Source organism: Pristis pectinata, chromosome 25 (genome assembly GCF_009764475.1).
Source record: "Pristis pectinata isolate sPriPec2 chromosome 25, sPriPec2.1.pri, whole genome shotgun sequence".
Classification (NCBI taxonomy): Eukaryota; Metazoa; Chordata; class Chondrichthyes; order Rhinopristiformes; family Pristidae; genus Pristis; species Pristis pectinata.
In genome coordinates this window covers 17,165,039-17,309,217 of record NC_067429.1, presented here as the reverse complement: position 1 = coordinate 17,309,217, position 144,179 = coordinate 17,165,039, and the positions used below count along the sequence as shown (strand labels likewise).

At 39.0% G+C, this 144,179-nt stretch overlaps 2 protein-coding genes, 1 long non-coding RNA gene and 3 other non-coding genes across 6 annotated transcripts in view; 2 read left to right on the top strand and 4 right to left on the bottom strand.

Annotated features, from left to right (window-relative positions):
* Positions 1-59,198: 59,198 nt before the first annotated feature.
* On the bottom strand, positions 59,199-108,322 carry LOC127583064 (uncharacterized). Its single transcript, XR_007958202.1, has 4 exons — positions 108,207-108,322; positions 103,400-103,470; positions 60,148-60,226; positions 59,199-59,333 (listed from the first exon to the last, which is right to left on the bottom strand). It is a non-coding gene; the product is annotated as an uncharacterized LOC127583064 (long non-coding RNA).
* trnaq-uug (transfer RNA glutamine (anticodon UUG)) lies at positions 103,208-103,279 on the bottom strand. The gene has a single exon. It is a non-coding gene; the product is annotated as a tRNA-Gln (tRNA).
* On the top strand, positions 106,988-107,059 carry trnaq-uug (transfer RNA glutamine (anticodon UUG)). Its single transcript has one exon. It is a non-coding gene; the product is annotated as a tRNA-Gln (tRNA).
* On the bottom strand, positions 108,058-108,129 carry trnaq-uug (transfer RNA glutamine (anticodon UUG)). Its single transcript has one exon. It is a non-coding gene; the product is annotated as a tRNA-Gln (tRNA).
* Positions 108,323-109,920: 1,598 nt separating the features above from the next.
* Positions 109,921-125,237, top strand: LOC127582831 (beta-1,4 N-acetylgalactosaminyltransferase 2-like). The gene is made up of 7 exons (XM_052038397.1): positions 109,921-109,935; positions 117,219-117,399; positions 119,017-119,085; positions 119,332-119,519; positions 119,837-119,977; positions 121,094-121,316; positions 124,945-125,237. The coding sequence occupies exons 1-7, from the start codon at positions 109,921-109,923 to the stop codon at positions 125,235-125,237; spliced, it is 1,110 nt and encodes a 369-aa protein (XP_051894357.1).
* A 6,283-nt stretch (positions 125,238-131,520) lies between these two features.
* The window catches only part of tut1 (terminal uridylyl transferase 1, U6 snRNA-specific), a 22,680-nt gene continuing 10,021 nt past the window's right edge, over positions 131,521-144,179 (bottom strand). The window contains exons 5-11 of the mRNA XM_052038396.1: positions 141,394-141,508; positions 140,016-140,146; positions 138,966-139,204; positions 137,305-137,414; positions 133,793-133,915; positions 132,858-132,950; positions 131,521-132,179 (exon numbers count right to left, since the gene is read on the bottom strand). Coding sequence (XP_051894356.1) covers positions 131,659-132,179; positions 132,858-132,950; positions 133,793-133,915; positions 137,305-137,414; positions 138,966-139,204; positions 140,016-140,146; positions 141,394-141,508 — 1,332 coding nt within the window. The 3' untranslated portion in view covers positions 131,521-131,658. The remainder of the gene's footprint in view (positions 132,180-132,857; positions 132,951-133,792; positions 133,916-137,304; positions 137,415-138,965; positions 139,205-140,015; positions 140,147-141,393; positions 141,509-144,179) is intronic.

The window sequence follows — 144,179 nt, the reverse complement described above, 5'->3', positions numbered from 1 at the left end:
GCCAGACACAAAAGAGACAAAGACAAATATTTTACATCTTCATTTGCGAAACAGATTTAAATATATGAAGACCATCCACCGTATGTTGCTGGCTAAGTGACATCCCCTGGACAATGTTAGTTCCAGCACAGTGTTATACTGGAAACCCAATGATGCTGTGTTGTGAACTCACAATTAAAATGCTTGCTGTTTATGGGGCTTTTATGAAGAACGCTTGGGCGACCCATGGTGTTATTTTACTGCCAATGGAAAATGTTATGGAGCCACTTCTAGGCCCCTATCTCAACAGTACAATTGATGATAGCATTCATTACATCAAAACACTTTGTAGCAAACTAAAAACATTGCAGACACGAAAAATATATGGCCCAGAGGGCAAGTTGGAAAGAATAACACAGGATGAGTTAAGCGATCCATGCATAGAAGGGGATAGAGGTGGAAATTAAAGAATGCTGTCTTCTGAAATCTGCAAACAAAAGGTGGTCATGACCTTGCTAAACCTTGGTGAAGGTGCACCCCATCTCACCCTGACGTGGAAGAAGCTTAGAACGCAAGAAAACAAGAACAAACAAAAATAGGAGCACAGGAGTAGTCCACTAGGCTTCTCAAGTCTGCCTTGCCATTCAACATGACCATGGCTGATCTATGCTGGTCTCAACTCTTCTGTGCCATTTCTCCAGAACCCTCAGTTCCTTGATCTTCCAAATATTTATCAATCCCCACCATAAATATATCCAATAATCTGGCCTCCACCACCGTCAGGGGCAGAGAATTCGAGAGATTCACTACACTCTGAGAGAAGAAATTATGACACGCCTCAGTTTTAAATGACAGCCCCTTATTTTGCAGTTATGTCCCCTTGTTTATGACTCTCCCACTGGTGAAAATATCTCAGCATCTACCCTGTCAAGTCCCCTTATGTTCTTAAATTTTTGAATGGGGTCACCCTTCATTCCTTTAATCTGCAATGAATACAGACCTGATCTGCCTAGCCTCTCTTGATAGGACAATCTCTCATCCTGGGACTGCCTCCAATGCTACTAATGCTGCTATATCCTTTTATGTAAGGGGACCAAAACTCTGCACAGTATTCCAAGTGCATCCTCACCACGACTCTGTACAACTGTAAGAAAACCTCACTATTCTTGAACCCCAAGCCCTTCGCAATAAAGGCCAGCATGCTCGTTGTCTTCTTGATTATTTATTGGATCTTCCTGCTAACTTTTTGTGATTCATCTGAACTTCACTCACTGCAGTCTCTCCATTTAGATAGTAATCCACCTTTTAATACCTCTTACCAAAGTGCATGACCTCACACTTCCCTGCTTTAGTTTAGATTATGTTTCCACAGTAGTATTACTTTTTCTAAAAATGTTCAAGACCACTAGATCCTTTAAGGGTAAGGGGAAGGCCAGTTGAAGGACAGGAAAATAATGAGCTACCAATTAATTTGTACAGAACTCAACACTAAACACTCGCCAGTAATTTTACTCATGTCATTCTTTCTACTTTGTATTTAGTGCCTTCAGCTTGTTCTACCAATTGTTCGAACAGGAGTTTCTAATTACAGAGTATGTTAATGCCAAAAGTGAAGAATGTCTGGTACAGTAGGTCTTAACCACAAAAACAAAGACTGTCCGACAAATGCTGACAAAAATGAAAACTTCAACTATTTACCATACTTCTGAATTTAATAACTGTTGTCTTAGGCTCGCTCACACATGGTGGACCCCATAAAGAAAAATGACACTTTTTCCTTAGCTGTTGGACATTTATTTTTCTTAAGTTTTAGAAGCATACTTCTGGGCCCTAAACTAACTCTAGCAGCATCAAAGGTAGTCCTGATTTGTGGATTTTTCGGGAGATTTTTTTGGTTTTCCACAGATCAACAATCAGTCTTGCTAGTTATAGGTCTAAAGAAGCACCACCCAGTGCCTGCATTTCCAGCCAAACACCACACAAGTACAACCCATCAGGCACATGCACATAGTCCACACTTAGAGTTTTGTGGAAAAAGAAAAGTATTGTTCTTTTAGACAACTTAAGATGCATTCACACTACTGGGTAAATCCAATGTGGGTGTAAATCCAGTTAGGGATGAGAGTACTGTTATGTATAGAGTTAGTCCTGCAGTGTTATGCCTTGTTTTCTGACTTGAGACCTGATGAGTGGGGACTTTATCATTAGATGTTTAATGCTGTTTGTGTGAAGGTTTGTGATCACGGTCGGGTGGTTCCAGGACGTGGTAGAGTAAACGGGAGAGTGGGAACCCAGAAGCAGATTAAGTGTGAGCGCCAGTGTTTTTTTAAAACATCCTCATCAATCTCATTTTATTCCCATCAAATTCATTGGCTGTAGGTGTGATCAATGTCCCAGTGACACTGTGGGAAGAGTATTGGAATTTGAGAGAAGCACAGGTGAGGTGAGTAATCAAAGAGCAACATACAAAGGCTCCGTGTAATTTCAGTGATGGTTGACCAGCTGAGGGCTGTGATGGGCCACATCAGCAGGAAGAAGAAACTGAAGGCAGAGAGCAAGAAGATACGCTTGGCATTTGCTGAGGACATTAGCACAATGACAGTGCCCCACTGCTTTAATGAACTAACTAGGTCACAAAAGATAAGTAGAGTGGAACAATCATCTACACCCTGCAGGGTGCATCATCCTAACTCCTTGACACCACTATTTCAAGCTATTCCACCACATCGTTCCTCACAGCCACTTACCTTACAGGATCACCATCTCTTCCCTGTGTGTGCATATCTAGGTTGTGATCCTCCACATTGATCGAGACCTTAACTTGCGTATCCTGGAAATCTCTTGTTGAAGAGGATCAATCTCTTCGTATTTGCAGCCACTGAAGAGTTGATGTTGAGGGAGCAGCACACTGAGTATCAATAATTTGAGACTCTCACTTTCCCATTAATTGTTAATTTGGTTGAGTTAAAATCAACTTAATTTAATCATTCATTAAATAAACAAAGAATGCCAGGATCTAAATAATGCTTTGATTCAATTAATTCTGGCATTTTAGTTCTTTTACTCTTTCACCAAGTATTCCATGCCGAACTCCATGCATCGTGTTTTCCAGGATTTTGGATTTTTCCACTGAATGTCCATTTGCACTTTTGTCATAAGTAGCATTCAAAAGACATCTCTTCCATGAAGTCTGTTTGAATTGTTGAGGCTATGCATCAATAGAGACATTTCAGGACAAGGCAAGGGCAAGGGTAGGCTTTCCATTCTGCCTTCCCCTCGCATTAAACTTCTTATTCCACAAATTTTCATTAAAGACCATGCGTTGAAGTTGGATCTATTTCCATCTGTTTTTATGTATTAATTGTGCAAAAAACAATATACACAACAGGGTTTTTCCCATTTCTGGTGCAAGTCCCGTCTGTCTGAAAATTGAACCTGGTATAATTTCCAGATGTTCTTCTCTACACTAGTGGTCCAAAATGTGATGTTGAATGTTCACTCTCTCCACACAATGCTTTATTAAGAGTACTTGAGTAGGGTTTTATTTGAGAGTCTAGAATTACTTCTGTCATTTTTCAGGAACTCTCTTTGCATTACAGCCTCAATTATCAGCAACCAATTGCATTGATCTGATAATGTGGAAGGAGCATTTGAGATGACAGTGTCAGCTTATTTTGCAGGAGCTTGCTTATGCAGTCTATTGCAAAGCTCTTTGAGAAGAACATTTGGAATCTTTCCAGCCTTAAGCAGAAGTCAAATGTTGCTCATTTCCACTCTTACATTTCTTATTCCATGACCAGTGCCAACAGAACACCTTGATCCTAGAACATATAACACAGCTGTGTCAGCATATATAGCTATATGTTAACACCAGTGTGTTACTGCTATGAAAGGAGATAGCCCAACAATAGCACCAGGAACTCAAGAATGCAGACAGATTCCCCATATAAATATGTACTCCAGCAAATACTGTTTAAGTAGATGTAAGTCAAGGTGAGATTCTGGAAGAATAGTTTAAAAAGTTGGAAGCTAGTATCAGTTTAGATTATTCATTCTCCTGATTCACTTTAAAAAGTTCAAATCTCCACTCTTCTTAACTTATTCTAACATTTTAAGCATTCATAATTATGCATGTAGATTGAAATCTGACATAGTACACGATTTCACTTCTCCAGTACCTAGGCCAGCAAGAAGTAAACTGCAGTTGTTAAAAAAAAAGTTCCACATAATTAAAGTTTGTTTAGAGAAAGAATTACAGAATAGTACTGCATGGACCATTTGGTCAATCAAGTCCATGCTAACTCTTCCAAAAAGTAATCCAGTTTGTTCCATCACTTTCCCCCCCTGAGCTATTCCTCCATTTTGTTCCCTTGCATATTTATCCAATCGTTTCATGAAAGCTGCAAATGAAACTGTATCCTGCACCCACAAAAGTTGTGCATTTAAAATTTGATGCACTTGGTATATAATAAAATCAAAACAATGTATAGTGAAAGAGAAGGATAGTGATTCTTTCTAATCCTCTAAAAGAAGTACTGTTTGGCAGGACTTATTAAAGATATTGTATCAAGCCTCATTCTCAATGAGATAACTTTTCATTCTTCTAAACACTGGAGAATACAGACAGAGTCTACTCAATCTCTTTGTCATCCCAAGAACCAGTCTGGTGAAACTTCATAGCACTTCTTCAGATCCACGATACTCCAGGTAAAGTCTTACCAAAGCAGTAAGACTTCTTGACTCCTGTACTTGACTCTTGTAATGAAAGCCAACATACCATCCAAAAAGCAATAAAATGCAGATGCTGGAAATCTGAAATACAAACTTAAGTGCTGGCATACTCAACAATTCAGGCAGTGTCTATGGAGAAAGAAAATCTGAGTTAACATTTCAGGTCAATTACCCTTCGCAAACGCTTCATACTGGTCGCCTTCCTATTTTCTTGCTGCACCTCTGTGTGACTTGTGTACTAGGTCCCTTCGAATGTCAACATTTTCCGATATGTCACCCTATAAATAATACTCTGATTTTCTGCTTTTTGCGCACTTATATTTTCCACAATATTTTTCACCTCTCATGTTCTCACCCACTTCCTCAGCTTGCTTATATAACCTTGAAGTCTCGTCACATCCTACTCCCTTCCCATAATCCCACCCAGTTTATTTTAACCAACAGCAAACTTGGAAATATGACATTGAGTGCAATTATATTTTCTGCCATCCAATTCTCAGGAACCATTCCATACCTGGAGCACTGGACAGTTTTGAAGTCTTTACCTAAAAATAGACATACCTGCCTTGGAAGAAGTGTCAGAAAAATTCACCAGATGAGTTTCTGTGATGGCAGATTTGCCATATAAAACTTTGAAAGGTGACAACCAATGCGTCCACTCTCTTTATAGCTACCTCATTAGAAACTCTGGGATATATGTCCTCAGGTCATTGGGATTTATCAGGTTTCAGTCTCACCAATTTGTCTAGCACTATTGTAATAATTTCCTACTGTTCCCCATTCTCATTAGCCTCTTGAATCTCTTGAATTTTAGGCAGGTATAATGTTATTAAAATGGTCATACTACATGACCAAAGCTGTTTAAACATCAACAATAGTGTTGTATTGATTGAACACTGACAAAATGATTAACTAACTTCTTGATAAATCGCATTTTTTAAGGATTACCTCATTTTTTGAATTTATGCTCCAAAATACTCGATTCTGCTTATTTTAATATATTTCCTATGTTTACAGCACAGTATTTTTCTTCAGTTTCTCTACCATTCCCGTTTATTTTTGAGGTGAGTACAACTGAACAAAATGTAGAATTTTATTTTTTAACAACTTTTTCCTGGTACCAATCAAATGAAAAACACCTGGTGATTGACAATCAGTCCCTGATGCATATTTTAAAATCAAAGCCAAGGAGAGATTTTATTTCCACAGTAACTTGCAGTCTCCAGATGAGTAAATTACAAATTAATTTGCTTTTCTGCAACTTCCACACATTTTAGGTAGGCCTGTGTTCGCTATGATTGTTAACCACAGAATTATTATAATTTTTGGACTATTAGAAAATAATTTGCTACCATTAGTAAAGTCCAGGGAATTCCACTTGTTTGGAATGTTTCTGTGGTGACAAATTTGATGGTGATTTTTCTGACCTAATTTAAATTGATTAACGTTTCCACAATAAAAAGAGAAGTGAGCTCAAGGTGATGCATATCTAATCCATTGCTTTGCGTTAGTCATTTAAAGCTTATATTAGTGACTTTCTTTCCTGTTTTAAATGTTTCTATTCTTCTATTGGTTTGTCCAACATCACATTCTGTTCTAGTAAACAAGAATAATTAGCATTTCATTGAGTACACAGCCTTTTACTTCACACCTGGAACATTGCTGATAATTATAGAATGGGGGCAGGTTTGATGAAAACGACATCATTTTGCACTCCTTGGGTGAGTCTTGTTTTTTTGCTGCTCAGGTGATAAGCATCACCAGGACCAAGGAAAATCTGACAGCAGGATCATAGAGAAATCGAAAGGAATTTATTTCCATTAATTTTAGTATAAGGAAGATCAGCCTGGTCTGATACAAGCTTGCAATCCTACAAGCCAGATTTTCCCTTCTGCAACCTGCCCTGCCACTCCACGAAGACAAGAAATACTCAGCCCACTAATTCAGTTTTATCTAACTCTGCAATTATAAGGTGCACAATTATATTATGTTATTGTGCATCAGTCACAAGATTTTCCTTGTTTTCCAGTATGTATTTCATAAGATATATTTGCAATATTCAACTAATAACTTATTTTGGAGTTAGAACCATGGATATTTTTAGAAGAAACAGGCCAAAAGGAATTATTTTGTGAGTTAACTACCATAACATAGAGCCTTACTCAATTCTCGGTAGGGCAGGGACCTGGGTAGTCAATTGTGTTAATTTTATGGTTGCTGCTAAAGTTTACAACCGGAAAATCGGGAGAAGCACACTGACCTCATTCCCCCATTATCCATCAGCCTTCCCATGAATTAAGGGTTAATTATTGAATCATTAACTTGTAAACTTAACTCAGTAATTTTGTCAAAATATTTCATGCAATGATGTCCACATTCTTTGATTGTCCCAAACTTCAAGGAAACACAAGTAAGAAAACTTTCATTCTTTGTAATTGTTTTAGTTTTATGTGCTTTAATAGTGCATTGAGACATTAATTATTTTGCCTCAATTTATTTTTGTGAGAAGTGTAAAGCATTTTTACAAATTTATAACCATTGAATTTGTGATTTATAAGATTATTGGTATTCAAGTGTCAATTGTACATATTATATCACAAAATATTGGATCAACAGCCAGTGACAAAGGCAAAAATATAACCATGAAATCCTAATTCCACAAAACATGGCATTGGACAGAATTGTAATAAAACATCCCCATAATCTGTTGAAACTGAAAATAAAATCACTTTGACTACTGTAGCTTATTCATAAATTTTCTTCCTTTAAACTGTCTATGAATTATTCTGAAGGAGGAGCTATCAATGACCAGTTACCTATCGCAGCTTAGCAAAGGAACATGTAAGGGCCATATTCTGCTGATGGTGATGCCAACAGTTCCACGGAGAACTGCCTGTTAGATTCAATATGCAAACTAGTGGATTCCAGACTAGTTGCCTGCACAATGGTTCTCAATGGTCATTATCCCAAACCCTCAGTATTGTATTCTCTGCACTCCTGATGCTCCTAATCCTTTGCCCCCCTTTTCTCACTGCCATTAGCTCTGGCATTTTGAAATTCATCTGCAGTTTTGCAAATCAGCATTGAATCTGAAGGTATTTGGCGGTGTCTTGAGCTGAAGGGGCAGGTAACTTGCTGTCTTACCTCTCAGCTAATGCATCTAACGCAGCCCTTCTCTGAGTGGGATCACCATCCTCAACAATGAAGTAAAGGTGACTTTTCTTTTGACTTTATTTTAATTAATATCATTGTTTTTAAATGTTATGTAAATCTAATGTGAGTGAATTTATTGACTTTTAGTTTTCTTTAGTTGTAGTTTTTTTGAAATTATTTCAATGTTTTCCAACTGTATCTAAAAGTCTCTGATCATCAGAGATATTTAGGAAGAGCAGAAATGGCCTAGAAGGGCACAAGCTGTCAGAAGGCCATCAGACACTTAGCTTCTGCTGCCTAAAGCCGTGACACCATTGTGTCACAGCTGGGAGGATGTCAACTGCAAAAGGTATATGCAAAAGTGGGGATAGTGTGGGGGGGCAGGCCATATCCAGTGCAACACAGACCATATCTTCTTGAGCCCCCATTTTAAATTGAGGTGGCAAATAAGGCTGAAGAAGTGGGTGGTAAACTATCTGACCTTCCTGTGAGATTTGGACCAGAAAGAAGGAAATTCAAAGAAAAAAGGACCTTTACTTCTGAGCCTGCGTGAAAATGTAACTGTTGGAGTTTGGAATGTAACTGATGGAGGGACATTTGAAGGCAATGCCAATGAGGGTCTAATCAGTGATCATTGATTGGTACACTCCGATACAGGACTGAAAAGCTTGATTGTAAGGATTCAACGAATTCACCTTTTTACAGCCTTGATAATATCATTTATGAAGAACTCGAGCAAGATTCCACAGTTGCAGGAACTTGCCAGGAGATCATGGAGACACAAGAAATTCTGCGGATGCTGGAATCTGGAGCAATACGCAAAAAGTGCTGGAGGAACCCAGCAGGTCAGGCAGCATGTTTAGTGCTATGTGTGAAAAGGTGAGCAGCAGGAGAGTTGAGAACACAACAGAAGTTTTTGACAGAGGAGATGGGATAGTGGACACACTGTGATGAAGGAAGAAGATAATTCAGAAGGCATTAAGCATACAATAATTGCTGCTGCTCTACAATAATGATTATTTTTCTCCTCAAGTATCGCACTACGTGGACCTTCAAGGCACACACATTTGAAAGGAAGCTGCTTTGCCTTGTGCTGTTCCTGTAAGCCACTGAGCTGAGGTCTTGAATGGGCTGAAATTTTGAGAAAGGCCATCCAAACATGGTTGCTCTGGAAAGTGCTTCCACTTCAAGCTAATGGATATGTTACAGGAGCTGTTTATCCAGCCGTGTTCAGAACTGCTGGTATTCCAAATGCTAAACCAGGCCAGAATAAAGGAATCCAGCCATTCAGGACTGTATTTATCCTTCTTTTTGGTGGACACCAGCCAAGCTGGATTTTCAGAACTGAATGGGCATATAGCCAGTGTGAGTCATTGCCATTGCCAATGTTCTCTCAGATCCAAGCCTTGTGCCCCACTTACTCAGCTACTCCAGTCAATGTTCTTTTCCAAGACCTGCCAGAAAGCATAACAATGTCTGCACAGACCAACTTTTGAAGTATTCTACAAATGTTTGTCTTGCCAAGCAACTAGACCAAAAACACTATTTGCTTTCCATTTATACCACAATGCATACTCACTGAGAGTGAGAGAGATCAATTACACCAGCTCTTATTTCTTTCTTCACATATGCTGTCTGACCCGTTGAGTATTTCCAGTATTTTCTTTTTCATAAGGGATTTGCAGCATCTGCAGTATTTGCTTTAAGAGAAATGTTTCCTGATTACATTCATATTTTTTGATATGTTGTTCAATTGAATCCCAAAAATGCAATTCATAGTATGTTCAAAAAGGTAACATTTCCAGTGCCCACAGAAGATAGCAATACGGCAACCAATTCAACTCTAAAATTGTCCAGGGTATGGAAAACACCATCTTATTAACAGATAAAACCCAACAGCTTTAACATGAATCTATTTGAAAATGGATCTTTAAAACAGCAAGATCCTTTTCAATGTCAGAAGTTGTTAAGGATGACTTCTGAGTTATCCTCACAAATCATTTACATTCCCCTGACTGAATTAGTACCAAATGATCAATAAGATCATAAAATACAAATGGTTTAAGACCCATTCACTGGGATCTAATAAAGTTCATCAACTAGAAATAGTATCAGTCTCTCTTTAATGCTGCTGAATATTTTCAGCATTTGCTATTTTTATTTGATTTCCACATCTACAGTATTCTGTTTTCTTTTCCTTCCAGGGGAATTTTCTTTTCCTTCCAGAGGAGTTTTGCTTTGACGAATAAGACTCACTTTCCTTTTGAGCTATGGCTTGTTAAAATAAACTTTCAGAGCACATGCTTTTACTGCTTAATGTGGGTTTTAACTTTGACTTTATTTTCCTTTGCAATGTATTTTGTTGTTTTACATTTTTTCCCTCCTTAATTCTCCCCTCGACATGCATCCTCCCCATCCAAGAATACAACCCTGAGACTTATTCCCAGAACTTTGCCTATTTGACTTTAAAGCAGTCTCTTACAGAGGGTACAGGAGCACAGCATGAGGTTACTGAACACTGTACTTTTTCCTCTGTTCTTGTGAACTATGTGATAGTTACTTAATGGCTTTCCATAGCAACATGCTTGGAACTTATTATGTGAAAAATCAGAGCATTAGCACACAATTATTTTGTACTGGGGATGAGATCATACCACTACGAACGTAACATAATAGGAGCAGGAGTAGGCCACTCAGCCCCTCAAGCCTGCCCCTCCATTCAATATGTCCATGGCTGATCTGCTGCAGGCTTCATCTCCTCTTCTGTGCCAATTCTCCATAGCCCTTAATACCTGATTTCTCAAGAGTATATCTACTTATTCTTTAAATACCCCTAATGATCTCAGTTTCACAACCCTCTGGGATAGAGAATTCACCACCCTCTACAAGAAAAAATTCCAATGCACTTCAGTTTTAAGTGATCACTCCTTAATCTTGGTAACTATGTCTTCTTGTTTGAGATTCTCCCACCAGTGGAAACATTGCCACATCTACTCTGTCATGCCCTCTAAGGACCTTATATATTTTAATTAGATCACACCACATTCTTCTAAACAAATAATATAGAACTAATTTCTTTAACTGCTTGTGATAGAATAATCCTCTCATCTCAAAAATTAGCCTGGCGAATATCTTTCAGGATGCCTCCAATGCCGGTATGTCCTTTCTGAAATGAGGGCACTAAAACTGTAAATAGTGCTCCAGGTGTGGCCTCACCAGTACCCTGTACCATTGTAACAATACTGCCCTATTTCTAAACTCCAGTTATCTTGCACTAAAGGCCAAAAATGCCACATACCACCTAACCACTTGCCGCAACTGCCTGCTTGATGTTATGCTACTTTAAGTCTTACCTTTCTTATCTGGTGCACCTTCCAAGGAGTTGCAAAGCTTTCAATATTCTTATAATTTTAACATCCAATGAACAGCAGATTATGATTCTTTATCAGCCTTCATGTCCTGAGGGCCACAAGTTTTCCAATCTTCCAGATCCACTCACCACTGTTTGGATAAATTACTGAAACTGGTCTTCTGATGTTGGGGAAACAGGTATGTTTCAGGAGACCCACAGGATCTCTACTTGCTGTTTGCTTATTCGTTAAACCAGCACGAGGAGCTGAATCATCAGGCTGGTGTTTACCAAGTTTGTTCATTCAGCTGAAATATTATAACAGATTAAAAGGTCATTTTCAGCCCTTCCATAGCCTCACTTCATCTTATTTCTGTAAATTCCTCTGATCATATAATTCCATTCTTTTAACTTTACTATCTTGGACATTACCTCCCTTTCTCTTCACCAATGGCAGATATTTACTGAGTTGATCTAACTCCTCCCTATCAACCTCACTGACCTATTTTTGTTTCTTCTAAAATACACCTTAAAACCTACACATTTGGTCATCCCTCCCAAAATCTCTTCCTTTGATTTAAGATTTATTTTCCTTAATTAAGTTCCTATAAATCACATCAGCATTTTTTTTTGCATTAAAGATATTGGGGGGGGTGAAAAGTAACAATGGTGACAGTACAAATTGTCTAGAAATTCAATCAAATCACACTTTTGTAAATCACACATCACGCCATTCAAAATCGACTTTTTTCCCCAAAGAGGAACACGATATTGATAATTTCAAGATCATTTTGCCTCATTCTGGAAATACGACTGGGACCTTCCAAGGATGAATCATTCTTACATCGTGAATAACTTTCCTTGTCAGCGTGCAAGATACAACATTGCTCCCTGTGCAGGAAGCTTGGATGAAGGAGTAACCATCATTGGACACTCCTGAAACAACCTGGTGTTCCCAACACAGCATTCAAATGACACCCCTATTAGTTACGTTCTTTACTTCCCACCATTCCTTGGGTACCCCTGGCATTGCACTGACACCCCCACTAAACCCGATCTCCTGATCATCAGATCACCAGTGCCCAGACTCTGTCCCCATGACCTCATGATCCAGTGGGGTCCTTGGTGAAGGCCTCGATCTCTAACCACTTTACTACTTGCCTCACCCTCTGCCTGATCCTCGGCACAACTCTTCACCCCTCAGAGGTGCAGGTCCCTGATATATCGCCCTCACCCATCAGACCTGAACCCCAATGTTCCTCCCGACCCTCAGAGCCACAGCACTGATGTTGCACCAAGTATCTGGCCAGTATCAGATCTGGTCAGTTGTGCTGTAAGGTTATCTGTCTGTAATATTAACTCTATTGTTCTCTCTCCACAGAAACTACCTGGTGTTCTGAATGTTTCCAGCATTCTCACAGAGTCATAGAATCACACAGCATGGCCCAACTGGTCCATGCCAATCAAGATGCCCCATCCAAGCTAGTCCCATTTGCCAGCGTTTGGCCCATAACCTTCTAAACCTTTCCAATCCATATACTGGTCCAACTGTCTTTTAAAAGTTGTTATTGCACCTGCCTCAACCACTTCCTCTGGCAGCTGATTCCACATAGATACCATCCTTTGAGTAAAAAAAGTTGCCCCTCAAGTTCCTCTTAAATCTTTTACCTCTCACCTTAAACCTATGCCCTCTAGTTCTTGATACCTCCTTTTTTCCTTCTCATTCTCCTTTTGGTTTCTTGATTCAGCAACAGCTCTGACTTGTATATCTCCACTTTGACATGTCCCTTTTTTAGTTTTCTCTCTCTCCAACTCCCCTCTTTATTCTGTTCACCAGATCACTTTGTAAGCAACAGGAATACCTCAGCCACACTGGTCTTAACAATCATATTCCCTTTGTCCAATCCATCCGTCCCCCATGTTCTCTATAACTTCTTTTCTCACTTTCCCAGTTCCGATAAGAGCTTTCAACCTGAAAAGTTAACTCTTTCTCTTTCCACAGATGCAGACTGACTTATGAATGTTTCCAGCATTTTCTGTTTTAGTACAGGTTTCCAGCATCTGCAGTTTTTAATTTTCAAACACACTTTTCCCTCCAATCTAACCATCATAGTACAGGGCTCCAGCCCACGGGCCTCATCAGATCTTTGATTGCTGAATTCTCTCTGCCAAATCTCACCTTGGAACAGACTGCCCTTGTCTCTGCCATCTCACTGCACTGGAGTGCCTAAACTGTGCATTGCTCAGCAACCCTATACACCTATTATGAATCAGCATGATGTAAGTGTGTAACTGTTTCGTAACTTATATAAAATCAAATAATAAACAAATCATGTAACTGCCTACATTTTTCTGAGCTCTCATTACTCTGGAGTTAATTTTCACCTCTAGCAAAATCACCCAGCAGCCCACAAGATCTTTTGAGGTCCATATAAAGCCAATTCAGGAGCTGGGGCAATAGATATCACTGTTGGTAAAGAACCAGGCCATGTGGAAGAGAAAGGAAAGACACAAGCTGAAGCAGAACTATAGATGAGCACTATTTAGTCTCATCTTCATTCATTTCCAAGTGCTGGAAAATGGATGACTAATCTCTCAATAATCATTTATCATCTAGCTATATTTGCCCAGAGTGCTACAAATGCACAAATTTGCAGAATAAGATCATTAAGAATAGAGCAACACTTATTTGACAGAACATGACAAACTCGCAGAATATTATTAAAACAACTATGTTTATATATGCAAATGAAAAACCAACACATACAAAAAAAACACCATTCTTAAGAGTCTCCAATAAAGTACTGAGAAATTGCTTCTTTAAAGTTGTTTCTTTGATCTGAGAAGGAAAGATATGAACCATAAGTCCATGGGTAGAACACCAGTATCCTTTGTTCTTTTAAAGCTTCACCCATGCCAAATTAAAATACTGTTTCAAAAAAAAGAACACCTCAGAATCAAGAAAATAAAAATCAGTAGATTGTTGCTAAAAGTTGTTAAAGCAGACAGGTCAATAGAGATAAATCTTCCAGGCTTTAGATCTCATTATGGGACTTCATCCACCTTACAGTATTCCTTGTAGCACAGCCATTGATTTCCAATCGAAGGTCCCAAACAAAGAGCAGAAGATATTCCCAATTAGAGTGTTTCTCTGAAGCAAAATGTCCAATTCTCTAACAAACAAGGTTCAGTTTTATGTATGATTTATCGATAATTTTTCTTCCTTTCACCTACTGTCAGTTCTCAGGTTTTTGCACCAAGGATCCATTCTTTAACAAGTGACTTTGCCACAGGTCCAAATTCTCCAATTTGAAAGAAGTCCTAGATTGGATGAAACCGTGAAAATGTCCAGAGCTGCTCTTCCACCAACTCCTCATTCTCCACTGTTAATTCTGGCATTATATAGCAACAAAGGTGGAATTTCTACTCCATTCTCTCTGGATCTCAAGATACTGATCTCAAGAAGCCACATTAAATCCTTATGCTTGACTGAGGAGAAATGGTGAAAAGTGTGCAAAGCCTGGGGAACTGCTATTTTCAGCAAAAATAAATAGTTGAATCTCAGATTATCGCAGCACAGAAAACTCCTCAAACCTTCTTTTCTCCAACAGCTCTTTCAAAGGGCAATCTCACTGGTTCCCATTTCCCTGGTTTATATCCAATTCTATTGTGAAGTATAATATCGAATTTTTATCCACTGCTCTATCACATGTTGTTGTCCAAATGCTAACCATTCATTGCATAAATCTTTCTCGTAATGTCCTGCTACTTGATTCTGCTATTTGATGCTAATCAAATGTCTGCTTCTTCATTTTAACTCTTCCCTTTTGGAGAGTTTCCTTCTGTAAATGTGGAGCAGGATCTCATGGGCCAGATGAATGCAGCAAGTGGGGTTGTGATAGACTGCAAGGGGTTGGTCAAGCTCACGATCAGGATCATGGTTGCAATCAGATGAGTCAGTCAAAACCAAGGTGTGGTGGTCACCCCAAAAGATGGTTCCAGTAAAGGTAAATTTTCAACTTAAAGAGTACCTTTTTAAAGGCAATTTTCAACACCAAATTTCATGGTCTGGGATGTACCCAAGCAGATTCTTTTTAATTCTCACGAAAGTTTTGTCTCGCATTCATTGTTTCTGCATGAGAGTAAATTTCAAGGAAGTCATGTTCTCAGGCACCTTCTTGTAATAGTACATCAGACACACAGTGAATCTAGAAGCCAAATCTTAAACAGTGAGTCCCACAGTTGGAAATTGAAATTTTGAAAATATTGAAATTCATCACGTCTCACAAGTGTTGTGCTCTGATAGGATTTCTAGACCCAGTCTCAATTTATAAAACCTATGATCCTATAGATTTTATTAACTTTTTTGTTAATGTGTCCTGCTACCTTCAAAGCACTCTTTGATCCTGCACTCTTTTTAAATTATACCACTTAACTTGCAGTTTTTTCCAAATCCTTCCCACCAAAAGGTATCATTTCAAAAGTCTTTTTATTGAATTTTATTTGCCATGCATTCACCATTTCATCCACCTGCCTTGGTATCTATGAAGTCTACTACTTTCAATAGTATATTTCCAGGTACATTAGAGAACTACAGAATACTTATGCAGAATGATTCTCTTCCAAGTACACCATCATTAGAAACACCATTGTGCACTAGTGAACATTAGTAGTAATTCATCAATGACTATTACAAATCCCACAGAATGGAAATACACTAATAGTTGAAAATTAGCCATAAACAGTCCTTTTTCACAATTGTTCACAAGTTTACAAGTGGTGAGAATGGAAGAGCCACAATTGAAGACCACAATTGAATCTGCCTCCACTACTATTCCAGACCTTAACCAGCTGCTGTGTAAACTATTTCTTCCTGTTACCTTTGGGTTTTTTAGCATGCGATTGCACTTTGTATCCTAATTCCTGACCCTTCCACCAATGACCCTTCTTTCTGCTTTCTCTCAATTTGGTGTGGTCTGCAGATTTTGTAAATCTACCAGATCGAGATCTGCATCAAAAAAAGACATTATTCATGTTCTGATGCCTGAAAACACAGCTGATCATTCTCCAGTCAAAAAAATGCAATCATTTACCAAAATCTGTACTTCCTATCCTTGAGCCAATCCATTATTCATCCAGCTTCTGATCTTTTATTCCAAGGCCCTTAGTTTTGCTCATCAATCTTTTATAGGGGTGTCAAATGGCTTTGGAAAATCCAAACAGATGACCTCTACTACATTCCTTTCACCAACCTTCTTTCTTTCCTCAATAAAAATTTTCAACTCTGTGAGATCAGATCAGATGAAATCCTTCCTGAAATAAAATGCCAGATTAGATCAGATCAGATTGGCTAAATAGAAACATGCCCACATTAACAATTGTCTTATTATTGATATGATTAATCTCCCTAGAACAAATAAAAAGGACTGTGGCAAATTCTGCTCAAAGTAAAGTGATGTATAATCAGGCTTGATGACTCATCTTGGCCTTGTAATTATATATCCACAAGCTTTCCCTTGGGAAGGGAATCCAATGAAAGTTTAACTTTGCTGTTGGATGCCACAAAGACGCATACAGGGAAAATTAGATAGTTTGATCCAACCTAGCAACAACTCATTCATGTGATACAAATTATGAGCTGCAGCACTGTGGCATGATAATGGTATACTCTGCATTTTTTAATGTAGTAATTAATTTCCACTCAAAAACAACATCCGCTCCCTTACATAAAGATTGTAGAACGTACAGTAGGATATGCCAGATGGCTATCAAAGTGAGGGGATTACAGTGTCTTGGTGGTCCATCAAAGGGTGAAAAGCAGGAGAGGTTATCCTAATGGAATAAAAACAGACATTGCTAGAACTACTCAAGAGGTCTGGCAATATCTGTGGAGAAAAGCAAAGGCATTAATATTTCAGATTGGTGAGTTTTCATCAGAACTGGGGAAAATGTTTAAGAAGAAAGTGGTAATAAGTTGAAGGAAAAAGTAAATGTGACAGACACAAACACTGGGATAAAGTCTGAAGCCATCAAAGGAGGACCAAAATCATCAAGAAGAAAAAAAAATAAACTGAGGGCAAACCAGGAAGAAATACCAAAACTGAAATTAAGAGCATTCTTTAATTATATAAGAATGTAGAGGGAGCTCAAAGTGAATTAAGTCCCCTTAAAGAATAAGGCTAGGGAAATCAGGCGAACAAGGAAAGGGCAGAGGATTTAAACAGATATTTTTTATTAGCCTTTATGCTAGAAGACACTACAAACATCCCACTAAAAAAGTACCCAGGGGTGAAGGATTAAGTACAATCATCGTCACTAGAGAGTTAGTATTAGAGAGGTGATTGTTTGCATTCTAGGATCCTAAAAGAAATGTATGGAGAGGTACCACAGGACTGGAAAACTGCCTTTGTTATTCAAAAAGGGTGGGAGTCAAAAATCAGATGACCACAGACAGGTACTTAATGTCTATTTTGAGTAAAATGATAGAATAATTTGTTAAGGAAGCAAAGGCAGAACATTTGGAAAATTGTAATCTGATTAAGCAGGGTCAGCATGAAGGGGAAATCCTGTCCGACAACTTTATTTGAGTTCCTTGAGGAAGTATCTGCCAGAGGATAACCAGTAGATGTAATACATAAGGTGTTCAACAATGTGCCACAATAACGATTACTTCACAAGATAAGGGTTCATAGTGTTGAAGGTAAGGTATTAGCATGAAGAGCAGACTAGCAGGAAACATCAATTAGAGATAAAGGACTCATTTTCAGGTTAGCAATCTATAACAAGTGGGGTGCCACAGGGATCATTGCTGACACTGCAGATGCTTATTAATGATTTTCAGGGAAGCAAATGTATAGTAGCTAAATTTGCAGATGATACAAAAATAGAGGGCAAAGCAATCTGTGAGGACAATGCAAATAATATTCAGATATTGATAGACAAGAAGTTGGCGTGGTAATTTGGGGAAAATGGAAGGAAGAATGATAAAACAGATTATTATTTAAATGGAGGAAGCACATTAAGCTGCACCTCAAAGACATTTGGTGGTCTTTTTATACAAAGCAGACAGATAAAGCAAGTAATCAGGAAGGCTAATAGAATGCTAATTTTTGTTTCAAGGTGACTGGGGTATAAAAGTTGGGAAGCCTTATTACAACTGGACGAGTAAGAAAGACTACACACATGACACTGTGTACATTTTGGCCCCCTTATTTAAGGAAAGATTTATTATTATTGACGGCAGTTCAGAGAAGGCTCACAAGGATGATTGTCGGTATGGAAAGATTGAACATCTATACTAGTCCTGTGTTTAGTCTGTAGCATTTGATCTGTAGCCTCCTAAGCTTGTTTAGATGTTTCTTGAAGGTTGTGAGAGTACTTTCCTTCATACCTCCTCAGGCAGCGTTTCCAGATTCCAACCATGCTCTGCATGAAATATTTCCCCTCACATCCCCTCAGATGAGGAAAGGTTGAACAGTTAGGTCTGCACTTATTGGAGTTTAGAAGAATGTGTGGACGATCTTGTTGAAACATATAAAATTCTTAGGGGACTTGACGTGGTAAATGCCAGAAAGATGTTTCCCTTCTTGGAAGGGTCAGGGAGCAGAGGCCCTAATTCTAAAACAAGGGCTTATTCGAAGGTGGGAGGGGGAGTTAAAAGACTTAAATGAAGAAGTATTTCTTCTCTCAAAGGGTTGTGGGTCTTTGGAATTCCTTATCCCAGAAAGCTGTGGATGCTGAACCCATGAATATATTCAAAGTAGTCAGGGAATCAAAATTCATGGATATAGGAGAGAAAGTGGCCAAGGAAAGTTGGAATAGCCACTATCTTATTGAATGGCAGAATAGTTGAGGGGTCGAATGGCCTACTCCCCTTCCTATTTCTTATAGTTCTATGTTACATTAATGGGGCATTGGTACTAGTACCAGACAAGAGGGAGCTGTTCCATTGGGATGGGTTCTACTTAGACTGGGCAGCAACCATTGTCCTGCTGAACTAGATAACTAAAGACAATATTTTCAAATAAATATAGGTGGGGAAGAGCAGAAATGATACAAGAGATAGGTTAAAATTTTAGGAAACAATGAGGCCATAAAGCAAACTGTCTCACTGGGTAATAATAAGAGTTAGACAGAAAGGGATAGATGGTAATAGTGCATCAGTTAATAAACGTGATTCAAGGGTAAGTGATAATAAACTAAAATTAAAATTACTGCAACTCAATACTCAAAGTGTTTAAATAAAGTATGTGAAATAAATAGATACAAGTGGGATAGACCTAATAGTCCAATGGTCTAAAAGTGTGATGGACAAAATTAGCCCCACCCACAGATTGAGGGAAGACTTTGATAGATGAGCAAGTCATGCCCCCAGAATTAGTCTTTTCAGTATGAAATCATTCAAAAGCATTCTTAATATTTCTGAATGTCTCCAAGGTACCTTTAACAGCTTGGTTAAACATTAAAAATGTGACGTTAACAAGCCATTAAAAATTAAAAAAAAATATTCTTGGAAAGATTTAAAAGAGTATCATTAAACTAATATTAAAGTCTCTTACCTGAGGCACTCAAAGCTATTTCCTTCACTTAAAATCAACACCTCTTTGGACCTGGCACAGATTTCCCCACCATGAGTGTTGGGTAATTAGCCCAAGTTCCTGCTGCCTTATTGAACTTTATCATGCAGCGACTACAGTAGAACTTCTTTAATCCAGCAAGGTCGGGACGTTGGTGGTGGTGGACCAGCAGATTTCCTGGACCATCGGATGTTATTTTATTAATGCCCCATCACATATTTAACTCACTTTTCCCTTAAGCATTGCACGATAGACTACTACATTTAAAGTGAACCCTATGTTTAAGGGGACCATAGAAAACAAGTCCCTGGTAACTTTAAAGACATCACGTGAAATAGAACCAGGTAAGTTTGAAGGGACTGCAGCCAACTGAAACAGGTGATTTTAATTAAAGATAACCTCAGCAGGTGGAAGGGAGTGTGGGGATGGGGGCTTCAGTGAGTGGACAGGGAGCACGAGAAAAAAGGCCCCAGCTAGTAGATAGGGAATGTGACATCCAGAGCACTGGTGAGTGGAAGGGAACGTGGGAACTGGGACCTCAGTGAGTGCCTCATTACTTTCTTTTACTGGAGCCAGATGCTGAACTATTGGGATTTCTGAGTAGTCAGATAGAAATTTTTGTAATAATAAAGACAGTCACAAATTCTGTACTTATATTTTTTTGATGGAATCGTGGATAGCAGAGCAGGTTGTCTAATGATACAGCGGGATATAGGTCAACTGGAAAGTTGGGTGGAATGGTGGCAGATGAAAGATAATCCAGACAAGAATGAGGTAGTGCCCCTTGAAAAATCAAATGTTGGTAGGATATATAGAGTAAATGGCAGGGACATTTGTTGATATGTAGCGGGACCTTGGGGTGCAATTCCATAGCTCTCTGAAAGTGGTGACACATAAAGATGGAGAAGTGAAAAAGGCATTTGGTGTGCTTGCCTTCATAGGCTGAGGTATTGAGTTGGGAGTTCATGTTGCATTGTACAAAACATTGGTTTGACTGCACTTTGGTTAGTATTGTGCACAGTTCTGGTGGCTGCACTAAGGAAGGATATGGTAACAATAAAGAGAGTGTAGAAAAGATTCAACAGGATGTTGCCTGGAATGGAGGGCTGTAAAAGTAATAAGGAGAGATTGGATAGGCTGGATTTATTCCCACTGGAACATCAGAGGCTGAGGGGTGACCTTACAGAGGTTTATAAAATTATGAGAGATATAGATAGGATAGATGTTCAGAATCTTTATCCCAGGGGACTGGAGTCTAGAACCAGAGATCACAGGTTTAAAGTGATGGAGGAGACATTTAAAAGAGATCTGAGGAGCAAGTTTTTCACACATATCTGGAATGAGCTGCCAGAGGAGGTGGTGGAGGCAGACACAAATACATCACTTAAAAGGTGTTTGGACAGATACTTGGATGGGGGAGCATAGAGCGATATGGGTCTAATGTGGGCAAATGGGATTAGTGCAGCTGAGCATTGTGGTCAGCATGGACAAAGTGGGCCAAAAGGGCCCGATTCTGTGCTATCCCTTTCTATGATTCAATGATTCTACCTTCCAGAGGACGGAGCCTTTCACAATGCTGCACTTGCCTGAATTCGAGCTAAGGTGCAAAGGTAAGGGATCAATATACTTGCCAAATTGACTCAATTGACCTGATTTAGCCATGTCTCATATTTAACCATGTATAATGTTGGTAACTACGGTGCAATGAATTCTCTTTAAACTTAATAAATAACTTCTTACAGTTAAGTTGGCAAAAGTAAGTTTATTAATTGGACACATAAATACAGAAAATACACAATTCTGAAATAAATTCACACAACTCTTTTCTTGAAGTCCCAAGGTGATCAGGCTTGACGTTTCTAATTTTGTTCCTGATATTGCTAAACCATTCCTTTGTTACACAGACTAGTGTCAAGCAAGGCTATGTCAATACCCCAACACTTTTTTCAGTCTTCCTTGCTGCAATGCTGCACCTCACCTCCAACAAAGTTCCTGACTTTTACACATAGCCTAGCCCAGGCTAAGGTACAATTTAAACTAAAATCACTCAATTCCAAATGTCAAAAAGGCAATGTAGTTTATTCGCTGTGTTCTGGATACTCCAATGGCAATTCATCAGGTTCAACAGAACTCTCGTGATTTAAAGTTGAAGGCCAAGGAGATTTGCAATTGCCTTTCTCCTCTCACGCAAAAAGTGGGAACAAAGAAGGTGAAACTACATTACAGATCACATCGGAACCCAGCATGCCAAATTCGAATTTACATTTTTGAAACAAAGTTATGAAATTGCTTAATATTCTTGGAAATCTTTGTGAATTGCATGAGAATTCCAAATGCGTGATTACTGGATAAATGAGGGTTTACTGAACTTAACAAAGAGTATATGTAAGAATGAAAGACAAGACTAGTACTCAGTCTCATGCCAAAAGCTGGCCTGTGATGTATCCTGCTCAAATCTGCAGCAATTTTGAGCATCCTCAGTATTCTCAGCCCTGCTAAAAAAATAGAAAATTCACAAAAGCTAATCAGGCACTCTAATGACAAAAGAAATGTTACATCAGTATTAAAAACGAAAAATAGTACACCTTTGATTGAATGAAATGTTGAGAACTTACATTGACAGGTAAAATATCCCAAAATGTATTACAGGACCTTTATGAAACAATTTGACAAGAATCCACACAATTATTGCCGATGTATAATGCCTGGTCAAAGAAGTAGGTTATAAGAAGGGGCAGAGAGGTAGAGAAGCTTAGGGAAGGGATTGCTGGAGTCGGATCTCAGACACCCAAAGACATCACAAGGGAACCCTTCATTTTCATTACTGAATCTCTGGAAATCTTGGTCAACCTAGAGGTAAAATTTATGACTTCACTTTACTAATGTTCACTAACTGCTGATATGCACAATATGTACACATGTTGTTCTGAGCATTCAATTAAAAGTTCGAAGATCACAGGTGGTGTTCTCTGAATTTCAATGAGATGCTGCCAGTACCTAAGGCTCCCTGTTGTTAACAAGGACTCATAAAATTACTTCTGTTTTATAGGTGGGGAAATATATTCCAGAGGAGGAATCAGATATGCTCAATCTTCAGTCAGCCTGCTATTATCTGGTTATTCTTGTAAAGAGGGTGCTGAATAGTTTTTTATAAGTTTGCTCTTTCTTTTTACCCAATATCTTAAATGATTAGTGACTTATCAATGGTCGGCTTAATAAAATGGTAGTATTTACACCAAATAAAATTTCAAAGTAACCACAGATAACATGTAGCAAGCAATCACATGATATTCTTTTAATCCCTGTAACTAATCTTGTAGTTGATAAACCATTTCTAGCAATGTACATTTATTAATATCACCTCAAGGCCCCTTTTTAACCAATTTAACCCTTACTTACTTACCCATAAAGTTCTTTTCTACTTAACTGCCACAATTTTTATTTTGACTTTTGCTCCTTGTCACAAAAGTGAGGTACACTGGGTATGTTACAATATAAAGAGACAATGACACAGAATGAAAAACTCTTCACAATTAAATGTTCGTATGTCTGTGGGCAGGAGGAAATAATCACCGACCAAGTTGTACCTGCCTATTTTCTGTTAAAGTTTGGGGAAGGTAATGAATCAAAGACACCTTTTCACAAGGAAACATTACTATACAGTGGGGTCATCTAACATTACAAAGCAACATTACAAAATTCAATGGAAATGGATTATTAATTAGTCTAATTCCTTGAGATGAATGATATAATGTGAATTCTATGACACTGGACTATGCTCTAGTCTTTCATCTGTTTTCCTACATCTCACAAATTCTGTACAGTAGATCTTTGTCCAGTTTGTCAACTTCCTCATAAAAAAGTGTTTAACTTGATGCTGAACTTTTCACATCTAGACATCTGCAGTTTTACCCCAATAAATGATTTCTTCACTATTCCTTACAAAATGTTCCCAAACCAAGTAGACAACATTTTTCCTCAATGCTTCTACTCGTTTAATATAATCAAAGGGAAACCAGTAACTTGCTATCAACATTGACCAATAATGATGTGAGATTAATTTTGATATCACCAGATGGCTCCTAGCTGGTTGTGGAAAGTTAGTCCATATTATCAAGAGCTTGTGTCATTTCTGAGACTGATTTAATTGCCATCGATAAATGCCATATTTTGTTAAAAATTCAAAAGACACAACATAATACAAATCATTCTTCCAACTTCTGCATCACAAGTGTTGTTCCTCCAATAAAGATTTGCAGCAAGTGAAGTAGCCGATTTATCAGTTGCATCAAATGATTTGCATAAATGGCAGAGCTTGTTACTAAAACTAAATAATCAATAAAGAATTGCTGGAGCACATTGCTCAGGGCTTCACTGGAGGCTTACTGGCCTTCAGCCGTAATGTGTGGGGGAGGAGGGGAAGGGGTTGGGAGGTTGACTTAAAAGAATAAACATTAAAGTTTGACACTTTTTATCATCCAAGTGGTTACTATGCCCTGCTGAACATCAAAGAGGGCTTTGAAAATATATTAAATCTGTTTCCTGGGTAAAACCATTAAGCTAATTTAGACAGCAGTTTTCAATTTGCATTAACGGGCACATAAGCTTTAAGAGGAATCGAAAACTTCTGTGCTTCAGTGCCTCAACATTCTCTTCCTACTTCGCTTTTCACTCCACCACTGAAGATGGTATTTACGTAAGACCAAGGTTCCACAGGCCTCATATGCTCTTTAGTTCTCAGTCAGGTAGCCATGTGAATGCAGTAAATGCCTGTAGGTGGTTGCGGATGGGAGTGGTAAAGAGTGTCACAGTAATGTCTCTACCTCCAAGATCTGTGCAACCATATTTTCATCGGAGATAGCAAACAGGAACAGGAAATTAGGTGAACACTTTCGCTGAAGATGATTCCAGTGGTTCCACTGTTTTTTCACAGAGATCATTTAGCTCAGCACAGAGTTAAGATAAACCAGAGTTTTTCCAGATCTATGTGGTGTTCTTTGGAGGATATTTATTTCTGCTTATTTCTATTTTATACAGTGACGAAATGCAACAGAGCAATTTCAGTTGGAATGTTTTGATAAGATCAATCAATTAAGATTAAAGAACCCTGCAATTTCCCCCAGTGGAAAAATGCCAAGGGAATTGGAGATGTGCCAGTGTCAAGAGATTATGTATTTGATGACCAATAATACCAACTTAACTAATTTGTATTAGATCATCCAAATAATAAGAGTATTTCATTGCTCAAACCTATATTTAATTTATTTTGTTCATTTTAAATTTAGTTTTACAGTAAGAGAGCTGGCTTTCTGAAAGGGCAAGTCTGATAGAATGTGACAGATTTTTGTCAGAGCAGGAATGGGAACAATGCAAATAAATGTGGTATTCCTATTGACACAAACAGTAAACAATCATTCAGTAACAGCCAAGGTCTTGGTGCTCCTAAAGTTTGGAGCAGCAACTCATGATTGAATCAGTTGTTGGCATGTCACCGTAATGCACGCAGTAGAATTGTCGGGCGTGTGTATCTGTCACAAAGAATCAAACTACCGCAAATAAAAAGAGTATATGCCGGAAACACTCAGCAGGTCAGGCAGCATTAATGGTAAGAGAAACAGAGTTAATGTTTCAGATTGCCAACTCCTCATCAGAACCTCTGACGTAACGTCTTTAGGACCTTTGGCAGTATTTTCTGTGTTTATTTTAGATTTCCAACATCTGCAGTTTTTTGATTTTCATCAAACTGGCCCTAAATTAGTAACTTTCCACTTAAGTAATGTAGTAGGCAATTTGAACACTACAAAGTTCAAGAGTTTCAACTTTGAGCTCAATCTGCAACCAGGGCACTAATTTTCAGAGCCATTTGTTTTTGCTTACCTCACCTTCCTCTCTTATCTTTGCTTACCTAACTCGTTTGCATTTGGTGAACATAATGCCTGGGTTTTGCCAGCACTTCTACACGGAACCTTGGGAACTTCTCACCATTAGTATTGGCATGTTTGAGGACACCCATGTGGACAAGGACCCAAGCCTACTGGCCGAGTTCCACCAGCCATTCCGCAGGTTCACTCCATGGCAGAGCCGGAGCTTACTGAGATTCCATAACATTTGTGCTGGGAAATTCTTCTAGGATTTTTGCTCGGTTAGTCCCATTCATTTCAACGGGGAATGCGAAGAAGAAAGGCAACAATGAAGTGACTTAATCTTGTTTTAGATATTTCAGAAAATTAATAAACAAGTGATCCAACAAGTAGAGATATTTGGTGTATACTAACTGCAGGACAACAAGGGGAAATTCATTAAAGCACATTTTTCTAAACCTCCAGCTATTTGTGGTAAATTCAGCAAAGATTTTGATTATCTGTGTGTTTTGAAAAGCTTTAGTAGATTAGTTTCATTAATTTAAAATGTTTTAATTATTCATTTCATTCTGAATGGTTTTTAAATGTTTCTAAATGCCAGAGGCATTGAAAAACCTTGAAAGCTTTGACAGACAGCAAAGTTGAGGGGAGATATGTTTCATGGTCGGTCTTTTTCTAGCCCACCCACATTATCCAATTACATCTGGATGCCTCAGTGCATCACTGGCCAGCAGGATTTGCCCTCAGGACCTGGGGAAGGGAAATTTGGGAAAACGGGGGAGTATGGGTAGTGGGCACAATTCAGGAAAAACAGGGCCAAAATCATCCATGAAATGGCTCAAGTCAGGCAAACTTCACAATATATTTTTAGAAAAAGAAATTCCACTTAAATGATAATACAAACTGCTGCCTTTTACATTAATAGTGAGTTAAAAGTAAGTTTAATACAGAGAATAAGATTTTTTTAATTTTCTCCAGCACCTGTGTGTTACCTGGTTTTAAACATCTGAAAACAACATTGTAAACTAGTTTCATAGACATTCGGCACTCAGTTCCTGAGTAAATATAATAGTTTTAATATTTATAAACTTTTAAAAGGGGTCCTTGCTCCTAAGTAGACAGCTTAATTTTTAAGAGTCTGGTCAAAAGCCTGGAAAGAGCTAGATTTAAAGGAAGCTCATGTTGGTGGCTAATTGAGTCTGGAGACATGGCCAGTTTGTGTGCAGGACCATTCTCAGTATAATAATTTTAAAGTAGTGAAAACTTAATTTCCACCAGATAAAATGAAATTTAAATTCCTCATTGGCCTTGTGGTAACTTGGCCAAAGTTTGGCATGGCAATCTAATGGAAACTTCAAACCTAAATGTGTTGTAGTTAATCAGCTCCAGAGAACCTTGCTGGTTGCTTTACAAGCTCACTGTGGTATTGGCCCTTTTATTAAACAAACTGATAAAATTATTCTTGAATTTGATAAACATAATTAATGAAAGAAATTTCCGATACTTAACTTCATTCTGTGCACAGCTAGTAATCTGCTTGTGAAGTTACAATGCTCTTCTGACTGTACCAAGAATGTGGTGGTTTTTAACAATATACTGTATGAATTTCACCTTGTAGTCCAGCAGTGAGTATACACCAAAGTCTCTGCCTCTGTGCTGGAGGCTATGTTTACGAATTTCTTCCATTAATAATCCCTTCTTCAGCCTAGAAATAGCATTCATCTATGTCTGCCCTCAAGAACATGTACTTTGTTTATTTAATTGGAAACACTGAATTATACGCCACCTCCATTTATTCAAAGGTCTTAACTCCATGTATTAACTCCACTAAACAGTTAAAATACTAAAGGTTGATTGACTCATGTAATTTTCCATCTCTGTGTTTCCCCCCTTCTGTATTCATATTAAACATACTTATTTATAAAGCACTTGAAAATAGGAGAGTTCCCCATGTCTTGATGCCTTTGTAATGATGATATTGGTCATGTACCCATCCATTTTCACTTTATACCATGTCCATTCTGATCTTGGTCTATGTAACAAGATTCTATTGTATCTGATTTCCTTTTCTATATTCTTCAAGATTCACCATGTAAAATGACTTACTTGTGCAAGTGTGCCTCACACATCTAGCTGATATGATCAGTTTCTTTCTAATAAGGATTTAGACATCTCAGTTTATCAGATAGTATGAAAATGGAGTCTTATATTTGATCCATCTTCTTATGTTATGACACTATTAAAAGCATTCATTTTATGTAGCAATGCTAAAATCTTTACATGAGTACAATATTAATAAGTGGTTGTTAACTTAAAGACTTCCACAAACCTTGCATTAAGTTTCAGCCTGCTATACAGGACAAACATTCCGAAACCACCATCACCATAACAGATGGAAAGTGTGAGCAGACAACTGTAGACAAGGCACTCTTTGTTCTTCCCATACCTTTCCCAAATTATCAGTCCTGTGACTGAGGAGGTTCTGGGTCCAGGCCTAAAGTGTAGGACATCACCCTGACTGGAAAGAATGATCACAAAATTGGATCATTGGGTAATACTGAGAGTGTAAAAAAAAATCCTCAGAATGGTAACATGAAGGAAAATTTAAGTTGAACTAAAGTATTCCATGGTTTTCAGGCCCTGGATGAGATCAAATAGAGAAGTGGATTCATTTTGGTTTAAAATTAGCAGTGATTTAGGAAGAAGGGAGAGGATTCCAATTTGTTTTAAAGCTGGAAGGAATATTATGTTAAGAATTCCACCAGTTTATTTTAAGGTTAATGAGGGAGTAGGCATTCATCAAATCAAAAACCTTTGTCTGCCTCCTGCCTATGAATGTGATAGATGTGCCAAATATGTGTCTCAGATATGGAAGCAGCATTCAAAATCTATTACAAATTTCGGAATCCATGAATATGGATAATATTTTGGTAATTCTGGACGATTTGCCTAAACTGAGTAATGAAGTAATTCCCAACATGAATTGTACATTCAAATTATTTATTATTATATTGGTATTGGTTTATTATTATCACTTGTACCAAGGTACAGTGAAAAGCTTGTCTTGCATACCAATCGTACAGGTCAATTCATTACATAGTGCAGTTACATTGAGTTAGTACAGAGTGCATTGATGTAGTACAGATAAAAACAATAACAGTACAGAGTAAAGTGTCACAGCTACAGAGAAAGTGCAGTGCAATAAGGTGCAAGGTCACAACAAGGTAGATCGTGAAGTCAGAGTCCATCTCATTGTATAAGGGAACTGTTCAATAGTCTTATCACAGTGGGGTAGAAGCTGTCCTTGTCTGGTGGTACGTGCCCTCAGGCTCCTGTATCTTCTACCCAATGGAAGAGGAAAGAAGAGAGAATGTCCTGGGTGGGTGGGGTCTTTGATTATGCTGGCTGCTTCGCCAAGACAATGAGAGGTAAATACAAGAGTCCAAGGAGGGGAGGCTGGTGTCCGTGATGCGCTGGGCTGTGTCCACAACTCTCTGCAGTTTCTTGCAGTCCTGGGCAGAGCAGTTGCCATACCAAGCCGTGATACATCCAGATAGGATGCTTTCTATGGTGCATCGGTAAAAGTTGGTGAGAGTCAAAGGGGACAAACCAAATTTCTTTAGCCTCCTGAGCAAGTAGAGGCACTGGTGAGCTTTCTTGGCCGTGGCATCTACGTGATTTGACCAGGTCTACTAAGCTGGGGGAACTGTACTTTTAACTTGAAGAGTTTAACTCTAACAATAATGAGTTTCTTGAAGAAAGAGTGAAAGAAAATTATATGCAGTTAAGCATGATCTTCAATGTTAGTAAATAGCATTATTAATATAATGATACCTTTATTCTTTTAGGTGGTCCCTCAGGACTGAGGATGACTTGATTCCACTCTAAGATTGTAGGTTCTGAGGTGCCTATGAGACCAATGTGGGAACTGAAGACTCCTCCACAGATGAGACTACAGGTGGTTGACTGGGTAAGTAGGTAAGTAGTTTGTGAGGTGGTGTGCTCCCGTCACCACTTCAGTGGGGTTTCTGTGAGATCCTGATACATGGACTCAAGGCTCTCATAACCATCCCAAATACTTTATACTTTGAGCAGTCATGGAACAGAGGTTCCCAGGGGTCGGTGGGAATGCTGCATTTCTTCAAGGAAGCTTTAAGGACGTCATTGAATCCTTTCCTTTGTCTACCACATGATCCCTTTCCACGAGAGAGCTCAGAAAAGACGTCTGTTTTGGGAGTTTGTTATCAGGATGCAAATAATGTGGCCTGCCCAACATAGTCAACTGAGTGCAACGAGGGCCTCAGTGTTGGGGATCTCGGTCTGGGAGAGGACATTGATGTTCAGCTATTTGTCATTCCAGTGAATTTGGACAATTTTGCAGAGATAGTGTTTGTGATATTTTATCAGTGCTTTGAGATGCCTGGTAAACTGAACTAGGTTGCCTGAGTAAAGAGAAACTCAGTTAACAATTCTGGTAGTTATTTTGAATTCATTAACATTAGCAGAAATTGCGAGTATCATTTATCAAATAATTTAACAGTATTGCTGTGCATAACAGTTAGAGCAATCCTTGCCCTTCTTTGTAGAATTCCCCACTCATTTGATACTACTAATTCCTGCTTCATGAACTAAAATGGAAGCTCGAGACAGCACAGCAATTTGTAGCCATTTGAACTAAACTGTCCAAGTAGATTTGCGTATGCTGATGCAATGCAATCTCAGTTTAATTTTTAGCTTCAAGAATATTGCCAAAAATCTCTTGAGAATGACTGTGTAAAAGTAAATTTTCATAGCACAAAGATTGCCTGAAGGTGGCTCTGATAACTTCAGTCTTGCCAGAATTATCAGACAATGTTAATTGAAATTTAGTAACAATGTATGTCTCTCCAGAGCTTGAACTGTGTTGGGTATTCCTCTGTCTATAGAAGTTATAGTGACATCATTGTGAATTGGATTAAAGAACCAGATTTAAGATTGTAATATATGATTATTGAACTAAATTCAAAGATTGATTATTGTCTAATCTATTGTATTAAACATTCTTCCCTCCATATTATCTCCAGTAATAAAAGTTAGAAACTGCTTCAGGTTTTCAGGGTAACTTCCAGGAGTGAACCAGCTATACTAGATTTCTAGTTCCTAGTCACTCAACTGCAAGCTTTCTCCAAAGTGTGCGTTGGTGTGTGTGTGTGTGTGTGTGTGTGTGTGTGTGTGTGTGTGTGTGTGTGTGTGTGTGTGTGTGTGTGTGTGTGTGTGTGTGTGTGAGTGTGAGATAGATATAATTTTCCCTTTTTGTGAAAAACTCTACAATCAACTAGACAGCCACCAAATACCTAGAACTCAAATAACTGAAATAGATGTCAAAGAGATATTAGTAATGCTGCTTTTGCTACCAATGGTAACTGTAAACCATGGGAAAGAAATCCCCTTGTTCATATCACAATTTAAAAGATCACTTTCATTTGAAATGTAGGATTCCACAGGGAAAGAATAGTCAAGATGTGGAAATGTGAGCAGGCATCCAGATTCTATGTTCCTGTTCTTTCAGACCAAGCTCCAAGCCACCATCAACTCATTCACTGAAATATACAAGAAGATGGACCTTACACTGAATGTCTGCAAAATAAAGGTCTTCTAGCAACTTGCCCCCATTATACTCTCAGTCCACATAATCCACTGATTTGCTATCCACAGATTTGCAAACTCAACAAGGTTGACCCTGGAACCCCATCTTAATTTTATTCAGAGCCATGGGCTGTACCAAAAGGATTTGAAATGCCTCAAAAAGTGGGACTATGCAAAGATGTATTACTCTGTGCACAAATGTATTCCTACACAGCATGCCAGTGACTGTTAGTGTACTATACTGTACAGTACTGTATTACAGAATTGCTTCTTAACTCACCTTCCTTAAGATCATTCCATTAAAGATATGTGCGTTTTATGATTTTTTAAAAACATATTCTTTTGTCTACTAATAGCAATTCCTTTTAGGTATTTAAACATTTTATTATGCTTAGTAACGTGTGTTAATGCTTTGTAAACAAAGGGCCCATTTATGCTTATTTATAGGGCATATTGGGGTAAGACAATGGTGCATCTAGTCGAGCTGTTGGCTCACAGTTCCAGTTACCCAGGGTCTTTCCTGAGTTCCAGTGCTGCCTACGCGGATGTGGGTTTTCCCCGGCTGTTCTGCTTTCTTCCCTCATGCAAAAGACAAGTGAACTAGTAATCAGCAACTGTAATTGCCCCTAATATGTAAGTGAAAGGTAGAAACGGGGAGGTTGATGCAAATGTGGGAAAAGTAAAATGGAATTGGTGTAAACAGGTGTTTGAGGTTCTGTGTAGACTTTATTAGTCAAAGGTCTGTGACACTACATATGAAAGGCCCTGATGGTATCCAAATCACTTTCCCACATGGATAATAAAAACTGATTGTACAATATTGGCCTCGAACAATAAGGTTCACAGCAAGTCTGTAGAAAAAGTGGATCACTTCCCATATCTCAAGAACCACATCTCGGTAAAGGCAAACATTAGTGAGGAGATTGACACACAAGAGACTGCAGATGATAGGATCTGGAGCAACACACGAGATGCTTGAGAAACTCAACGAACTAGATGAAGGGTCTCAACCAGAAATGTTGATGGTCCACTTGCCTCCATAGATGATCACTGACCCAATGAGTTCCTCCAGCATCTCGTGTCCTCCTCCAGCAGATTGTTTGTTGCTCAGTGATGAGATTCATCATTGCCTTCAATGTTCCAGCACAGCCTTTGGTCAATTTTGGTTAATTTTATGCCTTTGCACTGTACTGCTGCAGCAAACAACAAATTTCACGTCATATAAGACAGTGATAATAAACTAATAAACCTGTTTCTGATTCTGATTGAGGGAAAGGGTGTGGAAGATCAAGACCTCAGACTGTCACAAACCTCATGATCTCCTGGGCAGCAGTGATCCCTAACCTACTATATGCTTCTATGGCCAGGACTACCTACAGCAAGCATCTGCAGTCACTGGATGGTTAGCAACAATGCTGTCTCCACAAAATGCTCCAAATTCACTGGAAGAATAAGTGAACAAATGTCAGTGTCCTCTCCTGGGTCAATGTCCCCAGAACTGAGATCGTAATTACACTCAGTCAGTATCATTGAGCAGACCTTGCTATACACATGCCTAACACCAGATTCCTAAAGCAGACACAGGGAATCCCTGGTCCATGATCGCTCAAGATGGAGAAGGACAGTATTAAGAACCTTGCGGCCATGCACTGGGGACCACACAGAAGCCCATCATAAATGGAGTGAAGAAACCGTGGTTGACAAGAGATGGAGAATCTCTTGTCAACAGGAAGAAAGAAGCTGACCTAAGGTTTGGAAAGCATGGATCAGACAGAGCTCTGGAGAGTTACAAGGTAGCCAGGAGGGAGCTTAAGAATGGACCGGAGAGCTAGAAAGGAGCATGAGAAGGCCTTGGTGAGTAGGATTAAGGAAAACCCCAAGGCATTCTACACACGTGAAGAATAGGAGGATGACTAGAGTGAGGGTAGGACCAATCAGGTATAAAAGAGGAAACATGTGCCTGGAGTTGGAAGAGGTAGGGGAGGTCCTTAATGAATACTTTGCTTCAGTATTCGCCAGTGAGAGAGACCTTGACATATGTGAGGATGGCATACAACAGGCTGATACGCTAGGGTATGTCAACATGAGGAAAGAGGATGTGCTGGAACTTCCAAAAAACATTAGGGTAGATAAGTCACCGGGGCTGTACAGAATATATCCAAGGTTATTACGGGAAGCGAGGGAAAAGATTGCTGCGCCTTTGGCGATCATCTTTGCATCCTCATTGGCCGCAGGAATAGTGCCAGATGATTGGAGGATGGCAAATGTTGTTCCTTTGTTTAAGAAAGGAAGTAGGGATAACCCTGGGAATTACAGATCAGTGAGTTTTACTTCAGTAGTGGGCTAATTACTGAAGAAGATTCTTAGAGATAGGATTTATGGGCATTTAGAGAAGCATAGGCTGATTAGGGACTGTCAGCATGGATTTGTGAAGGGCAGAGGGTGGTGGTAAATGGAGCATATTCTGCCTGGAGGTCGGTGACCAGTGGTGTTCCGCAGGGATCTGTTCTGGGACCCCTGCTTTTTGTGATTTTTATAAATGACTTGGATGAGGATGTGGAAGAGTGGGTTAGTAAGTTTGCTGATGACATGAAAGTTGGTGGTGTTGTGGATAGTGTAGAAGGTTGCTGTAGATTACAATAGGACATTCATAGGATGTAGGCCTGGGCTGAGAAGTTGCAGATGGAGATCAATCGGGAAAAGTGTGAAGTGATACACTTTGGAAGGTCGAATTTGAAGGCAGAATACAAGGTTAATGGCAGGACTCTTAGCAGTGTGGAGGAACAGAGGGATCTCGGGGTCCACATCCATAGATCCCTGAAGGTTGCCGCACAGGTCAATAGGGTTGTTAAGAAGGCATATGGTGTGTTGGCCTTCATTAGTCGGGGTATTGAGTTCAAGAGCCGTGAGGTGATGTTGCAGCTCTACAGAACTCTGGTTAGACCACACTTGGAGTATTGTGTTCAGTTCTGGTCGCCTCATTATAGGAAAGATGTGGAAGCTTTAGAGAGGGTGGAGAGGAGGTTTACCAGGATGTTGCCTAGATTGGAGAGCATGCCTTATGAGGATAGGTTGAGCAAGTTAGGGCTTTTCTCTTTGGAGAGAAGGAGGATGAGAGATGACTTGATAGAGGTGTACAAGATGATAAAAGGCATAGATCGAGTGGACAGTCAGAGACTTTTTCCCAGGGCGAAAATGGCTAACACAAGGGGACATAATTTTAAGGTGATTGGAGGAAGGTATAAGAGGGATGTCAGAGGTAAGTTTTTTACACAGAGAATGGTGGGTGTGTGAAATGCACTGCTGGCAGAGGTTGTGGGGCAGATATATTAGGGCCATTAAAGAGACTCTTAGACAGATGAATGATAGAAAAATAGGGGACTATATGGGAGGGGAGGGTTAGATAGATATTAGAGCAGGATAAAATGTCGGCACAACATTGTAGGCCAAAGGGCCTGTACTGTGCTGTAATGTTCTATGAGTGTATCACCTCACAAACTGCCCACCCTCCCATCTGTCAGGCACCTTCTTCCCATCTGTGGAATAATCTGTGGTTACCACATTGGCATCAGTCACTTCCGAACCAACAAAACCTGAGTGGAAGCAAGTCATCCTGAATCCCAAGAGACTGCCTAAGAAAAAGAAGGCATCATTCAATCAGTTGAATAACATTTATCACCCAGCGAGTAAACTATGAAGGTGTGAGAGGTGTAGAACTTCAGAGTGAATCATGGTAAGGTTGTATCTGAAAAATTAGAAAAAGGAGGAACATGCATCAAGTTTCAGAAATAAAGTCTGAATTCTTGCTGCCTCCAGCACATAATCATTAAAAGCATTTTGGGTCCAGCTGAGGAATGTTAACAATAAGCAGAGTAACAGCAGACATGAAGTATTACCATTTGGATCTCATTTATCACTTTCAGATGTTTAATTAATGACAGGCCAATTTAATCAGTTTTGTTTTATGCACAATTCTATTTATCTTTCAAAACAAATAACATATGTTATATATGTTGAAAAAATATTTTCCCATGATGAATTGGGGAGGTCACACTTCATAGCTGATTTTTTGGATCATGTGCAGGTTCCTCTGAGATATTCTGATTCACTTCCCTGTGAAGCCTTTAATGTTGCACTTGAGTTCATTAAAGCTAGCAGTGGTTGAACTTGATAACTCCTGAAAATGGACAAAGGCACGGCAGGATGTGATTAACCCCTGCCATTTGTTCCATTACAGGCAGCACCCTAATTGTTGATGCTTTTGTTTTAAATGATTTCTGCAAGCAGCCAAAAACCTTCCTCATTATTCATTAGCTATGTCCATCAATATGGGCCCCAATGTTGCGTGTGGCTACTGTTGCTTAGAGGCACTTCTTAAAGGGAGGAATGCTGTGGATACGAGAAGTGGAGCTTGTTGAAAACATAATCTATGCTGTAATACATTGAACAATGTCCAAACATGTGAGGGAGGCCAAACAAAGATTTTTTCCATAGAATTGGATGCCTTGACAAATGAGATGGGGATGTAGCAGAGATGTGCCCTTGAGTAAAATGGAGGATCTGCAGCCAGCTGTTCCAGAGAAAGTAGCAGAAATAGCAGTAGTGGTCAATGCCAGGAGCATTATCCAACTCTGATGATGCAATGTTTGACAATCTGAGAAAAGATTGTTTATTCTCAGTTATGATATCTTACTAGAAATTTTGGAAGTGCCCAGCAAGTCAGGCAGTACCTATGGAAAGAGAAAGAGTTAACATTTCAGTTGAAGATTGGAAAAATGAGAAGACAGATAAGTTTCAGAGAGGGTGGGGGAGGGATGGATAGAACAAAGGACAGGGTGAGACCAGGGTTGCTGAGGTAACTCCACTGTTTATGGGGCTGTCTGGTTGACAGATTAATGTACAAGCGCACCCAAGTCCCTCTACAAATCAACAACTTAAAAAAAACTCTTTGTTTTTATTTTTTCTAGCAAAGAGGAAAACCTCATATTTCTACATTCTAGTCCGTCTGATGTCCGCAACCAGTATCTTAGCCAATTTATATCTTCCGAAGCCCCTGTGCACCATTCTCACAGCTTACACTGTCACCCAGCTTTGTATCATCAGCATACTTGGATATGTTATACATGATCCCTCATCCAAGTCATTGATATCAGTATTAGGTGGAGTCTCAACACTGATCTGTGCTGCAGCCTCCCAATGGAGAACAGCCAGTTTATTTCTAATCACTGTTTTGTGTCCATTTACCAATTCCTGACCGAAGCCAATATATTACCCTCAATACCATGGCTCTAATTTTGCTTAATGACCTAGCATGCCACCTTCTGGGAGGCCCTCGGCAAGTCCAAATTGACCACAGGTTTCCCCCTTTTCTACTCCACTAGTATCAAATTCAGAAAATTCTAACAAATTTTATGTTCATCTGTACTATCTCTGGAAGGATTTTATTTCTTCGGTGAAAAAAGTATTTGTTTAATTTCTCTGCCATTTCCTCATTCCCCAGTATAATTTCTCCTGTCTCAGTCTGTAAAGGACTCACATTAACATTTGCTTAACTTTTCCTATTTACATCTCTATGGTAGCTTTCACAATCCACATTTATGTTTGCCACTAGATTGCTCTCACATTCTACTTTCCTTTTTCTTATCATGTCTTGGTCGTCCTTTGCTGAATTCTGTAATTTTCCTAATCCTCAGTCTTTCTGCTCTTTATGGTAACAGTATGAGTCTTTTTCTTAGATCTAATGCAACCTTTAACTTCCATTGGGGTTTTGTGCCTTTACTGGATTTGTTGTAAACTGTGTATTAATTCTTTTAATGTTAGCCAATCCTAATCCTGAAAAATACTGTCTTGCAAGAATAATCTTTTGAGTTCCTTCCCAATAAGCAAGCAATTCAACAAAGTATATCCATTACATATATGGAAAACAGTTCTAACAAATAATGAGTTTCAAAAGAATTTTTGAAGTACATATAGAAAACATGAACTGAGAAAAAAGGGATAATTATTACTTTTCATTTGGTTTTATTTTACACAAACATGCTTATAAAGCAATGTCTATAAATCATGTAAGTACAGTTGGAAATTTACTTGGTCAATAATAAATACATGGTTACCCACAGGATCTATTCTACAATTAGCCTTCGTATGTTTGAGCATGACCTTACCTATCATATGCGATATAAACCAAGAAATAACTCAAGATTCAAATACAAAATGTCATCATCAAATAATCAATAGTAGAACTAAACTGAATGATACTTGAACAATTTATAAATTTAATGGCAGCTAATTAGATATACTTATGATTTTGAGCCAGACTTCATTATCCCACCTGCTGATCTAGAAATGGATCATGGTGCCTTCATACATTCAAACACTTAATTGTAATTCTTTTATATTTTTCCCCTTTTCAAACATTAAAGTAGATAAAAGAGAAAAAGGCAGAACCATGGTGAATCTATCCTTTCAATAGGTCCTTCTTCCCCTCCACCGTCACACTTCTGAACGGTCCATGAATCCATGAACACTACCTTGTTATTACTCTTTTGCACAATTTATTTATTTTGTAACTTATAGTAATTTTTATGTCTTGCACTGTACTGCTGCCGCAAAACAACACATTGCATGACATACATCAGTGATAATAAACCTGATTCTGATTCTAATTCTGATTCGATGTTGTCATTGCCAACCACAGAAGTAGTTCTGCTTTTGGACAAACGGTGTAACATATCAATCATTAAACTGAACCATGAACACATCCCACTATTTGATAGGTTGCACAGGATGTGATATCTTCAAACATAAATTAAAACATATTTATCTTTCACTAAATGAATGCTTGATGGTTTGCTGAATGGCAATCAGAAATACCAATATTCTTCATGACTTAATAATTGATCCTTGTGCCTGGTTTCCTGCAGCAGATACTGACAAGGTACAGTGATTAAAAGTGTGATAGGAATTATTTACTTATCCATACTACTCTAAACTAGGGGTTTAACATATAGTGTGGAGGGTAAATAGTGATAAATAACTATACCTTGACTCTGGAAAGGGAAGCTTTGATTCACTCAGTGGTAAGTGGCGGTCTTACTTTAGGTAAGACCACCACTTACAACTAAAGACCATGATAGGATGGTAAGATACTACAAATCATTATTTAGAACCCATTAATCATAGGAAATTCTACTTATAGCCCTTTCTCTACAGCTGAAACTCAACAGAATATTCATAGCAAGTTACATGTCGAGAGAAATCTGAATGTACTTTGGAAACACTGGCAAAAACAAATGAAGCATAGCCTTCTCAGAAAACTTCATTGTGGGCAAATGTTGGGTTCTGCAACAACCACTGTTCAGGTGACATGTAGCTGTCTCTCAAAAATGGGTCTAAGATGTTTCCATACATTTTCGGTGGAAAGTACATGGGCACTATATTGTCAGTGGAACATGCAGCCAGTAGCCACGAACAGTATGCATACCAAGCAGAATAAGTTAGTGTTCAATATTGGTTTGATACCAACATCACCACTTTCAAATGGTATGCTCTGGCCAATACCCTACTTAAAACCTTGCACAGATAAAGACAACATTGAATAACAGGAAGAAATCCTAACCGGTACTGTTGAGAAAAATTACAAATTCCTTATGGGTTAGTATTAGATTATATCTTCTCACCTCTGATGGAACTCTGTTTGTTTCTGTAGCTTTGATTGCCAAAAGTTTCAATTGGCAGGAGGAATATATGGCTTCTGGGTGAGTTAAAGGCCCATGCTGAATTAAATTACTGTTATCCATGGATAACTGAGGAGGGTGTCAGGAAGAATGAACAAACACCAGAGAGAACAGAACCAGTCTCAAGAAGAGGAAGTAATGGGGATGAGATGGTGGGGAGGTTGCTCTCAACAAGAGTCAATTCTCCTGCCTGAACTTTAGCAATGACCAATGTTTGGAACAGTTTTGCCTGATAACAGAAGATGCAACCAAAATCAGCCATATCTGAAACCACAATAAGCGGGCAAGGACTGCTTTGCCTGTACCTACCAAGCTTGTATGGTTCTTGATGTACAGTATGTATTTGATTTTTCCTGGTGGCTGCTGGAGATATAGGCAATGTCTTGCAGTTTGCAGCATAAGGGGAAACTGAGGTTCCATTTACCAAAAAAGTCAGGTTTACTTCATTCCCTCTTGCTAAAGGCAAGCAGATAGATTGAGCACACACTTACTCATGGTGCAAGATGTTATTGACTAGCTGCATACTGTGAACACTTCAAGTCAACTTGAACCATCAGGGACTTCACTTCCTCAGCGCATAGTTGTTATGTGACCACAACCCGTGCATTGTGCAGGTGAATTCTTCTTATCCTGGGCTAGGAACGGTAATGAAATTTTCAATTACATTTCTAATGGAATAACATTTAGAAACCGAAATATAATACAAGTTATAGGCACATACCAAAAGGAAAATTTATGCTAGACTGACCGTATTTATTTTTTTAAGAATTAACTAGAAGGGCAGGAAGGGTAATGTAGTGGACATTTGGGATATTTGGATAAAGAGTAGTCATATATTTGTATTTTCAACAATTGTTTGATCTATGGAGGAACTAACTGAAAATGGCTGATCCTAGGACCCTGTCCGATGTCCTGGGGCTAGAATGGTTGACCTCCAACAAACACAACCATCTTCCATTCTCCAGTCAGTTGTGTGTTTTCCTCTTGACATCCATTGACTTCAATTTTGTCAAGGTTCCTTGATGGTGCTGTCAGTCAAATGCTGCCTTGACGTCAAGTACAATCTCTCTCACTTCACTTTTGGAATTCAACTCTTTGATCCATGGTTGGATAAAGGATGTGACAAGGTCTGAAGCTGAATCGAATTGAGCGTTGGTGAGCAGTTACAACCATTGAAAATGGCTTTAATATCATCATTCAGCAGCAGAAGATAAAATGGTGTATTAAGTATTATGGTCAAAGAGCTGACACCACTTTTGTGTTCCTTTTAGATCTAGGTGCAGATTTAAATTGAATATGGTCACTCAGTACGTTTAACTGAACATCAGCCATGCTCACAGAACTGAAAGGAATGAGCCAAGTCAAGCAGACTGACAGGCAGCAGTTCTATTGGGAACCATCAGCCATATGTTATTTGCAACTCACTCACTTCAGACTCGAGTGCATGTGTGACCAATTGCAGAGGTCTCAGAGAATCTGGAGGCTAGGTCACCATTAAGTCCAGTGCTGGAACAGTGACTCACTGAGGAAAGGTTCCAGATGCCCTTCACAAATGGTCCCTCAGCTTTACACCAAGGCTGGCTGGTGTACAGTTATTGATTTAAAAGGGGTCACCATCTCTGTGGAAAAGTAAGTGCAGGGAACTGCTCAAATTATTTTATTTTATTTTGATTATCTGTTAGTATTTTAGGATGTTTTACAGACATCAAGAGATACAGCACAGAATCAGGCTCTTCAGCCCACAGACTCCATGTTGATCATCAATCACCCATTTATACTAATCCTTCATTAATCGCATTTTTTTCTCCCACATTCTCATCAACTCCCCCCAGCTTCTACCACTTACCTATACAGCGGGGGCAATTTACAGTGGCCAATTAACCTACCAACCCACATGCATTTGGGATGTGGGAAAGAAACTGGAGCATCTGGAGGAAACCCATGCGGTCACCGGGAGAATGTCCAAACTTCATGCAGACAGCATCTGAGGTCAGGATCGAACCTGTGTCTCTAGTGCTGCAAAGCAGCGGCTCTACAAACTCTACAAATTTTAAAAATTATTTAATTTCATTTAACTGTTTAGACGTCTCTGACATTTTAAACCAATTCTAAAGCCTGTGACAACAGCAAGCACCCCACTCACATTCTGAAGCCCATGTCACCTTGTGGAACCCTCTCAGGTGTGGAGGGAGAAGGTGTTCATGTCTCCATATCAGGAAAAGTAATTGGAAGTAAGTAGGTTTCAAAGGCAGCAAATCAGGGAACCAAGCCAGATTTACCATGATCTGGCTTGTTTTTATAAACTTAAACAAAAGAAAACAACATATTTTAGTTGAAATTTGTTCAGAATTTAGAATCACGGCTTATATCAAGCAGTTAGACAAAGAACAGACCTCCAGCTAAATCTATCACTTTAAGCTTAAATACGCCTAAGCAGTTATCCTTTTAACCATGATTTTGATGCCAAGTTCAAATCCCATCGGTCTTTATCAGTCACAGACCATATTAATTAGCAAAGTATGTATTGGCCCTTCTCAGTCCTAAGCCAGACTGATTCATCTGAACCACCAAGACGGGAGGTAGTGAAGAAAGCTTCAGTTATATTGGGTTCATCATCACTGAACAAAACTAGCCTGCGAAACCACTGTGTAAGCAGGAAAAAGTATCGGCTATCACAATACATTACCAGGTCTCCCAAGACACAACAGATGTGCAAACTTGTGGGGACAGGCTTGAACAAATCTAAGCAAAATAAGAATTTTACATAAAATCGTAAAGAACTTTGAGATGTTATAATTGTCTTTTTTTTATAAAGTCACATTTTCAGTCAAGCTGTAGTGTTACACATAACCTGCAGTCAGACAGATGTGCATATCTGTTTACGAAGAACAGAGAGCCCAGCTCCAAGCACGAATCATTATTTACAGAATGATGATTTCCTGTCTTTTGAAAAATCTTCCAGCTGCACGGTTTTGCTTTTTTTGGCAATAAATAACACCAGTTCTCCTATCGGATCACAGTTCACAGATATGGACTATTCTCAACCCCTCGGCATTAAGGTAAAAGACATCATCAACTCCTTTAATAGCTGTTAAACAGAGATGTCCAGCTTTCTGGTGAATGAGCTCGGGGCAAAAAATAGTGCAGTGGTTGGGATCCAAAAGCATGAATATTACAAGGGATAGCTGTCACCTAAAATACAACAGTGAAAACCAAAACCACAAATGTCTTAAAATGTAAACTACTAAAAATTCCCCCACCTCAGAGAAAATGAGGCCCATTTCTGTTTTCATATAGTACTTCATATAATTTATAAACCTAGCAACAAAACCTAGAGAATCTGTGCACTGCTATTAAATTTAGAATGGAATAACAGACACTCAGCCAGGAACATTCCTGAGTTCTGACTCATTACAGGCACAGTACTCTCATAAACCTCCTTAAGATTATGCAAAAAAAAGTAATTGATTATTTTAAGGAATAGCAATACCTCTTAGCACATAAGACATTGAACAATTCTGCAAAGTGGCAGACAGAATTTCCTTTTATAATTTAATTATCTGCTCCATTTTCAAACTATACCATTTCCTGAACCTTTGGGTGACTGGTAAGTTCTGCAAGAACTGTTCCAGACAATATAAGCAAGCTGCAGATCACTTTGCAGCTTGCAACACAGATGTCGTTTCGTGGAGCTGTGGCGGGCAACTTACTTCTGAGCAAAGGAATCAACAGACCTTTCCTTCTACAGACAAACAAATTAAGAATTGATCATATTAATGATTAAATTTAATTTAGCATCCAAGTGGATGGCCAAGTCACATTATTAATCAGGGTCTAGAAAACATTATTTTATCATAATAACATTCACTTGAGATTTGTCCCAAGCAGGGTAAAGTGTGTACAATGGACTTTAAAGAAGTGCAGTCTTCACTAAATTTGTGTTGACATTTTGCCAAACATATGAAATATCCTGAGGCAACTTTCACTATCTGGCAACAAAGATAATTCAGATTTAAGAAACCATAGTTTTTTTTCTGGACTGATGCCTTCTATTAAAATACTGCTCTGTGAAAGTTAATCCCTACTGGAGGACTGTGTGTGTTGAAGTTCCACAGGGTTCAGTACAAGGCCTCACATTTTGTGAGGTATATGACTGGGTTTAAATGATTTAGACATAAAATTAGAGTCCACTACTATTGACAGTACAAAAACCAACAGTGTGGTTGACATTGATAAAGAAAGCTTCAGGCTGCAGGTAAATAACAATCAGTTGGTTAGGTGGGCACAAAAGTGACAAATGGAATTCATTTCGGAGAAGTGTGGAGTAATGCATTTGGATAAGGTAAATAAACAAGGGAATATTGATAAACATTGGAGACACAAGAGACTGTAGATGCTGGAATCTGGAGCAACAAACAATCTGCTGGAGGATCTGTGGGGGGAAAGGAATTGTCAATGTTTCAGATCAAAACCCTGCATCAGAAAGAACTAAACATTTGAATAGAATGAAGTGTAGGGGTACAAAGGGATCTTGGAGTCCATGTCCACAAATCCCTGAAGGTAGCAGGACATGAAGATAAGGCAGTTAAGAAAACAAATGTCCTCTATTGACTGAGGCACAGAATACAACAGCAGGGAGGACATGGTAGAACTGTATAAAACATAATTAGACTAAAGTTAGAGACCTGTTCGCAGTCACCACTCCACACAAAGGATGCAATAGCACTGGAAAGATTGCAGAAAGGGCTTACCAAGGACGTTACTAGGGCTGGAGCATTATAGTTATGAGGAAAGCCTGTCTAGCCTGCAGTTATTTTCCATAGAATGAAGTAGGTTGAGGGTAAATTTAATCAATGTGTATAAAATTAAGAAATGTTTATATAGTATGATAGTATGATTAGAAGGGACCTATTTCCTTCAGCACAAAGGATAATAACTGGGGGTCATAGATTTAAGTTAACCGGTGAGGGGAATGAATAAAAATTGTCATTCAGTCGTGGAGGGGTGTGGAAATCACTGGTATGGAAAGGTTGCACGGTAATGACTCTCACCATAGTTGAGATGTACCTGGATCAGCACTTGAAGAGCCACCAAAGGTAATGAACCTTTGAGCTGGAAAATGGGATTAACCAAGGTAGTCCAATTTTGGTCAGTCTGGATACAATGGGCTGAATAGCCTCCTCCTGTGCTATAAGTTCCCAAGATTCTCTAATTCTACGAACTGGTCTTACTTGTAACCATCTCCCCTGGAACAGTAAAAATGGAATTTATTTATGATTTTCAAATTCATGTTGTATAATTTTTCAGAGAAGAATGCAAATTAATGTGCATGAATAATGACCAACTTGATTAGAACCTAAGTACATGTTGTCTGAGAACTTGACACACTTATAAAATGCCCTTCTTGCACTGATAAAGAATCCAGTCCTTCAACATCTTAGAACACCAAAATCCCTCATCAGCACACCAAAGCAAAAGCTGATATTCCCAGTTACTCTGCTTTTGCCAATTCCAGGGAAAACTGGAATAACCCAGTCCCAGCCTCCATCCTCAAATCAAGCACCAGTGCTATTCTTGATTACTGAACCATTAGAAAATTGCTGATATAGAAGAAGAGTGAATCTGGGAGGAGCTGATGGGAAGAGTAAAAAAGTAGGGATTAATGTAAATGGGTGCTTGACAGTCAGTGCGCACTTGGTGGACCGAAGAGCCTGTTTTCTTGCTGCGTGACTCCTTGCCTCTATGATTCTATGATTTATTTAATTTGAGTTCACTTGTAAGATCCATTATGAATATAATCTGGTTAACAGCTCCATTTCATGCTGATTAAAGATCACATTTTGTAAATGTTAGATATGAATTTGTTTTTAACTGTAGCAATCAAAACAATGAAAACATTAATTTTATTTACTGATGATGCTGTACGTTTATCTGGGATGCCACGTCTACACAGTACTGGAAGCAGGAAGCTCACTGAAACTGGCAAAAAAATGCATGTACATTGTAAAGATATTAATGCAGACAGTTGGTTTCCAAGCACAGTCTAGATCTGAAGCATGCATACTTTAAAAGCAGTGTGTTAAAAAAGTTACTGACAAAGATAATGCTAGATAACAAAGTCAGTTTTGGTTTGTTCACTCCATTTTGGGTAGCATCTAAAAGCATGCATGTCATAAATTTTAAACTTTTGTGATTGGTTTTCATTCATTGATCTAAAGTGAGATCTGAGGAAAACAAGCGAGGTCCAAAACTGATTCTAAGAAAATGCCTTTCAGAAATACTGGAATTCCTCCAGTGCAAACACTTCAGGCTTTGCGTACCACTCAATGGTGGGATCATGCAAGTGCAGCTTTAGATTTTCACTTCTTCACTATTATAACAACTGGAAACACTAGGTGAAGGTGGTCAATGGAAGGATTTTTTTTATTCAAAAGTAGAATCAGTAATATAACTTAAATCTACATCCACGTTCACCTAACTGTTCATAGTTTGACTTTAGTGCAGGATGGCCACAAGTGACATGAAATTTAAACAATTAGCAATCTGACTGTGCATTTACAGTCTGTGAATCTGGATATAGATTTTACACATGAAAACACTTTTAGTTTTATATTCCAGTATATGTATTTGCTCCATATATTTGTTACTTTTTATCGAAATAATGTGATGAATTCTTTGATGCATCAGCAGCAACAAAGCTCTACTGCTCCTTAACTTTGGACACATGGAGCATCCCTCTGACACCCATTCATTGACCAGCTATTCCACTTAATTTATTATAAAAGTCAGCTGTTAATAAAAAGGACCTCTTTACAGTTACTCATTGTATTTACAATTAGATCAGAATCAGATTTATTATCACTGACTTAGACGACAAGAAATTTGCAGCAACAGTACAAAGACTTAAAATTACTATAAATTACAAAAATAAATAAATAGTGCAAAAAGAAAGTTACTTAGATATGTGGTTGTTGAAAAGAACCCTCTATGATTCTTTAAACAAGATGCTCATTTTATTTAAGTGATCTGGTAAACATTGCAGGTTTGCTGAGAGAACCTTATTCCATTTGATGTTTAAACTACCTAAACATTGCAGGCAGCTCATTGATTCTGTTAAGGTGAATCTGAGGTAGGCCTTAAAAACATACACACTGATTAATTAAATTATTTTCCCATGGGAATATTCAAAACTAACTGTACCTTGTTTTACACCAAGTCAAACTCCTTGCCCTATCTCAGAAATAAGGCTGTCTTTATTTTCACTTTGGACAAGAAAGATCAGCCCAAATGTGTTGGCCACTTAACTGGTGGGTGGGATGGTGAATTTAGATATTTAAATGAAGGGGATGAACTGACTAATAAAGAAAAACAGCCGATCAGAGAAAAGGATGTATATATTAGTGCAGTGAGGGTTTGGCCCTATTCAACAGGAAATAGTATCCCAAACCAATGAATAATTGATGAACCACAGAATTGTGTGCAAGTAAAAAGGTACTGTACAAAATTGTTTAAAGGCTGAGATTTTAAGCAATTGTCATTAATGCTATTCAGACTATTGTAGGAAAAAGTTAAAAAAAGTGGTTCAAAAACAATATCATGAAATAGTAACAATCCCCTTTTTTTGCTGCTTTGCCCCTTCTTTTAGAAACAGCAAAGGTTTTACTACTGTACTCTATGGCAACAGTGCCGCCCAACCTTGAAGTTCCTTGATCCTCCTTCTGTCACCAAGCCAGACTCAGAATTGAAACCAAATGTGTGCTTTGGCTGCAGCACAGATGTGAGTTTCAGATTTGGAGCAGGGCCTACTGACTGGCTCTTGGGAGCTTCATACAAGAGAGAAGGAAATTCAGATACTGGGAATGAAATCCAGATGTTGTTTTCTTTCTCTCTCCCTCTCCCTTTTACTTCCCTTTGTGTGCAGCCTTGTTCCACATCACCAGCAGCTACAGATAAGAAAATCACTTCTTTATGAGGAATGGTTTAGGATTTCCAAATCAAGCAATTATGAATTTGTTTAAGGCTGTCGGAAATGTTGCATTGTGATCAGTTAACTAGGTCAACAGATTTTATCTGAGGCGATGCTGCTGTCAATTGCAGAGCTGTCTTCGAAAAAAGCATTTTGCACTTTTGGAAATGCACAGATCGACTTATTTTAGCTCCAGTGATGCTATAGGATAAACGAATGACCTCAAAATCTGTTTTAACTCAGAGAACAAGCTTTACATTGCTAACTTTTAAATTGCCTTTGTTAAGCAATTATATAATCATATTTCTTCCATTTGCTCTTAATCTCAATTGCAACCACCTAGTTCATCGTTACTGTTTTCAAGGTGGCTACTTCACAAAGTTACACCATGACAACCAAAAACAGCATTCTTTTCAGTCAAAATAAAGTGAGTCAAAAGTCTAAAGTTTGGATTCATTTCCCCATTAAGGTCCCCTATCTTGGCAAATTGAGTGGAGTGCTGGCTGAATTGTTTCATTTAAATCATTGTACAACCCCTCCCTGGGTCAGAATTCTTTCTCCTCTTAGCCTTCAAATCTACTGAATTGATGATTATCCAGGGAAGAGGATAAAATGCATTGTAACCTTGTCCACGGACCTGATAAACAAAATCCTTACAAAGAGCTGCTTGCTGCAATCTCCACTAAACTCACACAGCAAAAGGAAATAAATAAACAGAATTTCACCAGGACTTGCTTCTGTACAATTAGCGTACTCTTTGAGTGCAACCTATCAGGAAAGCTTTTGCCAAGTTATGCTGCTTGTCTGTTGGAATCAGTTTTGGCATCGCTGACTGAGGGAGAATAACTTACTTTGAGTCATGGCAGCAGAATACTTATCCATGCTTGGCGTTGTGTATTTTTAAAGTTAGTACTGAAGAGGCTGAAAGTGAGGCTGCGGTCAACCTTGCAACACTCTGACAAGTTTATTTTTTTAAAACCACACCTCCAAGAGGAGCCCAGTAAATGAACCTTCCCTCCTTAGAAAAATATGTATTTAGTGCCACAGAGGAGCTGTGTGAGAAAATATGTGTTAGTAATGCTAATTATTACAGTGTACTCACTGCCTTCAAAGTGCTTGCAAGTGCTGGTGGAAGGCTGGATTGATCTGCATGTAATTAGCTTGTTGTCAGAGATTAAGTGATTTATGGTAATCTTTGTTTATCCCCAACATTTCAGTTCCATAAATTGAAACATGATGTGGTGAATGACTGGAAGATAGTTCAGGTGAAATGGTCAGAAATAGGAGAGTGACAGAAGGGAATTTGTGCATCTATCACATGCTCATTGATAACAAAGAAAGTGAGATCTATATCCTCATGAACATTCTTCTTGGAGAGAAAGGAACATTATAGTTATAGCCTCAAGATTAGCAAACAATCTGAATTAAAGTAGAAAGCTGCAGCAACAGGATGTGGATAAAAGTCATGGGTGAATTCTTGTGGGAAATTGCAGGATGCTGTTATTGAGCCGCAGATTATGCTCCTGCAATATAGTTTCCATGTGTTGAGATAGGTGTGAGGAGGAGGAGACGAGCTAAAGCAGCTTAATTGAAAAATGTTAGGTAACAAAGACAGGAGATCAATTGAAATGCTGACCAGTAAACCCCACCATCCCAATCAGACATGCTGGATTAACGGAGCTTTACTGTACTATTCAATGAGGAAGAGTTAACCGAGGATCTGGTTGCTAAAGGTTTTAAAGGAACATAATTATAATTGTATATAAAATTTGAAAGTAACTTAGTTCAACCTCTGAGACCAGAATCCTAAATCTGAATAAACTACAGAGGTTTGAAGCACGAGTTGACTCTATTAGATTGGAAAACTATAATAAAACTATTTGACGTATAAAAGCAGTGGCCAACATTTAAAGAATCAATATATACTTTGCAAGTGATACATAGCTCCTTACAACAAAAAGAACTCAGGAAAAGCAGTGCAGCTGTAGCTAACAAGAGAAATTAAAATTGTATTAGATGAAAGGACAAAGCTTATTATGTTGTTCAAAAAAAGCCTGAGGATCAAGAAATTTTCAGAATATTTCTGGTGGTTCCTGAAGTGCCTGCTTTGTTCTGGATGGTGATAAGCATCTTGAGGGAGCTGCACACATCCAAGCAAGTGGATAGTATTCCATCAGCCTCCTGATATGTGCCTTGTGGATGATTGATAGTCTTTGGGATGCCGGGAGATGAATCACTCACCACATGATCCCTGCTTTTGTAGACATGACTCTACTGACCAGTCCCAGATGAGTTTTTGGTCATTGGTGATCCCCAGAATGTTGATGATGGGGGAACTCATCAGTGGTCATGCTGTTGAATGTCAAAGGTAGGTAGTTAGACTCTGTCGTAGGGGATGGTTGTTGCCTGTTACTTTTGTGGGATAAATGTCATCTGCCACTTTGACTCATGGCTGAATGTTGTCTGGGACTGCTTCATTTTTGGAGTTATGAAAGGAATTGAACATTGTGTGATCATCAGTAAATATTCTCATTGCTGATCTTTTAGTGGAAGAATGGTCAAAGACAAAATACCTGAAGATGGTTGGGTCTAGAACACTGCCTTCTCCAGCAGTGATGTCCTGGAGTTCGAATGATTGACCTCCAACAGCCACAACTATCTTCCTTGTGCATTTTATGACTCCAAACACTGCAGTGCTTTCCCCTCAATGCCCATTGACTTTAGTTCAACCAGGGCTTCTTGATGCCACACTTGGTCAAATGCTGCCTTAACACCATGGACAGTCACCCTCACCTCACCTCTGGAACTCATGATTGGACTAAAACTGGGATTAGGTCTGGAGAGAAGTGGTCCTAGTGAAATTCAAACTGGCAATCAGTGAGAGGTTATTATTGGTATTGGTATTGGTTTATTATTGTCACTTGTACCAAGGTACAATGAAAAACTTGTCTTACATACCATTTGTACAGATCAATTCATTACACAGTGCATTGAGGTAATAGTTAGTGATTAGTGAGTAAGTGCCACTTGACAGCACCGTTGATTGCAACTTCTGGCACTTTGCTGATGATTGATAATAGACCAATTGGACAGTAATTAACTGGATTGGATTTATCCTGTTTTTGTGAGTAGGACATACCTGGGCAATTTTCCACATTGTCAGCTAGATGCCAGTGTTGTAACCACTAGGACAGCTTAACCAGAGGTGCAGCTAGCCCTCGACTGCAGGCATTCAACCTTGTTTTAATGCTCATGAGCTGGACCCTGGTGATGGGGATATTCTTGGAGTCTCCTCCCCTTAACCATTTATTTGCCCACCAACATTCACAACTAGATTTGGTAAGGTGGCAGAACTTCACTCCATTGGTTGTACATTCACTTAGCTCTATCTATTGCATGCTGGTTTTACCGTTTAGCCCTCTTGTTGACATATATTGCAACTTCACTAGGCACCTCATGCTTCGGTACGTCTGGTGCTTCTTCTGTTGCTGTTCTGTACCCCTGATTGAATTGAGGTTGATCCCTTGGCTCTGTGGTAATGGTAGAATTGGGCAAGGGGTTACAGATTGTGGGGGTGCACATTTCTGCTGCTGTTGATGGCCTCATGGATACTCCATTTTGAGCAGCCCAATCAGCTCTGAGTTTTACCCCTTTAGCATGATTGTAGCGCAACACAAAAGACGGAGTGTCCTCAGTGTGAAGATGGGAAGATAGGACTGTGCAGTCACATCTACCAATGCATCTGCCATAGGTACATGAGTGAGGTTAAATTCAAGTTTATCTCACCTGGGGTTCACTCACTACCTGCTGCAGACAGAGTCTGCAGCTGCATTCTTCAGGATTTGGTCACCTCAGACAGTATTGGAGACCACACTTGGAGTATTGTGTTCGGTTCTGGTCGCCTCATTATAGAAAGGTTGTGAAAGCTTTAGAGAGGGTGCAGAGGAGATTTACCAGGATGTTGCCTGGATTGGAGAGCATGTCTTATGAGGATAGTTTGAGTGAGCTAGGGCTTTTCTCTTTGGAGAGAAGGAGGATGAGAGGAGACTTGATAGAGGTGTACAAGATGATAAGAGGCATAGATCGAGTGGACATCAGAGACTTTTTCCAGTGCGACAATGGCTAACATGAGGGGACATAATTTTAAAGTGATTGGAGGAAGGTATAAAGGGGATGTCAGGGATAAGTTTTCTTACACAGGGAGTGGTGGGTGCATGGAACGCACTGCCTGCAGAGGTTGTGGGGGCAGATACATTAGGGACATTTAAGAGACTCTTAGACAGATGAATGATAGAAAAATAGGGGGCTACATGGGAGGGAAGGATTAGTTAGATCTTAGAGTGGGATAAAATGTCGGCACAACATTGTGGGCTGAAGGGCCTGTACTGTGCTGTAATGTTCTATGTTCTGTATTCACCAAGCCACTCTTGGTGGTGAATATTGAACTCCTCTGCCCAGAGTACATTCAGTGCTCTTGCTACCTTAGGTGGTTCTTCAAGTGTTGTTTAGTATGGAGGATTAGTTAAAAAAACTAGGTGCTAATCAGGAGGACATTTCTTTACCCACAAAGTGGTATACAAGAGGTTATTAAACAAAATTACAGAACACAGTATTGGAGAGAATATGTCAGCATAGAATTAGTAAACAGACAGAAAGAGAGTTGGAATAAATAGGTACGTGGGGTTCAGAAGCTGTGACGAATGGATGCCAGAGAGAATGATGCCGGGTTCAAACTGTTCACAATCTATTTGGATGAGTGAATGGAGTGAAATGAATCCGAGTTTGCTGATGATACAATGCTGGGTAGCAACGCCTACTGTGAGAAAGATGCAAAAATACTCCAGGGATGTAGAGAGGTTAAGTGGATGGATAAGGACACAGCAGATGGAATATAATGTGGAAAAATGTGAGGTAATACATTTTGGTGGAAAAAAATAGAAAGGTGGAATTTTTTAAATGGTGACAGATTGGAAGGTCTTTGTGTTCAAGGGAACCTGGGTGTCCTTGCACATGAATTATTGAGAGCTCACGGGCATGCACTACAAGCTATTAGAAAGGCAGATGGTATGTTGGCTATTACAAGATAATTTGAGCATAAGGGTAGATGCATCTCATTCCAATTATATGGAGCTCCCGTGAAACCACATCTGGAATAACATGTGCAGGTCTGGTTTCCCTACTTAAGGAAGGATATACTTCTATTCGAGGGAGTGCAGATTCATTCCTGGGATGGAAGCTTTGTCATATGAGGAGAGGCTAAGCAGACTAAAACAATACATTCTTGCATTTAGATGAATGAGGGATGATCTCATCATTACATACAAACTTATTAAAGGAGCTGACAGGGTTAATGAGTGATGATATTTCTCCTGGTTTGGGTGTACAGTTTCAAAGTAAGGAATTAGCCATTCAGCACAGAAATGAAAAGAAATTCCTTCAGCAGAATTGTTGCAAATCTTCAGAATTCTCTACCCAAGGGAGCTGTAGAGCTCAGCCCTATATATATTCAAGACAGACATTGGTAGAATTAAGATGTGTGTGGTCGGAAATTGATGCTGAGGTAAAATATGGGCAATAATCTGTTAATCATGGGTCAGGTACAAAGGGCCAAATTGTCTACTCCTACTTCCATTCCTTATGTTTAAAAATGTGGGTACCACTCAGTTGAGTGCGTTTCATTTAGGATGACAGACACATTTAAGATAACAATGAATGATTTGCAAGTGAACTAAAATATTAGCCAGTTTATGAAATTGATCAAATTAACAATGTAATTGCAAACTCCAAAAGTTGAAAACTTCAACTGTCAATACTACAATTAATATTTTCACCAAAATCAATAGCCACAAAAAGACTTAAGATAACATACTTATTTCTCAGTCTGATTTAGACCACAGATGTGAGGACATATTTTTCTCCTGGCTATAAAATAGAACTCAAACGTAAAGCGGAGTTATGGAGATGTGAGGGAATAACTGAGCAAGTGGAAAGAGTTTTAAAAAAGGTCATTTTATCTCAACTCTGTTCTGCTTCCATCGTACAAGAACTGAAAATCTTTCTTTCTTTTTCAATCTTTTTATTAGTTTTCAAATTAATACAGATTAATATATAACATCAATGTTTGTACATGTAATATAAAGAGATTGGGAGAACAATCGTGGCATGGATAATCATAAAAAACAATAAAGTATATCAAAAACTCTGTAGATCCAACGATCTCTTAGTGAATGAATATAATATGAAAGAAAGGAAAGAAAAAGATTTATTATAAAATATAAAAGAAAGAAAAAAAAATCCCCAAAACAATAAGAAAATTTATAAACAGTATATCAAACCAAACTAAGCTAAGGAAAAAAAAATCAAAAAAAAACAAACAGAAACAAAAACTGGACTAAAATTTCTCCATAGAAACAGAGCAATATTATGTCGTCAACTCCTCTAAGTTGAAAGGTTATTATGAGGGGATCTGTATCATGTGAAAATATTGAATAAATGGACTCCAAACTTCCTCAAATTTAAACGAAGGATCAACAGTACCACTTCTAATTTTTTCCAAGTTTAAACATGATATAGTTTGAGAAAGAACTGAAAAGCAATGATGAAAAGGAGAAAATACTCTTTTGTTGACGACTGGTAATAGGTTGTTAAAAGCTTGTGGAGAGAGCAGAATTTGTCAGGGAGAATATAAAAGTAAAGCGAGTCCAAATCTCCCATTCAGCCCTGACCTTGATTATTGGAAGGAAGGTCAAGACATGAGCATTTTACTGAAAGTAAACATTAGTGGAGTTTGGAGTTGCATAGCAGGTATCAGCAGCCATGCATTTCTCATGTATTTATCTAAATTGCTGCTTGAACCTAATCCTAACCCTCTGCTCAGCCTCATAAATCTTGGTCATACTGTAGTCAAATATTTTAAAAAGTCTTAAAAACTACCTTGCTTTAAGAACTTAGACACAGTTGCTCTGAAGCACAGTGTTGAATAATTAATTCTTTGACAAATTCAACAGTTTTTGGGGATGTTATAATTGATGCTGTTCCAGAATTTTTAATTAACAAAATTCAAATGGTATAGATCCATCACTCTGCATTTATTCATTGACAACTATTATAATTATCCCAGTCAGGAATTAAGGATTATGGGGAGCTGACACAGAAGAGGAGTTGAGGGCAGCATAGATCAGCCATGATCATTTTGAATGGCAAGGCAGGTTTGAGGGGCCTGGTTGCATTTTCCTGCTCCTATTTTCCTGTGTTGTTGTGTTTTTGTCTGCAGATCATGGTTGAATTACTTTGAGAGAAGGCAGGGCTTTTTTGTCTTATATGAATTCTACTTGGGGATGGGAAAATGAGAAGAATGCCACATAAATGTACAAGAGCACTGGATGGAACCTTCACTAGAGCACAAGGCATCTTCTCACAGCCAAATTCAAAGGTTCTCCAATAGAGCTTTTCCAGTTTTTTCACCATAACTTCATCAGAAAGTCAGCTAAAATAATCACTTTTGACAATTCACCAGGTTATCCCAGTTTTCCAACCATCTTTCAATCCAATCCAACAAACCAAAAACTGTCTGTGGAAATTCCATATACATGTGGCTAATTGAAAGTTATCATCAAGAAGCTATTAAACACACATAGAACCATATCACAAATAATATTAAATTCAATTCAAATAGATTTATCAAAAAAAAATGAACACCATTTTAGTCACCTCTTTTTTCCTTACATTTATTGATGTTGCAGGCAAGTATCCAGTTAATAGTAGGACCCTTAACAGCATTGATGTAAAGAGGGATCTTGGAGTCTAAATCCATAGCTCACTGAAAGTGTACATGCAAGTAGATAGGGTGGTAAAGGCAAATGGCGTGCTTGCCTTTATTGGTTGGGGCATTAAGTATAAGAGTCAAGAACTCATTTTGCAGCTATATAAAACTATGGTTAGGCCGTACTTGGAATATTGAGTGCAATTCTGGTCGCCCCAGTACAAGAAGGATATGGAGGCTTTGGAAAGGGTGCAGAAGAGGTTTACCAGGATTAGAGGGTATGAGCTATATGGAGAGGTTGGACAAACTTGTGTTGTTTTCTCTAGAGCATCGGAGGCTGAGGGGATACCTGATAGAAGTTTATAAGATTATGAGAGGCATAGATCGGGTAAACAGTCAAAGTCTTTCTCCCAAGGTAGAAATGTCAAGTACTAGAGGACATACATTTAAGGTTCTATTTGGAAGAGACTTGCACATGTGGCTGAACTGTAAATAATTTAATTCTAACCATTTCCAGGGGAAGATAAAATTAACACAAAATAGTTGCACAAACCCTTCCATTATATATTTATAGATTGCAGCATATTTTACTGGAATAGAAAACAAATTAATCAGTCAATTCATTTTGTGGAATGGCTTCATTCCAAAACATTTCTACTTGCTTGCCTACCTCCTATGACCTCCAAACACACTATAAAACAAAATAAAATTCCCTATGCTCCTGTTCCTCCTCTTCTCCAACCCATTCACCTCCTCTCAGTCTTTCTTCCAGGGCCAGCTGTTTGACACAGCTCAGTTTTTATATCTCTGAGAGTCTTCATCATCATTTGCTCATAATGGGGATGCATAAGATTTTTATTTCTTTTAACAAGCTATCTCCTCGTTTTATGTGCCTCGGGCTTTCTGTATGAACCACCAACACACTTTGAACATTTACGTATTTGATAAAGTGGCTGCTTTTATTTCTTGTAAGCTGCCATCCTCTACTGCTGTTGGCCTTGAGTTCACACCCTCAGTAAAGAAGGCCACTTTCAATACTCAAAGTCAAAGTCAAGTTTATTGTCATGTGCACAAGTACATGTGTACACAGGTGCAATGAAAAAAACTTACTTGAAGCAACATCACAGGTACATGGCATCATATAGGCAGCATTTGCAAGAAAAACATAAATTAAACAAATCATACACAATTTTCACAGGAAAGAACACAACTAGAACAAAAAAAAGTCCATTTTAGTGCAAAGTGATCAAAGTAGTCATGGTGTTGCTAAACTAGTGATTAGGGTTGTGCTGGTTGATTCAAGAACCAAATGGTTGAAGTAGCTGTTCTTGAACCTGGTGGAGTGGGACTTCAAGCTTCTGAACAGACACTAGGTTAGGGAACCTATCCTGACAGCAGGGTGGTAGCATAGTGGTTAAGTTACTAGCCTAATGGCTGGAGTTCTTGACCATTGATTCATGGACAAGAGTTCAAGTTTGACTGTGGCAGCTGGGACATTTTAATTCGTGCGAGTTAAAATATAGTCTGGAAAGACGCAAATGCAAAACTCCAGATGAAAAGGGTCATCAGCATGAATTTACTCTGCACATCTATGATTAACAATTGTCCGCCAGAGCTGCCTGTTTAATTTGCAATTCTTTAGTACCCCTGTGCCCTTCATTGCTCCCTCTAATCTTGCCAAAATAGATAAAATCACTTTGTAGCAGCCTTTCAGATAATGAAATTACAATGGAATTTACAGTTTCTGTTTTAATTTGCAATGCAGTAGTTTATGAAAACAGATAGCTTTCTGTTAATAATATTATAAAGAAATGCTGATAACAGTAGCTATTGTTTAAATTGTTTAAAACCTGTCTAGTCCATTTACATCATACCATCCTGACATAATCTGGGCTACTTGTTACACCAGACCAACCTATGTACTGGACAATTAAGGGGTAATTAGGGATGGACAATAAACTCAAGTATGCCATGAATGGATAAATCACAAAAAAGCACTGTTGCCAATGTGTGGTTGATTAATGCCAGTGGTTACTAATTTCCTAAACTCTTCCTTCTGAATGAACTGCCTCATTGAGGTAAGCTTCCTTTATCACCAGGTGCTATTTGACCCCTGGTTCAAATGGTCACTCTTCACATAAACATGCACTGTTCAGACATGAAGGAAGACCATTCTGATCCCTGCCCTGTCTTTAGCAGATGGCCACAAGCAGCTTCTAGCAGTTATGACTGGATCAGAATCAGTAACAGCAGTAAATTTTCCTGCACCATAAAGGGGTTGCAGGGAGATTGTTTCTGTATATACATAACCATCACCACCAAAGTTAATGCAAGTCCCCCCCATCACCCCTACTCCCCACATACCTCCAACACCCTCCCCACCTTTCAGGACGAGTGGACTGGTATAAAGTATCCCTGCATTTATTAATTAAGGGATATAATACTGAGGTAAATGCTAAACCTTTATGAAACCCTGGACAACACTGGACTCCACTGTAGTATTGGGCTGGATCATACTTATGGCTAGCCAGTAGTTCTATAGGGGATAGCCAGCTGGCTGCAGTGTGCACATCAGTTCATTTGGGATGAAGAAGGTAGGAAACTAGCAGCCATGGTATTAGCGAACAAACGCATTGACAATGGAGCTTTCTTTTAGCTGAATAGACTTTTGAGCTGGTCACTGACTATTGATAATTGCCTTATTTACCAACACAAAGCTGAGCTCCCATTCGATCCCTGGATTCAGCACTAAATTCAGGGGCAGCTACAAATATTCCAGAGCTGAGAAGCAGTGTAATACGCTCAGTGTATTAATCTTCAGCTTTACACCATTCATTTTAGAAAGGGTCACTGACCTTCATTGTAAAGGTAAGCAAAGTCACACTATTTGAATTTGTTATCATATTTTAATTAATATTGATGTTTTAATTAATTTACACCCATTTAAGGTGATTTAAAATAAGTTATTTTGTTTTTTTTTACAATAATTTATGTTTTATTTTATTATTTATACGTATATCTGCTGTTTCTAAATGTCTTGGGTCATTAGAGACATTTAACGACAGTGGAAAAGGCTGTCTGAAGACCATCACTGTTTGCATTGTCTAAGAATCTTCACAGCTCATGGAAAACTCTGCTCTATGGAGCAATCATGGTAGCCAGGCATTGAGGATTTTGGGAGTCACCAGTCTACGAGAGTTTAATGTGACTGCAGGGATTGAAAGGGAGGCAAACACGAGACAAGGGCCTGGTCAGGGGAAACCTGCCCACTGTGCCCATTTCTGGGCATTACACTATAAGAAGTCAAAGCCCCAGAGAAGGGGTTTGATAGAAAAGTATAAGGAGCAAGGGTTTTAGTTGAGTCAGAAATTGGTAAGGGGAGATAGTGGTCTTGGGGCGAGAGTGAGGATCACACGGGGCAGGTGTGTAAAGCATGAAGAAAAAGACAAGTAAGTAAGTTCCTCACGAAGATCCCACTTAAATCATGGCAAAGCAGCTCTCAACTACTACTTCTATGTAAATGGCCTCACTATGACACGGTCATGCACATATGAATGAAAATTTTTTATTCATTCATTTTTTGATTTGTGGAGATCACTGAAAAGATCAGCATTTATTGCCCAGACCTAAGTAGCCTTGACAAGGTAGTAGTTAAGGTATTCCCAGGATGCTAATGGGTAGGGAGTTCAGGATTTAGATCCAGTGACAATGAAGGACTGGCAATTTATGGCGTATGGCTTGCAAGGATTTGGTGTTCTCATGCTTCTGCTGCCCTTGTCCTTCTTGGGGCTCGAGATAGTGAGCTTTGGAGGCACTGTTGTAAATGGAGTCCAGCCATGTAGTGCATATAGTTGGATAACTAACTTCATGTGCAGATTCCTCTGTGCATTAGTGCTTCAGATGCACAAAAAAGGAATATCACATACTCCATGCAACTAACTTTTCACCTAGTGCACAAAAACATGGAGACACATGATCCAATTTCGAAACAGAAACAGTTGACTCTGCTTCTTTCTCCACAGATTTATTTCATTCTTGTAGGACTCTCAGCTGATGAGCTGTCGTCCCATGAGCACCATCTGAGGTAACTTTCTTCTTAAAGTTGAATTGTTTTAATTATTAACTGAATAGTTGATTTAAGTGTAATCCAGAAAAATATGTAAATGCAAAACTCCAGACGTAACAGGCAGTCAGCGTAAATTTATTCTACATGTATATGATCAACAATTGTCTGCAATTTTCAGTTTGCAGTTCTTCAGTATCTCTCTGGCTGGCTGTGCTCACTCTGATCTGGCCAAAGTAAATAAAATGCCTTTATAGTAGCTTCTTAGATGATAAGATTACTATGGAATTTATCATTTCTGCTTTAAGTTGCAGTAGTTTGTGAGAAAGGATTTCTTTTAATGATACTTAAAGAAATGTTAATACTTCTGAAAATTAAACACCAGTTGCTTCAAGTCTTCTGCTGACTAATGAGCTGCCTGAAGTCTTCAGTACATCCTTGGACTGGAGGGACTGCCAAAGAAGAAGATGTTACTTTGGAGTGGAAGCTCCTGGCCTTTACATTTTATTTTGAATATCCACAAACTTGCTGCCTGGATGTCAAAAACAAACTTTCAGTTGTGACTGTATCAATAAAATCAATTAGTGTTAATTAATGTTAATGTAAATTCATATTTGAATGGAAGTGACAGAGGTAACTGAAATGCATTTGTTTTGTATGTGTTAAAACAATTTAATCCCGTTTAGATGCAATAAATTACAAAAGTGGCTGTAAACACATAAGTGCAATGAACCTTTCTGTAGCAAATAGCTTTGAAACTATCTCCATATGTTCTTTGGAAAAATGGTAGGTTTCAAAACTAAGGGATTATTTTGTTATTTAAATTAATATTATAGCATTAGTTCTGTGATGTTGTCTTAAATTGTGAATAAGTTTTCCATTTAAATTGTGAATAAGTTATCCATTGCTAAATATTAGGCAGATTATCCTGAATCTGGCCTGCCGCCCACACTTGATGTCTGTGGTGCCTATTCATTCGCAGTAACCTGTTAAGGAGAACCGGCCGACCTGATCATCCACACACCTAAGAGGTGTTCCACAAGAGGGGTCCGTACTGTAAGCAGGCCTCAGATCTCAGATCCAAAGACCCCATCCCCAGAACATCTCCGAAAGGTCTGGATGGTCTTTGTCTGCTCACTGTTGTCGAAGGCCTTTAGAACCATTTTTAAATGTCTCTGATAGTCGAGGACATTTGAAAATTGTTCCAGAAAATTGAAATAATTGGAAAATAAAAATTCTAATAAAAAATGTTAAATAGTTTAAATGATAGTGAATGAGCAATGTCCCAGTTACCAGCCAGCCTGACATAAAACCAAGGGGCCAAGTGTGAATTTCATCTAGCTCACCTCATCAGCACATCAGAATGAAGCTCGCCAAACAGGAGACACAGCAACTATCGGAAAAACTCAAGGGATCAAGCAGCATCTGTAGAGGGAGAAAGACATGTTTCAGGTCAACGACCCGTTTATCAGAACTGGCAAAAGTTAGCAATAAAACAAATTTTAAACTCCCATGAAAGCAGAGAGGGGCATAGAGAACCATAGGAAGGAGACCAGGAGGGACTGAATGGGACAAATGATGGTGGAGCCAGTTGACTGAGGGTGAGAAAGACAGGAAAATATAAAAAGCTTCATCTGGGGAGCGCGTACGTAGGAGGCATCAAATAAAATCTGAGGTGCCAATGTCCAGGAGCAGAGGATCAGATGCTAAGGCTCAGTGCTGAGCCAAGCAGCAAAGTTGACGTGGGAGAATGAGATGTTAAAAGAGAACCATCAGCTAAAGGCAAGATCAATTCAAGCTGCCAGCTTAATACACTGAGTGGGGACCAACACTAAATTTGGAATTAAATTATTATACGTCAAAGAGTTCCTATCCCGTATATTACAGGTCCTCCCCAGCTTACGAACACCTGACTTATATACAGCCCATACATGTGAATAAGCATTTGGGAGACCAGCGGGAGGGATTTGCCAGCTGCTATGGGGCTGCAGGCATCTTCTGTTGTGTGGGTACACAGTTCAAATCCAGATTTCCGATTTGCAAAATGCTTGGGTTACGAAAGGTTCACAGGAACGGAACCCTGTTGTAACCTGGGGATGACCTGTACTTAGAACTCATTTGATCAGGTTTATAGAGTGGTGCTGCCTCAGTTTTCCAGGAACTTGAAGATACCATGGACAGTAGTAACCTCTATTTACAATTCATAAGTTGAAATAATTCCAGTTTTGTGAAACAAGATATCTGCTATTCAGTGTGACAATCCACACTTTCTCTCAGTAATGGCTCAAAAACCCGGGACCTAACTGCTTTGGAATGATTCATTTCTTTACGAAAAATATAACCAATTTCTACTCATATTCTTCTTTGAAATGATACTCATTTCATGTGCTCTTTAAGATGCATCTATTTAATTAAGGCAGCCTCCATGCTCTATCTTGATGTGTGCACAGAAGTGCCAATAACAATTTCAGCCCCCAGCTTTCTATTGCAACTTGAAAATATCCCAGAAATTTGGGCAGCCCTGCATTCATGCTCTTTGATCATCTAATGAATCTTTTAAATGAAGGAGTTTCCATTGTGTCTGTTCTGTGATCAATATTTATGCAAATACTTTAAACAATCTAAATCAAAATTAATGAGCAAGTCTCATGGGTACCAGTAACCTCGATAAAGGAGCATCACCATCTGCTTTGGTTGAGAGGAAATGACATCTAAATATTTAAATAGGAAGGAAAATGATAGGAGAAGAGGATTTTTCAACATCACTGAGGGTGTCATGTGACCTTTCCAAAAGCCACTGCTTTATACTCGCCTGAAATTGGAAGATTCTACAAAAGGCGTTGCAATAGATACATTAGCAAGGTTACAACAACTAATGTGAGAGCAGCAGTTTTGCAATATACATTGTGGAATAAACATCCAACACAGGAGGAAAGTTTTTGAGGTTTATTACTCTTCACCTGTTTTTCCTCTGGGGTAGAACTGCAGCATCCCAGAGAGAAAGCACACAAAGCTGAGGCAGACATGTCTCCACTAGGTGACCATGACTTCTCACCTTCTTCTATCCAAACCCCGATATCTTTCAATGGCAGTTTGATTGCATCTGGTTGGATGACAGAGCAAGTTCATCTCAAATCGAGAAGGGACACTAGCAATGAGTTGGACATATGCACCTGAACACTATGGCGGAGGCAATCAGTTTCAAGTTCATGTTAAGTACTGTCATCCGCACTACACCATCCCTTCCATAACTGTCGCAACCCCACCACCACCCACTATTACCATATCCCTTCTATTCCACCACTAGTCCCTGCCCTGACTGTGGTTCACCATTCTACCCAGTTACTTCCTGACCTGATCACTCCACTTCTTCAATACCCCTTCCTCTTTACATGGAAGCCAATGCAACCAGTCTTGATTGTAAAAAATGTTTTAATGCAATCAAGACAAATATAAAATCTAGAACCACTGGCCTAGAATCACAGAGAAATCAATTAGAATACATGCCTTCACTGGCCTCATTAAGCTATGCAATCTATAGGTGCATTGTCTGTCTAGACACTCTTGCGCTTTTACTGATGGATTCCATCAATGAGGGGTTCAAATGCCTAAGATTCATTTTATTATTGGACAAGAATATCACTAAATTACACTAACTGAGTTGAGAAGTAAATGAACTTTACAAAGTATGGAACAGTAAACTTGTTGCATAATTGTTTCCATACGAGCCCAGCCTTGTAAAATTTATGCTGAGACAAGACAAAGTTTACCATTAATTTTATACAGTTATCTAATACAATGAAGTCTGAAGGTGACATTAGACAATTTTGGGAATGGTAGCATTGTGGTTATGCTACTGTTCACATTCTGGCCCAACCAAGTAAAGATGATGGAAGTCCATCAGCCTGAACACTTAACCCTATTTGTCTCACCACAGGTGCAGCCTAACCTTCTCTGGAGTGACCCTGAGCTTCCTTTTGCCTACCACTTTAATTCTTCATCCCACCCCCACCCGCTCTGACCTATTTTTTGTTGGCCAGATATAATGAGGACTTTGAGCAACACCATCCCGTCTTCTGCCTGGATACATTGCAACTTTCTGGATTCAATGTCAAAATCCACAATTTCAGGTAACTGACTTCCTCTCCAGTTCTGCTGCAGGTCTTCCATCCATCCTGTTGGCTCAGTTCTTCTCTCTCCATTAACAGCCTGAGCTGCTATGTGTAATCTACCGCTTTGCCTCTCACAGCTTTTACAGCCCTCTGATTTGTGTTCTCACTCTCTAACTTCTCTCATTTCATAACTTTTATTTTCCTTTGTTCATGATCTCTCTCACTCAAACTTCCCTCATTAACCTATCAACCAGATAATTTAACCTGCACTTTATCTTAGTGGCAATCCTGACTTCATCCTATCAGAGATATTCCCTTTGTCCAATCCACCCCTCTGCCATCCCCTCTGCAACTCAAAACTAACCCATTTTCTTTATTTTCCAATACTGACCAAGGGTCTTTGCCTTGAAACACTAATTGATTTCCTCTGTCAGGTGCTGTCTGCCCTACTGACTGTTTGTAGAATTTTCTGTTTTGTTTCAGATTTCTAGCACCTGCAGTTTTTTTTATTTTCATTATTGGTTGTTACTGGTCTCATAATACAGTAGACTAAAGAACCTCTGAAATGAGGTCAGATCCTATCACAACAGCTGGAATACTTACATCCAGCTGATTCAATTATCTAGAAATAAAAAGCTGGTATTGCTAATGTGACTTGACAGTCCCAGATTGTCAAATTGTTCTTCAGGGAAAGAAAACTGTTCTCTTTACCTGGAGATGCTGGTAACACTCAACAGGTCAGGGTGCATCTGGGGTGGCAGAAACAGGGTTCATTGCTCAGGTTATAGACTTCCATCCTTTTCACCTAATCTGGCCAAAATGTGACTCCAGACGCACAGAAATGTCATGGAGTGAAACAGCACAAAAATAGGCCCTTCAGCCCAATTGGTCCATGCCAACAAAGGTGTGTTCCTGAGCTAGTTCCATTTGCCTGCATTTGGCCCATATCCCTCTGAACCTTTCCTGTCCATGTACCTGTTCAAATGTCTTTTAAATGTTGTAATTGTACCTGCATTTACCACTTCCTCTGCCAGCTTATTCCATATACCCACCACCCTCTGTGTAAAAATCCTCGACCCTCAGGTCCTCCATAAATCTTTCCCCTCTCACCTTAAACCTACACCCTTTAGTTTTAGACTCCCCTACCCTGGGAAAAAGACTGTGACCGTCCACCTTATCTATGTCCATCATGATTTTATAAATCTCTGTAAGATCACCACTTGGCCTCCTTTGTTCCAGAGAAAATAGTCCCAGCCTATCCAGTCTCTTCTCATAACTCAAGCTCTCCAGTTCCGGCAACATCCACGTGAATCTTTTCTGCACCCTCTCTAGCTCAGTCACATTCTTCCTACAGTATGGTGACCAGAACTGCACACAATATTCCAGGTGCAGTCTCGCCAACATCCTATACAGCTGTAACATGACAACCCAACTCTTGTACTCAATGCCCCATCTGTTGAAGGCAAGCATGCCACACGCCTTCTTCAGGGAACTATGTACTTGAACCCCTAAGTCTCTCTGTTCTACAATATTCCCCAGGGCCCTGTGATTTACTGTGTAAGTCCTGCCCTGGTTTAACTTCCCAAAATGCACTACCTCGCACTTGCCTGAGTTAAATGCCATCCGCCATTCCTTGGCCCACTATCCCAGTTGATCTAGATCATGTTGTAATCTTAAACAACCTTCTTCACTGTCCACCGCACCACTAATTGTGGTGTCATCTGCAAACATACTAACTTACATTTTCATCCAAGTTGTTAATATCTATGACAAACTTCAGGGCACCCAGCACCAATCCCTGCAACACACCACTGGTCACAGGTCTCCAGTCTGAAAAACAGCCCTCCACTACCACCCTCTGACTCCTTCCACCAAGCCAATTTTGTATCCAACTGGCTAGCTCACCGTAGATCCCATGTTATCTCACCTTCCAGACCAGTCTACCAAGCATTGACCTTGTCAAAGGCCTTGCTGAAGTCCATGTGGTCAACATCTATGATCTCCGTCACCTCTTCAAGAAACTCGATTGAATTCACAAGACACAATTTCCCATGCACAAAGCCATGCAGACTATCCCTAATCAGTCCTTGCCTTTCCAAATGAAGATACATCTTTTCTCTCAGAATCCCATTGAGTAGCTTACCCACCAAACATGCCATGCCTTTAGTTCCCTGGCTTGTCCTTGCAGCCCTTCTTAAATAAAGACACAACACTAGCCACATTCTAGTCTTCCAGTACCTCACCCATGGCCAAGGAAGATACAAAACTCTCTGCCAGGGCCCCAGCAATTTCTTTCCATGCTTCCCACAGCTAAGGTATGGTAGACCTTTAACCACCAACCCCACCCCACCTTCACCTCCCCCAAAATGGGTTAGCAAGGTGCACAAAGGCATTCTGATTCCACCTTAGGTAGCACTGTAAGAGCACCTCCATCTCAAGACCTACAGCAGCTCAAAATCCTGGCTCCCCACTGCCTTCTCAAGGACAAGTCAGAATGGGCATTTAATGCTGGCCATGTCAGCAATACCACATCCCACAAGGGAGCAAGTAAAACATTTGGTTACTATCAAACAAAAGTTTGGTTACTGCAAGATGTATAATTGTTTGTAACCAAGCCCACTTCAAGAAACCTTTGAAAGAAGCCAGTAAGAAATTCTGAACTAATTGTGGAAGTTACAGTGATGACATAGTTAACACAACAGGGTAGCGAGGGAGTTAATCTCATCGCCACGAATGCAAATACTTGCTGTGGAATTCTGTGACACATCTGAGATCACTTTCTCTGAACTGTAAATCACAGTTCCTGTCAAACTTCTGCAACAGCATTAACAAAAAAAAATTGAGAATCATTCCTTAGCCTTTGAGTTCTGAAGAAATCTTTCACTTAACTTTCGATACAGACATTGTACTCACTGAGAGAAAAGGAGTATAAGTCTCCCAAAACATCCTCCCTGGGTACAATGTAAATTGTTTCAGAACCTGGAAGGAGAGTTTTGCAAGGTCTCTGGATCTCGTATTACAAACTTCATGACAGTTCAATGTAAATGCTCAAGGGGATTTTTTTTTAACTTTCTCAATGGTTTCCCCAGAGGTGCCTCTGCTCCTCCATTGGATGAATCACTGCAGAAACTCCAGGCTTTGGCATTTAAAGAAACTAATGTGAACAACAATGAAAAGTAACTGTGGAACTACGCTAACCCTTGCCTCAAAAAGCTGCTGAAGCTACAGTAATCTTACTCAGAACCAACAGTAACCAATCACATCCTAAGGCATATCCTTATTTCATACACAACTAAACTCGTAGAATAGTACAGCACAGGTGAAGACCATTCAGCCCATTCAGTGGATTTTTTAAAGAGCAATCCAGTTTCATTTCCCCACTCTTTTCCCAAATCCTATATATCTTCCTTGTTAGTACAAGTATTTTGCCATTTCTCTTTGAAGGCTACTAATTAATCTGTATCCAGCTCAGACAGTGTACAATAAGCAATTAGTTAGTAATGAGCCTCTTACTGAGATTTAAACATAGAGGGGCAGGTTTGAGCTAAATAATTTACAATTATCAGGCTACAGACAGAATTTAAAGGGATCCAGCTTCTAAAAGATGAGTGGTCACTTTAAGGTCAACATGTTTTATTTGTTTCTTCAAAGGCTGTGGTGAGTTTACAAATTTTTCATAGTCTGTTGAAAACCTAGCTGGATAAAAATAGGACTGACAACAAAATGTGGAAAGAGGAACCGGAATCTCCGAAGTAAACCTTCAGGGTTTACTTCACTTCAATGACCACTTTGCACTACAATGGACTTCGCTTTTCGTTTTTGTTCTAATTGTGTTCTTTCATGTATAATTTATCTTTTTCTTGTGAATGTTGTGTCTCTCATGCTATGTGCCTGTGATGCTGCTATAAGTAAGTTTTTCATTGCACGTGTGCATGTATGGACTTGTGCATATGACAATAAACTCAACTTTGATTTTGCCTTAGACTTTCAGAGCCAGCCACAACTCCCTTTGTGCTGGAACTATCATGATCTTCCGTCTGTTGAAATCAAGCTGCATCACAGCCAGTGTACCAATAGTTTCTTGGAAGCTACCTACTGATAGCACACCCACTAATAAAACTGAGCCCTTAAGAAAAGCAGCAGAGAGATAGCAGCCAAACCAACGATTCAAGGGTTGTCCTGTTAACCACTACTGGGCATCCTCCTCAGGAAATTAACAGAGCAGCAGGTGAAGGCAACTGGTATCAACACTTTGTACACTCTCTGCAGTACCTCAAGAGCAGATGCAGAAGGTGACCATTTTACAGGCTTGGAACTTGTAATCAATGTTTAAAGAAGTTGTCAAAGAAAGGCTACTGACCAGAGCCATTTACTAGTTATATACAATGTCAATTCGTTCCCTATTTCTTGCTGAAGTTAATTCCTACAAATTTAAACCACATCGCGCTTCACTTTTGTTTTACTGTTTACCATATATACTCCTTTACTGCAAGGTATACATTGTATTGTAATTTATAGATTAAAGCCTTAACATACCAAGTGCCTTGATGTATAAAAACACTGCAACCCAGCTCAGAGCCATACTCATTTACATGCAGTTGTCTTCCTTCTCTTTTATTTTGCATGTACTCCTTCAACTTGCAAGACAAAACTGGTAACAAGATAACATATACTAAAAAAAAGGTATGGAGCCAAGCTGGCAGAAGACTTATTGCACAGAAGCTGACGAACCTGTCCCAATATGGAGAGTCCATATTGAGAGTCTGCAGATACTGGAATCTGGAGCAACAAAACAATCTGCTGGAAGAACTCAGTGGGTCAAGCAGCATCTGTGGGGTAAAGGAATTGCTGACGTTTCAGGTCGAAACCCTGCATCCTGACAATTCCTCTCCCCCCCTACAGAGGCTGCTCGACCCACAGAGTTCTTCCAGCAGATTGTTTGCTGCCCTGAATATACTTGAGTTACGATAGGTGAAAGGGCAGGTGCCATCCAAATGCTAAATCTACTTTCACTTTCATGTAACATACACAAAACTGTCCAACTCTTCCACAGCTTTATTATCTTAAAAATAATGCAAGCTTTGTTCAAAATGCATGCTAGGACCAGATTTCCAAAGCTTGTCTCTCTTCTGTTACTGGAGGCCTGAAAGGGTGCCATCAAAACAAGGCAACACATCACAGTGAAATTCAGTGAAACTTTCTCGCTAGTGGTTGCCAGCTCCAAGATACATTCACACATCCCAGATGATGAACTTGATAAGATGGAAGCGATAGAACCAACTGACTTACAGAATTCACCAAATAGTGATGGACAGGACATGGTAGGAATTGTACATTCCTTTAAATGTGAATAATTTAGGATTAAAGAGCATTATTAACTTAATTCCAGCTTTTCGACTTCTACAGATTCTACAACTTGCCCTCTTGTTTATTTTGGAGGAGTCCTTCCTTCATGCCTCAACTTTCTTTTAGCCCTACCCAAAGTCCTGTAAATGCTTCACTTACAAATAGGTATTTAGAAGAGAATCATGGACCTATTTTACTGGCGCAGAAAAATAGTCTCATCAAAGCAAATCTTATGATCGGATGAAAACATTCATGGAATTGTAAAAAGTCACAATAAAGCCAAGTACTAAAATTTTGGTCTAAAAACTGTAAAATAAAATTAAAAGATTAAAAATCCTCTGCCCCTTTAAGAGTTCTATTGTACGTGGAACTTCTTTGAAGGCTATTCCAGATGGTGAATGGAAAATTGTGGTAACTTTCATCTAAACGGGTTTGAATTTGCAAATGAGTCCATGCCCATTTTGGATGAGACTATTTGCTGACAGAGAGGTGGGGAAAAGCTATTGTTTTTTAAATGGGAGGAGTTGGAAGTACTAATGATGGTGCTCTAACTGTGTGGGACTCAATATATTGTGGAAGAATTCTGAGGAAACAGTTGAAAATTGAAACCTCTTGCTACCTTATTATTTACCCTCACTTATGAGGCCAGATTCAAGTTACCCCAGGATCCTGTCATGGAAACAGTTCAGTGACCAGACACGTAACACTTTGCTACACAAATTATAGATCAGTTGTTTTGTGTATTTTTCCACAAGGCTTACTGGACTAACTCCCACATTCTCTGTTAATCTCTGCAGGCCAGAGAAGTGTACAGGAATTGATACCTTGTGGAAGGGCTAGAATGTGGGAACTTTATATTATGATGCCAAAATGTATGTGTGTCCCTAATGCCTTTTTTAGATGATTATTGGGAGCCGGATCCGTGATAAACCGCATCACCCCTTTTCACCTCTGGATGGCCTCAGCTGATGGCTTCAGTAAAGGCTGTGCACAGTAGGATGGCAAGCAGGGGCAAAGTGTGGGCATTTGTGCACATAATTCCCCATAACATTAAGGTACACACAATGTGTTGCATTCAAAGGCTAGCAAATCTGAATTCCTACACACTTCTCTTCTTCAGTATGGTTTCACCCACAGACTGATAGATTTCAGTTAAGAAGCTCTGAAATTGCCACGTCAAACAAAATAACTAAGAACATGGCTCCTGTCCAACATCTGTGTCAATTCAAGTTCACGTTTCTGGTGGAAAATTATATCTGCCAAATCCTCCTTATTCCAATTTTCTTTTTTTAGTTATCTGATGCCACACAACTTCCCCCTGCAGAAAGGGAGCATGAGATCTGGTTACAGAAAACAACTCAGCATAACGGCTGCTTACAAGTTGTTCAACGTCATCCCCCTGGTAATTGTCCTGTTGATCAACTCCACTTCCCTAATTAGGATCCACATGCTCATGTTCTCAGCTGCTTGCACAGCCACACTTAGAGGACTCACCATTCAGTGATCCCACATAATGATTCTGTAAACACGAGGTTTGACATCAAATGTTAAAGCCAGAGGTCCTTTCAGTGCAGAGAGCTACACTTCTGACAGAACTTAGTAGACAGCTCTCACGAACACTTGTTTAATGAGGGCTTGCAGAGAAACAAATAAAGCTAAGAATTTTGTTTTCCACCGCCTTGCTAAGCTGTGTTACTTCACAGCTATTGTGGATAAGAAAACAAACTGAACGAGACACAGTGAGACAGTCTAAAAGAGCGCAGAAGCTTCCAGCAGTTTAGGGATGGAAATTCTGTTTTATAGTATGATAATTTTACATGCTTTATGACAGAACTTTACAGCAAGACTCATTCTCCAACCTTTGCATCGCTTGGCAATTTCTATCATAGTTCATGAACATATAACACACACATATGTGTGAGCACACTGTTGTGTTGCTAATCAGAGTGCAACTCATAATTGTCATCACTTTGGGAAATTATGGCTTTATAAGTGGTATGGGCCTCGACTTTGGCAGAAGGTGAAAGGTTGAGCCAGCATACATGTTCAAAGGCCCATACCTGACTTGGTCAAAGTTTCAAAGGTTGAGTGGCCTGCTGTTGGGTAAGTCTTTGACTTCTTTATTGTTGGGGACACAGCCCACCAGTTTCGCTGCCCCAGGTGCCCATCTCCAAGGCCACAATGTCCCGTGACTGTCAGAGTTGTCTGGCTGGCAATTCCCACTTTAAGAGTCCCATTGTGACAAGAGTTCAAGAGTGACTCTGTTTCTCTAACAACTTTGCTTCCAACAGACAATTACCCAGAGAAGACCTGAGATTTCTGATAATAACATACACAATGCATTGCACACCATGTCCATTAGAACGTTGCACCCCCGCAAGCTTGACTGTATGCGCTGGAGGTCCCCATGCTGTGCTGCTTGATTGCATATTTTTAAGAGGAGAATTGCCACCGTATTTTTTGGAAAATTGTGACCCCTGCTGGAGATTTCTGAGTTGTACAATGGAATTTTGCTGTTCATTATTTGAGACGGCCCCATAACCACATTTGCAATTTAAAAAAATAAGAATAGTCAACTGAGAGTAATGTTTCTCAAAATAGAAAGAGAAAGAAAATTAAATGTCAAATCTCTTTCTTTACAGTGTGATGAGAAAAAAGAATTGCAGATGTATCTCTGCACCTCTCTGATATAAATCAACAATATCATCACTGTCTTGCTCATTGTTGAAATGCAAAGAAGTTGAAAGAAATCAAGTTCAGAGACTAAGACTACCATAAAATATAGATACCAATTGTAAATTTTATTATTCAATCTAATTAACGCTTTCCTTTCCAAGTTTTGGACAAATTCACAGAGCTACTGTGAATTTGTCTGTTTGATCCTCAGCTTCCAGTTATCTTTAATTCTCCATCCTGTTCACTTCCTGACCTTTTTCTTTGCCCTCCTGCATTGTTCCAACAAAGTTCAACATAAGCTCAAGATACAGCACCTCATCTTCCAGCTTGGTGTATTACAACCTTTGGAATCCACTGACTTCAACAATTTCAGATAATCATCCATTCGGGTCTCGTTCCTCACATTTCCAGCAGGTTCTGTCATCAGATTTCCTACAACTCCTCTTATATATGCCTCCTCAACAAGTTTCACCCATGTTCACCGGTCTCCTTCAGCCAATATCACCATCATTTTTGTCATTCAATGTCTCCTGGTTTCCTCCCTCCCATTGGTTCTCTCTGTCCCTTTCAATTTCCATTTAAAATTAGTTTTATTTCTAACTTTCCCAGTTCTGATAATTGGACATTGAACTGAAATATTGTTTTTCTGTCTTCACCGATGCTGGCTGATCTCCTGAGTATTTCCAGTAATTCCAAGTGCGGGGGTTGATTTCTTCTACAATACTCCTTTTGGGAAATTGAAGGGGTCTTGGCCAAATAGTCCCACCAGCGACTAGTTGGACACTCCCAGGGTAATTAGATCTCCACACTACAATCCTGGATTGAAATCACTGTCAGGCAAGTCCCATACTTATTTCTGGTTTTCTTGTCCCATGTCTCCCACAACACCAACCACCCTTCCCCATCGTCAACATCCCCATCAACATCAACATCAGTCCAGACGAAAGGTCTTGACCTGAAACATCCACTGTCCATTTCCCTCCACAGATGATGCCTGCCCCACAGTTCCTCCAGCATTTTGCTCCCTTATCACCACACCTCAACCAATGTCATTCCCAACTACCTGAGGTCCAGGCCCCAATTTCCTAAACCCAGTCTTCCCAACTCCAGCCCCCACCCCTTCTGACTCTCCAACTCTCCAAAGGCCTCTAAAATTCCTCCTGAACCCCTACTCATGTGATCCTTCAAGCGACTGATGGAGGTCCCATGCTCCAAGCCCAACCCTACACCACCACTTAGTTAATCGCTACCACCAATATTCAGCAGCAACCATGACTTATAGTCTGCACACCACTAAGTTTGTCAGCCCCAATCCTAGCAACCAGGCTCAGTCCGAACTACCACCGACCCTTGACCTCGGGCATCATTCGTTGAAAACCCCCCCCTTCCTCCACTGACCCAAGACCCTAATCACTCCAGAATCTACCCGCTATCCTACAGAATACAGCAATAGCCCTAGTCACTCCTCCTGTGGGCAACACTGGCAGTGATCTCTCATGGTCAAGGACAAATTGCACCATGGATCAGGTCGAGGGTTGTTGGTGAGCAGATAGACGACTGAAAGTTCCAGTCCATAAGTCCCTGATTCTCTGGCAGTTACTGCAGATGGGAGGGTCAGACCACCCCTCCTCCTCCTCACCAATACCACCATACCTCACCCCTCACCAATGTCCTCTCCCAAACATATGAGTCCAAGGCCCCAGGCATACAGTCTTCCCAGCCGCACTCCACACACACACACACACACACACACACACACACACACACACACACACACAGAATCAGGTTTATTATTACTGACATATGTCATGAAATTTGTTGTTTTGCAGCAGTAGTACAGTGCAAGACATAAAAGTCACTACAAGTTACGAAAATAAATAAATAGTGCAAAAGAGAAATAACGAGTAGTGTTCATGGACTGTTCAGAAATCAGATGGTGGAGGGGAAGAAGCTGTTCCCTAAACATTGAGTGTGGGTCTTCAGGCTCCTGAACCTCCTCCCTGATGGTAGTAACAAGAAGAGGGCATGTCCCAGATGGTGAGGGTCTTTAATGATGGATGCCGCTTTCTTGAGGCACCACCTCTTGAAGTGTCCTCGATGGCAGGGAGGGTTGTGCCCATGATGGAGCTGGCTGAGCCTACAACTCTCTGCAGCCTCTTTCAATCCTGCACATTGGAGCATCCATACCAGGCAGTAATGCAACCAGTCAGAATGCTCTCCACCATACATCTGTAGAAATTTGCTAGAGTCTTTGGTGACATACCAAATCTTCTCAAACTCTTAATGATGTAAAGCCACTGGCATGCCTGCTTAATGATTGCATCAATGTGTTGGGCCCAAGATAGATCCTCTGAGATGTTGATGCCCAGGAACTTGAAGCTGCTCACTCTTTCCACTGCTGACCCCTCAATGAAGACTGGTGCGTATTCTCTCGACTTCCCCTTCCCGAAGTCCACAATCAGTTCCTTGGTCTTGCTGATGTTGAGTCTGAAGTTGTTGTTGTTGTGACACCACTCAACCAGCCAATCTAGCTTACTCCTGTACACCATCTGAGATTCTGCCAACAACAAAGGTGTCATTGCGAATTTATAGATTGCATTAGAGATGTGCCTAGCCACACAATCATGAGTGTAGAGAGAGTAGAGCAGTGGGCCAAGCACGTATCCTTGAGGTGTGCCTGTGTTGATCCCTGTGAGGAGGAGATGTTACTACCGACCTGCACTGACTGTGGTCTCCCGATAAGGAAGTCGAGGATCCAGTCGCAGTGGGAGGTACAGAGGCCCAGATTTTGAAGCTTGTTGATTAGTTCTGAGGGTATGATGGTGTTGAACGCTGAGCTGTAATCACTAAACAGCAGCCTGACATATGTTATGCTGTTATTTAGGTGCTCCAAAGCCGAGTGAAGAGCCAGTGAGATTGCGTCCACACACACCCCAACCTTCCCCTGCCTGCAAGATAACTGTCATTCTGTGGTGTGCCTCTTTCACGAGGTGATATCATGTAGCCTTGTTCTGGACTAATATTTCCTTATTTCTGCTGTCTCCACAATAGTCACCTTGACGGAGTCAGTAAAGCATTTTCTCTCTCTGGCCTCCTTGACTGAGTTGGTAACATAGCAGTTGTGTGGGCAGGTGTACATCAGACTTGTCCAAATGCTCCTGCTATCTCTCCCCTACCATAGTCAAGCCAATGATCATGGGCCTCCTTTCCAACACTCCCACCTGAACTTAGCCTCATTTCCACTCGTGAGCAACACATTTGTATACATGGTTCAGACATGTACAAAGTCTGCCACAGTATCCCATGACTGAAAGAGCCATCGGTGTTCCATTGTAACAGGTGTACAATGGAATATCTAAGCAGTTAAGTATTCATGGTGTACCCCTGATGGATCTATTTAGCATCTGTTATAGCTGGTATCTCTATTCCTTCTGATCAGTTCTATTTTAGGCTCATCCTTCATATAATAAGAAAAGCTATGAATCTTCCAGATGCACTGGTTTGTATAACAGTGCTTTTAACAATAAAAATGCCCAGATCAAGAAGAGCCATCGTAAGTGTAAGCCTAACTGATTTAGAGGCTCTTCATTTATAAAGTGAATTTCTAACTCAATTCTGCCAGCAATAAAATCATTGTGTTTAATAGTAATATAACATTTAATATAAATAGTAAATGTCATGATTCTTGTCCTCAACAGTTCACCAAACCTTGAAAGTGTAAGAAAAACAGAAAATGTTGGAAATACTCAACAGAAAAATATCACAGCAGAAAACAAAATGGTCACAATAGGAAGTGCTGGACATACTCAACAGATTGGGCAGCATCTGTGGAGAGAAGAACAAAGTTAACAGTTCACATCAATGATCTTTCATCAGAACTGGGAAAAGTTAGAAACTGAAAATATATTAAGTTGCTGGAAAAGGGGATTGAAGAAAACAAAGGGAATATCTGTGATGGGGCAGATACTAAAAGAGACTGAATGACACAAGTGGGGGTGGTGCTGGCTGAGAGAGGGTGGTGAAGGAGGTTTGTTATTTGCAGGTAGTCAGCTTGGGAGAGATGCAACTAGAATGAGAACAAAAGTGAGAGAAAAATAACAGTGCTGGAAGATGCTGGAAATCTGAAATAAAACACAGAATGCTCAGCAAGTCAGACAGCATCTGTGGAGAGAGAAAAACCAAATTAACACTACAGGCTGATGACCATTAATCAGAATGAGTCAGTTCTGGTACAAAGGCTGATTTTCTAAAATTCAAGATGTATGGTGAGGACTCAGAGTGAGGCCTGAAAGTGTAAGGTCATTCAAAGAAATATTTATTATAAACTCTTCTTTTTAGGCAGTCCCTTGGGATTGAGGATGATTTGCTTCAGCTGTGGGATCTGTGATGGCTGATGTCCAATAGGGGTCGGATGTTCCCTGACATAGGTTGGACAGGAGGAGGTGCTCGATGGGGTGGCTGGATGGGTGGTTCGAGAGGTGACACATTCCTTCCAGCATTTACGCTGGGCTTCTGTGTATTCTCAATGCCATCCCAAATGTACCTTCTCCATTTTGAGCAGTGGTGGGCCAGGAATTCCCAAAGGTCAGTGGGGATGTGACACTCTTTAAAGGAAGAACATAGACCAAAGAAAGGTACAGAAGAAGAACAGGCCGCCTTGATGCCAATCTAATCCCATCTGCCTATTTATGTGTCTGTCTAAATGCCTCTTAAACGTTGCCATCGTATCTGCTTCTACCATTTCCCCTGGCAGCACATTTCAGGCACCTACAGCTCTCTGTGTAATGAAACTCCCTCGCACAGCTCCTTTAAAATTTCCCCCTCTCATCTTAAACCTATGTCCTCTAGTATTTGACATTTCCATTCTGGGAAGATGACTCTATCTACCCTATCTATGCATCTAATGATGCAGTCTCACAAAATAGTGACCTCCATTCCTTCTACCACACAGCAACAACAAAAATAACTTCCACTGTCCTTGACTCATGCCAGTTAGCTGTTTTGCAGATTTTTAATTCCTTCATGGCCAACACCTTCTTTCCCATTCTATCCACTTGTGTTGCTTCTTTCAGGGAGCTATGGACTTGCATCCCAAGATCCCTTTGTTCATCAAAGCTCTGAAGGGTCCTGCCTTTTACTGTATATTTTCCTTTGAATTTGAACTCCCAAAATGCATCACCTCACAGCTGTCCAGATTAAACTCCATCTGCCATTTCTCCACCAAAATTTCCAACTGATCTATATTCTCCTGTATCCTTTGAGAAGCTTTGACAACATTCTTGAATCAATTCTTCTGTCCAATTGGTAATCTCTTGCCAATGACAAGAAACTATCCACATGGAAAATAGAGAACCGCTTAGCTATTTAACTATTTGATGGATTATGTTCTACAACTCAGTGAGATTTTTATAGTATAGTGAGAAAATACATTTTACCTGAATTGACATTTAGTAATAATATGCATTCTATGAAAATCAAAATAGAACTGCAGATGCTGGAAATCTGAAACAAAAGCAAAATATACTGGAACCATCCTGCTGGTCAAGCAGCATCTGCAAAAAGAAAAACCGTTAATGTTTCAGATTAAAGGCCATTCATCAGATCTGGGAAAGGGAGAAAACAAACCATTGCATATTTACAAAAGGAAATTTTCAAGTTCCAAAAAGAAGTTTAATTTGCTTCATAGAACAATGTTCACATTTTCTATTGTTTCCAAATTAGTGCTATTGATGACATAGGAGTTTATTTGTTTGTTGGTGCTCTGGTTAACCATTTGTGGCTCCCAGCAAGGTTGCCATTTTAACTCAAGTGTCATGAAGACAGAATTGAACCCCAAACAGGAACAGTTGCACAGCCCACTCTTAAAATGACATCTTGGCAACTATCAATAAAAAAATGAACTTAAGAAAAGAGCTGGAGTGAGAAAGAAGAGAGAAAAATGGACAATAGCAAAAATAATTAATATGTACGAAATGACTGGATAAGAAAGTGGGAATCAGTATAAGTGTATTGCACCACACAATATTTCTTAACTACGACATTCTGTGGAGCAATTTTTCAAATTGAATATTCATTCATGGTTGTAATAATCATTATGGCCTGGTTTATGCAGGAATATGATTCCTCAGACTCATCATTTAACTCCGTCATCTTGCACTAAAAACCTTTACAAACTTGTACGTCAGCAGAATCTCTGCTGACCTGTTATAATAAGGCTTGTCAATGGGTATAGGCATACTGAGGTATTGAGAGCCAATGATCTACGGCAGGAGACAACAGCACAATCCCCTCAATGTTCTGAAAAAAAATGTTATACAGTTATTATTACTAATAGTTACCTATTAAAAACAGAAATTTGCATCTTTTTGCTATCAGGTTCTACTACTCACTTGGAGTTTGCTGTACACATTAGGACATTAATGGAGTCATTTTCTACTAAGCACTGGAATCGGAAATGGATATTTACTGATCAAATCCCTGTTATGGAAACTGTCTAATCTTTCTCTCTGGGCCCATGTGAATCCATTTTGCAAAGTGTAAATATTGCTCTAATATGGAGTAGATTAAACTTTTATCATCCCTTTAACATTTCCTTTAGTAATCACTCAATACTTTGTCAATTTTTTTTGTCAAAGCTAGATTGTGGATTGGTATCAGCAGCAAAAATATATCTGTTTTCTAAGCCAATGTCATTTGATGGGTGCAGGTTTCCTGGTAGTTTGTACAATTGTGTTTATATTTCAGATAGTTTGTTTTCCCTCTGCACAGTACTGGTGGTCCAAGCAGTGCAGGTATCCAATCCCTACCCAACCCCAGTGAGGGAGGTTGCACGTGTGTCTAACCCCTTGACTGTTTAAACAGAGTATTCAGCAGACCATGATGGGGAGTTGTCAGAGGAGAGGGAGCCTTCTCTTGCCAGCATGAATGCATTGTGAGCCATTGACAGAGGCTGTTCACTACTTAAAGGCAACCAATGAATTCACAGGATCCAAAGTTGGGCCTGTGGTCATTGGACCTGAAAACCAAATATGTTTTGTTTTATTGATAATCATTTCTGAGTCTCTTTGGTGGCTGAGTTCCTGTCCTAATCTTAATCATTTGACTATTTGTATAGCTGGTTATTTGGCTGCCACCATTCTCAGAAGTTGTTCACAAATTCAGCTGAAGATGCAGGGTCTAAGTTCATCCTTTTTACAGCAAAAACTCTCATTACCTTGGAATCTCAAACCTGAGGAAGAAGGAAATGTGGTCTCTTCGAAAAGTATAAAGTAGACAGAAAAGGTGTACCAGGACTTCAGTTTAAGCCATAGCAACAAGGGAAAGGGCATTACAACTTCAGACTGGTAAAGAGAAGGGAGACAAAACCAACAGCAGGTGCTGGAATCTGGAGCAAAAAACAACTGCTGGAAGAACTCAGCAGGTCATGCAGCGTCTGTGGAGGCAAAGAAATGGCTGATGCATCCGGAATGACAGTGTAGTGAGAAGGTAGTCACCATGTAGAAGTGAGAGGGCAGGATGAGACAGAAAACAAAAGGGAAGATTTGTAATCAACTAGTTAGCAGGAGACATTAACTGCCAAAAGGGGCGAGAGGGCAGTAAAGGGATTAATGAATGACAAAAGTTGGTCTGGAGGAAGTATCAATGGGAGCACATCTTTTATATCAGATTCCTAACATCTGCAGTATTTTGGACTCATGAGAATAAATTCATCTTGAAGGTTATGAAGATTCCTGATAGAAAATATTTTGCAAACTGCCACTGCTTGCTGGTAGTGCAGGGAAGACCTAATTTTAACGACTAATATAATAGTCCCAAAAGACTTTCTTTAAATCATCTTCATGTGGCAGTATTGGGATAATTGCTGAAGGTTACACCCTAGATATAAATCCTTCTTAGAAGCAAATGTATTGAAGAAAACTGGATTTATATTACTACAGCTTTATTATTGCTACCGTCCTCAGCAAATAAGAGTTATAAAAGTACTTCAGAAGGAATGAACCATCTTTAGCTGATTAGGTAAATAAGGAGGCCTTGCAATTCCAGTTGAGCCTGGGATAGAAGAGCAGCAAATCACAGAATCATGGTCATAGCACGGAAGGAGGCCATTCAGCCCATCAAGTCCTGACCAATGATATGTAAGAGCAACTCGACCCACTCCCATTGCCCTGCAAATTCTTTCTTTTCAGGTACTTAGCCAGCTCCTTTTTAAATGTTATGATTGAATTGGCCTCCTCTACTCCCTCTGGCAATGCATTTCAGACCCTAACCACTTACTGAATAAGAAAACCTTTCCTCCTAAGGCTCGTTAGCCCGAAGATTCTTGACCTCTCCTCAGTTTTTCTTTATCTATTCTGTCGATATCCATCTTGATTTTAAATACATCTTATCAGATCCCCTTCTCACCACAACCACAGCTTCCCCAATCTACCTACATGATTGGTCCCTCATCACTGGAATCATCTTAGTAAACTTCTTCTGCACCCTCTCAAAAATCTTTAAATCTTCCTTAAAATGTGATGCTTAAAATTGGTTGAGATACTACAGTTGTGGCCAAACCAGTGTTTTATAAAAGTTCAGCATGACTTCTTTGTTCTTATACTCCATACCTCCATTTCTAAAGCCCAGGATCAGTTCACCTTTTTAACCACTTTCTAAACTTGCCCTGACACTTTGAATGAACTATGCACACATACCCCCGGGATCTCAGGTTTTGAACCCCTTTTAGAACTATGCCATCTAGTTTAGATTTTCTCCTTTTATTCTTCCCACAAAAATATACTACTTTGCATTTCTCAGTATTGAATTTCTTCTGCTATTCATCAACACAGTCCACCAGCCTGTCTGTATCTTCTTGAAGTCCTCCAAGTTTTTTGCCACTTGCACTTGTAAATTGTGCCTGAAGTTCCAATTCTAAATTGTTAATGTACATTACAGAAGCAATGGTCCTTATGTCAACCCTTGGGGAGTTCCATTGTTCACTTCCTTTACTCTGAGAAACAACCTTTCACTATTACCCTGCTGAAACTCCTACAACATCTTCTTCCTTAGTAAAGACTTGTTAAAGGTTATTAGAGGCAGAAACCCTCACCACATTTAAAATGTACTTGAGGACCCATTACCTGCAGGGCTACGGATCAAGTGCTGGAAGGTGGGATTAGGTTGGGTAGGTCTTTTTCAACTAGTACAGACAGCATGGGCTGAATGACCTCCTCTGTGTCATAAATTTCCCATCAATCTATGAAATACCCATTGAAAAGTAACCCAGAAATGAGCACAATATTGCTGAGCTCTGGGTTAAGATGATTTTGAATGGCATAATACATTTTTATTGGAGATGTGCAAAGGAATTTCTATCCCCTTGTATGGATATACTGTAGGCCCAAAATTGTTTTACAAAAAATGAGAAGAATTGTAAGCCAAATTGTTCAGAGGCACAAAGGAGTTTAATTGTAAGTATTTTCCATTTCCTTTTCTCCTGCCAAATGTGGTCATGTAACTTAGAAGAAAATAAACCTAATTTTAATTCATGCAATGTAACACTTCCAGTTTTTTACAAAGGTAGTGTTGTATTCGCTGTGTAGAGTTACCATTAATAAATCACCTCAAAGATTCATTATATATTTATGGTTCATGGTAACCAAGTTCTCACAAGGGTGTGGTCACACATTACTATGTAATGCCATGGGAATTAATTCTACAATGATTATGTTGAGGCTCATAACAAAAACAACTGTAAATCTGGTTCAAACCTAAAATGGCCTCAGTGAGTGCACTGACTGGCAAAATTCAGTGAACTGTATTAAGTAATATATTTAAAGTATCCCAGACAAAGGGAGAGAGGAATCGGTCTGAATGTTGCAAACATATGCAAATAAGCTCAGAAAATTGGTATTAGACAATGTGTATTGTATTGGCTTTGTACAAGATCATATCACAGTTGTATATTAATATACTAATAAGGCTCTGAGAAATAACTGTAGACAAGAAACAATTGTGGTAGGGTTTTGGATAATGGATTTCTGGAGTTATTTCACTTAATCCACAAAAATCAATCAGAATATCTATAAAATTGTCAGACTTTTGTGTGTTTTGCCATTAGACCTATGATCATGGTTATCACTCTCTAATGATTAGAGATATCTTTAAATCAAACAACTGAACCATCACCATAACAATGAACAAAACTTCATCAAGGCAGGGGGGAAAATGTATCATTGGTAAATCAGCAGAAGTATCAAAAGTTCCTTGAGTGACCTTATAATCAAGTCCATGAACTGTTATGACTAGGTGCATGAACTAATTTGTCATTGAGTCCATAAGTTGAGTTATCATGTTATCTAAGCAATCAATTGTCACTGTGATTGTTTCCATGAATAGAGTTATGGTGATCAGTTTTGTTTTTGTTTTATTATATTCATTGTCAGGATCTCAGCATTGGTAGCAAGGACAGTATTTATTGCCCATCCTTAATTGCCCTTGAGAAGATGGTGTAAGCACCTTCCTGAACAACTGCAGACCTTATGGTATCGGTTCTTCCCCAGTGCTGTTTGGTAAGGAATTGCAGGGTTTAGACCCAGTGATGACAAAGGACCCGAGATATATTCCAAATCAGGACCATATGATACTTAGAGAGGAAGCTGCAGCTAGTGGTGTTACCGCGCACATGCTGCCCTTTTTGTTCCTGGTAGATAAAGTCAATAGAGAGGACTTCTTCAGTTGGAAGCTGACAGGAAGAAAGAGGAAAGATTTTTTGTCAGCAGCAAATTGGAGAGGGAGTCAGGATGCAAAACAGCATGAAAGCAGAGACACAGCAATCAAAGTGGAGACTGTTGCAAATGAATTCATGGTATCCAGTAATGCACCAAATATAAATATAATGACTACATTTATTGAAATGTTTTATTAGACTCTTGTATTATGCTAATGATCGGTGAGGCAATAATTGCAGAAAAGCATGTGAGACTAGATACATACGAGTCTTCTGGAATCACCAAAGCCTAAAGTGAACATTTTGGAGAGATCAGATGCATCTTAGTCAAGAGTGCAGTTCATAAAGAGACTGACAGATTGACTGATTTCATAATGCCATATATATTAACGATTTGGATGAGAATGTAGCTGACATGATTAGTAAGTGTGTGGATGACATCATGGCATTGACCCTGGATATACATATGCCTATGACAATAAACTTAAACTTGAAACTATCTTTAACAATCAATTTGTATCACAAAGTGCAGCCAATCGACCCATAGCCTCAGAGCACTAGAGACACAGTTCAAATCTGACCATGGGAGCCATCGGGTGGAGTTTGCACGTTCTCTGTGACCACGTGGTTTTCCTTTGGGTGCTCTAGTTTCCTCCCACATCCCAAAGATGTGCAGGTTAATAGGTTAATTGGCCACTGTAGATTGCCCCTAGTGTATAGGTGAGAGGTGGAATCTGGGTGGAGGTTATGATAATGAGAATGTGGGCAGAAAGAAACAGGATTAATGTAGGAGTAGTATAATTGGGTGGTTCATGGTCAGTGTGGACTTGGTGGGCCAAAGGGCCTGTTTCCATGCTGTACCTCTCTACCAGAGGTCAGAGATTTGAGAGTTGCTACCTGAGTTGTTTAGCTGAGTTACAGCTGTACATTTTGCATATTGTATACACTATGGCCATGATGTACTACCGGCAGGCGTGATGGATGGGTTGCTTTGTCTTGAACTATGTTGAGCTTCTTGGGAGTTGCTGCAGCTGCAGCTATCAGGCAAGGGGAGAGTATTCCATCACCCTCCAGACTTGCGTCTTGCAGATGGCGGAAAGGCGTTGGGTGTAAGTAAGTCAGTACTCACCACACAGCAACCAGTCTCTGGCTTGCTGTTGTTACCACAGTATTTATGTAACTAGTCAATTGTGACCCATAGGTTGTTGATGGTGGAGGCCTCCTTCTATTTGATGGTGGAGATTGTGGGTTTACCAGAAGAAATAACTGGTGTCAATTCATTCACATCTACCATTGCAAAACAGATGTACGACTCATTAACATGATCCCCCCCACCCCCACCACCCCCCGTGTTCTGGGCACAACCAGCCAAGAAATGCATGGCAGCTTTTGAAAAGGTTAATTGTCCTTGACTCTCTGAAACTTTTGGGGTATTTCTGGTAGGGCAGGAGAAGTCTAAATGTCCGTTGTGGGGCTCAGACAAGCACACATGTTCCCTCATAGGATAGGGCTTATCCTGAATGGGCTTTTCTACTTCCAGTACTGTTGTAACATGCATTCACCTAACAAGAAAGGAACAGCAGCTTCCCTCCATAAGCCAGAGTTAAAATGCCAGTAGAATGTTAATGATGTCCTTATTCCCCAATTTACAAAATTAGAGAATGATTTTGCCATTTTGGACAGGCAACTTAGGTGTCTAACTAGACATGTCAATAAAAACTGGAGATGCTAGAATTCAGGATAATGTGAAACAATGACCTGTTGGATTTTAACTACTTAAGCCCCACTTTATTGGCTTGCATCAGATGGATATGGTCCAGATCTTCTCTGTCATTGGGTTTTTTTAGTTGAGGTATGATTGTCTCGCTGAGTAGACATATCATTGAGAGTTGATTTTGGATCTATAAGATGTGATATGATGTGGTTATGCTCTCAGTTTTAATTTGTCAAAAATTAGTCAGCAACTATGTTTAGGATTCCTCTTGACAGGAAGCCAAGAAGGTTCTATTGGTCCGGAGAAATTTTTAAATATCTTGTTTATTCAGATTAGCGAAAGAAGTGATAAATTCCTCATTATATATCGTTCCTTTGGGTGCAATAAATGGCAAAGTATGACATTTAGCAACCGACTAAATTGTAGTTGTTTGCTTCATGGTTCAGATAACTGCAAGTTAGTGCCATTCAGGGTAAAGTGAAAATTGTACTTTAGAGAACAGCTTCTTACCAATGAGGCCACATTAAAGGCATTTGCGCATTAAAAACATAAATAAAGTCCTAGTAGCTTCCTTTACTTGAGAAGCTTATTTCTAAGTCACTTTCATTTTCTTCACAGATTCCTTGGTTACCCCCTAGTTCAAGCTATGCTAACAGGAAATTCCTGTCTGCAGTCACACCACCACATCTGACCCCTGGTTTTAAAAAATCTGGGTGGCCTGAGTGAAATTTGTTTTGCCAATAGATAGCTGAACATAAACTAACTACATAGTTTAATCAGGAGTCATATTACAAATATCTCAGGGCTGAGGAATTAATGGATTCACGTAATGGACACGGTCATGGTGAAACAGTCTGTGTGCAAAACAGAGCTATGTATATTTCTTATTTATCACTTGTTTACACATTTCAACATTACATTGTGATTCTGAGGTTTCATTCTCTACAGATTTAAAGGTTCATTTAAACATAAAATAATAGAATTAGAATGACGATTCAACTCCATTTAATTGAAAAATAGATTTTAAAATTAGACCTCAGCTACTGCTTGCATTGCAACAAGACTTCACTCAAGTCAAAATAGGATACCAAGTGTAAGTCCATTAACTTCCCACAGCAATTGTATGTGGAGTTGCGTGTTAGCAGCATGAGAAGAAGTTCTTTCGTTTAATGCACAAAATACAAGGTCTGCCAAAAACAAAAACCACTATCAATTTGATCCAGAAATTGGCAGGAGCAAGCCAGGGTGAATTAGCATCATGCAATGGACACCAATGCTGGCATTTCCAGGCGCATCAGAATACATACACCAATAATTACCAGAAATGGTCACACCCAACCTGCTGACATCCAGCTGAAGACTGCCGTGGAGTGCATCACTGGAATCCGCAAGGTGGACATCACAGCATAGCTGCCTGTGCTGTCACACATTGGTGCAGTTAACAGAGCTGCTGCTTCACAGCTCCAGCAACCTGGGTTCAATTCTGACTTCTGGTGCTGTCTGTATGGAGTTTGCACATTCTCCTTGTGACTACATGGATTATTTCTGGGTGTTCCGGTTTCTTCTCGTGCCCCATAGGCATGAAGATTGAGGGTTAATTGGCCACTGTAAATTGCCCCTGGTGTAGAGGTGAGTTGTAGATTCTGAGGGGAGTTGATAGTAATGTAGTGAGAATAAAATGGGGTTAGTGTAGGATTAGTGCAAATGAGTGTTTGTTAGTCAATGTGGACTCAGTGAGCCGAAGGGTCTGTTTGCATCCTGCGTGATTCTGATGTTGTCCATTCATTTACTAGAAACTTGCAGGCATTTCTGTGAATTAAGGAAACATCTGCCCATCTACAAAAACCTCAACAATGTTCCTTGCCACCCCTTAAGGTCTTGCTCAAGCCCTCTAGACCCAAACCTTCAATGATACAGTATCAACCATGATCAAACTTAGAAAACCAAATGGAATTCACAAAATGTCCCAGACAAACATTTCCTGGTACACTCTAACTTTGATCTTCCATGACTTTCATTCATGTTTATAAACCATTTCTACACAAACCATGGAAGGCACCACACAGTCAACTGATGCACACACCAAAAATTACAAACTCTCAGGTATGCAAATATGTTCAGTCAGAACAGACCATGACATATATCCCAACACAACAAATATGTAGGAGGTATCATTGCGATATACTCTAGTGTCACTGACACAATTGTCTGGCTCAAACATCTAATGTAAAATTAAAATTGCTGTTTTCTGTCACTCACAATAGGACACCCAGCCTCTGACTTGCTCTTGCAGCTACTGTATTTGTGTGGCTGGTCCAGCTGAGTTTCTGGTCAATGGTGATCCCAGAATGGTGTGGCACTTGGTAATAGTAATGGAAATGAATATAAAGGCTAAGCGATTAGATGCTCTCTTACAGATACATGGTGGCCATTAATGCATCATAAGTTTTCCTAAAGAAGGGTCCTGACCTGAAATGCTGACCGTTTGCTTTTCTTCATGGACCTGCTGAGTTCCTCCAGCATCTTGTTTTTTCATCCAGATTCCAGCATCTGCAGTCCTTTGTTTTTCTCTGTTTTTCTTAAGATTTCTTTTTTGCCTAATGCCAAATACAACTCCTGTAATCAAGACCTCACTTTTTGTGATGTAATATTGTGATGTAAGATGTAATATGTAGTATCATCCACAGGGCCAAACAAAAATCACATGTGGATATTAACAGTTTTCTCATGGTCTCCAAACTATTATAGACTGCAAGAATAGAGAAGGAATAAAGACTCTGTAAAAGCACAGTTTAGGTTTTATTAAAAATAACAGCTAAAGAACAGTAAGAAGTAATACAGAAACCAACAAAACACTTTACATATGATCGCTCCTTGGAGGTGAAAATAATAAAGTACATGGTTCTTCTCCTCATCCGACTATACTAAATATGGGGATTGAGAGTAGCCCAAGGGGCTGCATGGTTCATCACCACATGAATTCAGGGACAATGATACAAACAATTGTGACCAATATTTCTCTTTGTCATCTTCACCTTATTTGCTTGCTTTGATCTCAGGATACCAGTGGTTCTGAGAGATACAAATCCTGTGCATTTTAACTTTCCCGTGCAACAGAAATGTCTTTGAAATGACTTAATCCAGAGACTGTTAGATAAGAAGAAAGCCAGGAAGCACTCTGATCACTTTGGTCAATGCAGATTGATCAGATTTTTCTGGGGTTTGACTGAAATTCCTTAACAAGCTGCTGGTAGAACACATATGTCAGCAAGACTGGACTTTGGCACATGTGTGTCCAAACACAGAAGACTTGTCCTTGTTGGCAGACACCTGCCATGGAATCAGTCACCATGTCACATGAAATCCTGTGATAGAGCACGAACTGTCTGTAAGGAGTTTGTACGTTCTCCCCGTGTGTCTGCATGGGTTTCCTCCGGGTGCTCCGGTTTCCTCCCACATTCCAAAGATGTACGGGTTAGGAGCTGTGGGCATGGTATGTTGACACTGGAAGAGTGGCGACACTTGCGGGCTGTCCCCACCACATTCTCAGTAACACAAAAAGACGCATTTCACTATGTGTTTCAATGTACATGTGACTAATAAATAAATGTCTTAAAATATCTTAACTTACTGGAATTCTCCAGCATTTCAAAAACTTTGACAGTTTTGACAGACAGTGCGCTGGTAGAGGGGCCTTAGCAATTGTCAAAACTTTTCTCAGCAGTACAACAAGTGACCTGTCCACATGACCAGATTATGTCATGTAAGATTGGGGTCAGGATAATGTTGTCCTGCAAACCCTTCTTTTCACAGACAGCACTACAGGAAAAGTGGTTATCCAAATGATAAGTGCAGGCAAAGGAACTAACTCAGCAAAATCTGGCCAATAACCATTTCAAAACCAACTAAATCTTCCTGTTGTGTGTCCTGACCATGTAAACAACTGGCCAGGAGATTCCTCCTTTGCCACAAGTGATTTACATGCAGCCTACACTCTTTACAAAATAAGAGGGCTATATTGGATAGCATTATTAATTCACATCTATTTGACCATCCTGCCCAAATTTCACGTTTTTCACATTATCATTTGCCAGATCTTTGCCCATTCACTTAACGTACTTATATCTCTTACACCCTCTGCACAACTTACTTTTCTACTTCTCTTGGTGTCTTCAAGAAAAATAATTTGTGTAATGGAGTGTTATTTCATAGCATCAATATCAGGCAGTCAAGGTTTGTTTTAACAGTAATTACACATGTGACATGTGAATCAGTTGGGAATTATCAGATGTCAAGGTGCCAAGCGAGTTGCAACTTGATTATTGCCTCCTTGTCTACGATTATCTGTGGAATGCTATAAAAGCATGATGGCTTATCAATCAGTACTCTCTATGACATGCAATCTTTGACCAAGGGTCTAATGTTAAGGGTTAGTATCTGGTTAATTCTGCAGGAGAATACCCTGACCAGATATAAGGTAATCAAAAACTGCCTCAGTCAGTTTTTTTGTCTGAATTCAAGACTGCATATTTGTTTGCCTTTCATTACTTTTAAGTTTTCACTTCTTTCCCTTACTAGATTAACTTAAAATGAATCTGGTGGAATATCATTTCAACGGACAAATGGTTAAATAATTGAGACACAAGAGACTGCGGATGCTGGAATCTGGAGTAAGACACAAAAAACAATGCTGTAGGCACCCCAGAGAAAAAAATGGAAGTATTGATTCATTCAGATCCAAGTTAAATAGATCAGGAAGTAAATGGTATCTGAGTAAAGTGAGGAATGACATGTACTAAATGTGGTATAATTAGGAGATGTTAGACCTATGTCCCTCAAAGCATTCCACATTGGGTTTTACTTGCTTCATGTCTGGATCTGTTATGGACTATGGATAGAGATTGGGAGATTGGATGTTATGGTTAGTCAACAACTCCATTGCTGTTGCATCACATGACCAACATGGTAGAAAGTGAACTGGTCTTTTTAGTTAATTCCTAAGCTGCTACTAAATCCCAAATCACATTGTTTGATAGAGTGTTTACTTTCTGCTCTTTGAAAGCTTACATAATATGAGCTAATTACAGTAACCAGTCTCTGTTTATTCCCTTGGCAATGTTACATTACACATTTACCTGTATGTAAATTTGCACTCTGGTGTGGAGTAAATGGGGGCAGTAACTACAGAGGTTCTTGAGGCAAGATGTGAGAGGAATTGCTTATAAAAACCTAACATGGTAACAGATATCACCCTAGGTACAGGTAACCTCAGCAAGGTTTACCTTCTGATCATACAATTACCCTAAGACAGGGGTGGTGGAACTGTTCCACTCAAGCTGTTTCTGTTCCAGAAAAAGTAAGCACTGAACTAATAGGCTGGCAGGAATACGAGACTTGGATTCCATGTGGTTGCTTTCACAACCAGATGCTCATGGTAGTTAGTCTGAGATGATAAAGAAGGAAGAACTGAAAGGGTGAAAGGGAAGTTTAAAACCTAAATTTAAAAAAAGTTTAGTAGAAACAATTATAGTTAGAAATTAGCTATTTGTGTAAATGAACACAAACAGAGGGAAGTTTTGATATTTGAATCTAAACATATTAATATTGGTTTAAATGGATTGCTGCCTTTGTCAATATAATGAAGAAAGGAAGTAGTGACATACTGACAATTGACAAACTGGTATCCAAATATCACACAGAGCGGCTTCAACTAGCTTATGATTATTGTATAGAGGAGACATTTGTAGCTTTACCTGTGATTTGTGGAAAATACCTGATATGTTCACTGGCTACATATTGCCCTTATCTAAAGGGAATGAATGTCTTTCAGCAGCTGGAATGCTGTGTGGTTTTCATTTGTTATGATTCCAGCTTCAGTCACCATTTTACATCTCCAAAATCCTTTTCCCTGGCCTCTTTATGGTACTCCCTCTTCAAAAGCAATCAAATTCCATCAGCATTGCAGATGCCATGGTCAGCGCTGGCTCTCTTTGAAACATTTTGATCCCAACCTTGGCTGTAACTACTTTCAGATTTCTCCAGCATGAGTTCTAATGGTTTCCTGCCAGACAACCTATTGTAAACACCCCCAGCTGATGACTGATGTACTTTGGCTCAGTGACGACCAAAGGCTGAAAACAGGCCTGAAGATCCACGTCTCTAAGTTCTGCCCCAAAGGCGTTTCCCTTTAGTACTTGACTTATTACAAAATGCCGAAATTGAAAGATCTCAGAATTAAGATATAAGAATATATGTTTGGCTTCACATATATCCTAATATATAAGTGTACATTGGCCAGAGATTCAGTCAGTGTCTGTCACTTTGGATTGGATAAGCCATACATTCCGAATACAACGTAATACTGGGTACTTTTAATACTTGTACAAGTAGCCATCCTTTTAGAAATCTTGCTACCTCAGAAAAATCTTGATGAACAGCTTTAGAGGTAATCTCTACAAACATTTTACTTTGCAATCAAGAGATAAAATTAAAGTGTGCAGATTAAGTTGTAACACGATCTATGAAAACAGAAATAGCATCATTTAAAGAATAAAAATACCACAATGAAGGGCCAGAGAATCATAACCACACCTTGGTCAGTCCAGATAAAACTTCAAAAAAGGGCTAAGTGCAAAAAGAATTGCTAAAGCTCTATTTAAGAACAAAAGGGAGGAGCTGAAAGTGCACGGCAGGTCTGAAAAGAATAAACATAAGTTTATATTTAAAGGTAGAAAATCTGATGGCAACATAGACTGTCATGCATGTGGGATTTCCACCCACACCCATTCTCACATTGATCCTGCCCCAAACCCCGACATATGGTTATTGAGGACAATTGTCAACACCACTTGTTGCAATACAATAGTACCTACATCATAGATCTGACTTGACCTCTGAACAACTCCTGACTGGAAGGGAGTCTGAGCCATGTCTGACCAAAGATGGGAAGTTTGTCAATAATCTCTGTTGCTGCTCCCTCAATGGTGCACCACATGTTCAAGTGGCAAATGATTTCTCTGTGGCTATTTTGAATTTGGATACAGCAAATTGGCTGTGTTCAGCATGTACAACTCTTTGGCTCTGCATAGAACCATAGAAAACTACAGCACAGAAAACAGGCCATTTGGCCCTTCTAGTCTGTGCCAAAACATTATTCTGCTAGTCCCATTTACCTGCCCCCAGCCCATACCCCTCCAGACCTCTCTCGTCCACGTATCTATCCAATTTACTCTTAAAAGTTAAGAGTGAGCCCGCATTTACCACATCAGATGGCAGCCCATTCCACACTCCCACTACTCTGAGTGAAGAAGTTCCCTCTAATGTTCCCCCTAAACCTTTCCCCTTTCACCCTAAAGCCACGTCCTCTCATACTTATCTCTCCTAATCTAGATGGAAAGAGCCTACTCGCATTAACTCTGTCTATGCCCCTCATCATTTTGTAAACCTCTATCATATCTCCCCTCATTCTTCTCCGCTCCAAGGAATAAAGTCCTAACATGCTCAGTCTTTCCCTGTAACTCAACTCCTGAAGACCCGGCAACATTCTTGTAAATCTCCTCTGCACTCTTTCAATCTTACTGACATCCTTCCTGTAGTTCGGCGACCAGAACTGCACACAATATTCTAAATTTGGTCTCACCAATGACTTATACAACCTCACCAAAACATTCCAACTCCTATACTCAATACTTTGATTTATAAATGCCAGGATGCCAAAAGCTTTTTTTACAACCCTGTCTACCTGTGGCTCTACTTTCAGGGAATTATGTATCTGAACTCCCAGATCCCTTTGTTCCTCTGCACTCCTCAGTGCCCTACCATTTACTGTGTATGTCCTACCTTGATTTGTCCTTCCAAAATGCAACACCTCACACTTGTCTGCATTAAATTCTATCTGCCATTTTCTGGACCATTTTTCCATTTGGTCCAGATCCCTCTGCAAGCTTTGAAAGCCTTCCTCGCTGTCCACTACACCTCCAATCTTAGTGTCATCCGCAAACTTACTAATCCAATTTACCACATTATCTTCTAGATCATTGATACATACAACAAACAACAATGGCCCCAACACAGATCCCTGAGGCACACCACTAGTCACAGGCCTCCAATCTGAGAAACAACCATCCACAACCACTCTCTGTCTTCTCCCACTCAGCCAATTTCGAATCCAGTTTACAACCTTTCCAAGAATACCCATTGACTGAACCTTCTGAACTAATCTCTCATGTGGGACCTTGTCAAAGGCCTTACTAAAGTCCATGTAGACAACATCCACAGCCTTACCTTCATCTACTTTCTTAGTGACCTCCTCAAAAAACTCCACAAGATTCGTTAAACACGATCTACCATGCACAAAGCCATGCTGACTATCCTTAATCAACCCTTGCTGTCCAAATGCTTATATGTCCTATCTCTCGGAACACCTTCCAATAATTTACCCACTACTGATGTCAGGCTCACTGGCCTATAATTACCTGGTTTACTCTTGAGCCTTTCTTAAACAATGAACAACATGAGCTATCCTCCAGTCCTCTGGCACCGCACCCGTGGCTAAGGGACATTTTAAATATATCTGCCAGGGCCCCCGCAATTTCTACACTAGTCTCTCTCAAGGTCCGAGGAAATATCTTGTCAGGGCCCTGGGATTTAGCTACCTTTATTCGCTGTAAAGCATTAAGTACCCTCCTCCTTTTTAATCTCTATATGTTCCATGACACTAGTGCTTGTTTCCCTTCCTTCCATATCCACGATGCCAGTTTCCTGAGTAAATACTGATGCAAAAAAACTGTTTAAGACCTCCCCCATCTCCTGAGGCTCCACACATATACGACCACTCTTATCTTCCTAGGGGACCAATTCTGTCTCTTACTATCCTTATGCTCTAAGATACCTGTAGAAAACCTTTGGGTTTACCTTCACATTATCTGCCAAGCAGCCTCATGTCTTTTTGCCTTCTGAATTTCCTTTTTTAGTATTTTCTTACATTTCCTATACTCTTCAAGTACCTCATCCGTTCCTAGTTGCCTATACCTGCTATACACCTCTCTCTTTTTCTTAACCAGCTCACCAATATCCCTTGAAAACCAAGGTTCCCTATGCTTGTTACCCTTGCCTTTAATCCTGACAGGAACATACAAACTCTGCACTCTCAAAATTTCGTCTTTGAAGGCTTTCCATTTACTGAACACATCCTTGCCAGAAAATAACTTATCCCAATCCACCCTGCCTAGATCCTTTCTCATTTCCACAAAATTGGCCTTTCTCCAATTTAGAGCCTCCACTCGAGGACCAGACCTATCCTTATCCATAATTATCTTGAAACTAATTCCATTATGGTTACTGGACCCAAAATGCTCACCTACACATACTTCTGTCACCTGACCTGCCTGGTTCCCTAATAGGAGATCAAGTATTGCATTCTCTCTCGTTGGTACTTCTATATATTGATTTAGAAAAGTTTCCTGAACACATTTGACAAATTCCAAGCCATCCGACCCTTTCGCAGTGTGGGAGTCCCAGTTAATATGTGGAAAGTTAAAATCCCCTACTATCACAACTTTCTGTTTCTTACATCGGTCTGCTATCTCCCTACAGATTTGTTCCTCCAATTCTCTCTGACTATTGGGCGGTCTATAATACAACCCTATTAGTGTGGCCACACCTTTCCTGTTCCTCAGCTCCACCCATATGGCCTCTGTAGACGAGCCCTCCGGGTTGTCCTGTCTACGCACAGCCGTGATCTGTTCCCTGACCAGTAATGCCACTCCTCCCCCTTTCATGGAATAAGGGAGTCTGCAGTCCCATCAGACACTACCCCAAGAATATCTGTGGGACAAGGGACAGACAGAAGCAGCATTTGGTTCCCTTTCACTACTCCCCATCTGGAAGTTTCTGGTGGAGCAAGGAAGACACAGAAACCCAGCAGAGATAAATTTAACCCCAATTTCCATCGAATTACTTATTGAAAGGCTGGTCCTTGTCCCTAAAGCATAAGCTCCAGAATCTTCAGAACAAATGTCTCCAACTGAATCATTTACTTGTCTCTTCTGTTTAAAGATACACATTTCAATTATTTCTTACTGTTTGATTGGAGGCTGCTGCAGTGTCTTAACCTGAAACGTCAGCAATTCCTCCCCCCACAGATGCTCCTCAATCCATTGAGTTCCTCCAGCAGGTTGTGTTTTGTTAATTTCTTATTGTATATCTTGATTGACACTATTTTTCATTTGTTTATTCCATGTGACCTTTTCAAATAAGTAATATGTTACATTTTTGAAATGACTGAACAGAATCATTTACATTACATCATCAGGCTGCAAAGCTCTCTTGGACTGAGCAGCCTTTTGTTTTCTCATTGCAAACACTGACAGGCAGAAGCTCTCCTGACCTTTTAGAGTGAGTTAGTAAGTATCTCAAAATCATCACTGTGGGAAGTGAACTTCAAAAGTTAAAGTGATTTTTGAACCTTAAAAATGCATATGTCATCAATTTTTTTTTACATAAGACAACTTGAATAAGAAAAAAATGGACATCCTATTTGTTACACAGAATACAGAGCAAAGAGAAACCATTTCAGTGTAGTTATTCTGTTCTAAAGAGTGCTGCTGGACATATCAAAAATAATACTGCTGAAATTTTGTTTCTAGGTCACTATAATTGAAAACAGACTTGAAAAGCTGTGGGTTTATAGGCTGATCTGTGAGTTGATCGCTTGATTCTTCCATATATGGAACTACTGTAATATTCGTCAGCTGGTGTTGCTAACCAGTTTGAAAATGTTAGACAAAATCGGGCCTCTTTGCCTATTTTTTTTACTGCTGCTAAAAAGCCCAGATCTCATCCATTATACTCTCAGTCTTAAACAGACAGTTTTCCAGCTTTATCCTGTTAATCAAGGGGGTTGAAACAGGATTGGAAATTTGGGTGACATCTCTGATATTTATTAGATGTAAAGAAAGCCTTAAAGTCTTCCAATTTAATGATTTAGGGATAGTGCATTTTCATGGAATACATGGCATCACACTTGCTGTTTTAGAGTAGGGGCATAGAAATGGCTGTCAGTCAGCTTGTTCACCCTGTTCTGCCAATCTGTTGAACCTTTATACTTAAACAAAATACTGAGGTACTGGCCCTCACTGAATCAGAGCCAGTACTAATGCAGTCAGATATAATTTAGAGTGAGCTGTATTAAGCAACTCAATTGGTCTGGTTTTTTTCCGGGAATCAGATTTATTATCACTGACTTATATGATGTGAAATTTGTTGTTTTGCGGCAGCAGCACAATGCAAAGAAATAAAATTACAAAAATAAATAAACAGTGCAAAAAAGGAATAACGAGGTAGTGTTCGTGGATTCATGGACCATTCAGAAATTTGATGGCGGAGGGGAAGAAGCTGTTCCTGAATCATTGAGTGTGGGTCTTCAGGCTCCTGAACCTCCTCCCTGGTGGTAGTAACGAGAAGGGGGCATGTCTCAGATGGTGAAGGTCCTTAATGATGGATGCCACTTTCTCGAGACACTGCTTCTTGAAGATGTCCTCGATGGTGGAGATGGTTGTGTCTGTGATGGAGCTGGCTGAGTCTACAACCCTCTGCAGCCTCTTGCGATCCTGTGTATTGGAGCCTCCATACCAGCCTGTGATGCAACCAGTCAGAATGCTCTCCACCGTACATCTGTAGAGATTTATAAGAGCCTTTGGTGACATACTGAATCACCTCAAACTCCCAACGAAGTAGAGTCACTGGCATGCCTTCTTCATGACTGCATCAATGAATTGAGCCCAGGATAGATCCTGCGAGATGTTGACACCCAGGAACTTGAAGCTGCTCACTTTTTTCACCGCTGACCCACTAGTGAGGACTGGTGTGTGCTTTCCCGAATTAAATGAGTTAGGAGGCAGCTGGAATTTTTGAAGACTATAAATGTGCATTTAGTATAGGTGTAACATCACATCTCAAATGCATTCCTCCAAACATGACTGAAAATCTCTTTACAATTAGGAAAATAAATGAATGGATTCAAGGTTCATCTGTTCTCTATGGTAACCTGTTTGAAATAAAGCTCTGGTCCTTCAGTCTGGGAGGAAAGTTGGGCCAGCATGGTTAACAATTTTCAATAGTTCTGTTGGTAATATCAAAACCTGAAATGAAGCAGAAGATCCTTCTATATATTTTCAGTAAAATATCTATAGTCAGCTGATTTTAGAGAATAAAGCCAGCGGGGACCAATTTCAAATAAAAGCAGCAAATCAATGGCTTTTATTGCAAGAGGATTTGAGCACAAGAGTAGTTGCTACAAGTATATGTAGGGTCCTGGTGACGGTGCACCTGGAACATTGTGTACAAGTCTGGTCTTCCTACCTAAGGGGATATCTACAGGTTGACCTATGGGGGGAGAGGATTATCATATGAAAAGAGACTAAACAGATTGAATCTATACTCTGTAGGATTTAGAGGAATATGAAGTGACCTTACTGAAACAGTGCGTAGAACATGGGTCACAGTCCCAAAATAGTGGGTCGTCTATTCAGGATTAAGAAGAGAATTTTTTTCCCACACAGCAGGTAGTGAATCTTTGGTATTCTCTCTCCTAGAGGCGTGTGGAGGCTCAGTCGCTGCAGAAATCTTTGTATATTAAGGGAATTAAGGGATATGTAGATAGTATTGGAATGTGGTGAATAAGTAAAAAAATCAGCAATGACCTTGAATGGTGAAGCAGGCACAAGGGAATGGGGGGTAGGGGGAAGGGTTGGGGGAGTTGTGGTGAATAACTGACTTGTGACTCAGTTTTCCTTATGTTATGTTCCTTGGGCGGACCCTGCTGGTCATTTAGAAAATTTCTATCAAGATTGATGTAATTGTTGAAGCCCAGCCCTCTCTGAAACATCTCTGATACATAAGATTGTGCTGATTTCATTCTTCTCAAACATAGGGTAAGCATTTATAATTTTAGATAAAATGTGCATGCAATTCCTTACTCAAAATTTTGCCAAGCAATTTTTACAATGCCTTTATGTAGCTCAGTCTTCCTTTAATTCTTCTTCAGTCTTTTTTATGAGGCATTCAGTTAAGGAATGTCCTTATTACACAGTTCTTTGGAATTTTTCAGTAAACATCCAATTGTCATTGTAGAAGATACGAGACCAGACCAGATCTGTAAGTTTCAAAACCTTTAGATTCCCAGACTTGCAATATTATCCACGTGTGAGATGTTTGACTGGTGTTGTCCTCAGCGACTGCCACATCGGTTTCAGGAGAGAAAGGCAAGTTCTACACAACATAAAAGAGGCTCCAAAAAAATCTTTTCCTTTCAAAACCAAAGTACAAGATATAATTAATTTGAAAATGTAAGCTATTTAAAAGAAAGACTAGCATTCCAAACTTACGTAACCCTTTTCTAAAGATAAAAACAATAAACAAAATCAATATACAGTGTGGTATTTTGCATTGGACTAAACTCCTGTTTTAATTCAACCCACGTCAGTTTTCTGATCAATATTGCCATCTGGTGGTTACCGATGTTTGAATGGTGGGGCCCTAAAGAAAAATTTGGCCAATTCCAAATCCACCAGCAGGATAAGCAAACCATGGCCGTGTCCTGGAGACACAAGAGTCTGCAAATGCTGGAATTTGGAGCAACACACAAAGTGCTGGAGGAACTGGACCAGATACAGGGTCTCAACCCCAAACATCGACTGTTCATTTCCCTCCATAGATGCTGCCTGACCTGGTCAGTTCCTCCAGCACTTGTGTGTTGCTCTAATGCCAGTGTACTTTTCCAGGCCAATGTTGAAACCCTAGTTACCACCAACTGGCAACAGTGTGCAGGCTGCATTGTACACACGCCTGTTCACTCTGCCCCAAGCTCACCACGGGAAGAGATTACCATATGGACAGAGAGAAAAGATTTATGGATGTACTGAAATCCTTCTTAAAGAAACACAACATCTCAGTGACTCCTGGGAATCTCTGGCCCATGACCACTCAAAGAAAAGGAGTATACAGGATGGTGCTGAGAAGAACTCAAGTCCATAGAGAGCACACAGAAGCCCTGTGCAAGAGTCAAAACTAAGCGGATCATCACACAAACTACCCACCACACACCTGCCACACTTACAGAAGAATCTGTAGTTCCCACATTGATCTCATTAGCTTCCTCAGAACCCACAAAATCAGTGTGTATGCTATGAAGGGACAGCCTAAGGAGAAGGATTATTAACATATTATCAAATGAACACTAAGTTATCATTTGTGCCATGTGGATTCATGCTTAACACCAAGACCAAAGCATCATTGCACTGGCCGCAACGTTTATTTACTTTAAGAGCCTTGACAGTTTTTTTTAATGAGGAAAGAAGGCAGTCATATGTGTGCTATTGTTCTTAAGGAAAAATGAATCTTCAAATAGCATTGGACCACTGGCTCTCACTTCACCCCACCACTGACAGCCATGACCCTATGTGTGGAATTACGTTTCAACCTCTACAGTTCTCCACTTCTCTCCCCCTCTTTGAGGTCCTCCTTAACACCTCGCTCTTGGACCAACGTGTTAATCACCTCTCTTCTTATCTCTTTGGCTCACATTACTTTAACCTGAACCCTTCTGAGCTAGGAAAGAATTGCCCACCTTTAGTTCTCCTGGCCAAGACGATGTCAGACTATGCCTTCCCCAAGTTCATGCCAGAAGACCTTGGATGAGAAATAATTGGCCTCAGTTGTGACATCTCCTCCTGGGTCAGATGATCTGGTGACATTCATTAATGAAAATGATGATGTGAACCACCATTTGGCAAAGTAAAGCAGGATTACTAACACCTTTGAAACTACTGCCATCTGTGATAGGGGTCACTACCTTCAAGGCTATAAGGGTGAAGAAAATACACAGGGAATAAAAAACACTATTTTTAAGAATGGAATCATCTATTTGTGATCTAATAAACTCAATTTCCATCCCTTTCTGCCAGTTTCACATCTTTCATCTCATTAAATTGTTGACATCTGTGGATTGTAAGTGATGATGAAAGGTAGAGACAAAAGGTTGTACATTTGTCCTTTGCTCCGCGGACTTACCAGCTGTGAATCTGTGTCTGCTGTTCCTCATATCAAGGAAGTTTTTCTTTTAAAACATTAGACTCTTTACTCCACTAACTTAAGAGATAGCAGGAGTAGGCCATTTGGTCCCTCATGCTTGTTCTACCATTCAGTAAGATCACGACTGACCTGTTACCTCAACACCACTTTCCTGAGCTGACCCCGTATCTCTTGATTCTCTTAATATTCAAAAGTCCATCCATCTCTGTCTCAGAAATTTTCAGCCACTGAAATATATTAACCATATCTCTCGCCCCAGGGTAGATCAGGAAGTAAAGATAAGTAAGAAATATTCTGGCAACATCTTCAAAACTGCTTTGCAGTGATGATTGAACAGCAGTGTATGAGTACTCTATTACATCCATGTGCTGCCCACGACACATGTTCGGATCATGTGCGATGATTCCTTTGTACTGTTTTCCACTTAAAAGTTACACTACACTTAGAAATAACATTGTAAAAGCTGAGAAATGAAAAACGTTCATAAGCAGTTAATTGAGAAACCTACATTCTTCCGTGTGAAACTTCAAATTATAAAGAACAGTAATTTCCCATTTCTGCAATTTATTTATGCAAAATGCACCACCTTGATCCATAGCCTCACATTCATATATCATAAGGTGTTTCATTAATTGAACCCTTTCAAACACGAAGGGCCTTATAGGATGAATATTATTTAATAATTTACTTCAATTGCTTTGCATTGCAGGTTAAAGAAAGTCCAGGATTTTCCTTTATATCTTCACTGAAAAGATTCCAAAAAAACTGATGCCTGATAATTTTTCTTTTTGTGTCTTACTTTGGTTTGGCAACATTCTTGCGATTGGGAATTAATTGTGAGGTAAATTACGAGCATTACCCCTAATTAGCACTCCAGTCTACAGCATTTTTGGGCCAACCTACCTACTTCTAATGTTTCAGCTTATTGGCTTCTGCTTAAAGGTGCCAGGTTCATCAGTTTCTCTTCTACCACCTACCAGCCCTTCACATCACCAGAAATGAACCTTCAAGCAATTGGCATCTGAAATCTGTACAATGCACCTTCTGGCTGCACACACCATTTAAAAAACTCTGGTAGATTGCAGAGGGACAGGCATTGCCTGCAGATAGCAGCTGTTGCCTGCCTACAAAGAAATAATTGCACTGTCCTTCCTCAAACCTGAGCTCTAATATCAACAACTGCCCTGTGCAGTTCCAGTCAGTTCATCTGACTGGGTTTAGCAAAGAGCTTTCAGTAACTTTGGTCATCAGAGAGTTTGTACTTACAGGCTGTGAGATTTAAACATTTTAAAAAGGGTCACAGATTACCCATAGGGAACATTTATTGAGAAGTGGTAATCCAAGTACAGTATAATGGCAGCATTATAGTTGATTACATTAATGCAGCCCCCAACAAACTTGCTGGTTCACATGAACCCACCCTGAAAATCTTTTGCATTCCTCCTCTTCCTTTTCTAAATTCCGCTCCCTACTGCCAGTTGCGGTGAGTAACTTTAAGTGCAGGGAAGACCCTAGGTCAATCATTGATTTAAATAAACCCTTCACAACTCACTTCTCTAAGATATGTCACAAATGGACTTTTCCCAACTTAAGTGTTCCTCCCACCTTCTTGTTTAAGTACCTGGCTGCTTTCTGAGGGGCAATTAGCAAAAGAAAGGATCTACATCAAACCTTTACAGCAAAACTAGTTTGTGAATGAATAAAGAAAAACAGTGCAAACTAAAGGCAAGTTTCAGTAATGCACTTTACTCAACTGATGTAACTATGCATCACAGTGTTTTGTTATTTCTGATTTATGTACCATGAAGATTTCAGATGTCTCGAGTTCATTACTTAACTCCTTCCCAGGATTTATATCGGTAAAGAGAGATTTGCTGCTACCTCACACCAGGCAGGTTCTGTGCAGATAGGATTAGAACCATTGGTCAGGTGCAGTGGGATTTCATTTCCTGTGCTTACTAAAGCATTTTTCCCAGGAGGGTACTTAATTTCCAGATGCAAGCCAAACAAAACTTTGCACAGAACAGGCCACATTTGCAGTTCTGTTGATGGTTGGATTTTACCTTTTATTTCACCATTTATAAATTGCTAGGCTTAGAACATAGTACATTACAGCACAGGAACAGGCCCCTCAGCCCACAATATTGTGTTGAACTAATTAAGCTAACGACACCTAATCTCTTCTGCCTGCACATGGTCCATATCCTTCCATTCTCTGCATATTCATGTATCTATCTAAGAGCCTCTTAAACACCTCCACCACTACCCCTGGCAGCGCATTCCAGGCACCTACCACTCTCTGTGTAAAAAAACTTGCCCCGGAAATCTCCTTTGAACTTTCCCCCACTCACCTTAAATGCATGCCCTCCAGTATTAGACATTTTGACCCTGGGGAAAAGATACCAGCTGTCTTCTGTCTCCATGCCTCTCATAATTTTATAAACATCTATAAGGTCTCCCATCAGCCTCCACTATTCCAGAAAACACAGAATCAGAATCAGGTTTATTATCACTGATATATGTCGTGACATTTGTTGTTTTGTGGCAGCAGTACAGTGCAAGACATAAAGACATAAAAATTACTTTAAGTTACAAAAATAAATAAATAGTGCAAAAGAGGAATAACGAGGTAGAGTTCATGGGTTCATGGACTGTTCAGAAACCTGATGCAGAGAAGGAGAAGCTGTTCCTGAAACATTGAGTGTGGGTCTTCCAGCTCCTGTACCTCTTTCCCAATGGTAGTAACGTGAAGAGGGCATGTCCCGGGTGATGAGGATCCTTAATGATGGATGCTGCCTTCTTGAAGCACCACCTCTTGAAAATATCCTCGATGGTGGGAAGGGTTGTGTCCGTGATGGAACTTACTCAGTCTACGACCCTCTGCAGCCTCTTTCAATCCTACACATTGGAGCTTCTCTATCAGGCGGTGATGCAACCAGCCAGAATGCTCTCCACCATACATCTGTAGAAATTTGCAAGTGTCTTTGATGACACACCAAATCTTCTCAAGCTACTAACAAAGTAGAGCCACTGGTGTGCCTTCTTTGTGATTGCATCAATGTGCTGGGCCCAGGATAGATCCTCTGAGATGTTGACACCCAGGAACTTGAACCTGCTCACCCTTTCCACCGCTGATCCCTCAGTGAAGACTGGTTCTCCCGACTTCCCCATCCTGAAGCCCACAATCAATTCCTTGGTCTTGCTGACATTGAGTGCGAAGTTGTTGTTGTGACACCACTCAACCAGCCAATCTATCTCACTCCTGTATGCCTCTTCATTGCCATCTGAGTTTGTCCAACCTCTCCTCATAGCACATGCCCTCTAATCCGGGCAGCATCCTGGCAAACCTCTTCCGAACCCTCTCCATAGCCTCCACATCTTTCCTATAATGTGACGACCAGAACTGAATGCAATACTCCAGATGCAGCCGAACCAGAGTTTTAAAAAGCTGCAGCGTAACTTCCTGGTTCTTGAACTCATAAAGGCAAACATGCAATGTGCCTTCTTTACCACCCTATCGACTTGTGCGGCCACCTTCAGGAAGCTATGGACCCCAAGATCCCTCTGTACATCAGCGCTTTTAAGGATCCTGCCATTAACTTTGTACTTTCCCTTTACATTTGATCTCCCAAAGTGCAACACCTTACACTTGCCCAGATTAAACTCTATCTGCCATTTCTCCATCCATATCTGCAATTGATCTACAGTGGCATACAAAAGTTTGGGCACCCCTGGTCAAAATTTCTGTTACTGTGAATAGCTAAGTGAGTAAAAGATGACCTGATTTCCAAAAGGCATAATGTTAAAGATGACACATTTCTTTAATATTTTAAGCAAGATTACTTTTTTATTTCCATCTTTTACAGTTTCAAAATAACAAAAAAGGAAAAGGGCCCGAAGCAAAAGTTTGGTCACCCTGCATGGTCAGTACTTAGTAACACCCCCTTTGGCAAGTATCACAGCTTGTAAACGCTTTCTGTAGCCAGCTAAGAGTCTTAGGAGAGGAAGATAATGCTGCAGGACTTTTTGCATGAACATTATAAACCCCAGGCAAAGAATAACCATTCAGCAGGACAACTCAAATTAGTTAATCTTGTAATAGTTACTTGGCTAAAAATTGAATATGAATACAAGAAACAGGAGCAGGAGTAGGAGTAGGCCATTGGCCCTTTAATCCTGCTCTTCTGATTCAGTGCTGAAAAATGACACTATCATCATATCCCTTGATTCCCTTAATATCTAGACATCTATCGATCTCTGAAAATCACAGAAGTGCTGACGCTGGGAATCTGCCCTATATTACAACTACTGTTCGGTGGCCAATAAATAACTCTCACAAATATTTTCTGCTCTTTGTTATTTCTAGGCTTACCCAAAATTGACTCTGTCAAGCCAAGATTATTTCTCACCATTGCCCCTATGAATAATATTATCTCCACTCCTTCTATCCTAAATATCAAATACCCTCAGACATTCTGTCCTGAGTTTTGGTCACCCTGCAGCCACCTTTTGATAAAGGTAATTTAATCGCATCCATTCACTTTCATCTGTGCTATTAATTCATTTACCTCGTGAATGCCATGAGAATTCAGACACAGTGCCTTTAATTTGTCATTTTAACATTTTTCTGTATTTTGCAGCTTAGCTTTGTTTCTGTCATCTATTTATTTCACTTAATACTTTTCTAAAGTCCCCATCCCACATTGTTTCACTCCTTCCTGAAATCCCTCCAAAGTTCTCATCTCCCTTAAAACATAGTGAGGTCCCACCGAGATTTGAACTCGGATTACTGGATTCAAAGTCCAGAGTGCTAACCATTACACCATGGGACCACTTTGTGATTGTCATTCTTTTCAACAATAGCAAATTTAAGTTCAATCTTTTTAAGCATCAGTCATGTAAATTTGGTTACTCTACATTGCATCCTTGCAAGATTCAATCTGTTGTAGTACCTGCTCACAGTTGCAGGATCCGAATGGAGTAACATCATCAGTCTTGCACTGTTTGTTTGCAGTGTTTTCACCTGAAATTGGAAAACATTTTCTTACTTCACTTAATTATACACAGAAGGTGAGTCTGTGAATCCATGCTGGCTCCCGGCAAAGCAATTCCATATATCCCATTCTCGTCAACTTATCTCCCTGTCCCCTGAAGTTTTTTTTATCTCCTGCATACCCATCAATTCCCCTTTTAATTCTCTTGTCACTCAACTACACTAAGGAATAATTTATAATAGCCAGTTAACCTACCAGCATGCATTCAGGATGTGTGAGGAAACTGGAGTTGCCAGGGGAAATCTATGCAGACATAGGGAGAATGTGCAGAATCCGCACAGACAGCACCCATGGTCAGAATTGAACCTGGATCCCAGGAACTGTAAGGAAATGAGACTGACCACTGCCAAACCATTGCCTCACCACCATGCTGCCTTTCAGAAATATTGTTGGCCACCCACAGGGAACCACTTTTTCACTCTGGAAACACTTAGCAGGTCAAGAAGTTCTGACAAAGGGTCTTTGACATGAAAAGTTAACTCTTTCTCTTCCCACAGATGCAGCCAGACCTGCTGAGTATTTCCAGCATTTGCTGATTTTGGGTGTAGCCTGGACCCATGCAAGTTCCCATAGCTATATCTTTGAATTGGGAGAAAGTGAGTGCAGTCAAAAGAGAAGTTGTTCAATGTGAGACAGTTCAATGAGTTCAGACTGGTGAATGATTGTGTTGGTGGAGGGGAACTGGTTGGGTCTCTGTTTAAGGAAGAAGCAGAGGACCCTCAGACCTTTCTTGCAGTCATTTTGATTCCAACAGCACATGAATACTCCTAGCATTGCCTTGGCTTAGTGAAAAGGAGCTTTTTTTATTGAAATTCCTTGTGTCTGGAACCATTCCAGTAAATAACTTTTGCACTCTCTTTGGGACCCTCAAGTCCTTCGGGAATATGGTCGTCAAAACTGGAATCAATACTCCTGTTGTGGCTAAAACAGTATTTTATGAAATGTTTAACATCGCCTCTCTGCTTTTGCACTCTCTACCTCTATTTATGAAGCCCAGGCCTATTTGCTTCACCAATCATTCTATCAGCATGTCCTGGAACTTTCAAAGATTTCAGCACATGTACACCCAAGGCACTTTGTTCCTCAAGATCCTTTAGAACCGTGCCATGAATTAGGAGCAGGTTTAGGTCCCTTGGCCCCTTGAGTCTGCTTTGCCCCACAGCCATTCAATAAGATTATGGCTGATTGTAACCTCAAGTCCCCATCTCCACCTACCCTAAGTGGAAATTTCACCCTTCACTGCCCCCCCCTTGCTTATCAAAAATCTACCTACCACTTTCTGCATGTGCATCAAGATAGATTTTTTGTAACTAACTGTAACTTTAATTTTGGTACTTGGAAGAATCAGTGTATTGCCGTCACTTCATCACCTATCAGTTTTGCACTTTTGCCCCATGATGAATGATTTTCATGAATAGAAAAGGAAGAAGGGTCACTTCTTTGATTATTTTTCTGCTTACTGCAGTAATGCAAAATCAATAGCTAACTAAATTAAAAGGGATGGAAATCCTAGCTGATATTAGACCTTTTTGTTGAGAAAATATGACTGATTGGTTGATTAAATAACTGACCAGTCTAGGCTCTCTTCAATAATTCTTGGGTCTTACTTAACGAATTGAGGGAGTTTTCCCCAATGAATGATGGTTGAAATTACCTTGGAATTTAGGGATCACCTGCTAACAAGTACAGAAATAGGAGGATAGAGCAAATGAATGTGTGGCTGGAGAAAGAGTACAGTTTTAAGTTCTGAGGCAATAGGCAGTTTCTGGGGCAGCTGGGGGCCTATAGAAATTTGTGAGTTTACACCTCAGGAGGACTGAAGCCAATATTTTTGCAGGAGGTAGGGTTGTTGGGCCAGTTAGAAGGGTTTAAAATTAGCTTAGCAGGGGGATGGAGAACCTAGGGAACACAGGAAGGAGGGAAACAAAGCAGGAAGTGGGAGTTAGAAAAGTGATAAGCAAAATGAATAGTCAACCGAAACACAGGCAAGCAAGAAATGACATCAGGGTATGGGAAAATGTTAAAAGGGCAAAATTAAAGGTACCACATCTAAATGAGTGCAACATTTACAATATGGTTGATGAATTAACAGCAACAACATAAGTAAATGAGTATGATAATAATTGCCACCATGAAGATGTGGCAACAGGGCATCTGAAGCTGGGAGCTGAATATTCAAGGATATTCAGCATTTAGGAAGGATAGGCAAAAAGGAAAAGGAAGTGGGTTAGGACTGTTCGTAAGGGCTGAGATGAGTTCAGTAGTGAGAAATCATGTTGGCTTGGCAGATCATAATGGAGAAGTTTGGGTGCGACTAAGAAACAGCAAAGAGCAGAAAATATTGCTGGGTGTTATTTATAAGTCATCAAATAGTACTAACAGGGCAAGGCTTAAATCAAGAAATTAGAGGCACATATAAAAAGGGTGACACAGTCATTTCAGAGACTTTACATGTAGACTAACCAAGGCAAATTAGTGGTAATAAGGTGAAGGATAAATTCATGGAAATATATACAAATGCGTTTTTAGATTAATATGTTGAGGAACCAGTGAGAGAAATGGTTACTTTCGATCTCATATTGTGCAATTAGGAAGAGTTAATTAATAATCTTATTGTAAGAGGGCCTCTAGGGAAGAATAACATAATAGAATTTTACATTGAATTTAAAAATGATGTAGTTCAATGCAAAAGCTTGGTCTTAAATCTAAGTTAAGTAAACCATGAAGATGTGAGGGAAGATTTGGCTGTGGTGGATTGGGAGAACACATTAAAATGTATGATGATGGATCGGCAATGGTTGACATTTAAAGAAATAATGCATGTTTGCAAGAGAAATATATTCCCTTCAGGCACAAAAACTCAATAGGAGATGTGATTCAACCGTGGCTGAAAAAAGAAATTAAAGATAGTATTAAATCCAAGGAAGATGCTTATAGAGTTGCCAGAAATAACAGTAGGCCTGAGGATTAGGAGTATTCTTAAACGAAGGAAGATTTTCCATAACACACAGCCATGTCATCTGCACGTGTCAAGAGGTGTATTTATTTTTTTCACATAAATTCTGAGAGAATGAATTTTATTCCATATCTCAAGTTCTGGGGTAGCGATTTGTGAATTCTGTAAGGGCAAATTTCCACAACCCAAACGGCTGTAATGCAGGGGCAGAAAACAAGCTGCTAGAAGATCTCAGTGGGTCAAGCAGCTTCTGCGGAGGCAAAGGGAAAACTGATGTTGTGGATCAAGACGCTGCAACAGGACTGGTAACACAGCATCCTTTTTGCAGTGTTTTGACCTGAAACATTGACAATTCCTCCCCACCCCCACCCCACAGATGCTGCTCGACCTGCTGATTGTTTGTTGCTCCATATTCCAGCATCTGTACTCTCTTGCGTCTCCTTGGAACATTGGGGTCGTCTGTTTAATCTAGGCTTCAAATCCAATGATTCAAGTTTTCAGTGGGGTGGGAGGTATCATTTTCACAGTTCGGTCCCATGGTGTAATGGTTAGCACTCTGGACTTTGAATCCAGCGATCCGAGTTCAAATCTCGGTGGGACCTCACTATGTTTTAATAACATTGGAGTTTGACTTAAAAGTCGACGGCAAATTTCAGAAGCATCTTTCAATGTCCGGTCGCTATAATTGGACTCAAGGGACACAAATCTCACGTATTTATAGCTGGTTATACGCTGAAAGTGGATGCCGCTTCCCAAACAGTAGGTTTACTTTAAGCTTCTTTCGGTTTAATGAGACCACGTATTTCACTATTACCTCAGGCGACACCTCGCAATTCCAAAATCCGTATTCGGTTTGGGAAGAGGAACATCTTTGAGCAATTCCCTTTGTTTTTTTCCCTCTCTAACGAATGGGTGACGGCTCCCTCCCCTACGAGCGAAGCGAGGCTCGATGTATCTTGATCACATTTTGCTGGATCGGAAACTTATTAAATATATCTTCGTCGTTACACATTTCACATTTATCAGTGGGATAAATTCAAATGCAAACTCCACGCAATTACCAGGTCCTCTTTACGCTGTTAAAAGAATATATTCTCTATATTGCATGTTTTGAACTCAGTGTGTGACTGCAATTTGTTCCAGTGCAGAGAGCAAGCAGGGGAATCCCCAGACCTTGAAGGGGTGATTACGTTTCCAGCAGTCAGTCAATGGACAAATCATTTCAAACTGCATTGTTACATATTATCCCCCCCACAAAATATTTTGTATAATTTAAAGTTAAATTTTCAGAGTTCCTAGCTCTCAACTAACGGAAGGTTCTTGCAAAGCATCTCGCAGGAACTCCAGGGGCCCCTTTAAAACTTCCACTCACTCCTTTAGCATTAAAATATAACCTGCCTTGCAGTGTTGTCTAATGCAGAAGTACTCAAATGGGCGGGTCTGTTAAATACAATACCTATCACCAATATTTAGAAACCAGTACACAAAAATGCTGGAATTGCAAAAAATAAATATTATTGCATCAGACCGTGTTGATATTATTAACAAATAAATTAATATAAATTGTGGTGCATCATTAGTTTGTAGAAAAAAATCTGTGAGGTCCCACCGAGATTTGAACTCGGATCGCTGGATTCAAAGTCCAGAGTGCTAACCATTACACCATGGGACCGTCTTGTGAGCAGCTGCGAAATAGGATCCTTAATAAGGGAATCCACGCTTGGCTGTCTTTCATCGGGTTATTTTTACCTGGTTTCCTGACGTGCAGCAAAGCGCCAGCTTTTCAAAAGGCGGCGAGGAAACCATTTCATTGCCAAAGGACGGCACCTTCCCCGTCAGGCGATCGCGCAGCCGGAACCGGCCGAGGGCTGGTGACGTCACGCGCCGCTCGGCTCTTTCCGCCGTGGGAGGGGGGGCGGAGCCCGAACCCGCCGCCGACAAACCGCGAGAGTTGCGAGCGCGCCCACCTGCGCCGCGCGAATTTTAAAATGAATGAAACTGGGAGGGGGAGAGAGAGAGAGAGAGAGTGGTTTCACCCTTGTTGTAATATAAAAACCCGCCAGCAGCTTGTTCACAGTAAGCTCCCACAAATATGTAGTGGTGAAATATATTGTCACTCCTTTCATCATTCCTGGCTCAAAACCCTGGAACTCCCCACCCAACAGATCAGAGACAGTACCTTAATAACAAGGGGTGCGGTCACCACCACCTCGTAGGAATGATGATTAAGTCCTGGGCTTGCCAGCAATGCCAACTTCCTGTGTATATGGTGAAAAATAATTGTCCTGGTTAATCATCATCCAATCTTAAGTAACTTGGAATACAGTTCTCAAGAAGGAATATGATGAATGTTACTTGAGTATGAGAAGACAGTTCAAATAATCCTATTTAAGTGCGGATGATTTGAAAACAAATAATGAGAAATTAAGTTCAACATAGACAGAGAAAATAAAGAATGTGATCAAATTGGATGGACTAATTTCAAGATTATCTAAAATTTAAAGTATTTCAAGTTTAGGATGCATTGACATTGTGGTAGTAATAAAATTCATTCTGATACAGTTGCATCATTTTTACGCATAGAGAGTTGTAAAAGGATTCTTCATCATCCCATCATATGAAGGAGTTTGTACATTCTCCCCATGTCTGCGTGGGTTTCCTCCGGGTGTTCCGGTTTCCTCCCACATTCCAAAGGCATACAGGTTAGGAAGTTGTGGGCATGCTATGTTGGCGCTGGAAGCATAGTGACACTTGCGGGCTGCCCCCAGAATGCACTACGCAAAAGATGTATTTCACTGTGTGTTTCAATGTAGATGTGACTAATAAAGATATCTTAATCTTATTCTCCAAGGGAAGGGCAAGACAAATAAACCTCTCAGAGAGACAGGGTGGGTTATGAAAATGAACATGTTAGTTTATTCTTTTCAAATGGAGAATTACTTCCTCATTGTGGTAGAGAGCAGAAACTGTATTCTTTTGAGTTTTGAAGTATTACATCAACTACTGCAATAACATTTTAGGGCCAATGCAATTTTACCTGCTGTTTCACATGATGAGCAGATACTTGATTCAGACAAAATGGATACACAAAAATATAGTGCATGTATCAGGTTGATATGTTTTATTACCAAATTCTATCCCTACTGAAGAAGATAATTATTGTTCTATCCCAATTCCCTTCTAAATTATCTTATCCAAGGAGTCAAAATAATGCTACTATAATCAATTATCATCCTGGATTAGACTATCAACCTAATTTTCAATGAGGCAATGGACATTATTCCTTATCATTTTTTATCTCACATGAAACACAATCTCTTCCTTCAGGTTTTGCATCTAAAAGATTAGTGTGTGTGAGAGGCAAGATTCTTATTTCCTTCCAAGTCCACCCTCTTCTAATAACAACTTTTCAATTTGAAGAGTATTCTGTGAATTTCCAAAAGTTATCCAATGGCATAGTTATATGATCCTGAACCAGGTAAGTTCAAATTGTGGGTTACATATGTACCTTCAATAATATTAGTTTCTTCAAATAACTTGGATTTCGTTTCTTTATTCAGACAATTATGTTACATTTATTGGTTACCGTAACCACAAAGTCATTCTTAAGATGGTAGGAACATTTACACTGTGAACTCAACTGTGGCTGCTATTCCTTACTCTATCAAAGGGAAGAATGTGAAGGTATAATGGCAACCACCCTTGATATGATGTACGTTCTGATCCAGCTGAAAACTGCTCCAACTCTCCTACCTATACAGAATACATACAGAAAGTCAGTGCTCACTGCACAAGCATGCGATTTCTACCACAGGCCTACTATCCTTTGAGGAAAGAATATATGCCAAACATCCAATCTAGCCTTGCCTGTGTAACTTATTTGGATGACACTTGGTCTTGATTGATCTATCAAACTGAAATAATGCACTTGTAGGAACATAGTACAAATTCCAGTAGAGTGTATTGTTTCCTTCCATTAAACGACTTGATAAATTATTTTATATGTTAGATGCTAAGACAGGTATGATCCATGTGAAATTTTGTTGTGTTTACAGCATTGTCTACAGCTGGAAAGTGCTCAAGGGTTATAGAACCATGTCCATATTTTCTCTGATTGTTTCAAAACAAACCAGTCATAAGGTGCACAGCTCCAGGATGAAGGACAGCCTAAACAAACTACACCTGAATGGCATTTAACTTATGTTCTCTTTGTCTAAGAACCATGACTGATGGCCTGAGTAAAAATATAACAATTTTATATTCTTATTTTGTTCTCCAGGGTATTTTTTTCTTGATTTGGTACACTCAAAAGACACCTTTTCTGCAGCAAGAAATTCAAGGTAGGGTTGCTTATTTTTGATTGCAATAAAGTTGATTGTAAGGGGCATTTAAAAACAAACATAATCTGTCTGCCATAATCAAAGCCCATATTCATGAAGCAAACCTGCTAATTTGTTGGGCTGATCCTCTTTAAATTAATATTTGACGATGCACTTTCTTCACAACCTGGTTTGTAGATGTCCAAGTACAGTCTGTGAGGTTAATGGAACCAAAATAAGTTATGAACTCCCAGAGTTCTGTGGAATGAATTTACTAGCTTAATTATAATCATGAACCACTGAGGTTTATATGGATTTTATTTCAAAGGCTATTGACTTTGCTAGTGAACCATACAATGCTGTTTTCATTAGTTTCTTGTTATATAAATTATTCTTTGCAATGTTTGAAACCCTGTCACGAACCAGCAACAAAAGAAACACACTGAGCATGACTCAATGTTAAAAACTATTTTATTAATCACTACTTATGATAATACGTAAAATAAAAGTAAAAATGTTAGTATGTTAGAATTCAAAAATGTTAAACCTCGAACGTTAACCCCAAAACTAAACTCGTCGTGTGTGTGTGTGACAAAGTCCAAAACTCCCAGTTCCGGAATGGTTCTTAAAGTTCAGTTCCGCAAGCCATAAGGTGAAACATGAGCAAGGGCTTCTTCAACAACCACCGTTGTCTGAAGATAAGATGTAGATGTAGAAAAACATAGAGAGAGTACATACGAAATCCAAATGTTCCACGATGGAACCCAAACGACACTTCAGTGTTTACTCGGTAGTGACTTCCTCACCCCGAAAGCATCCGAATCGGGGTCGTCCACACACAAGTACCTGTTTCCTTCTACAGGTCAGCAACAAAGTGAACTCCACCGGATTACTTCCAACTTCCATACATGGATTTCAGTGGCAAACACAGTTATTGTTTCTCATCCATCAATAGAGAAAACAAGCAGGCTGGTGTCTCTCTCCCTTCTCTCTCTCTCTCCTTCTTCTTCTTCTAACTTCTTCAACCACGTCATTACGTCCTTTATCTTCTATTGACGTAAGCACGCCCCACACACACATACACACACACTCTCTATCTTAAAGGGACTTTCACTGAGTCCGTAACAACCCAAACTTCAATGAAACCAGATCTTCAGAGTGCTTCTACCGTCTTAGCATCAATTGACTCCTCAGCTGGTGATGGTGGAGCTGCATTCCTCTTCAGTGATTTCCCTCTTGATGTCAAGGATCCTAACAAGTCAGTTTGTGGCAATAATGACTCTCAATACCGGGAAGTGGGTGAGGGTGGCTGGGACTTTGAGCAGCAAGAAATGCAACTTTTGACTCTTGTTTTTGGATAAATCGAGTCACCACAGAAAAAGGGAGAAGGTTGTGAAAGAGGAAAATGTGGTGCAGTAAGTTCATGAAAGATTGAGTTACTCATTGCTGAGGATGTGCTTTTTGGTCACAATTTGTCTTGTCATGAAAGAATAATAGAAAAGGAATATCTCCTTTTTTTCTCCAAAATGTACACTCAAGCATATTCTGTGGAGTTAGCCTAGATCTTATCGTTTCTCTCTTCAGAATATAAAGCTACCAAGTGATATTCCATTGGTCTTTCTTTGCTTCCAATTTATCCTGATGAATCATTTTGTGTAAGACAGTTTACACTTTTGTTCACCAATCTGTAACTTATTTATAACTGGTTAACTCCATTCACATTTTTAAAATTACTGTCATACCCATACTCACAAGTAGTGGTCAGAGAAATATCATCTATTATATTATCTGATTCAAAATCCATTTTCATTTACCATTTAGTTGCTGACAAACCAAATCTCTGATTTTGTTGTGTTCATTTTCTGTTTAATGTATAAGGCCAAAAATAATTTATGTTGATAATTCGTCTCCAGTTTGTTGGAGTCAATCATTGAACCAGCTTCATTATTCTTTACTTGAAGTAATTTTACTTGATTGAACCTGAAATAAATTGCATAGAGGCTTTGATGTTTAGACTCAGGAGAATCTCCCTCAGAATATACTAACTTATACTTATCAAAGGAAATACAATACAAGCATCATGCTGTAAAAAAACTTATTAAACAGTTAGACAGTGAATAGAATATTGATATATAATGTGACTGAGATCACATTGTTCTGAGATAATCAGTTACAGATCAACGCTTTAAGGCTCCACACTTCCATTCTGTGAAACTTTCAGTGTTACCTAATCTTCCTCATATATAATTATAAAAATATTCTTATTTCTAAGATACCTGTGGCCCTGAGAGGCACCTGTCAAACAGATTTTTATTCTTTAGCCTTGGTAACACAGTCTGTTTTTTTAGGCAGTGCTTCTGTATCAAGGATGATTTGCTTCCACTGAAGTTCTGTTGTATTTGAGGTAGCTGATAAAGCTAATCTGAGATCTGCAGATTCTGGAGCAGCACCAGGTCAGGCAGCTAGATAGGATGTGCTCCTTTTGCCAATGTCACTGGACTTTCATAATGTTTCCAGCTAATAATTTTGAGGTTCGCTGTACCATCCCAAATGGTCATTCTCCATTTTGAGCATCATGGGCTAGAGATCCTCATTAGTCAGTGGCCTTGTTCTTTTTTTCTCCACAGGGATGAGGAAACTATCCTTGAACCTTTTCCTCTCTCCACCTGGTAATCCTTTGGCTGATGGACCTCAGAAAAGAGCACTTGTTTCAGGAGTCTGGTGATGTGACCTGCCCAACACAGCCCGCTGATTGTAATTGCATCTTTGATATTGGGGATATTGACCTGGCAAGGGACAATAGTTTTGGTTCACTTCTCCTGCTGGGAGATTGAAGGATTCTGTGGAGACTTCATACTGTTTTTGAGGATTCTGCTGGAAGTAAACTATGCAGAGGGGAAAGGGTCTCTGCTGCCTTGTGGATCATGACTTTAGTGTTGGGTTTAAGGTCTTGATCTTCGAATGCTCCTTCCTCAGATGGCCAAAGTCTGTGGCAGTGCACTGAATGTCATTGTAAACTTCATCTTCAATATCCGCCTTCACTGAGGCGTGGCTCCCAATCTCGAGAAAAAGCTCATTTTTTTTTCCAGGGACTCATCACAGACCTTTATTATCAGGGGCCAGTGTTGTGGAGCAGAGTAGGTTTGTAGATGATATTTGTTTTGTAGATATTAAGTGTGAGGCCAATCTTCTCATAAGCTTCAGTGAATGAGTTAACAGTATCTTGGCATTCAGACTCCAAATGCATGCAGATGCACATGGCATCTGTACACTGCAAGGGTTGGTCTGATCTTTGCTCCATATGTGTGTTAGACAATTTCCCATTTGTTCTGTAAATTATTTCCACTCCAGCGGGAAGCTTATTAGAGATGATTGCAATATTGTGGCAAGAAAGATTGAGAAAAGTATGGAATGGTGGCACAGCCTTGTTTGATCCTTATCTGCAATAGAATTAGGTCTGTGGTGGACTCATTTGTTAGAATCATGGCTTATCTACATTCCTGTTGCTGATGTAGGATGGAAATAAGTTTCTGAGGGCAGCTAAATTTGAGAAGGACGATCCATTGTTTTTTGTGATTGATAGGGTTAAAGCTTTGGCTTTGATAAAATCAAACTTGAGTTGTTTTCTATGGAGCAGCTGAGGCTGAGGGGAGACCTGATAGAAGTTTATAAGATTATGAGAGGTGTAGATAGAATAGACAGCCAATATCCTTTTGCCAGGGTCAAAATCTTTAGTACTAGAGATCATGCATTTAAGGTGAAAAGGGGTAAATTCACTGGAGATGTGCAAGGCAAGTTTTCTACACAGAGTATGGTGGGTGCCTGGAATGTGCTGCCAGGGGTGGTGGTGGAGGCAGATACGATAGAGGCGCTTAAGAGGCTCTTAGAGAGGCACATGAATGTGCTAAGAATGGAGGGAGATGGACATCGTGGAGGCAGAAGGGTGTAGTTAGGTGTTTAATTACTAGTTTAATTAGTTCGGCACAACATTGTGGGCCAAAGGGCCTGTTCCTGTGCTGTACTGTTCTATGTTCTAAGGATAGTCATGTAGAGGGCAAGAAGCAGCATCAACCATATTTGCATAGAACCTGATCCCTGAACTAGCTTTAATTCCAGATTTACTTAATTACTTGAATTTAAATTCTTCAGCTGCCATAATAGGATTCAAATTTTGATCAATCACTATTGTAGCATTGTGGTCAAATTTAAAATGTGTTATTTGTTTAAACTCTTTAAAATTATTTTATTTCAATTTGATTATCAAGATGCTTTAATTTAATATTGTATGTTCCTTTTTCAGCATGCAGTTCAAGACCTTTTGCCTGATTCTCATGCTGGCTGGACTGGAAGCCATCTTTCTCAGTATTATCATGAGCAGGAACATTATCATATCAAAGGCTTTTTTTCCCATTGAGACAAAAAAATAACTCCACTACTGATGTGCATATCAACCTGAAACCATGGGAGAAGCTAACATTTCTGTCTCCATATGCAGGGAACTGGTAAGCCTTTTTAACACATAGGTATTGTAGTTTCAATTAATTCAGCATTAATTTGTAATGATGGGCTTGAATTCCATCTGGGTGCAAATCAGCGACCAAATTCTGCACCAGGAAATTGGCAGGAACAACCCAGCTGGTGAGAATCAATCAGCAGAAGAAACTCACCCTCACCCACAGGCCCTACTGACCACTCAGTAATAGTCAGAGGGTTGGAAGGTTGTGTGCTCCAGAGGAACGTTCCTTCATGTTGCTACCTGCTTGCCTCAGAGGTTCCAATTCAAGAAGGGAAAATACCTTCTGGCAGCTCTGCCTTCGGGCAGCTGCCTAGTTGTTAGCAAAAGTCTGCAAACCTCCAATGTGCCCTCTAATCTGATTTCCATGGATGTCTCTCCCCATAATGGATCCCAGGAAATCTCAGGGCAAGGGTAAAGGAGAGGAGACTCAATGTTACTTGTCTCGAAAGCAATGCTACAGAGGCATTTAGACAGGCATATGAACAGGCAGGGGATGGAGGGATATCGACCATTTGCAGGCAGATGGGATTAGTTTGTATTGGCATCATGGTCAGCACAGACATTGTAGGCCGAAGGGCCTGTTCCTGTGCTGTACTGTTCTATGTTCCATCTCTTTTTCTCTGCTTTGTGCTTGGAAACTGAATATTTTGCAAGCACATAGGAAGGGGTTTCATCCTAAATACCTTGAATCCTGGTTTCAGAAATGTCTGAGGAATATTTCAACCATTGCAAATTTCCTTTATGAAATTTCATTCAGAAAACTTAACAAAATGAAAAATGCTCATATGCTTCACGTTTGCCATGAATGTTAAGAGCACTGGATTTCTCATATAATCCCATTTCATAATTTGTATTTGGGATGTGGTTACGTTGTAAATTCTATGTTAGGCTTTGATCGTTTGGAAAGAGTGTTCTCAGTACAATGAATTTGCAGATCAATTTTCAGTGTTTTTGGTTTCTACAGGACATTTGGCAAAAATGAATGCAGCTGTAGAGTTTTGGAACCAGAAATGATTTCTCATGATTTTGATGAATTTTATATTTGTAAAGATAATTTGTCAATAAGAAAATGAAGAAGGTTCCAATATGAACAATATAAAAAAAGGTAAATCAGTTACAAGCAGTATTATTTGCAGCATGTGCCATCTTTGCGATGCATGTATTTTGCATACTATTCAAAAAAGATCTTGAATTTACTTTGGACTTTTCTTGACCTCAGGATGTTCTAAAGCACTTTACATACAAATAATTACTTCTTGGAGGATAATCATTGCTATACTGGTTATAATATAGGAACCAATTTGCACACTGGAAGCTCCCATAACCAGCAATGAAATAATGAAAAGATCATCTGTTTTTAGGTACTGTTGAATGAGGGATAAATATTGCCAAGGATACTAGGGATATCTCTCTGGTCATCAAAACAGTGTCATGGAATCTTTTACATCCATTTGAGAGAGCAGATGTTAGTTTATTGTCTCATCAAAGAGACTCTGCACAAGTACAGCACACACGATACTACACTTAGATTTTCGATCTCGTGTCAGTGAGGACTGGACAGCTGGTGCTTTGGCATGATGTGAGAAGTGGAAGAATGGAAGAACAAATGGGCCTTTTCTGGGAGGGAGTGGGGGGTGTGTGGTAATACTGACATCCAGTGCACTCCGAGTGGAATGTGCATGTTCTCCCTGTGGCTAGGTGCTATATGATATTAAAATTAAAAAATATAATCTTTTAAAATTTAACACTTTAGGCTTAGGGGTGCATGTCTCCTACAGAGAAAACTATGTGGTATGTGAAACCTTAATGTATACCAGTTATCAACACAAAGAAATCATATTAGTGTGATTTCAGGAAATTGTCCAAAAGACCTTGTCAAATGGATGACATTTGAATGGTAATGAATTATTTGCTTTTTGTACCAAGGTCAAACTGAAGGCTACTCAAGGAATATTGAATACAATTGTTGAAACTTCTGATGGTGTGTTAAATGGATTAGGTGAAAAAGAATTGACAATAACAAGCTCAAGTTTGGAAATCGTCAATAATATCCTCAAACATGTTACTTATACAAGCACAAAGTACCAAATTGACGCTGCTGATTTAGGTAAGCACATCTCCATATTGACAACTCATTGACAACTTCATATCAGCCAGAGTTGGGGTGAGGTGGACTTGGATGTATGACTCACTGCAAACAAAATCAATTAGCTCAGTTAAAAAACAACCAATTTAAAGAATTAAGAAAAGAGGGAAACAGAAACCACAGCAACTTCTCCCAATAAAGCCCAGGTAGTTTCCCCAGAAAACTACAGTGAGAAGAGGAAATTTATACATAAAATCATTGATTGACTGGAAGCTAACCCAATCAACTCCATTCTGCCTGTCTAAGGTGTTGTCACCATATACATTCTTTTTTAAAATGTTGTCCTTATTTAACTATTGAATTCAAAGATAGATTTTTGGATCCTCACAAGAGCTCACAAATCTTTTTGCAAAGAAAGCTAGATGTTTGTGCAGAGTTTATTGAGTCAGTTCTTTTCTACATCTTAGAACACAGAACATACAGCACCATACAGGCCCTTTGGCCCACAATGTTGTGCCGACATTTTATCCTGCTCTAAAATCTATCTAACCCCTCCCTCCCACATAGCCGCCCATTTCTCTATCATTCGTGTGTATAGAACATAGAACATTACAGCACACAATGCTGTAATGTTGTGCCGACATTTTATCTTCTCGTATAGCTTTCTACTATTGCAAAAGTAAGGTAAAGCAGTGATACCAGGAAACATGCATAATTGGGTAAAGGCAGCCAAAAATTCTTATGGCAGTTAGAATGGTTTATTGGATTCTGTATTCCTTTGGAGGTTTATAGCTATTGTTAAAGCTATAAAGGAGAAAAAATGGAAAAGAAATGGTAGGGCAAAATTAAGTAAGAGGACATCAGTATGGAAAATGATATAGGGGCTGGGGTCAAATGACAAAGCAGTGTAGCACCTGACCCCTTTTCAGTGGCTGTTATGAAGTGAGCAACAGAGAATCCCCATAGTGGCAATCCAGTGTACCTTATCCAAAGGAGAGATGTGTATCATATCCGTAGTAAGTTTCAGTCACACAAGGTTAGTGCTGAAATGCATATATTTACATGCATCTTAGGTGCTCAATGGATATGAAAGGATTGGATTCAATCTGGCTGGATAGCCACCTGAGAAAGCTGTTGTAAAACTACATAGCGTACTTATAGAACATACATCAGGACATTTTATTTTTATATATTATTTTTCCAACCCTATATTTTGCTTTCTGAACCTGATTTTCCACTACTTTGTGGGGAATCATGACTGACATCACATGACTCTCTGATGTGTCTCCATTTCTAAAAAAAAGCTATTTTCAATAGGGAGCAGAAAAAAAATTCTTTTGTAACTCCTTTGAGTATTCAGTGGCAGGATTCACTTGGACCAGCAAGATGAATGTAATAATGGCTTTTAAAATACATTTATTCTGACTCAATTTGCAAGGTTTTTAAAATGATAATGAATATTTATTTAAAATAAATGTCTATTCATTAATATTATCACATAAAATTAGTGTTCTTTGCTGCTCTTTTTTAAGCCATCAATCAATTTACTCTTTGCTAATTTGTTGTGCAAATATGTTTAATCCTCTGCCTATAATTATTGTATATTCTCTTTTGTAAAAGTGCCTTTTCTATTTGAAGAGCATATTGATGTACTTTCAGTCATCATCAAGCAACCCCCAAAGCCACGGTTCTATGACCCTGGACCAGGTAACTTTATTTAGAATTTAGGTTACAAAATAAAAATTGGTATCAGAAGCTGACAAATTAGGTGGTTGTTAAGGCATGACTTAATTTGTGATAACAGTAGGTAAAGCGGACTTGCTATAAATTTGAATAATTTTGTCTATTTGGTTAATTTGTAAATTAAGTTTATTTTGAGACAAAATTTAATCAAGTTACTAGAATGGAATTTATTGCTACAATTAATTTCATTTTTTTTAATCCTTATTCCAGACAGTAGCATTAACTCCTTGGTGACAATAGTGACAAAGACATTCATAAGATATCGTAAGCTTCGGATCTTAATAAGTAGCATTTGGAATTTTTACCCAAACATTACAATAGTCATTGCAAATGGTAATGAAACTCCTGAAAAAATTGAAGGACCACACATCGAGCAATACATAATGCCATTTGCAAAAGTACAGTAATCATTTCTTCTTTGCTCATTACTATGCAAAATATTGATAATTTAACCTAAAACTACTCTCATATATTCTGGCCCTAATTATTATTTCCAGCCTAAAATTATCTAGTTAAAGTTAGCAAATGATCAGTATATAAAGCAGAAAACACTCAATGATATAAAAAACCTATTTAACACTAAAATTAATAATCAACAAAATCATCCATATGATTTCAAATAAAATTCTTCTATTTGTTCAATCATAAAATAAGTCAGAGAAATGTAATTGCAAACATTTAATTATCTGTATCTTCTTACCATTCTTATACACAGGGATGGTTTGCTGGAAGAAATTTGGCAGCATCTCAGGTTACAACTAAATACCTTCTTTGGGTGGATGAGGATTTTGAATTTACCGAAGAAATGAAACTAGAAAAGCTTGTAAATGTATTAGAAAACACAGACTTGGATCTGGTAAGGGATCGCTTTATCCAACAGTACCAGAAAAGGGAAAGGGTGAGAGAGGTTCTTCTTTTTACCGTATTCTCTATATTACCCACCTATGTTGAGGGGCAATGCCACCATTTCCACCTGCCGTCTCCATCTGCATCATAAACAATTTGGATCATGAATGGTAATGTCTGTTTCCACAGTGAGACCAAATATAATTTAATAACGAGGGTGTGTACAGCATGTCCTACTAACTCGTCACACAAAGTCACTAATACAATAATGCATGGAGAGAACTCTACAATGTTTGTCACAATCTGTTATTAGCCTAATTCAACACAAGAAAATTTCACAAATTGTAGAGTGTGGACTTGTCCTTGCACAGAAGGACAATTAAAAAGATTTCTGGCTATACTATCTGCACTTATGATTGCTCATTCAAATAGTGACATTGTAATGAGCAATTCCTAAAAATAAATTATTAGTTACCATAAAAAGCATTAATTAATATATTTTGAAAATGAAGGAATGAAGGCAACTAATTAAGTGGGTTTGTTTCTAACTTATCACTATTACTATTGCTGATTTCTGACAAGGTTGGCCGTCGCTCAGTTGATGGTACTCTCTCTTCTGACTCAGTATACCATAAGTTTAAAAAAAATCTTGTCTAATGCTTCAGTGCAATAGCAACCGAATGCTGCCAGATGTTTAAAGGGAATTGTTACAATGTGCTTATTCTCTTCTCATTGGAAATCCCTCCATCCCAGTAAACAATCTGATGGATCTCTTTTACGCTTCCACAATTGTATATCCATCCTTAGATATGGAGACCAGACCTGTGCATGATTTTTCAGGTACTGTCTCACCAGGAGCCCATGTATAGCTATTATAAATGCAAGATTATATTTTACTATTGATATGTTTTTTTGCTTGATAGAGCTCCATCTGATGCTTTGAATGTATTTATGAAACTATTATATTTGATATTTTAATGCAAATGTTGATCTATTTCAATTTGATGAGTAACTTCATTAAATATCAGATTATACACTGTAATATTTAGGCCATAATTATTTTAATTATTTTCAAATCAACCATATTGAATGTACTATTAGTGAAAATAAATATTATTTCCCACAGGTCAGTGCCTCTGTGAGTGGGAGTCAATTCCAGTTCAAGATGTGGTATGAGAAAGGAAATAATGATGGGGACTGCTTGTTTTCCCAGTCTGGTAGTCTTCACCCATTGGATGGGTTTCCAAATTGTGTGGTTACCAGTCTTGTGGTGAACTTTTTTCTGGCCAAGACAGAGAAAGTGTGGCGTGTTGGGTTTGATCCTTGGTTGGCAAGGGTAATTCACCCAGGTAACTTCTATCACTTAATCTGCATGTTTACACTGATGATTCTGGCTGTACTAACCAGGTTTAGCTCAAGTTTATCTGTAATATCTACATGGATTGTTTTCAAAAACCATCCAACTTTTCAAAAAGGTTGGTAGATGAAGTGGTAGGCATGTTTCATTTAATACTTCCAGATCCACAAAAACTGCTGGAATTTCTTGAAATAAGTGCCAGTAAGTTCTGGTATTCCACTAGCGGAACTGGATCTTGCTAAGGTGTGCTAGCTGGAGATGCGGCTAGGCATCCCACACCAAGATCCCACGTGGGATTCATGGCCCAATCATTTCACTATGAATTGCTGGGCTGCAAATGAAAAATGGGAAGAATAAGGTCAATTACTTTTCATAAGCTATTTACGTTTTTTTTAAATTAAAATAATTCTCAAGTAGATTTAGGTGATCTATTGTTCAGATTTTAAAAATTTAATTTTTGATTTTAATTTTCTGTGTTGTTTTTAGTAGTCAGTTTTGATGGCTAGCAAAGTGGGAGTGGGCCTTTGCCAGTCGTCTAAAGGCTTATGGAAGAGTTTTGTGGTTGGGTCTTGTTCTGGCCCATCCCATCACTCACCATTTAAGATTCTGACATGCTTCAGGAGTTAGTCTTTCAACACTGGAACCATCTGGGTCAATGAGAACAACCTGCTAAATTTGGCAGGTTCGGGTTAGCAGTTATGTGTAGCAATGCAGGTAGTGAGCCTCTGCAGAGTAACAAAAAATAGCTAACTTTGGTTTAATCTATGAAAATGCAGATTACTTTCAAAAGGATTCTGATGTTTTGGAGGATTAGAGAAGATTGCTGGGAATCTTGTGAGACCGACAGTGTTATTTAGAGATATGCAAATTTAAACTATTTTCCATTAAATAAAAAACAATTAGTTGTGATATCAACTAGCTTTACAAGTTTGCAGAGATATAAACACTGATACAAAGAAGTTTATCCATTGAACAATCAGACTACAACCAAATGGAAAAGACTTATATAATAGAATTGTGTCGGAAACTCTTAATATGTGAAAATAATGTGTGCTCTCCCACTACTCCACATAAAATTTCATCTGACCCTAAAACCCATTTCACTAAATTGCTCACATTTAGGATCTTTAACAGTCCTACTCAATATTTGCCAGCTCACCTAAATTTTGTATGCCTGGAAGTTTTAACAAGTTCCTTATGTTCAATAATTGAAACTGCCTTTCCTCGGTTCCTTCAACTAAATTTCTATATCACTACTCGTCTCAATTATTTGCTTGAAAACCTGGGAGATTTTTTCCAATGCTTTTTGAAAACCCTCATATGTATTAGATTTACAACAGGACAGGAAGTAAAACTGGGTTTTAGTAAGAACCCTCTTGTCCACACTAGAAATTCCTTTGAACAAAGAAAATAACAGGGTGAAGTTGAAAATCAATTTAACTCAGAGAAGAGCAATCTTGCATCCATTTCTGGGTTTCTTTATACTGATTGGGAAATCAAACCTGACTTTTTGGCAGGACTTTTATTTGCATCCTTTCCAGGATTATTATTAACAACCCATCTCCATACATACCACCCTTAATACATCTAGTTAACTAAATTTATCAGTATCAAATTCAAAATTAATAATTGAGCTTGAATCAATTACCATTTGTTTAAGACTTCAAAACTGCTACCACCCTCTTCAGGTAGAACTCTATCCTTCTGACAAGCCTGCCTCTTATTTATAGGCCTCATACCCTAGTCTTGGATTCCCCAACCAATACAAACCCTTCCTCCTTGCCCTCCCTTAATATCTTTAAAACCTCAATCGAATAGTCAAATTACCCAGGCCTCTCCTTGTAATGTAGGACAAGACAATAAAAACAACAAAAAGACATGGGTGATCAAGGCATTCCATTACTCAATTTCAGACTTGCACCCATCATATTTGATACCTGCATTATGCTATCTGCTAAGTTAAACACAGGGGTAGGATTAACAGGTGGTACAATTGAAGCCAGAGCAGGTGACAAGGTTAGCACTGGATTCAGCTCATCAGAGGCAAAGTCATACATGATTTCTGTTAAAATACTCATGGAACAAGGCACATTAGAAAGAAGAAGTGTCACATTGCAAAGTCTGTTAGATAGCCTAGGCTGTATATCAAGAAGAATGGAAAAGCTCAGCACCAGTCAGAGGTGGTGTGAGAGTTCAGCTTGCTGCCTGCACCTTTAGCCTTGACCTCAGTAATGGACATCCCAATAGTGACTAATACTATCTCCTCCATGGAGTTAAGTAACACATGGACATGTGTCCTCCCCTAGCGAGCTCCTGCTGCCTGTGGTCATGTGTCACCTTGTCCTGCTACAGTCAGTGCCACAGGGCTCCAGCGATCCTGACCTTGGGTGATGTCTGTATGGAGTTTGCACATTCTCCCTGTGACCACATGGGTTTCTCCCTGGGTGCTGTGGTTTCCTCACTGATGCTAGTTCATATGTTAATTGGCTACTGTAAATTACCCCTAGTGCTGGTGGGTGGTAGAGAAAGTCAGGGATGAGTGCACGGGGGAAGTTTACCAGCACATGAGAGAGAATAGGTTACAGGGAAATGAGAGTATAAATGGGGTTGCTCTGAGAGCCAGTATAAACTCAATAGGCCAAATGTCCACCTTCTAAGAAAATGAGATAATATCAAAAAGTTTTTCATGTCTAATATTGCTGCCATGGTTGAATAGCTGATAGGGAGCTTGGCTGGCTGTGTGTGAAGGCGTATAGAGCATCTGAACATCAGATATGGGCCTTTATTGACAGAGATTATTGTTAGGTGGTGAACAGCATCTGAATCTAGTGATGCAGTTATTAAAATATGACATTTGAAGATGCATTCACAGACCTTGCCTAGTCACGTGTGGTCAATGCACTTTGAGCTGCGTTACATGTCGTCCTTGGTGCTCGCTTTCTAGAGTTAAGGGCTGAGGTAATCTCCTCCCATTGCCTCTCAGTGTACCTGGACAAGTCACTTTTCCTTTTTCCACCTCCTCCAGCAACACTCTCCTATGTTGTGCTATTCTTCATGTCTTCCGGGTGTCAGCTTGTGGAATAACTCCTGGTACCTCTTTAACCTTAATGAATCTCCTATTTATGAGTTTGTTTAACCAGTAAAGTTGCATCCAGCCAGTCAAAAGTATTTGGTGCTGGTTGGATGCTCTAATTCTCATGAACAAATAACATGTGCGAGCTTATAGTCTGAGTGCTAGTTAATCACACATCATTATCCGTATGCTCATTTCGCCAACTATCAGATTTAGTACCCAAAGTATTTCATAGCCTTCAAGTACAATTGGATGCAAAGACTATTCCAATCAATCATTGAGAAAGCACAAGCACAAAGCATAGCAAACAGAAATGTTTATTTGTCAATCTCCAATATTGAGGTTGATAATAAGATTATGTAGAAGTGAGAAAAAAAGTGCCACATAGCTGCATCACTCAAGAGCAGCCTCAAGATCAACAGCCAGTTATCTTGGGTATGGATTGACATTCTGGAAGTTCACTTTGAAATAAAATAATAAGAAAAGGGATTGCATCCATTGTCTATTTTTCTACATATTCAACAAAAATATTTTTAATAATTCCCAGAGTTTTTCATTGATGGCCTTGGTAGTTTGCTCATGGAATCATGCAACGATGTCAACATTGGTCATCAGAAAAAGGATAAACCAATACAGGAATCTCTAAAGGCAGTTGAAATGAAATATACCACTTTTAGGCGTGCAACAAAACATCAATTCCTATCCCGCTTTGCTTTAATCCACTTCAAAAATTGGCTTAAATGTAACACTCAGTACAAACACCGAGGGCCTGATTGCCATTGCATTCAACATTTTACACACTCCACCTTTTGTTTACAATTAATATTGCTTGAACTATGAATTTTTATTTATAAACAAGATTGAGTTCTTATTAAAATAGTGGACACAATCAAGTTGACTTTATAATACACATCTCCAAATAAATGGATTAAAATTGGTTCTTTAACTAGTTATTGTGAATTCTGTTGGCTGATTACAGAAAGTTCATTTTCCCTCCAGCTACAAATTAGATTTCATTTTTAAGGCTAGACTTCATTGATGCCATTGATCCTATATTAATTCTTTTGTTCATGAGTTGCAGATTTGGCCTGCTGAATCCCTCCCCATTAAGCATGTGTAATTACACAACAATCATTGCAAGGTGGTTTTACTTGACTTCAACTTTAAGCTTGTGGAGCATCAACAGAAAGTGAAACCCAAGCCCTCACTCCCGTGAAGGGAGTTTTCCCCTTTTAGAAATATGAATCTTCAGAATTTCATCAGGGAATCACACTCAGATTCATTGACCAAGAGAAACAAGTTTATACTGACCTACTGTTATCCAAATTCTCCCTTCATTGCATGCAATTGTATTTTAATAACACTGAAGTTTTTGACCAAATGCTTTGCTAACTCCTTCAAAGGGAGGCCAGCCCCTCCCCTTCAGTCTTTCTAGATTTTGTTTCCACCAGTTAATTGTCAATGCATGGAAATTTAAATTAATAACATGTTTCCCTTAAGTATATCATTTAAATTATATATTTTCAAGAAGTTTCTCTTAACTGCTTTTGCAATGCTAAAGTTTAAGCTTGAGCTTTGAATCTTTCTGTCATAGGTTATCCATTTCAAACCTAGGGTACAGCAAAGAGCAATACAACTGATTCCAAATCCCCATCCCCACCCAATTTGTTCTAAATCTGGTTATATATACTGGCTATTCCAAAGTTGGCTAAAGATGAAAGTCTTTCAAGTGTATTTTTTTAATGGCATGGTGACCATACAGAGCACAGCCTGCTCTTACAAATATTAACATGACTTACACAAATTCCAACCAAGATAAACTTTCAGACTTCACTGCCAATGTAAGGGCTTACAGGAAATCCAGTGGAGAAACCAGCAATTCCTATTTCCAACCCAATCAATTATCCGAATGCAGAAATTAGTGACAGGAGGAAAAACTTTATAATGTTATTAGTTTAGATAAACAGACTGCCAGAATGGGGATCACTACAGGGTATTGGTAGTTCTGATTGTGAATATAAAGGAAGCTGGATCAGTACTTGAAAGAAAACTACTTGGAGGGCTATAGTGAGATACCAGGAGAATGGGACTAACTTACATGCACAGAGCTATCAATGGGCCCAATGACCTCCTTCTGTGCAATAACCTTTCAGTGATTCTGAAAAGCAAATATGCTGCAAATTGGTCTTATATATCTGCATCCAATATGCACTTAAATCACTAGAGACACCAGGTGTGCAAATCTTCATACAACTGGTTTTCCACATCATCAATTCCTTTAAAAGGGTGTATTTACTACAGCTCCCTGGCTCTTGTACAGATGTAATTTCATTCATTAAATTTACATTTATCCTATTCCTGACCCACTTATATTTATAGTCCTCACCATTGATACTATTCAAGCTAACCATGGGCATCCACCTATGATGGGTGAAGAGCACAGACCATTTGATAAAATACACATCTGGCATTTCACAGAGTGCAGTATTCACCATTTTCAGCCAGCTGTTTACACTGATAATCATGGGAGGCACTTGGAAAATAGTTACTTTGAACAGCTTCATTCACATGGCTCACTAACCAACCCTTTTATGGACAAATCCTTTTAGCCATCACACCAATGTTTTCTCAAATGGTAGGAGCAGTTTTGCACTCAAATTAATTTAAATAATTTACTTAACTCTCTCCTTACCACAGTGGTCCCACACTCCATGCTGGAGCTGGGAACTACAGAGCAAGCACAGGCTCATGATTGGCTACAGATGCCACATTTTCAAATAGGTAAAGGTCAGGATGTTGCAGCCAATGGATTTTAATGTGGCAAACAAACCCAAAATGTCATCTCTTTTGTGCACTTCTACCATCTTTTAATAGCAATGACCTTCAAGTTAACTTTCCAAAGAATTATCTTGTTTTAAAAACATACCTGCAACCACTTTGACTCAATGTTGGAAAATGTAGTATTACTTGTAAAATGAGGTTTTGAGTTGGTCAGGAATTTCTGTTTAGCATGTTAAAGGAAGTACTTCTGATGGATATTGTGAAAGAAAAATCAATGATAGCGTTATTGGTCAGTGTTTTTTCTTGTATTTTTTCCATTTTTTGTGTATCAGTCTAAATATTTTTTGAATGGCAAATAATTTATTTTGTGCATTTAATTATCATTTGTAATCTGTTCACTGATGTGATTGTATAATTTGATCACATTCTATTATTGACTTGGAATGTTGAAAATTAATTTTAGCTTTCTATAGGAACTTTGCAAATGCATGTTGAAACTTACAATTAATAAAGCTGCCTTGCAATATTCAGTTAAATCCTTATTTAAAGTGAGCTTTCCATAGAATGCACTAAGATAGAGATGTAAATTATGTTTTGTAACACCCATTTTTTTGTTAAGCACAATGGAGCCTCCTGCGAGTTAAAAGCTGTGTCTGAAATGTAAAAGGACACTTCCGAATCAAAGTGTATCGACTGCCATCCCAGTAATGCAGTTTACACATCCACAGCAAACTATTCGAATGAAAAGCTGATCTGATCCCATTTTGAATGCCACACTGTGGCATATACTTATTCTTAACCTCCCACAGCTGAATAGGATAATGACAAAAAATCCTCATTACTTCCACTGAACCATTTGGATTAGTTGTTATTAGTTCTTCTGGCTGTTGCGAAGATGCACATTTTCAGAGTCATCCAGTACTTGCCAGAAGATACAATAATATACACACAAGCTTAAATTAAAAATAAATACTTTAAAAGTTTGTTCAGAAACAAGTTGCTTTAAAACATGAGTGAGCTAATAAGCCTTCCTCTTTTCATTTGTGAGTCATGAGTATGGAAGAATAGAGAGAGACCAAACAGGAGGACAAGCTGCTGGAATCTGTAATGGGAAGTGGGCTCATATCTGCAGGTCTTATGGGAGTAATTTCCTTACTTAAACCTCTGCAGGAACATCACCTGAGATGTCTTTGCCTACGTTATGGAGGTTTGCTTCTTTTTATTACTATTCTTCTCTTCTTTATCACCATTATTCTCTCCATTATAGTTATGTGGCTTAGATTATTTTAGACAAACCCCCACCTCTGATTGGCTAGAGGGATGGGCAAGGCCAGTGGGGATTTTCATCCTTTTAGGTTTAGGACAATGAAAATGTAAGCCTCAAGGGAAATTACATCTGCAAGCAATAGCATCCTATCAACATGAACAGCCTGAAGAAAATACTTTCTCAGTAAGACATACTGCAAGCAGTCTTCGGTTATATTCTGCAATACTGCAACTGGACAAACATTTCTGTGTCTGATAAATATTCTCATCAGTGCAGTCTTTAGAAACATTCAAAGGCTGGTTACAGAATATAGACTGATAAAATATTAATACGCGAGCTGCATTTATGGGCTGTTTCAGAGTAGACCCACTAAGTACAAAATTCAACAACACAGAACAAAATTCTGCCATTACCACCTAATAAAACTTTATTTTTTGGAATTAACAATTTTTGACATACTTTCTAGAAATGTAACAAATTCAAATTATAAAATGATCAAATTATGTAACAAACAACATTCTCCCAAGTATCACAAATAGGAGTGAATACGAGATCAAGATTATCATATTTTATTCTGACATAATGCCAGATAACCAAAACTTCCTTCTGACCTGCAAGTTTCATTTCCCCAACTACAATTATGTGTCTTTCCTCTGACGGCATAAGCCATCTTAAAAATGTTACTTATAAAAAGCAGAACCATGCCTTTCAATTAGATGATATAACTGTCTTTCATGACAAATCAGTCCACCAAATTTATCAGATAGAAGCAGGATATTTGCTAACATGTGTTTGTTATAAAACTAATAATTTCATCTCAAAGATGTATATGCACAACGGGACATGGAAGTGATTAGGCATCAATCAGATCCATAATGTTGTGAGGATGGAAAAGTTCAAGATCAAAATTGCAGCAGAAATCCAGGAAATACATGATTATACATTTTTGCTTCATTCCATTTGAGGTTTGTGCATTGCATTAAACTTGTTCCAAATATTTTCAAAATTACATGCAATTGTTGAGTACGAACATTACTGCAAACTTCAACAGTTAAATTTTTTTTAAAGGTCATCATCCTGATACTCAATGAGATAAATCTGCTCTCCTCTCCCTCCCATACTGCCTGTCTGTATCCATGCAGCTCCTGCAACTAGAGAAGTATTTCTCCATCCCCAATGCAACCTCCACTCATAACTGCTAACAGTAGACCCTTCAAACCAGACTAAGTTAATTTAACGAAGCAGTATTATCCAATACATATACAGCATCACTTGTTAAGAATGAATAATCCCACATTCTGTGGTTTTGATGTAGGACATTCACTTTGGAGAATTAATGAAAGTGTTACAGTTGATCCAAGTTTGAAAAATGATTAGAAGAGGGAGGATTGAGTATCACAAATCACTTTCTTATTCTGAAGTTTGGTCTATATTGGCTCTCCTCCATAGTTGGACTGACATGTCAATGTAAAATGTTCAGAAAGTGAAATCAAGCAAATATCTGCTTACAAAGAAAATTGGAAATCCAATTTTTTCAGATATTTGAAAAAAGTACATTCTGTATATCTTTATTGCTGCCAAGTACAAGAATCAGAAATCAAAACTCTGGCCAGCTCAGAAAAAGAAAATGCAAAGCAGCGCATAATCTACAATAGAATAAAGCTAGACCACTAGTCATAGAAAAAGCATTTAAAAGAGAACTTCGCAAAAACAAAATTCACTGTTGATGCAAATAAATCAGTTTACATTTGGAATTCTGATAAAAGCTAATAAATAAATGAAAATCCTTCCATGGCTCACCTCTATCACCTTATTCTCCATTAGTTCGATAACGTCCTGGGATGTGTGTGATCCTCCAATTCTGCCCTCAATCATTCTCAGATTTACTTGCTCTATCATTAGCAGCAGTACTTTTAGTTGTCAAGCTCCGAGGTTCTGGAATTTCCTCCATAAACCCTTCCACCTCTCTAACTCTCTTCCTTCAAGGCACCCACAACCCAAATGTTTTCACAGTATTTGGTCACCTGTCCTTAAGTAGCCCGGAATCTATTTTTGTTTGATAAAATTCCTGCAAAGCATCTTGAGAAATTTTGCAATTTTTAAGGAGCTTTATAAATAGAAACCAATGTTGGGTTAAATTTTAATACATTGCATAATACACTGCTCTACATTGTCATGTGCTAGATTATTAGCCAAATATAAAATAGTACCCCAAACAGCAGTCATGAGCATATGTCCTTAAACAGAACAGATTCCTACATAGAAATTTAGTCTGCTAAGTTTTACCAGCTAGTGTCCCTCTCACTTAGAAAACAGTCCAATCAGATTTTCAACTCAGATTGGCTCTTTGTGCAGTAGACATGAAGCCACTTGTCAACATATTTGCTGCATAATTTTGATGCAATGAGCTTCCTTGTTGGACTCACCCTAATTTTTCTCTCCCCAATTCCACAGTTCCAACACAGATGCTTACTTTGATTTAACTATTTATAGTACAGAACTTCTCTTGCTCAGATTTACTGTTTTTTTGAGAAACTTATAAACTATTCAATGGGCAAAAAAACTTCCCATATTTCAAAAGGCAATTTATTATTTTGTAAAGAAAATAGATATTAAGAATAAAGATGCATCAAATATCACACCCTTAATATTTTAGTCAGATTTCTCAAATGCATTTTTCAACCATCTTGGGAACAAATGATTCCAGAAAATGGAAGAATTCTACAAATAAAGTACAATCTTGAATTGGTGCAACTCTGATCACAGTTCTTGTGTCTTCATTACCTCCAACCAGAAAGGCACTGAATCTAAATGTTATTAATGGAGTAGATTTATCCCCATTCTCCTCCTGCTGCAATATAGCTTCAGTAACTTTTGCTTCAGTTTCTAAGGAACTGATAATTGTGCGATCGTCTGAATCAGATTCATTTGTTCTATAACGGAGCTGACGTCTTATTTTTCGCCGTCCAATCCATATTCTGTTCCAAACAGCACACTGCCAAGTCGCTTCTCCTCGGTACAACGGAGCTTCAGTCTTTGCTCTTTTGGCATTTGATGTGTCTGCTATCTCTTCACCAGGATACGGTCTCTTCAATCCAAAATTGATCTCTTCTTCTTTATTCTTAGCTCCATCCAAGCTAGGGGTCTTTGCACTATTGATCTGTACATTATTTTTGTCAGTATACGAACAGCTGCATTTAAGGATGGACTCCATCACGTATAGAAGAGCATGACACACTTTGTCAAACCAAACTTCTCTAAAATCTGGAGATCCATGCAGTCTTTCCCTTGTTTGCTCAGGAAAGGCACGACAGCTTGAAGGGGGATACTCAACATATTCTCGCCATAGCTCATTTCTTTGCCTGGACTAAGATCTACACCTGGAGAAGGTGCAGGGGAACAGTCGGCACTACTTAAAGGTTGAAACAACCTGACTATACCCCAGACCTTCCCTTTGTTAGATTTCCTCTGGTACTGCAGGCTACGACAATACTTGCAGGCTTCATCCAACTGCCGCTTAAACCTTTGTGCTGTCCTTTCATTGACGTTTCCTGAAACATTATGACTCAGTTCAAATGGATCCTGAATATTAATTGGACCAAGCCTAAATTTTTTATCTGAATCAGGACCAATAAAGTCAGTTACAAGGTGAACTTTACCATCCTTCAATGAAATCACAGTTCCAGCATAGTCAAACTCTGCATAAAACTTATAGAACTCCGCAAGTAGTACACCTGTTACAAACAAAAACATGTCAGATTCCCAAGGATAATTATTAATACTATGCAAAATTTAACTTCACTGTCTCTTTAAAAGTTTCTCCTTGTTAACAAAAAGATTCCAAATGCTGGTGTGGCAGTGACAGAGGTTGGTGAATGGAGGAGAGATGAAAAGTGTCTATTTTAATCACCCACAGTCAGCATCAAAATCTTGAAATATGTGAAGCAGTTAGGCACAAACTGAAGCTGCCTTGGATATGATCCAAATTCCTATGATCATTAAGTAGAATAATGCAGATACTGGACATATAAAATAAATGCTGGAAATTTCTAATGAAAGGTCATCAACATGAAACAATAACTCTGTTCCTGTCTTGACAATGGCTGCCTGACTGGAGTATTTTCATATAACCGTTCTTCCAGTTTCTATTCCAATCCTGCTAGAATTGTTGAGTGAAATTGGAAATTAGTTCAAAGGCCCGAGTTTTCAGGCCTGAAAGATTAGCTGTTTCCCTCCCTACAATGTTTTCTATAATATTTCTAATTTCCAGCATCTTTTGCCTATAATTTTAAAGTTTCAATTAACATTTGACAACATTTCATTACATAAAATTTTGTAATTAATACCCTAAATTAAACTAACAGAAAAATAAAAACTAGTTTAAAAACTAAAAGTCAGAACTAAATACTTACATAAACTTTCAGTGTTTTTACTGGCTTCCATTTTAGAGCAATCTCTTGGAAAAGTGCAATCCCAGCCATCAATTATACAGTGGTCTTCCTCACCTTAATAAGAAGTTTTCTGTTAAGTTCTGTTTCACTAATAGGTTGTACATAACTTAAATATCAATGTGATTAATTATAATAATTTAAACTCATTACCTACATGGAATGGCAATTTGCTAGGTAAAACATACCTTCATGATCAATTATCTACTGAAGCTATGGATACTTTCAGAGAGTAATCAACCAACTATTAACTCTCCCAATGCACACTCTCAGAATAATGATGTTCTAGTTTGATTTACTTCAACTACCCCCATTTTACCAGCACCCCTTCATAATAGATCTACACAGTAAAACTTTTTTGTGCAAGTTAAAAGCTGCTATACTATTTCCAGTTTCATCAAAAGGTTCCACATACTTTATAGAGTTAGGGGGAGTTTTTGGAGGTCTGCAAACTCCTCTGCAAGGATCATCATTTACCCACCCAAGATCTCCCTTCTTAACAATGCAAAGGCAAAGCAGCTCCTAAGGCTGAAAGGGCAATCTATGGAAGCCAATCATAGAGTCATACAGCATGGAAACAGGCGATTCAGCCCAACTCATTCATACCAACCAAGATGCCCATCCAAACTAGTCCAATTTGCCCCCGTTTGACCCATATCCCTCTAAATCTTTCCTGTCTATGTACCTGTCCAAATGTCTTTTAAATGTTGTATTGTAACTGCCTCAACCACTTCCTCTGACAGCTCATTCCATATATGTACCACTCCTCTGTGTGAACACATACCACCCTCAGTCTGCTATCAGTTACTGTGAACACCACTCTACCAGTCCAGTAACACATGGAAAAATCTGTTCACAGCAGTGGAGAGGTTTTGACTCTATATTTTATATATCCATACCTGCATGCTCTTTCAAATGGTTCACAGTGGGAAGAATTGGAGATGTTCTGTTCTGAAGGAAGAACACAACTAAGAGAGTAACTGCATAATTATTCATCAACGACCCCCCTCCAAAAGGATTTCCTGAAGCAAAAGTGAAAAATAAATTATGTAGCAAAATGGGTGGAAACATTTTTGTCCGAGCACATTGAAACAGCTAAAAGCAGCTAGAATTTTATACAAAAAAAATTAGATTTAACAATATCAACGGAATCTAAATTTTTCCGCCATTCATTTGGAATTAATTTCACTGAGAATGTTATAATACCACAAATATAGCAATGCTCCCTCATATATTATAGTTAGTTACACATTAAAGTCAATTTTACATTAATATATCAGTCCTTGACTGACCTAAGTAACCCTGATGTTAGCAATTTGGTAATGCAGCTTTGAAGTAATTCCTCTCTGCAATAGTGTGCCTGATTTAAGTCCCTACAACGTAAGTTGTATCTGCAAAACATGATGATGTCGGAACAAATTTATAGTTCATAAATTTAACATTTTTGAAAATGTATTGAAAAGTTAATGGAAAATACTTAAAGGACTCAGGAGGATAGTCACCTTAATGTTTCTTATTTGAAGGAAGGGGCAATGTTTGATTAAATGGTTGTATTAGCCCTATGCTACATTACCTGTGATCATCTGTGAAATGTAAACGATGATGAACTCATTTACAGAGGTAGTACCAGCGAAACCTGATCCTGCCCTAACCCAATATCAAACATGGTCACTTTTGGCATCCTGCTGTTTACCTGCACTGGCCAAGAATTAAGATTGAGGTTATAGTTTTGCACATTTTATCAGAAGGTTATCATTAAAGTACATTTTACCATATGGATTGGAAGACAACTGGAGTAAGAAGATTTAATTTAAAACAAAAAAAAGAATAATGACAACTCTTCGTTTGAAGAGATCTTTTCAGTGGTTCAATGGTTATTTTTCACATGCTACCATGGATGGCAAGTGTCGATAGGGCAAATTAAAACAAAAAAATACTAGAAGGACCTTGAAGGTTAAGAGTATCTTGAAAGAGAAACAGAGCTAAAGTTTCAGATTGATTACATTTTGTCAAAGCTCTTGAAAGGTCAACAATCTGAATCATTTTCTTCCACAAAATTAGTATGCCTTTCCAGCATTTTCTACTTTTAATTCAGGAATCCATGGTATTTTGTCTTTCGGCATCAAGGTTGAGTTGAGTGGCTGAGTATGGCCGTGGCCTATTCTTAAAAAGTTAATTCATGGGATGTGGCACTGCAAGCATTGTCAAAATTTAGTGCCCATTCCTAACTGCCAGTGAAGTGATTGTGATGAACAGTCTTCTTTGCAGTCCTTGTGATCAGCAAGTAATGGATCTTGTGCAACTCCCTGTCCTAGCACAACTGTTTTCTTCATGCTGATGGTGAGAGCAAATAACTGACAAGCTCCTGAAAGATGATCATGTTCATGGAGGTTACAAAGGCAGAATTGGTGCATAAAAGCCTTGAGCCATGACTGATCTTGTATGCTACATTCCACCTTCTTTGCCTTTATCTGCTCAGCTCCAAAGTACCAAGAAGATAATATCAAAGAATGTCAAAGCTACACATCACTTTACACCTTCATGCCATTTGTCATGGAAAGAGCACATAAGACTTAACAGGATTGATGAGCTTCCTTTTCTTGGACTGCAAACAAACCTGCTGATAGTGTTGGATCCCATGGTTAAATCAACAAAGGGAACGTATAATGGTCAACGCTGCTTGAGAAGTTGGTGCAGGGATTCTAACATGCCCAGAAGTGATCTTCCAGCCTGAACTCGGAACTTAATTAGATTCACAGCCTCTGCCACTTAAAACAGATTATCCTTATAATTTTGAAAGTCTCTCTCAAATTTCCTCCTAACCTTCTCTGTGATATATAATTTCCTTAGCCTTTCCAAAGTCTGAATCAAGCTGACAGACAGCCAGCATTTGCATACAAATCTGTTCCTCCATCCCATTAAAACACTGCAAAACTCTGATAATCTGGCACCCTCGCAAGAACACAATAGGAGCAAGAATAAGGCATGGCCCTGAAGCATGCCCTGCCATTCAATGTGCTCAAGACTGATCTGTGCTGACCTCAATACTTTGGTGGTTATGGATTGGCAGATTTTCTGGGCTGATGGATATCACCCCCATTAATATCCCAACACATTTTTAATTCACATTTTTTAAAAATTGTTATACATTTTTTAAAAAGTGAATTAAAAACGAGCATAGTATAATAACCTGTTAAGTTTAAAGGGAGCACAGGAAACTAGGCCCTGCTGTGTTCAGTGGGAGGATGGGATCCATGACCCCAGTGAGTCAGACTCCAAACCAGATACCAGGTCATTAAAATTTTTCTTTGTTTATATTGACTCACCTCATTCACGTTTCCAAATAAATAACTTCATACTAAATTTCACCTCCCACAATTCTGCTTATTTTACCGCTCTATGCTATCCTGAAGTCTGTTTTTTCACCTTTATGTAGATGCTTATGTTCTTAATTTCATAACAGTGTTACTTTTAAAATAATGGTCTGTAAACCCTAACCCAGATCATTAGCAGTGTTAGAAAGGGCAATGGGCCTAATATGTGGTCTGGAGAACACTACTCTATACTTCCCTCCAGTTTGAAAAACAACTGCTCATTACTACGCTGAGCCCTTGCTCTTTTTTTTAAATCCATGCTACTAATGTGCCCTTATTCTCATAAACTTTACTAATAAACAATTGGCTCAGAATTTACTGATAGCAGCAGGCCACCTAAGCTAGCTATACCCCTATCCACTCGGCCAGCACTTACCTGACATGAATCAGCTGGCCAGGACCTTCTGAACAAAGTTGGCTCCAACATGTGGCCTTCTAGCTGTAAATGGAAAAACCTGCCCACAGAAATGCTTTGGCTAACAGCTAGGCCAGACCTTCGTGCTTACTGGCCATCAAATCCCTAATGCTAACAAATATTCAAATATTTATTAAAAAATTATCACACTATTAAAAAAATTAAAGAAAACTAAAACACCATCAGAAAGGGATAAAAATCAATTAAATGCATTTAAGTTAACATGATTAATTAAAAAATTTCATTCAACCTTAAATTTATTTCTCTGCCTTGCAATCATTTTTCTCCATTGAAATGTCTTTGCTGACCTGATGGGTCAAATTAGATACAATTTAATAAATTAAAAAGCTTTGAAATAAACAAGTTTCAGACTAAAATTCAAATAAGCTTGGTTGTTTCCACATGGAGATGAAAAAAGATCACCCAGTAACATTTCAATATTGTTGGATATGATGTAAACAAGCAGTGATGTGAATAATAATTTTAGAGGCTCTTTCAATCAAATAAAATTCTCATTTACTTTTTTATCTTCACCCTCCATTAATTAACCCTACTTAAATGAATGCTCAATGATCTCAAAACTACATATACCAGAAATGTAGCTAAAGGGAGATAATCTTACCAGCCAAGTGCTTTTGTTTTGCCCAGTGGCGAATAGCATAAACCAGAGGCCTCACTCTTGGATCCATTGAAGCACATAACTGAAGAAACATTGTGTTACGTACAGCCAACCTATAAAATACAACATTTTCTATTAGTTTTATAGTAATTTCAAGCCAGCTAGTAAAATGTTTTATTTAGGTGCACTTTAGCTTTATTTTGTTTTGCATTGAAAATTCATAGTTACAAGTAAAATTGCTACATTTCAATGAAGATCACTGAATAGAGATTTACACAGTGAACAAAAATTTAGATTATATGAAGTTACAGCTTGTTTGACATATGCATGGGAAAAGTAAAGAAATTCCATAAAAAATAAACTACTCAAGGATATGTTTTATGAAGAAGAACATCCAAGTCACTTCAGAGGACTGCATGCCAAAATAAGGCATTATATTCTGACCAACACCTTTATCAAAGAAATGGAACCTAATGAAGATATTAAAAATTGAGAAGAAAGTGGAGAGACTTGGTGAGATTTAGAGAGTAAATTACACAGCACAAGTATAGGCAGCTGAAGTTGAGAGGGCTAATGGGGTGAATGAATGACAGGGTGGTGCAATGGAGCCCAGAGGAACATAGACTACGACAGGTACAGAGATAAGGAAGAGAAAGACCACCATGGAATTTTAAATCTGTTGTTGGGAGTACTGGCCAACGTGTAAGCAAAGGGTGTGGGGGACTTAGTGAGTAGATATATTCAGCAAAAGTTTGAATAAACAACAATAAAGATGAGAAATGGGCCAGAAGATTGCTGGAAACGCAAAGCTATTGATTAAGATTTCAGAAGTAAATATCCGAAGTTTGAGGCCTGCCATTTTATGGGAAGGAAGTCAATCAGCTGGATAGGATAAGAGATCTTGGGCAGCTTGGGATTTAGAATGCACAGAAACACAAGGCAGCAATCAGGAAGGGGGAAGAAAATGGCAACAAGTGTACAGAGATAATAGCCAAGCTCAAAGGTGAAGAAGATATTCATCTTTCCTTCATTTAAATGAAAGAAGCCGTAGCTCATTTAAGGTGAAATAAACAAACAGACAAAGGAATCCACATAGAGGTGCAATTGAATATTGCAATATACATCACAAGGTCAACCCCATATATGTGCAAATATTGCCAACAAGCAGAGTATAGATGTGGAAAAGTGGGAAGGGTTTTTAAGGGAGTCCAGAGAAAATGGTAATAGGAATAGAAAGTGAAGGCATTTCTTTCCATTGGCAAGTCCCAACTTAATTGGACATAATGAAAGTTTACAGCATATTCAATGGCTTTGAAGAGATTGGAGATGGAATGGTAGTTTGCAAGGAAATCAAAATGGTTTTTGAGGATTTGCAATGTTAATTAGAAAGGAGAAAGGAAGAAATGGTGAAGTTAGTGGTGACAATGTGCTCAAAGAAACAGAAGGTGGTGCTCATGAACAAGCTCTCAGAAGGTACCAGGGAAATGGGGAAGAAATTAAAGAAATGTAGGTACAGGATTAAGCCACCAGGAAGGCCAATTGAAATCTTATACCTATACCTCACACTTAAAAGACTAAAGTGGAGGAATAGAAATTGTTCATAGTGGAAAAAAAATTGTTCTCCAATTTGTAAACAGTAACAATTAGCTTGGTGTATAGAGTACCTATTATTGATGGAGATGTCTCCTTGCAAGCCGGATTCCTTATGAATAAATTTCACCACAGGTAGCCTGGCAGAGGTAACAGCTTGAACTTTGTGAACACCTGGAACACACTTCTGTAACACAGTGGCTACAAGTTCAAGTATTTCAGGTGTTGTTGAAGTTTTCAGGTCAATGTCCGACAAGATCGAATCCTCAGATTGGCTTTCAGACTGAGCATTCTGTTTAATATCCTTAACCCCCTGCAACAATATAAAAACATGTTCTTTGGATTGATTCTGTTGCTGTTATTAACTCTCAACTCTCAGGCTTTCACCAAATTTCCCTCATTTTTAAAAACCTTCATGGCTGGAATTTATTAAAATTTAACAAGCTATGAAACATTAAAACCACTGGGGAAAGCCCAACTGAGGACTCCACAGCAAACTGGATGTAGAATCTATTGTCTCAGCACTATACATCAAAACTAAGGTTACTCCTAGATTTTGTTCTCAAGAGTTGAATTAAAGGGTTACAAAAGACTTATTGTGAAGTAACTAACCAAGAAATATATTAACATTTGTCTCTCAATGAAACAAAGCTTTCCAAGAGTGAAAAATAATATTTTAATTTCAAAGCAGCTTCACTCATCCAGTTTTAATTCAAGAAAACTTTACAAGGTGGGAGGTACTGCAACAGTATCTTTTCTGCCACATGGATACTATCATTTTTGTTTGTTGGAGTCAAGCATTTTGGAACAGAAGGCCTTGCTATCAAAATTTTTCCCCCTTCAGCTGAAAAACTAGTAATCAACCATACTTCATATGAACTGCATTAATGCTCAAAATGTTCAAAAAAATGCTCTAACCTTTTCTCTTAAGAGCACAAGTTTCTGTAGTGTTTCTTAAACATCAGTTCAAATTGAAATCATTAATACCTTTTCGGGAATAACAGGTTGTTTAAAAGGATTCAATATGTCATGTACACAACAACTAGAGAAATTTTAATCCACTAATGTTTTTAAACACTGGCCAAGTACTTCCAGATTCCTCATAGAAGAAATGTAAAATATACTTCAGTTTCAGCTGGAGCATAGGCATTCGCCTGGTAAGTCTTTGTATTTTCAAGATCCAGAAAAAGATCCATGTCACAGCCGTGGATATCAAAAGCATTCACTGATGACCCAAAGGGCAAGATTTTACAACCTGAGTACAAAAACACAATAGGTCACTTGCCATTATGTTCCCATGTTCTATTAGTCTATTAAAAAGAAAGTGCTTCAGAAAAACCTAAAAATAAACTACAGTGCGAGTGAAATAAATTCTACCAACATATGACTGAAATAATGCCAGGCAAAAAATTGTATAATGCCAGAGGTTAAATATCCTTTTCAACCCTGAAACCTGGATTCCAATCTATCCCAGAAAGCAGGCATGAAAGTCTCCCTTCACTACAAGGGTTCACTGAATATAAGCATGCCCATCAGACACAGTGTAAAAACTAGCTTTAACCAGGTATGACTTGGGGCTTCCAGTGCATAAAAATTACACACAGCAAATGTTCATCTAAGATTGATGCCAAGGCACATTGTTGGCAGAGTAAAAAGAACTTTGGACGTTGGGGCCCAGTGCACTGTGTGCTTTGTGCCGATACCAGGTAGAGTCACCAAAGCTGTATTCAAACATAAGAGCCAAATCAAGGGTGTGGTTTGTGTGTGTGTGTGTGTGTGTGTGTGTGTGTGTGTGTGTGTGTGTGTGTGTGTGTGTGTGTGTGTGTGTGTGTGTGTGTGTGTGTGTGTGGCTTGTGTGTGTGGCTTGTGTGTGTGGCTAAGGTTTAGGCGTGGATGGGGCTTGTTAACCTTTCTAGCTGGAATTCTGCCTAAGGGAATCACTCCAAGGTAAGATTCCATTAATTTGTAAATCAGTAACAGACTGGCAATACTCACCAGTAACTGCAAGATCTTGGGCTTTTGTGGCTTTTGGATGACTGTGGCACAAATAACATCCAGGATTTGATCAACCCGGAACCAGCCCATATCTCGATCATTGTCGGTCAGATACCAGGTCAGGAAAATTATATTGGAAAATGGACCTCTATACCGATATTGTGCGATACTAGCCAAATTTTCCATTTGTATGCAGGGTGTCTAGTGCAAGCTGGATCGTAGGAACTATACTCTACCCACCTTCCTCCTCCCTTCCTCCCTCAACCTCCCCATTTTCACAATTTTCCTTTTAGTACTTCCTCCCACATCCTTTCCCTTTCCTTCCCCAAATCCTTTCCCAATAGTTTTCACCCTTTACCTTCCTCAATGTAGGGATTTGCTGGTTTGTTGGTTTTAACACATACATTTTGAACAGAGAGCAGGCCAATAATGTCAGCCTGTGTCACATTTATAGTACAAAACAATTATTAAAGATCAATTGATAATAAAGGTAAAGAGAACACCTACCTGGGAAGAATTCTAAAAAGACCTCCTGTATCAGCGACACAGTCAGCTTCCTAAGCATTCTTTCATTGTCTGTAAGCTCAAACAACTCCATCAACTTCTTCAATTGTTCATCAACCTGTCACACAAGGTAGTGCTGTAATTATTCTGAACAAAAGAAGTAATCAATAGCTTTAGTTTTATACAGAAAATCAAATAACTTAACGTTATCTGATACTGAATAGGTTTCTCTTTAGTGGGTGAAGAATAAATGGAATTACATGACTGTACAGAAATTCTACTGGATCTCATCCCATACTATGAACTGATCCAAAGACAGTATGACATAACTGTAACAGAATTCATGGAATTTGTAAGAGGGAAATTCATTTCCATTATGTCCTCAGAACTTTATTTTAACTAAAAATAAATTATAATTATAGGATGGCCATATATCTTAATATAGGCTCATTTAATGATACAAGTATGCTGGTATAGAAGACATAGCAAATTTCCTGCACATAACTAATAACCATTCTTCAGCAATTTTCCCCTCAGTCTACAGATTAGTTGCTAAGGTGCAGTTGCTCATATGATAATAAATTATTCATAATTTTCAACCATGGTACAAAACCATATTCGGAATTCCTTTCCAATTTGCTCAGTTCTTCTCCAATGTACCACCAACGCCAATAAATAACTTCCATCTGACAGGAATCAGCTAAGTTACCTGTTGGTATCAAATTCAGCCCTATTAAATAACTCCCATAAGAATAAATTATTTGTGTAACTTCTAGAAAGTATAGCATTTATTTAAATGAAAAATTACATAAAAACAACACAATGCAAAAATTATGACAGAACCATGTTTCTAGGGACCATCACCAAATTCACAGGACAAGGAGGAAACAATAATGCTCTCTGGGCAACAGCACAACATAGAATTCATCATATTCTACCAGCATAATGGATTTGAGCACTAAACAAATGATTTTGTTTAAATATTGTACGGATTGGATTTAAAACAGAAATAGATCCCTGTGTACTATGACTACATGATCCATAGGAACAATTATCCATTCAGAAAAATGAGATTGAGATGTGCTGCAAAAGAACCCCCTCTTGAAATTAAGCGAATTCAAGATCAGCACAGAAGGAATACATCCCTTCATTCACGTTCAGAGTATTTCATTTATACCCCAGTAAATTCTGAACTTTAAAAAATTGTACAGTGTATTTTCTGATTGGAAAAATTTGAAAAGACTGCCTTTGCTCCTTGCTCCTGTTACTGACTAAGCAAAAGCCATACAAAGGACAAAATTTTAATTATTACATTTGAAAGCAAAATCAAAAAAATATGGAAAAGTTGTTCTGGTTTTATCTAAATTGCATCAACTTTAAATTATAATTTGGTGAAATATTTCAAATGTCATCCTTCAAATTTCAACAACATTTCTAGGATGGAACAGCTTATGCCATTATTTTTATAATGAGTTTTTCCAAATAGGCTCATTCATATGAGCACACATCATTTTTTCATGTGGTAAGATACATGGTTACTTTGGCATAAAATGGATCAAATCTCACTGAAATGGGCTCATCCACGGCAGTCTCCCCATCTCCATACATATTCGGTCTGGATACACCCGTGTGGCCCAAACCATCCTGAACTTTGGTGGCATGGCCTGTGTGGTGACAGTGCACACAATAACTTTGACATTCAATGGAGCCCTGCCTCTGCTGTGCAGAGTCAAGCCAAAAAGCACTTATTGCCAGATTCAATGCCACCGACAAGATGATAACTTGCACATTTGACACTGCATGCAAAGAAATCCTCTACTTGCTGCCACTCAAAAGGCTAAATGCTGATGATTCCATTCAGAACCATTGACATTTGCCAATGAACAAAAAAAATCAAAGAGCTTAATCTCCATCTAATTTTGCAATGTATCTATCCATTGTTTTGCCCATCAATAGGTTGAAACTGCCAAGTACTAAATAACACTTTTCTTTGCAAAATTAGTAGCAAACAAAAAAGTAGTTAACCACTTCTTCCGAGGTTATGCCCATGTTTTTCTGGAGAAAGTAATGGATTAGATCTCACTGGCCCTGGCAAGCAACCATGCCCAAACTTACCAAATCCAAATGCAGAGGTCCTATCTTGATGGTCCAATGTTTCCTAACTTCAGTGATGAAGCTCAAGAGGGGACATACTCTTGAATACCACAATAAAGCCACACTTCCAAAAGTCTTTGCCAGTTGGCAAAGCCCATCCACCAGCTTGGACAGTCTTCTGCTGGAAGTTCAGCTCCCTGCAGCTCAGCAAAGTCAGCACCATGCTTCTCTCAGTGTGACAGAACACCTTTGATAGCCAGTGAGGCCCTGCCACCAGGCATACCAGCTGTCAAAGTTATTACTATTACTGAATGATTGTGAACATAAATTTGATTATGAACACACCTAAAAATATTTAAACTAACCTAATTAAAACAAATAAAAAGCTCAACTTATATTTATCCCCAGTAGCCACTTCCTCCCATCTATTTTAACAGAATCACTGAACTTAAACCAGGTTTAACCTGGTGCAGGTTCAACAGACATTTCCCAGCCTGAGAAGTGGGAAGTCGACAGAAGATGATGATGGGCCGGTGGGCTCCATGAGAAATTTGCTACTGCAGTTCAGGCATCCCAAAGCTGGTGGATTTGATCTACCAGCATTTGGATAGACAGAGTCTGATTAGGAGGAGACAACATGGTTTTGTGTGTGCGAAGTCTAGTTTGACGAAGCTTTTTAAGAGTTTTTTGAAGAG

Coding starts and splice junctions, on each gene's coding strand:
- LOC127582831 (XM_052038397.1), top strand. Junction 119,086..119,331: donor GTTCTATGACCCTGGACCAG/GTAACTTTATTT, acceptor TCCTTATTCCAG/ACAGTAGCATTAACTCCTTG. Junction 119,978..121,093: donor AAAACACAGACTTGGATCTG/GTAAGGGATCGC, acceptor TATTTCCCACAG/GTCAGTGCCTCTGTGAGTGG.